Source organism: Sardina pilchardus, chromosome 14, assembly GCF_963854185.1.
Source record: "Sardina pilchardus chromosome 14, fSarPil1.1, whole genome shotgun sequence".
NCBI lineage: Eukaryota > Metazoa > Chordata > Actinopteri > Clupeiformes > Clupeidae > Sardina > Sardina pilchardus.
The window spans coordinates 31,105,371-31,215,245 of record NC_085007.1 but is presented as its reverse complement, the minus strand read 5'-3'; the positions used below and the strand labels follow the sequence as shown (position 1 = coordinate 31,215,245).

Below are 109,875 nucleotides of genomic sequence, written 5' to 3'. Positions count from 1 at the left end.
AGGGAGAAAGTAAGCTGTGTATGGCAGATACTTGTGTGGTAGGCTAGGCAGTACTGTTCCATGTAAACTGCAGTGGTGGACTGCGTGATCGCTGGTCAGGCCACCCCAAAGAGTAGCCTAGGCATCACCAAATGGAGGACCACGGTCCGGGTCCGGACACAGTGACGGTTCTGTCCGGACCCAGCCTAATTGTCAGCCTAATATCATCAAAGAGCATCGTCCGTAGCCAAGCCAATCAACTCGATTGTTTACCTTTCAGCAACAGAGAATAGGCCTAGCGGGAGAGAGAGGAGATGAGAGAAAATGGCTTGCTCAACAATTAGAAAAAAACGAATGAATGGACGGACCAATACGTTCATTCTGCTGTGAATATGTGCTGTGAAACTGTAGCGACGTTAGCGTCACTAACACGGGTCGTTTGAGGAAAGGTACAAAGTCCGTGAGGGCAAGTAACACTTGAAAAACCGCCGTCACGTCATCCTGCACTAAGCTTCCTTGTACGCCGCTATTAAAAGTATTACGGTTCCCCATTGACTCCCATTGATTCCGATCGATGTGCTGAAACAAACGCTGCTGACATATGACAGTAACCATTTCACTTTGATAATAACCTACATTTTTGTCCGACATAATAGAGCAAGAATTTCGAAATTTTATCGACGCAACGTGGAGAAACTTAGTGGAGAACAAAAACATTACATCCGTGACCCATTTTCAATGCAATTCCCCATTGACCCTGGGTCACGAAAAATGGCAGCCGTTATTTCTTGAATGTCAGAGTAATGACATTCAAAATGATACCTTAATAATACACCACCATTCATAAAGTAACGAAGTATGGAAAGCAAAACACAATTTATCACATGGATCACCCAAACGACTTTGTGCCAATTTTCAACCGTGCAGCTTTTATTATCATAATAATGGGTGTGAAATATTCCTTAACCACTAGATGGCGGCATGGCACAGCGCACTTTGCATGACACCGCAACCATGATACAGGAAGTAAATGGTTGCTGTGTCATGCAAAGTACAGAACAAACAAACTTAATGTTAACGAAGTTGTTAACATTACGCCATGAAGTAATGTAAACTGTAGCCTATTGTTGTTTGTGCTACAAAGAAAACTTTAATTGATATTATTGCAATATAATTATTATGGCCAAAATAGTTTTTATGAAATGATATATCAAAGCAGGTAGAAGTAACTGTAGTCACTTGACATTTCTGAGGATTTACATATTTCCATCAGTGCAGTGGTATAGAAATTCTTCAGTGGAGGCACCACACTAGTTAATCACGCTATCAACATCTTCTTACCTTTTCTTCTGTTATTACTATTCTTTAACTTTATGGTAGACAGTGAGTCCAGCAAATTGAGAACCTAGGATCCTGTTTATGTTTAAGAATGTGACTCCAGTATATGTTGAGACGTGGAAAAGGGGGTTATATTTATATAATGCAAATGATTATGTTAACAATGTCATCGAATATGTTGTACAAACAAGAAGAGCGAAATGGTAAGCTTTTAAGAAATCATCATCCACATCATAGTATGATGCTGTGTGGGGTTATGGACTTGACAGTTTTGCATGGAATTGCCCATACAGTATATACATACAGTATACATATTTAAGCAATATAGCACGAGTGGGAGTGGGTTGTTGCTAGATATTCCCACGGGTGTTGTTCGGCCGTAGCCTCGAGGCCGGAGGCCGAGTGGCGCAGGCAACAACACCCGTGTAAATATCCAGCAACAACCCACGATCACAAGTGCTATATTGCTTTTATACAACAATTCTACCACTTGTTTTTTGCGCTAATTTCCCATTATAATGTAAATCGCTAAAACTGTCTTGTTTGTAGAACTAACTTCTCTCCGCCACAAAGTTCTATTACTTGCAGGACAAACTGCCGTTACTAGTTCTAAATGGATGGTTGCTATGGCCAAAGGCCAGTCGTTAGTTCTAAAAGCACGTTGCTATGGCCAAAAGCCAGTCGTTAGTTCTATCTCTCCCGTTGTCAAGCAATGCAGAATATAGCCTAATAAACGTTAGCTCGCATTGCGTCTGGTTAGGACATGCTTTTAGCTTTGAAACATAACTATTTTACTTAGCCTACATGCCATCCAACTAGCTAATATCCACCTCCGTCATATTCTATGTTCTGAGTATCTGTATTTCAGCTTGGATGCAACGTGACGTCGTTTTACACTTGACAATTTGACATTGTATCGCGGAGTGATTTATTATTAGCTGTGAAAAGTCAGAGTGGATTATCGTGGGATATTTCAACTCATGGAACGTCTCTCGGCCAATCAGAAACAAAGAAACAGCTTCATAGAACCCAATTGTTGTATAATAAGATTTGACACATTGCAGTTTTTTAATGCTGGGGTTATTTATAAATCAAAGAATTGTGGGTAGATGTGGGTGAACTGTGCAACATGCAGTTTGTGGACAAGAGGCAGACGTAACAGACAGATATTTGTGTTTGAAGGGGTGGTGTGTCTGTGTGTGTGTAAGTGTGTGTGTGTGTGTGTGTGTGTGTGTGTGTGTGTGTGTGTTTATGTGAAAGTCTTCGTTGCTAGTCAACTCAGCGACATGCAGTTTGTGGACAAGAGGCAGATGTAACGGACTGACGTTTCTGTTTGAAAGAGTTGTTTGTGTGTGTGTGTGTGTGTGTGTGTGTGTGTGTGTGTGTGTCTTTGTTGCCGGTGTACAGTATTTCTGAATATGAATGCTGTCTGGACAGGAAATGGCATAGCTTTTATCACATGCAACCAATCCAAAATCGATTTCATATTCAGAAACGTTAACCAGTAACAGCCTGGTTGCTTTGACATATCAAAACCAAATTTTATCCTATTACATCATTTGAACAGGTGAGTCGTCCTGTTTATTTTACCATCCATTTGAGGCTATAACACATTGCAACTTATTCAACAGTGAGTAAACTGCGGATGTTCCCGCATAACAGGATAGCTATACTCCTAACATTACTCGTATTTGTTCTAGAAACATGCCTAGTTCCTTAGGCTCCCTCCTTCCTTCAGTGGTTACGTGTTTCATGCTAGCTACACGTGAACAACTCATACTTAATTCAACACAAGGTCTACAGACCTTAGAGGTGTACATTTCATTTTCATACATCAAAGCGTTCGCCCGTGACAGCCAATCAAATTCGATGGTGAAGCGTCCAAACAGGAAGTGAGGTCAAATCTCGGAAACGCTGTGAGGTATCGAGACCATATTTGGCGGGATGATTTTGGACACCATCCAAAGTAGCCTCAGTAAATGTGTTGTAATTTGGCCACTAGGGGGCGCCGCAATTAGCAAAAATGCATTTTGGCTCATATCTCTTTACGTCTTTGGGATGACATCTACATTTTTACATTGGAGGTGCTCTGGGACATACCACTGATAAACCTAGGCAACTCGTCAGGTCAGTGTAAGAATTCGGCAATCGAGGGCAACGTCGCCAAACTCGAAGCAGCTTCGCGTCTTGGCCAAACTTTGGCGCTTTGACCTGAGGGCGAGCTGTCGCGTATCCTGCCGGGGCGCTCTCGCGGCGCGTCGGAGCAAGCACACTTCGCACTTTCCCACCGGGAAATGCATTCTAGTTATTATTATCAAATTTATTTATCTTGCGGAACATTTTTGTCTCCCTATCTTGTCCTAGGGATTTGGAGCTAGAGACGCCGTTCCACTTCTCACGCGTGCGTCCTGATGCGAGGATGGTGGCGTGTATAAAGCTTTTCGATACGCCTTGTCGTTCTCCCGTTATTCCAGTTTTTCCGGTCGATTTTTCCCCATAGGAATGAATGGAAAAGCGACTTTTGAGCGCTGATGCCCACACATTTTTCCACCTGTAGCCCAAACCGTAAGACATAAAGTCATGAAATTTGGTATGCTGATAGAGGAGACTACCCTGATTGACACCACCAGGTTTCATGCTCGCCACTTTCACGCTCTAGCGCCACCAACTGGTCAAAGATTGAAAACACGTTCATGCCCATAACTTTTGATCCGTATGGCCGATTTTTATAAAACTTATACCATTGGAATCCTCTGACTCAGCTGATTCCAACGCACCATGTGACGTCATTTTCCGCCATGATGGATTTTCCACCATTTTGAATTTTGTCCAAAGTCAAAGTAAAGCAACTCTGGCCGCATAGTTCCTCCGATCGTCATGAAACTTGGCACGCGTGATCTACAGACCAAGGCGGATCAACCGCCTTGATTTCGCCTTCATACGTCCAAGCGTTCGCCTGTGACAACCAATTAAATTCAGCGATCGAAGCCGCCAAACAGGAAGTGTGCCTATCTTGGAAATACTGTGACGTATGAAAGCCATATTTGGTGGGATGACTTGAGACCCCATCCAAAGCACCCTCAATAAATTTGGTGTTATTCGGTCTGTCGATGGCTCTATAATTAGCAAAAACGTGTGTGTTGGCGAATGTATACTATTAAGCAGAATAGCTCATCTTAAATGGCTTAGGTCATGCAGAAATGACATTTCAGAGTGATTTAAGATACAATGTTGATATTTAAAAAAAAAAAATCAAATCAAGGCCATTCTTGTAAAAGTTATTGGTGTAATTATCACAGCACTATATGGTTCTGCCATGTAATTGCATACTTTCCTCACGGTCTAATGGTAGACCTGCACTTGTCATTCATTCATTGGATGACTGAGATGGTCCGCAACGGTGCAAAGTGGGTATAGTTGTAGGGTGATTCGCAACGGGGTGTCTCATCCTGAGACTGTTTATATCTTAGCAATGCCATGACCCCGAGGGGCAAGTATGGACTTATGCGCTGTTAGGAGTGGAATGTGTTCATTTGGTATATATACTCGACAATCCACACGATGTTTCATACTGACGGTGTGTTTTGGATGATTTGTATTGACCTGAGCATTCTGGGTAAATCACTCGAAGCCGGCGAAATACCGGAAGTAGAGCGGTCGCCCTGTCTGTGGTGTGCGTGAGGCAACGAGGATTTTAATTAGAATGTATATTTAGACTTCAAATTTCGGAATTTGAGAGGTCTAGTTATGAGGGTAGACTAAACTAACTGCAGTTCAAATAGTTGGTTTTAACTTTACCAAGGCTGTTTTAATACTGAATTGCAACTACTGTTATGAAGACTGTATGAAAGACTCTTTATTTTGTTGAGGTGTGGTTGCCTAGCGACGCTCCCTCGTGCAGTCTCATGTTTAGTTTTATCAGACGTAGTGTTCTATGATCTTTGGTTAGTAGCAGGCTATTGAGAGTTGCAGTCATGACGTTAGCTTTATAGAGATTAATACAGAGTGAGTCTACTACCTGTAAGTTGAAGTTGTGTGCGTCCATGACAACAAAGTAAGTAAAAGTAATGTTTGGTTATGTGTATTGTAGGTGGGATGTGTCGTTTACGTTAATATAATGCAAGTGATTAGCATGCTAAACGGAGATTTAGCATTCAGGGGATGAATGAATGCTGTTTATGTTACGTGTGTAATTAAGACAAGTTGTGCTCATAGAGAGATAGAGATACACTTTATTTGGTAATCATATTACTAATAGCATTTTATTTGGTTCTTTACAGACCACACATTCCTATATGTGGCTGGTCATGTCTAAAGTGTGATTATTTTCAATAACTACTCTTCCTGATTGATTGTCATTGACACCGTCAGCGTGATTATTTTCAATAACTACTCCTCCTGATTGATTGTCATTGACACCGTCAGGGTATGGCTCACCAAAAGAGGGAGAAAGTAAGCTGTGTATGGCAGGTACTTGTGTGGTAGGCTAGGCAGTACTGTTCCATGTAAACTGCAGTGGTGGACTGCGTGATCGCTGGTCAGGCCACCCCAAAGAGTAGCCTAGGCATCACCAAATGGAGGACCACGGTCCGGGTCCGGACACAGTGACGGTTCTGTCCGGACCCAGCCTAATTGTCAGCCTAATATCATCAAAGAGCATCGTCCGTAGCCAAGCCAATCAACTCGATTGTTTACCTTTCAGCAACAGAGAATAGGCCTAGCGGGAGAGAGAGGAGATGAGAGAAAATGGCTTGCTCAACAATTAGAAAAAAACGAATGAATGGACGGACCAATACGTTCATTCTGCTGTGAATATGTGCTGTGAAACTGTAGCGACGTTAGCGTCACTAACACGGGTCGTTTGAGGAAAGGTACAAAGTCCGTGAGGGCAAGTAACACTTGAAAAACCGCCGTCACGTCATCCTGCACTAAGCTTCCTTGTACGCCGCTATTAAAAGTATTACGGTTCCCCATTGACTCCCATTGATTCCGATCGATGTGCTGAAACAAACGCTGCTGACATATGACAGTAACCATTTCACTTTGATAATAACCTACATTTTTGTCCGACATAATAGAGCAAGAATTTCGAAATTTTATCGACGCAACGTGGAGAAACTTAGTGGAGAACAAAAACATTACATCCGTGACCCATTTTCAATGCAATTCCCCATTGACCCTGGGTCACGAAAAATGGCAGCCGTTATCTCTTGAATGTCAGAGTAATGACATTCAAAATGATACCTTAATAATACACCACCATTCATAAAGTAACGAAGTATGGAAAGCAAAACACAATTTATCACATGGATCACCCAAACGACTTTGTGCCAATTTTCAACCGCGCAGCTTTTATTATCATAATAATGGGTGTGAAATATTCCTTAACCACTAGATGGCGGCATGGCACAGCGCACTTTGCATGACACCGCAACCATGATACAGGAAGTAAATGGTTGCTGTGTCATGCAAAGTACAGAACAAACAAACTTAATGTTAACGAAGTTGTTAACATTACGCCATGAAGTAATGTAAACTGTAGCCTATTGTTGTTTGTGCTACAAAGAAAACTTTAATTGATATTATTGCAATATAATTATTATGGCCAAAATTGTTTTTATGAAATGATATATCAAAGCAGGTAGAAGTAACTGTAGTCACTTGACATTTCTGAGGATTTACATATTTCCATCAGTGCAGTGGTATAGAAATTCTTCAGTGGAGGCACCACACTAGTTAATCACGCTATCAACATCTTCTTACCTTTTCTTCTGTTATTACTATTCTTTAACTTTATGGTAGACAGTGAGTCCAGCAAATTGAGAACCTAGGATCCTGTTTATGTTTAAGAATGTGACTCCAGTATATGTTGAGACGTGGAAAAGGGGGTTATATTTATATAATGCAAATGATTATGTTAACAATGTCATCGAATATGTTGTACAAACAAGAAGAGCGAAATGGTAAGCTTTTAAGAAATCATCATCCACATCATAGTATGATGCTGTGTGGGGTTATGGACTTGACAGTTTTGCATGGAATTGCCCATACAGTATATACATACAGTATACATATTTAAGCAATATAGCACGAGTGGGAGTGGGTTGTTGCTAGATATTCCCACGGGTGTTGTTCGGCCGTAGCCTCGAGGCCGGAGGCCGAGTGGCGCAGGCAACAACACCCGTGTAAATATCCAGCAACAACCCACGATCACAAGTGCTATATTGCTTTTATACAACAATTCTACCACTTGTTTTTTGCGCTAATTTCCCATTATAATGTAAATCGCTAAAACTGTCTTGTTTGTAGAACTAACTTCTCTCCGCCACAAAGTTCTATTACTTGCAGGACAAACTGCCGTTACTAGTTCTAAATGGATGGTTGCTATGGCCAAAGGCCAGTCGTTAGTTCTAAAAGCACGTTGCTATGGCCAAAAGCCAGTCGTTAGTTCTATCTCTCCCGTTGTCAAGCAATGCAGAATATAGCCTAATAAACGTTAGCTCGCATTGCGTCTGGTTAGGACATGCTTTTAGCTTTGAAACATAACTATTTTACTTAGCCTACATGCCATCCAACTAGCTAATATCCACCTCCGTCATATTCTATGTTCTGAGTATCTGTATTTCAGCTTGGATGCAACGTGACGTCGTTTTACACTTGACAATTTGACATTGTATCGCGGAGTGATTTATTATTAGCTGTGAAAAGTCAGAGTGGATTATCGTGGGATATTTCAACTCATGGAACGTCTCTCGGCCAATCAGAAACAAAGAAACAGCTTCATAGAACCCAATTGTTGTATAATAAGATTTGACACATTGCAGTTTTTTAATGCTGGGGTTATTTATAAATCAAAGAATTGTGGGTAGATGTGGGTGAACTGTGCAACATGCAGTTTGTGGACAAGAGGCAGACGTAACAGACAGATATTTGTGTTTGAAGGGGTGGTGTGTCTGTGTGTGTGTAAGTGTGTGTGTGTGTGTGTGTGTGTGTGTGTGTGTGTGTGTGTGTTTATGTGAAAGTCTTCGTTGCTAGTCAACTCAGCGACATGCAGTTTGTGGACAAGAGGCAGATGTAACGGACTGACGTTTCTGTTTGAAAGAGTTGTTTGTGTGTGTGTGTGTGTGTGTGTGTGTGTGTGTGTGTGTGTGTCTTTGTTGCCGGTGTACAGTATTTCTGAATATGAATGCTGTCTGGACAGGAAATGGCATAGCTTTTATCACATGCAACCAATCCAAAATCGATTTCATATTCAGAAACGTTAACCAGTAACAGCCTGGTTGCTTTGACATATCAAAACCAAATTTTATCCTATTACATCATTTGAACAGGTGAGTCGTCCTGTTTATTTTACCATCCATTTGAGGCTATAACACATTGCAACTTATTCAACAGTGAGTAAAGTGCGGATGTTCCCGCATAACAGGATAGCTATACTCCTAACATTACTCGTATTTGTTCTAGAAACATGCCTAGTTCCTTAGGCTCCCTCCTTCCTTCAGTGGTTACGTGTTTCATGCTAGCTACACGTGAACAACTCATACTTAATTCAACACAAGGTCTACAGACCTTAGAGGTGTACATTTCATTTTCATACATCAAAGCGTTCGCCCGTGACAGCCAATCAAATTCGATGGTGAAGCGTCCAAACAGGAAGTGAGGTCAAATCTCGGAAACGCTGTGAGGTATCGAGACCATATTTGGCGGGATGATTTTGGACACCATCCAAAGTAGCCTCAGTAAATGTGTTGTAATTTGGCCACTAGGGGGCGCCGCAATTAGCAAAAATGCATTTTGGCTCATATCTCTTTACGTCTTTGGGATGACATCTACATTTTTACATTGGAGGTGCTCTGGGACATACCACTGATAAACCTAGGCAACTCGTCAGGTCAGTGTAAGAATTCGGCAATCGAGGGCAACGTCGCCAAACTCGAAGCAGCTTCGCGTCTTGGCCAAACTTTGGCGCTTTGACCTGAGGGCGAGCTGTCGCGTATCCTGCCGGGGCGCTCTCGCGGCGCGTCGGAGCAAGCACACTTCGCACTTTCCCACCGGGAAATGCATTCTAGTTTAGATCAGTCACTAGTCGAAAGCACACTATTGGTCTATTTAAGTTGACTTTATTAGTGCGCAGGGACATGCAGGGCATGGGCAGGGCAAATGATCTGCCCGGGAAACTGCCTGCCTCCCCTCTTCAACTCCCCTTCCAAAAAATAAATGTGCCTATATATTATTTGGGGGGGATTAAAGTCACTACGCAGATATCCGTCAACTTATTTTCGTATGAAGGCCATGGTATAATTAGACCCCCCCCCCCCCCCCCCCCTCAAATCTTTTTGGTTCTCTTGACTGTCATTCACGTCATTCTTTATCGCGAAAGTAGTCTCTGCTATGTCTGAGCGCTGTGATGTAGCCTACGCAAGGATGATATCATGTGACGGGCTGAATGAAACTTTGATAATTAAAAATTCAAATTATGTTAGAAAAAACCGTTGACTAGCTTCTACTAGTGCAGCTATGAAGCTTAGTAGAAGCATATTGTCTTCAAATGTTCTTAACGTGAGCGAGATAGACATCTACAGTAGGCTATGTTACATTTTTTTGTAAAAAAATAGACACATGGCCTGTAATCTACAGCAGGCTATGGAGAATAGCCTACGTGAAGTTAGAACAATTAAGATGGGCAAAAGGTGAAGCAAATAGGCAGACACTGATAACCTGAAGGCTAATAAAAGGCTTCTTCTCTCACTTATCACAACCTGAGAGATAACATGTATTGTCAGCTTTTAAGAGTAAGCTATCAACACACACAAAATTAGTATTAATGTAATAGGGCTCAGGCATGGGCCGGACTGTCTGAAAATGGGCGATATAGGTCAGACATCTTCAACTGTCTGATAACCTTAAGGTAAAGATTTTTTCTTTGCTAAGCTTTGTTAAGCTTGTTGGATGCCGTCCTGATAGAGAACACAAACCATTTTGTAGAAAGATGCATCATCATAAGATTCAAATGCAGAGACTTGATGTGAGTCTTTGGCAAGTGCCATGTGTCCCTCTGTCTGCCACTCATTGTCTAGCTGTGTTGCATTCTGAAATGTTGTTAAATTTGGGACCATTAGCCTATCGCTCATTTCAGTTTGGGACTTAGGTAGAATGGTTGTTTGTTTATTCAACGTTTTACATTCAAAGTAGCCTGGGCTATTCCAAGTGTCAGTTTATTGCACATCATTTTTTAATTTTAAATAACCACTACATACCCATATTTGTCAGCGTGTTGTCACAAAATCCATTAAATCATTTTATGCAAGTAAACTGAATACAGGGAATCTATTGTTGACGACATGATCATCCAAATGTCTTGGACCGTCTTGCACCTTGACCCATAGGCCTACAGTAGAGCGGATAACCCCATGTGTGCTTCATTACTTATCAAAACAACGTCAAAATTGGCACTGCACTTACTCGTGCCCGTAGCAAGCCATCCAAGATTGAAATCAATCGGAGGAACTGTTCGAGAGATATGTGAATAACAGACACACACACAGACAGACAGACACACAAACAGATAGACCTGGGCACCCCTTTTTAATTTAAAGGGCACTTTAAAGGTGCCCTTTTTTCAAGATCGAGCCTCTAAAAATGTCTGTGCAGGCCCCTGTTAGTTTGCTTGCTCAAGCACACAGCTGTCAACTCTGAGCTGTCCGCTCCAACTCTGAAACGTCCATCCCTGATGCTCTCTGCTTGTGGAAATGGGATGACTATTGTGATTCTTTAGTTACTCTCATTTTTCATCACTTCCCCCCCCCCATTGAAATGAACGGCAGAATTCTGGCCCTACCTTCTAGCCTGCAGTGGAGAATGCTCTCTGAAACTGGACTGGGTTGTCTTTGCTTCAAGGATACATCGATGCTGCGTTCAAAAACAATCATTATGGGGGTTCTATATCTAAGGCAGGAAAAAAAAGTTTGATTGGTATTGAACAGCACTTATTGCCTTGCTCCCGTGTTAGATAGCATTTTTTACTGTGAATACATCATGCTTCAAATATAATTACACTTCTGTGGTGGGAGGGTTTCTACAGACAAACCAAAGTACTGTAAACTTGTTTACAGAGGGGTTATAACAAGACCTGAATCTGTAAGAAGAAAAAAAATCCATGGCTTCCTGGTCGGGTATTGTCAAATCAGTGGAGCGCGTTTGACCTTGCAGTGCTGCGCAGATCTGTCTGAATCTTTCAATACAAACAGCCTTACGTTTAGCCAGATCTGCGCAGTGCTGATTCAACTGAATGCGCCTGCTTATTTGACAATACCAGACCAGGAAGCCATTGAAATGGTTTGTTTCCTGGGTTTTTGGAAAATTGGAAATGGATATCAATGACTGACATCAGACTGACCTGCAGAGCAAATTCAAAGTTGCTATCAGGTTTGTTTGAGTTCTTCAGGGCTAATGGAACAGTGTTCCATTCACACACTCATAAATGCTGCATTCTGCAAAGTAGCCTATAACAAACCGAAAAAAAACTTTTTCTAAAAAATCAACCAGGGCATCATGTAGTCCTTTTCCCCAAGAATCTCTCTCCCTCTCTTAGTGGAGCTTACCGCCACATGCACTTGAAAACAAACAAAATGTCTTCTACAAAGACAGAAAGCTTCAATAGCATGGTAGTCCAGTAACAGATGGGCAATGTATCATTATGTTTGATCAAACATAATAAAACCTCTTAATCAGATGACTGTTTATTGTTCTGCAGTTCCCATTGGGCTATGGTGGAAATGCTCTAGTCACGAAGAAGCTGTATCACTCAGTTCATGGCAATAAACATAGAGCATAGGGTAGTCTGGCTTCTGTGCATCTCATTAGTAAAGGATTGAGATTTAGATCAGGTTCATTTTGTCAGCAAATATCTTATCCTCTTGAATCCCAGAACATGCTCCCCACATTGACAAACATTCTAACTGCATTCTAACAGTTTATAGCCATTTGGATCGGATGGTTTGGCATATCTAGGTTTTAAATGCATTAGATTTAGACTTGAGTATAGCCTACTGTAGGCATAGATTTCTCAAAAACATGCGCGCGCAAACAAGGGGCAGCCCTTCATTCTATTCTTACTGTTCTGTTTTTTAATTCTTGGTTTTATTTGTTTGTTTTATCTGTTTGAGTGTTGTACTTTGAGAGCAAAGATTAACCTGAGTCAAATTCCTTGTTAACACAAACCTGGCCAATAAAACGGATTCTGATTCTGATTCTGATTTAATACTAATGGTATTCAGTATAAGTGGCGCCTCATCACAAATGTGATATAGGCTGCAATGATGTGCCTGCATGTAACCAATATGCCACATACATTTGTTTTAACATGCAGTAATGGTCGAGAAGTTATCCTAAAAAACTGCTTTTAGCCTATACCTGCTCTGTGAGTAGAGAATGTACATACGCACTCAAGATGCATTCCCAATTAAATGGAGTAGTTAGTATAACTCAAACGCCTTTCCCCTTCACTTTTTTACTTGCAAAGCACATCATAGCCAATCTAACATCATCTACCTGCATCAACGTATTGGCCAACAAGTTTCTTGGAAAACATTGTTTGTACGGGCACAGCACTAGTTTATCAAATGTTATTAAAAAGCATCGTTGTTTTAGAATTTCCAAACGAAAGGGCCGGTAGCCTAATTGGGGCTTTTACGATAATGTATAAAATCATCTGCCTTCGGGGATTTGTGGAACTATTACCTACAACCCTTTGGGGGTGAATAAAGAATGTAAAACTAGTTAGCTAAAGCTTATCTTACACTGACAAGATTTGGGAAAGATTCTTGAAAGATTGTAGTCTTTTGAGTAAAGCTTGAATGAGGGGCATTTTACAATCTTTCAAGAATCTTTCCCAAATCTTATCAGTGTAAGGTAGGCTTAAAGTGTAACTTCACCCCATAACTCCCCCCCACTTCACATTTCTGAAAAAAAAAGGCTTTCAAAATGGGCAGGACGTTCTGAAATTTGGAAGATGCTGAAATACTGCTGCAGCCAATCAACAATGGTGATTTTGTGTCAATCTGGGAATGAGTGCTGCAGACATGGCTTATCACAGGTAGGCTAATCAGGGCAGCAGGTGTTGGGGCATTTCATTCCTAATTTGTAATGACCCGGTGACGTAGTCTCGGGAGAAAAGTGCAGGACTACGTCAGCATTCCAATAGCATTTTGGGCCAAAATGTCATGGCATGTTTCAACCTGTAGAGGGCGCGGAGAGCTATATCTCCAATACAAAATCATACGAAATGTTACTTTTCTCGGGAAACACGATTTTTGTCAATATTAACCCTGCCAATAGTGTAGGTCACCACTTATGAGTACTTTCAATCAATCAACAGCTCAAAAAAACATATTTTAGGGTGCAGTTACTCTTTAAGTAACCTTGGGGAAGTTGATGTGAGCGATTGTAGGCTATTATCAAAGTCAGCCTCCTACGTCACAGACCGCCGCCATATTGAAAAGGGGGGAAACAAAGCGTCTCTGCCATAAGACCGGTGGGTCTTCACTAAAAAATGAATGGGTTCTTGTAGTAAAGTGAATGCGTAAGCATGCATCACAATATCCTCTAGAGGGAGCTAACGTTCTATGGTGTGAGACATGCTAGTTAGGAAGCAAGTAGCAGAGTGAGAAGCCAGAGTTGGAAGCTGCAGCAGCTTTTGTGTAGGCCTATGCGTGTTCCTGAGTATTAAATAAATACATTCGTTGGAGAACATCAATGTGTGGTGATTCCTCAGCACCCTAAGGATATCACACAATTGGCGACGAGGAGTAAACCCAGAACTTTCAGAGGGACCGTGGAGAAACGGTGAGATCTGAACTTGGAATTGTTGCGGACAACCACGAAGAATGGCAGCAGTGATAGGAACGGTGACCCCTTTTGATTGTATGTCACAGTCTTGGGAAGAGTATAGTGAAATGTTAGATTTTTTCTTCGAAGCTAATGACATTACAGAGGAAGACAAACGGAAAGCTGTTTTATTAAGTGGAGTTGGCGCAGTCACTTATAGTTTATTACGGAGTTTGGTTAGCCCCCATGTGCCTAAAGACAAAACGTATGCACAGCTCAAGCAGATCCTTAAGGCTCATTTCAACCCTAAACCGAGTGAAATTGTGCAAAGGTTTAAATTTAATTCACGCATACGGAAGAGCACTGAGTCTACTGCGGTCTATGTGGCTGAGTTGAAGAAGTTGTCTCAACACTGTGATTACGGGGCTACACTGCCGCAAATGCTGAGAGATAGATTAGTGTGCGGAGTGAACGACGATAGAATGCAACGGAGGCTGCTGTCTGAAGTAGACCTGACATTCGATAAGGCCCTGAAGTTATGCCAAGCGATGGAATCAGCTTCAAAGGATGTGAAAGATCTGCAAGGGAAGTTAGCAGAGGATTTAACTCAAAATGCACACGGGGCTCAAGCAACGGTCCACAAGTTGTCTGCTGACACTACACGTAAACTCCCCTGTTGTTACCGATGCGACGGGCAGCACACGGCGGCGGAATGTAAGTTTGCTACAGAACTCTGCCACAACTGTGGTAAGCGGGGACATATTAAGAAGGTCTGCAGATCCAAGGCGGGAAGGCAAAATATACAGAAAGCAACATACAAGGCTCAGAAAGGTGACAGCAGAGGTTTTGACAGAGCACGGCGGACGCATCTGCTACGAGGGGAGGAAGAGAGTGACACGGAGGACATTAGCACTTACACTATATATAGCGTGTCACAAGAATTATCCAAAGTGGCTCCCATCACTCGCGCAGTAAACATCAATGGAGTGAAGGTAACATTGGAAATTGACACAGGCTGTGGGGTGACCATAGTAAGCAAAAAGCAATACATGCAGTTGTGGAAGAAAACAGAAATGTCAGAACTGAAACCCTGCTCGATAAAATTAAAAACATATACGGGAGAGAGGCTTGGAGTGCTGGGCATGGCCAATGTGAGAGTGCAGACTGACAGAACAGAAAAGACATTGCCGATGGTAGTAGTTGAGGGTGAAGGACCAAACCTGCTAGGGCGAAGCTGGCTACAGGAGCTGGCCATGGCAGAGCAGCTGATAAACAGAGTGGAATCAGCACCGCCATTACAGCTAGAAAAGATGCTTGAAAGACACTCAGAAGTGTTTAAAGAAGGGTTAGGACAACTGAAAGGTGTCACAGCGAAGATCAATGTGGATAGGGAAGCACAGCCAAGATTCTGTAAACCACGACCGGTGCCATACGCTGTCAAGCCATTAGTAGAGAGAGAGATACAGAGGCTGCAGGACAACAAGATCATTGAACCAGTGCAGTTTGCAGAGTGGGCGGCGCCGATTGTCCCAGTCAGAAAACCAGATGGGTCAATTAGAATTTGTGGGGATTATAAACTCACTGTTAACCGCGCATCGCGGGTAGACCAGTATCCAATCCCTAGGGTTGAGGACCTGTTTGCACAGTTAAATGGGGGGCAACACTTCACAAAATTAGACATGAGTCATGCCTATCAACAGGTCGTTCTCGAGGAAGAATCCAGGAAGTATGTAACCATTAACACACATAAGGGCCTGTTCGAATATACCCGTCTACCTTTCGGAGTAGCCTCCAGTCCAGCAATTTTTCAGAGAACCATGGAGGGCATCTTAGGTGGCATTCCAAAGGTGGCCATTTATTTGGACGACATCTTAATTACAGGTGAAAATGAACAAAAGCATCTGGAAAACCTGGAAGAAGTTCTCTGCAGATTGGAGAAGAGCGGACTAAGATTGAGAAGAAGCAAGTGTGAGTTCATGGGTAGAGAAGTGGCATTCCTAGGCCACAAAATAAACGCCAGTGGGTTGCATCCTCTGACAGAAAAAGTAGATGCTATAGCCCAAGCCCCTGAACCAAAAAATGTCAGTGAATTGAAAGCTTACCTAGGGTTGTTGAATTACTACCACAGATTCCTCCCGAAACTATCCACACTACTGGCTCCGCTACATGCCCTTTTAAAAAAGGAGGAAAAATGGTCATGGGGTTCAAAACAGCAGGAGGCATTCACAGAATCAAAAGTGCTTCTTCAATCCTGTAGTGTGTTAGTTCACTATGATTCAAACAAACCCCTCATCTTGGCGTGTGATGCCTCGCCCTATGGGGTGGGGGCAGTACTTTCCCATCAAATGCCAGATGGCTTGGACAGACCAATAGGGTTTGTTTCAAGGACTCTCAATGCCGCTGAGAAAAATTACTCACAGCTAGACAAGGAGGGACTGGCCGTAGTCTTTGGAGTGAAGAAATTCCACAAGTATTTGTATGGGAGAAACTTCACCATCGTAACCGATCATAAGCCACTAATTTCGCTATTCAGCGAAATGAGAGCCATACCCCAGATGACATCTCCTCGGATCCAGAGGTGGGCAGTCACATTAGGAGCTTATGAGTACACCATTATCTACAAGGTAGGCAGAGACCACACAAATGCAGACGCTCTGAGTAGACTGCCACTGGAGATGAAAGAAAATGAAACACCTGGAGAGGAGGAGAGAGTATTGTTGTTGGAAGACAGTGAAACACCTCTGATTAAGGCGCAGCAGATAAAGAAATGGACTGACAAAGATCCGCTGCTGGCAAGAGTAAGGGAATTCATTCTAAGAGGTTGGCCAAAGAAGGTGGAAGATCCGGCATTCACACCATACACCCGGCGTCAAGAGGAGCTCAGCACCCAGGAAGGTTGTGGGGAGGGCGAGTAGTGGTTCCTCCACCGGGGCGCAATGCTCTGCTGAGGCAGCTCCACCAGACCCACCCAGGCATTACACGGATGAAAGGTTTGGCACGTAGCTACATGTGGTGGCCAAATATGGATGCAGAGGTGGAGGCGCTGGTGAAGGAGTGTGTGACATGTCAGGAAAATAGAAACAGTCCTCCAGTGGCCCCATTACATCCGTGGGAAGTTCCAGACAAGCCATGGAGAAGAATCCACATTGATTATGCTGGTCCATGGAAAGGAAAAATGTTCCTGATTCTGGTGGACGCGTACTCAAAGTGGATTGAAGCACATGCGGTGAGTAGATCGACGTCGGCTGTCACTATTGAGTGCCTGAGACAGAGTTTTAGTCAACATGGCCTACCGGAGATTATAGTGTCAGACAACGGCAGTTGCTTTACCAGTGAAGAGTTTCAGGAATTTGTAGAAAAGAATGGCATACGTCACATCACAACAGCCCCATATCATCCTGCTTCAAATGGCTTAGCCGAAAGGGCAGTTCAGACCTTCAAGTCTATCATTGAAAAGAGCACAGGAGATTCCATTGAAACTAAAATGGCCAGAGCACTGTTCAGCTACCGAATAACTCCTCAATCTACAACAGGCAAATCACCAGCAGAGTTATTGTGCGGTAGAAAGCTGAGATCAGCTCTAGATTTAATACATCCGGACTTCCGGAATAGAGTGCAGGGGAAGCAGGAGAAGCAAAAACAAAATCATGATGTGCATGCTAGAGCAAGATCGCTGGAAGAAGGAGACTTAGTCTTCACACGTAACTACAGTGCAGGGCCGACCTGGATACCGGGGGCAGTAACGGAGAAGACTGGTCCAGTATCATGCAGGGTCGCACTAGGAAATGGACAGGTGGTGAGACGACACATCGACCAGGTCCGTAGTAGAAGTGCTGTAACACCAGTGACACCTGAAGTGTCACACACTTCAAGAATGGATGACCAGGAACCACCCACCATTCCTGAGACACCTGTCTACGCTGAGGCAGGTGACGGCACGACGGCAGAAGCATCAGAGGAACTGACTGAGTCACTCCCTGCTGAGGAACAGCCAGTGAGAAGGTCTCAGCGAGATAGGAAGACTCCAGAGTACTTAAAAGACTTTACCTAGCTTAGTAGTGAGTTCCCCTGCCACAGGACAAGAATGCGTCCTGGAATCTCACTGGGATGAGGTAGTCCACCCAAATCCCTAGCTTATATGTTCATGAGTTTAATATATTTTATTACAAAAAAAAAAAAAAAAAAAAAAACATGTGACATGTGTTATTGAGTGTTAATCAATTGCATAAGTTAGGGCAGTTGAGGTTTTATTGTGAATACAAAGAACTTGTGCATAGTCTATACTAGTTTTTTTCTGAGGGGAGGGAATGTAGTAAAGTGAATGCGTAAGCATGCATCACAATATCCTCTAGAGGGAGCTAACGTTCTATGGTGTGAGACATGCTAGTTAGGAAGCAAGTAGCAGAGTGAGAAGCCAGAGTTGGAAGCTGCAGCAGCTTTTGTGTATGCGTGTTCCTGAGTATTAAATAAATACATTCGTTGGAGAACATCAATGTGTGGTGATTCCTCAGCACCCTAAGGATATCACAGTTCTTATGGCGGAGACGCTTCGTTTTCCCCCATTTCAATATGGCGGCAGTCTGTGGCTGACTTCGAGAATGGAGTCTAGAGCTCATACTGCTGTACAGACGTCAGGCTGGCATTTCATTTTATACAGCTCAAGAGTGCCTAGCCTAGCCTTCCATACCCAACCTTTAACAGAGAATGGGTGTAAATTCGGACTCATTTTGCACCTGTTGGCCACATAGCCAGGGGTGGTGCTCTTCTTTTATTATATGAAACTCACTTTTTCTGTGCTTTTGTACTTCCATTTCGGTCTCTGGTGCTTCTACAAACACACCAGGTGTGCAAAACAAAATCATGTGATGAGTTTTGTGGGTTAGTTGACAGAAGTTGTCAGAAACCATTCGCTTCTTGAGAAGTTACAATAAGGGAAATTTGAAAGTAACTACCCCCAGAGCCATAAGGTGCTGACTACCCCCATCTGAAAATTCCCACATACTAGGTTAGGATTGGGGATTTCCTGTGAAAGACCCCCTATTTTGGTCGTAGCCTATCGTTTCCAACCAACACCATCCTAAGGCTATACCTACTGTTTGTTCCCCGGTTGCAATACATACTGGGGAACATAGGACCCTTTTTGGGAAAACCGGGGAACATAGGATCCTTTTTAAAATTAAGGAAAAAAAGGGTCCTATGTTCCCCTGTCCCATACAAAAGTGGGGAACAGGACCTGGGAACATAGGTACGCTCCCATACAAAATATCCAAACGCACCTGAGATCATCCATATTTCAAGTAGCCTATGCAAACAGCTTGCCCCCCGGACATGTCTTGTTCTTGTTGATATACTGTAAGCAATATGTCATGAGTGGGTGCAGGGTTGTAATTTGGCCATAGGTACAAGGCCGAAGGCCATATGACACATCTTTGTCTAGCCTACGCCGGAAGCAACACAGGCCACCCGCTAGTAGGCAGCTAATTTCACAAATGCTTTTAAACTCTGGAATAGGATACATCATCTATGGGCTCATAAAGTTTTACCTATTATATACGGGATAATGTACGGGATAATGGACGACACGCCGTGCGGTTAGTCAAAGTTAATTCACGTTCTAGACGGTGATACGGCGTGACGCGGCCCGTCTAGAAAAGTGCCTATAACACAACAGAATTTGAATTTCACTGTGAAACTTGCTATAGAAGATCGTTGTAAAAAATGTGCAGCTCACCGAGTGGTTACTGGTCTTCAATGATCTTCTATAGCAAGTTTCGCAGTGAAATTCAAATTCTGTTGTGTTATATTAGGCACACGGCTGTGAGGTCTGAAAAAGTAGGCCTATTTCCGGGATTTTGAAATCTCTGATAAAAGATGACAGAAGCTGCATTTCGCTGCTAAACTTGCTATAGAAGATTGTTGAAGACCAGTAACCACTCTGTGAGCTGCACATTTTAAAAAACGAACGTTTAGGGGTGTTTTAAGGACAGAATAGCCCATGCACAAAGCGAGCAATGTTAAAGCCATACAGAGCTCCATTCTAAAGCTGCCAAATTCCACAAACAGGCTCAATCGTCGAGATTTCATGCTAGGCAATACAGAAAACGGGCTTAAAGTGTAAAATACCAAAATATTCCTTTAAATACAATGAATACCAAAGATGTCTACTTTTAAGTCTGTGTTTAAAGTCCAGGCATAATATTTTTGAACAAGCCATAAACAAAAACATTTTGTCCCAAAAATCAATATCATATGGTGTGACCCTATTATGTTTTTTAAATTTGCAATTGTGTGGAGACCGTTAGGGATAGGGGTTCCTTCTTCATTCAGGAAGTATAATATCTTCTCAGAAGGACATTGAAAGTTAACCTGGTGAGTTATATCTCATATTTCTTTCAATAAATCAAGTATTTCCAGCACTCCTATCTCAGTTCCACTTTTCGCTGTCTTTTGGTGTGACCCATTTTTCAGGAAAATTTCAAAAGTAAATAGTTTTTCGGTCAAAATTACCTTTAAATCTATGTTACCATGTTAAAGTGAGCATATGATTTTGGTCCTATATGTAGCCACAAGACTCATTGTTCTGCTAAGTGCATGAAACCTCATATGGAATGACCCCATATCATATGGTGTGATGGGGTTTTGCTGTCACACCGATTTATTTGTCACACTATTATGATATTATTATGATATTATTATGATATAATCTGTATTTTCCTACAGAAATAATGTTTTTTTCAAACATGTTTAACTAATAGTTTAGTGTTATACATATTTTAACATATTTAACATTTTGTAAACATTTATTATTTAATATGTGGCACCTGTTACCCAAGTGCTATACAATATCTGGTGGAATTCTGTTTTACAAAGTTCTGAGTTTTTAACAGTGATCATTTATGTGATATATTTGTCTTAAATTATGATTTATTGTTTGTGAAATGCATATATTCTCATTTTTGGGAGTCTAAATCATACAAATCTGAATGGATCAGATAGGAAATAGGGTCAGCAAACTTTGTATGCGTTTGATTTCTTTTGTATCAAGAAATGACCAAATTATTATGAAGTTTATTGAAAGATTGGGGACAAATGCCTTACTTTGTGTATTGATTAATAAATATACTGTAAAATATAATACATTTCCACAAGGAAATGCTATATCTCGATGAAGTAAAGATAGAAGATTATGATACACTGACTCACATAAAAAATATATACCCCATCATAGTTTTACACACAATAACTTTCATGTCACACCATATGACAATTTTAGTCACTAACACAAGACATTGGTGAATAAATATGAATTCCAATACAAATTCTAAAAGATCATACATATTTGGAATGGTAGAGTCAGTACAACAGAACTAAGTGATTTCCATGCATAATAACTGATTCTTTTTTCAAAAACTTTTTTTCGGCCTAAAACGTCAACCACCCAAATTCATATTGAGTTACAAAGTGTAATGCACAGACCATTATGCAAACATTATTCTCATAACAATGAGAATGGCAATGGCGAAGAATGTTTGGTCCACTCCATGGGTTAGAAACATATGCCTTTTCCCTTCAATTCATTTACAAAGAATAGAATTAGAAATGTGTATCCTTATGTAATATCAGTTTGCACTTTTCTTTCCATATAAATAGTCACTTCTGGTTGGTTTGTTTAATTAAACAGCAGCTGCTCCCTTCTTAGGCGGTTTCATTCAAAGAGAAATTGCATTCTGCCTGAGTGTTCTCTCACACAAACTCACCATACCTCATGAACACACCGATTGCAGATAGAGTGCAGTCTGTGTGGTGGAAATCACGGTGAGTCCTAATGTCTGCTCTGCTGCCTCCAATGGGTAGCACGCTCTCAAGAGATATATCCATCTCCCCATGTAATCCCTGTGAGATTTGGAGGGATTGGACAGTCAGAGCACCCTGGTCACAGCTGCCTGCTACTTTTTCCTCCATTCCTGTATGCTAATTCTCATGTTGTGCAGTGGTGTGGTGTGGTTCTATGTGCCTTTTCACCTTTCTGCCAAATGGTTGTGGGAGATAACTAGACGGAAGAAATATTTCTGTCAAGGTCATTGGATGGCAGCATGAGGATGAGACCTCTCACCACAGTGTGCAGCCAAGATTACATTGTGATTTTTCTGTCTGTCCCATCCGATGAATTCCTCTTCCTTAAGAACTTGTCACCATTTTCACCTCATCTTATGGCATGTGTAGAAACACAGTCCATTGCCAAGTGCAAGAACTGTGAATGTGTGCATATGACAAAGCTCATAATTTCAGTAACTGTAAGGATAGGTGCATTGCTGTCTTTTTTGTACAACACCATGAGCACCACACACAGCTAAACCTATGACGGTCACATACAAATGCACACACACAAACACACATTTACTTTGCTCAGATGGCGCAACATCAGGGGAGGAGTGGGAGTGCACTGCCCCTCCCAGCAGTAGTCCTGTTAAAGCTTTACATAATATAGCCATCTGGAGTGCGGCTTCATTTCAAATACTCTTCTTGTGCTGTTATCTCTTTCAAACAACACAAAAACAGCACAAGAGTCTGGGAGCCAGTGGTGGCAGGGGAAAATTACACCAAGCAAATGGAAGCGTGACCTCAAGAGACCTGATGGGCTTATTTCCCGTGACTGAGGAACAGCAATTAGTTACATGATTTATATCAAGCTTGGTCACATTCAGACTCCCTTCATGACACCAAGTTTACTATAGGCTCACAGCATAGACTCAAAGTGTCAAAAGTAACTAAAAACAGTTCAAAACCATATTTACAATATTATCTACTGTTGATTACATCTCAAAATAAGGGGATTGTCTTTGCCTTAGAAATATAGGCCTATGGTAAGGCAAGCTGTAGGTGGCATCGCTTTTCTGAAAGACACAACACAGCTTGCTATGTAGAGCAATGACATGGACCTCTACTAATTAGATTAAACACAGATATTACTCAATCTAATGAAGTTTTATGTTAGTCTATTTTGTTAACATAACTCAACAGTCCTTCGGCAGAGATGGAAACCTGGCTTCAGAAAGTAAAAGTTTTACCATGCATTGGCTCTACATGCACAGCACATCTAAAACAGATAAGTTAATCTACTGACTGAAGCAAGTTTCGCGGAATTCCGTTCATGGCGGGGTAGCATAAAATAGATGAATACATTTAGTGGCTGTACACCAATCGGCATGTAGATGGCTGGACAATGTTTTTGGGAATATCTCGAGAACCGTAGGGCCTATGATGGGCCTCATTTGAGGTACAGCATCTCCTTAAAATGAAAAGGCAAAAACAAGCCATTATAATCTCAGGTCTTTGGCTGACAGGTTCAAAACTGCATGAAATTTGAAGTACAGGATCATTATGATACCCTCTGAATGCATGCCAAGGTTCATAAAAGGTTCTGTTCATGGGGGGCCATATAAGCTACACACACACGCACATGCACGCACACACACACACACACACAGACACACACACACAAACACACAGTACACACACACCTACATGCACACACGCAGAGTATAGCCTGGGTGGTGGTCATACTGTATTTTGTACCGTTCTGCTGTACATCTAGTTTTTAACTGCACAGTGCTGGTGGCACAGGGTGAAGGTCAACTGAATTGTCAAACAACATGTTCCTATGAGCTGAAAAAAACCCCCATCTACAGTAGCTCTTGTAAATTACATTTAATGGTGGTTTCTTAATTTTTTAAATATTACAAACATGTCATATATATATATATATATTTCAACCTTTTCAATTTCAACCTTGATGGTAATTTTGATACCACAGATGAATGAAGACCCTGTCAGACCAATAGCAGGAAAAATCAGGAACAGTTTTTTTTTATTTACAATGATGCACATAAAAGGAGAGACAGCATAACTTCGCCTAAAGATCCATCCGCTGCTCTATCTAGACAAGGACATACAGTAGTTATATCTTCCAGGATGTCGGGTGATGGCATTGGTCATCTCATTTTAAGTAGACCACACTGAATCAGACTCTGATTAGTGCCAACCTGGCAATCTGGAGCAGATACTGTAGCTACTGATGCAGCCATGCAGAAGAGTGAAACACTGCGAAACCATAATATTCCCTCTTATCTCTAACACATACTCACATGCAGATATAGGCAGGGACAGTGCAGGAATGGAATAAAATAACAACAGCCATCTCATATGTGGAAGAACACATAACAGAAACATGATTCAGGACATAAACTACTTATGAATATAAAATTCATAAATAGTTCCCAGTTGAAGGGAATACTTGCTACATACTCATACGCTACATAGCTTACTCATAACTGGTTAATTTATCACTTCACTGTATGAATCAACTGTGGAGATAAAGTCCAAATTTGAGTATCTGATCCTTATTACATTATTAGGCCTTTTTAGGAGTGATCCGTATCACCGTCTGGATCCAGGAGGTGCTTGGCGGAGGTCTGTGCTCGCTCAGAGTGGTTTTCTAGTTTTAGAATGGATCCAAATTGATAAAGAAAAATAAGTTAAACAACATTTCATAAACCAGAAATATGAAATATATATATATATATATATATATATATATATATGGGACATTCCAGAATTAGAGGACATTTGCTGTCCCCTACTGACATTTAAAATACTGAAGTCCAAAACAGTGAAATATATCACATATTTTGTCAATCAAACAGTCCTAAAGCAACATATACTAATTTTGCAGGGGAAAATTGTGTCCTTACGGGTTTAAACATACTTAATAGGTGTAAAATACCCCCAAAAACGAGGTTTTTCTCTTGTCCACGCCTCCAGGTGACAAACTTTTACATCATGTTTAATATCTAAAAGAAGTCTTGAATTAATTGTCTTCAGTTTTATTTTCATTACATGAATTTATTGTACCTGAAAAAAAGAAAAAATAGGATAAAACATATTTTGAATAGTATTTATTGTGCTATGAAGTTGTGTCCTTAAAAGTGCACGCAACCCTGTTACCCATACCATTTTTGCCTGGCTGATGAAGGGTTAAAATAATATGTCATATTACAAACAGGAAATTACATCATCCAAGCATTCTGAAAATCCATGGGTAGACCAAAGGTGTGTGCCCTCTTGCATTTTTGATATTTTTTCAAATTTGTCTTTGTTAACCGAGTCCGTCAAGCTAAACCACTCAACCCTGTTACCCATATTTTAAGAATAACGTTGAATAATTTCAATTTTTTTTTTCTAAATTTGTACAACTGCATTGGTCCTTGACCTTGGCAAAATAGCTTAATCAACCAGCTAGCCTTTGTTCATTAGCTAGAGGCTGTATTAGCACTGGTTTCGCAACCCTGTTACTTGCAACCCTGTTACTGAAATTAAATAACATGGTTATTATCATAGTTAGCAGGGTGTTTGTGGATAAATATGTTTAGTTAAATAATAAAAATGAATTTATTTGTGTAATTTCATATATTTGGACAATAATTTACTTTATATTATTAAAATATTTACATATTTTACACATGTAAAATAAATAGCCGGAATCTCTACGTTTCTTCTGTTAGAACAGCATCATTACTGCATAGTGTGCCACAATACATGTTCAGATCCAATAACATCTGAAAATAAACTAATTTTGGTAAGATTGTTGTGATTATTTCCAAGATATAGGCCTAATATGTTAGTAACAGGGTTGCGCGGACATACAGTATACACATAGCAAATAAAACATATGTGGTGGAAAAGGTACCGTCGATGGCCGAGCTTAACAAATCATATCATTTAGTAGTTTATGACCCATATTTCTTAAATATTCAACATACCATGTTAAAATTGAAGATTTATTTTTAAGAAGTGTAAATGCCAAAATGTCCTCTAATTATGGAATGTCCCATATATATATAGTATAAAAAGTTCTATTAACAGTACTCACTACAAAAGTTAAAAAGCCAAAGCTTTCGTGCTGCCACTGCAGCTCTTGTTCACTGAAGGAGAAATTGTCACATGACCACAGGTGTTTCTAATTTATTAAATACATAAACATGTTCGTGTTTTGTTCTAGGAGGTAGGCAAAAACGAAGGCCTTTTTTTGGGCTTTATTGTTTCCTGTACCAACGAGGGTCACAGAGGTCATCAGAGGACTGAGCAGCAGTGCAAATGGGCACGCAGAGCTGGGTGGAATGAATAGATGCCAAGACAGTGCCCAATAGGCCAGATATAGGCTGAGGGATTTGAATTTGATTCTGGCTGTCATGGGAAACAATGAAAAGTAAATAACAAAGAAATGTGGTCTTCTTTGCCCAATGAAAGACCACGTGCCGCTGCATTTCTCATAATTTGTAAGGTCTTGCTACACAAGACCAGTTGACAATGCATTGCAGTCTACCTCACTTCATCCCTTATTTAAATGGCTTAGCCTACTTTAATTAAGACGTTAAATAGAAATGTGCATATTATATTCATGCGGTTTGTAGCTGGAAAGGACGGCATACGGCCAACCTTCGGATTATATTAGTGAAACAATGAAAGAGTGGGACAACAAATCACCGTAACATCAAAATGTTCCGAAACAAGAATCTGCGCTACACATTCCTATTTCATACAACAAATGGATCGTGCAATGGAGGGCGCTAAAACTCCATTCAAGTGGAGAACGGTAGAGTAGTAGCCGTCAGTCCTACACGAAAACACAGGAAACCGCCTTGTGTTGAAAAATGTTGAACTGTTCAACGCCTCACCGTTGGTTTTATTGGCCAGTTTCAGCTCTATAAATTTGGAAGAATGTCGTGGTTGGCTTAAGACACCTTCAGTCAGCGTGTGTGGGCAGTGTCTCACTGGAAGGAAGTGACTGGATGACAGCATTCTGTACGATAAGAGCGTTTCACTAAGAACAGTGTTATGAAGTGGCAAGAATTAATGCGAAATACAGTGACATTAGCAAGAGATTTCGCCAGTTCACACAGTATAAACACTGACTGGAATTAAATAGGCCAAGTCGTGTCACTCGAAGAAAAGATTTCCCCGCGGACGAAAACAGTCTGTAAAGGAGGTGGAGGGGCACTTTGCTATTGTTCTGGCTAGCTTTCTAAGCGGCTAGTGTATTCGTGAGTGATTTTTTTTGGCTATATGGCTACGAATTTTGAACCAATTTACGGACTTTCTGAAGACGAAGTAAGTGGATTTTTACGCCTGTAAATGTAACGTCACACTTCAAACCAGCCTTTACCTTGTTGAAGATCCAATGCTATGTTTCAGTCATACAGTATTTTTTTTTAGCAGCGTTAGCTGTCTGTAAGTTAGCATCAATATGTTTAAACTTCGTTCACAGCGTCTTGACTGTGAAGTGCAAGCTTGTTAGCTCGGGAAGCTAAATTACTACTTACTTACTGTTCATCACAGATCATAGTGTTATTGTATGTTAGTTATGTAGCACAATTTAGGTACGCTATGTAATTACTAGCTAGCTAACATGCTAATATGTAAAGTCAATTGAAAAATAATGCCACTGTCTTATTGTTGCTGTATTAGCCTACATTCTCAGAAACGTGAGAGTTAGCTTTAAAAGACGACCAACGTTAGCTAGGTCTGGGTGTTGCTGGTCACTTATTGACTCAACGTATTTAAGTCAAACGTTAACATTCCTTGGGTCTGTAACTTTAACATGGTCAAGTTATGACAATGTTAGTATTTAACTCATGGGCTGGGAGTTAAAGATAGCTATGGGGTTTAACTTACATCTGTCAACCAGTGCATTATGACTATTATGCTCGGCCAACGTTTGTGAGTTTTGCCATGTTTGCATGGATAAGTTAACATTGGCAGATGCTTATGTTTTGGAAAACAGTAAATGAGTACTTGGCAATAGTTAACGTAACGTCGCTTTAGCTGTGCTAACAATTTTAGCTTAACGTTACATGCCCACATTGAGTGTTGAGTGATAATAATCCTGGTGGGTTTGCTAACAAGGTTGACAGGCAAGTGAAAATGTACCTAATATTATATTAGCCATATCGTTGAAGATGACAGCGTGCTGAGTGGTCTGTCAGTCAGCACGATGCTCGGGATATCGCTGTTCAATTTCATATAATCTTCTGTGCAGCAATAACGTGGAAATGCCATGTCTAGACTACATCTTTAGCAGAGTGTATGATGTGTTAAGCAACTACGGAGCAGAGCACTCCAACAGTTCAGTGCAGATAGCTCTCGCTATCAATATATTTCACCATAAAAATTACCGAATAACAATACGAATATTAGCGTATTAATTATGGAGGTGGAGAAGGCATGAGTCACGTCGACAACAACTAGCTTCTATCATCAGTCAGAACGTATGCCTAGACCTGAGCCTGTCGGCTGTCGTGTATGAAAAGGTCTTTCCCAAACCTCCAGCCACAGCTTTCCGAAATCCAGGTCAACTGAAGTGTACGAACTGTGTGGACTCGCAGCCCGAGTAGCCCACGGCCCAGTGCAGAGAGCGCCAGGCTTTATTTGCCGCCATTGCTTTGCCTACTGCCTTGTTGTGCATTGTTGAATGCCAAAGGAATGATGAATTCATTGTGTACGATGCTGCTGCGTTATGTTGCTTGCCGTTATTTAACAGGGCTGGTTTTGCACCGATTTCAAACGAATGCCAAATGAGACCTAAACGGGGTTTTTCCTCACAGCATGGTTCATGTAATGCGCTTCAGTATTGTTCCATCAGCAAAGGAAACAGGCTTGACTTCACCTACCTCAGGCGTTTTGAATGTTCATGGGTATTTGAAAACACAATGAAAGTTGTGCTGAATCTGAATGATGGAAAGGGGAATTGGTGGTACCAAGCTGGTGGAAGTTACCTACTTCAGGATTTGTGTTGTGTTGTGTATGCAGCTCATTCAGAGGGCCTAATTTGTTAATGTGTGAGCCTATTGGATGTAGGTGGTCTTCATTGGCTAACCTAATTGGATGTGGTTGGACTTTGATGGCCAGGTGTTAGTGGTGTACCATGTCTAGTGTATGTGCTCATCATTGCTTGGGAGACTATGCACCTTGTTCAGCAAGAAGTGGGCAGTGGGATTTAGTTAGGTCAGTGTGGTTTAAGCCTACTTTACATTGACAGACTTTGCAAAGATTTGGAAAAGATTTTTGAAAGACTACATTCTCAGACCCTCTCACATCTAAAGACAGTTCATTGAGTTTCTAGTCACAGGCCAGTCTCAGATCTCATATCAAAGTAATTTTGATATCTCATATCAAAGTAATTTTTTCGCGTTTCTGCAGCATTGTTTAATGTGTGACATCCCTAACAGATATAGAGCTGTTCTGTCACGTAGAATAATTAGACTAAAAATGTATAAGAAGAATGAAATAACAAATAATCATATAGGCGTTACAGCTGTCGCCTATTTTGGCCCTTCCTGTTTGGTGTTGGAGCGAGGTCACTATTGGTTTTTAATGTTCACGTCACTATTTGCATGAGCCACGACTGGAAAGACTTCCGATAATATCAAACATGTTTGTCGTAACGGCAAAACCAGAAAAAGACTGACAAGGACTTAAAACCGCTAAGCACGCCGCTATTCCAGTACAACTCCCATGATTTACGCCCGATTTCGGAAATTTAGTCGCCGACTGTTAAAATAGACCAAAATCGTACAATGTAAGCCAGCCTTTAGTTAGAGAACAAGACAAGTGTGTCCCTTCTATGCAAGTATCTCACTCACAACATGATTTTGAATGAAAAAATGAAAACAAAACATGGGGGGTATTCCATCAACCCCGCTAACCGTTAATCCTGGCTAACTTTGTTAAGCCTCGCTAATTTTAGAGAGAGTTCGGGTCCATTACTCCCGCTAACAGGAATCTCAGCTGAGTTGCTGGGGTAACATATGCTTCTGAAATAACCTGCTCTGTGGCAGGCAAACTGCCGAGCTAAATTAATTTGTGTTGCAAAAAAAAGTCGGAAAACCAGTCCCAAAAGATGGTTCCGTCAACCTGTGCTTTCGTCACCTGTAGCCTACAACTTCAAAAATAGAAGAAATAGAACTTTTCAAAGAATTTATGAAAATTACGCAAATTAAAATGTTTGAACTTGACATGTGTGTGGTCCAAGGATTATTGTAGATGGCGCTTGTAAATCAAACTGAAATCTTCTAGTTTGCCTTACTTTTGCGACATATATCCTCTTTTTGTCAATCTACGGGTTAGGTCTAGTTTTCTACCTCGTGCACGAGCAGACATGAAGCTGATTTAAGCCTTGTTTGAATAAACGAGGGCAAGATGCAGCTAACTTGAGTTAATGGAACTAGAGATGCACGATATATCGGCGGCCGATATATTATTGGCCGATAAGTGACATTTTTAAAATATTATTATCGGTCCGATAACAGAATTTCGGCCGATAATTTGCGCCGATATTTTTTAAAGCCCTAATTTCCCAACTACATAAGGCCCGTCTGGCTGCATGCTACTTGAGCTTGGTTGGCTACTTCTTCCTGAAAATAATGCCAGCTGTGTGGATGTATTTCACCATTCTAACAAGATCTGCGTTTAGATGCAGCCCAAAATCCTCTCCTGAACGATCTTCATTTTAACCTAAGCAGAGAGCGAAGCTCAGCCTACTCAGAAGTGAATTGTTTTGCTGGTGTGTTATGTCTGCACGTAGCCTACTGCCGCGCTAGTCGGGGAGAAGACAAACAAAGTTTTTGGTGGAACAAATCCGTAGATATAGTTCTAAGTGTTATATTTGCAGTTCGTTCGGTTGGTTTTTGTAATATTACCGCTGCAGCACTGCAGGTTGTGCGCAACAGAAGGTACTTTCACTGGACAGCACTCCGCTAATTTGGCCGTCTTTTTTTGCGGTTCGGCTGGAGGTGGCACATTGGGAATCAAGCCTACAACAAGATACAGTCCGAGGAGTTGCAGCTTTATTTAATTAACCGCTGCTAAAACTATACATAAGTTTCCCACGAAACTCTGATTTGGTCGCTAGATTTTTCACAGCTTCTAGCCATATATCTGCGTTGAGTGTTTACTAGAGCCCGACCGATATGGGATTTTGAGGACCGATACCGATATCGATATTTGAGCGTTTCCATAGCCGATAACCGATATATCGGCCGATAATCATTTTTAACCAACATAATTTAAAAACGTTCTCCTATAAAATGTTGATCAAGATGGGGCGTTATCTGTTTAAACAGGCCTTACCATCTGGTTTCCTAATAACACATTCTTATACAGTATTTTTTTAAATTAAATAGGCTAAGTAGTGTGGTCTTTTCACCTTTGATAACCACCACTGCACAAAATATTATTTTTACTTTACCTTTAACCTTTGTAAACCATGCTTGGTGTAAACACCTTCGTTGAAATGCAAAAAAAGTGAAGACTAGAACAAAGGAGTATGTGAGTGTTTGGGAATTAAGGTTAGCTCTGAAGACTTGTTTCATATTTATTTTGTGTGCCGTCTTCGTGAGCTTAATGTAACAATTTACACTCACTGACAGCACTGATAGGACCCCCATGGACAATCTGAGCGATCTTTGTGAACAAGTCAACAGCAGATTAATACAGTAGTTAGCAAACAGAGTTTTTTGTTTTTAAGGATGCATCATACGACTTCCACCGGCTAAATTCCACTAGCTAAATCAAAGATCCTTCATTACTCCGCTTTAACTCTCCCTCGCTAAATGTTGACGCAGCCTGTAACTAAATTAGCTCCCCTTATGATCAGAAAATCAACGGGATGACGGTTGGGGAGAGACAATACAGTGCTGCTATCAATATCCTCAGTATAACCACGTTTATGTTTTACAAATACAACAACATTCAAATTGGCCTCCAGCACTCAACAATGCTAACGTTCAATTTATTTTAGCTTTGGACTTAACATTGTGACCAGTGGCTCTAAGATTAACGTTAGTCTACAGCAGTAAAAATCAAGCATGTCCGATAAACATTCTTGCATTTATTTAGGCTTTTAGAAGAAATGAGAATTACATTTCACGAGAAAATCATCCTACCATGAACACACAAACCACTTCAGAAAACTATGACACGCAAACTGCAATTTGTTGTCGTTGTTTAGGAAGTAGAACTAACTAGTCAAGCAGAGTGCGTGTCTTGCAGTAAGAAGATGCGCCCTCTGGTGGAATACCACGTAATTACAACACTAGAAATGTGAATGGAGGATCAATATTCGGGTTTCCTTTATCTAATTAAAAAAATATTTATCGGCCGTTATAAAATATTTATCGGCCGATACCGATAGTTTTGAAAATGCCTAATATCGGCCGATAATATCGGCCGGCCGATATATCGGTCGGGCTCTAGTGTTTACTCCATATGAGAGCGATTCATGCACTGTCCCTTGCCACTCACTCACTCGCACCTCAATGACGTCATGTTCACTTAAAGGAGACACGCATAGGCCCAGGCTATTGCTGCTGTTGACTGCTGTAGCCTACCACTGAGGATTATTATCAGTTATGTCAGTCATTGGTGGTATACAATTACTGCAATTGAATTATGCATTAAATGTTCATTTTCGTTTTTGAATTTTGAATTTATTTTATTTTCGAATTTTGAATTTATTTTTGCATATTTTTTCTCCAACAGTAATATCGGTTATCGTATCGGTATCGGCCACAACAAGCCGATAAATATCGGTTATCGTTATCGGCCCTAAAATTCCATATCGGTGCATCTCTAAATGGAACGGCTTCAGCCTGAAGTGAAAGTCTACGCTAGTTCAAGCCAGGCTATTTCTGTTGAGCGCCGCCTTGTTTAGCGAGGTTGATGGAATACCCCCATGGTCTCCAAAATTAGCCACATCTACTTATATCAACAGTTTGTTCAGATTAACACTTACTGAGCAGGACAATCTCAAACTTGGGGCCACATTGATTCTGGGCTAGTGTTGGGCTAAGCCACACGGTAAACACAACACGTGACGTTGGTGCCGTGAACGGTGTTACGGATCTCGACGGGATCCTGTTAACTGGGGATAATCAATTAGCACGTCATCACGAGCAGGCAAATTTACTGCAGATGTGACTCCGATTCTAGAAATGATAACGTTAACCACACTAACTTTGCGTTGAGCCGATTGAACCTACTTCTGTGCAATGAAGACGTGGGTTTCCACAAAAAGGTCCCCTTTGTGTCCATGACAAATAAATCGATATGCCTGACTAAACCTTTTTTTTGACTGTCCATAAACAAAAGGCAACATGGGCCTTTGGCAAAAAAACAAGCTGTAGATTCGAACTTGCGCCTCATCGATAGCGTGCAAATAAGGAGACTGACGCGCTACCAACACACTACCTAGCAATTTCAAACTTGTTATGATTACTTAGACACTTTAGTCATAGGCAACGTTGCCATGTTAATTTGGGATCGAAAGCTTTCACAGAGCTAGATACATTTCCCGCAAACGCAACAATTGCAACGTTGCATTGCATTATCTTGATGGCTGTAGGCCTGAAGGGAGAGTCCAACTCTTCCAAAGACGAAATCAAGTGCCGAAAAATTTGCTTCGCTATGGGCTATCTTCTAAAATCGCCAAAGTTAGGCTACTGCATTGCCCACATTTTAACGATGTAGGCCTTATGAAAGAGGGAGTTGGTACTGCATTTTAAAATGCTTGTGGTGGCGCTCCTGGTAACCGCCTCGCATGCATGCTCGGTAATCTGCGTGGCGTTGGTTCAAACCCTGGTGATATCATTGATGTTTTTCCCAGTAGGTTACACTTGTTTATTGTAATTTAAACCCTTCATTATTAACACAATTTAACGCAACCATTCAAAATTATAGTAGCCTCTCTAGGCCTACCGAAGTGAGCTATCTCTCCCCAAATCAGTATGAGCTGCAGGCGGCACTCTCCCAAATTAACACAAATTTAGGGCTGTGGAGCAATAACTGTTCTTCAACTGATCGCAGAAATAAGGTCCGTTTTTGTAAATTGTATTATGGACACGTCAATACCATATGTTCGTGCAGAAGTAGGCTTGTGGTTTTATGATTGACGGCCGTAGACCACTGTTTCAAAACACAGACAAAAAAATTCCACGATTTTAGCACAAGTAACATAAATGGTCATTTTTCTCAGAAACGCCTGTTGCGTCAAGCGATTTTGCCGTGGAGAGTCACATTTGTCGAATCAGAGCCACATCTGCAATGAATTAGGTAAAACTGCCTGCTCATGATGACGTGATATTGTTTATCTATGGTTTATCCCCAGTTAACAGGATCCCATCGAGGGGGGTGAGTGTAACGGTAGCCAGCTAGTAGCTCTGTGCAGAATATGTTTGGTAAACCTCCTTTCTGACATGAGAGTGACAAGAGACATGCTAGTGTAACCTGTGATATGTTAAACCTGCACGGTTCAGCACTGCACACACCCGGACTTGCCCAGACCCAGTGACACCTCGGATCGAGAGTTGAGTGTGCTGACAATTGAGCTAAAAGCTCAGGCTACTAGCTTTCAGGCCAGCAGCACTCTTGAGGCATCAGAGAATGACGTTTACCAACATTCCACACGCATATCTAAAGCAGGAGATACACCAACCCGACGGTTGGACGTCTGGAGGAGTTGTATGGGGTTGGGAAGAAATTGGTCCGGTGTGTCCCAGTACGTCGGAGGTGGTCGGGAGACTTTTTTCCCGTCGGGATCTCGTCGGGAGACATTAGCCGGCTTCACACCGTCGGGCCAGCTTGGGCCGGGCTAACTTCGGGCCAAACTGGTGCTAATAGCCCGGGTCCACAAGCCTCACCTTTGCGTTCAGACTGTCAGGCCATTAGCCTCTCCGCATTACATCTCGGCACGCCCTCGCTTGTGAAAACGTCACCATTACCACACCTTTTCAAGCAGGATAAGCAGAAAGTCCCGTATCTCTCTTTCCTATGCTGTGCAGTCAGTCACCATTTATTGTCCGTTTGTGTGCCTTATTTCTATGGGGCTAACCATGACGGTGAATTCCTAAAGAAACGCATGGCACAGACACATACGTGTATCTAAATGAGTTATGTAACATAAATAACATTTTACCTGACTGGAAGAGCAGTAAACTTTTGTAAGGCTGTGTGTAGGTTACAGTGATCCATAGACAGAAAAATCCGCATGGAGCTCCAGTGGAATTAGTTTGACGACGATGCTGCGAGTCCACAGCCTAGCACCAAACTCCAAGCGCAGAGTAGGCTATCGAAAATATTTTGAAGGCAGTAGGGTCATTCCACGCCAAATCAACCAGAGCCCACGCACTTGCGTCTCAAAAAAATCTGAAAAAAATACCATGTGTGCCTATGTTACCCAGGAGACACTCTGTAAAATGTTTTTGTGCTAAGATCAATATTTTTCAAGTAACAGCCAGTTTTACAGGGGGAGGGGGGTGTCAAATTTGTTCTACCTCTTTTTTTTGTCAAAGTTCACAAGCTCATTGCTCAAGAACTAGAATCTGTAGGAGGCTCAAATTTTGCAGGCTGGTGCATAAATAGGAATAGTATGCAGTAAAATCACCACGAGTAGTCTGGATGATCCTGCATGGTCATAGCAGTCCCTCAAAGTTGATCAAAATTGTATTGGAGTTCTTGGCTGGGCTCTGTTTAGGCTTACAGAAGACATATTTTTACTCAACATAGGCTCTTGATTTTTTTTCTCTTATTGAGATCAGTAGAAACACTCTCTGAAAAAGCAATGAAGAGAAAAGAAAATTCATCAGGGACTGAACAGCAGACCTCACAAGTTTGAAAAATAATTTTGGATCTCATATTCAGAGCACCCTAACACCTTGTGGGAATATACAAAGATTTTTTTAATATTTTTTTTGTTAATCTGCATTACCTCTTCTTTTTAAACACACCAATTTGACTTGTCTTATGCGAATCTTTCTTTTTCATTTTCCACTCTAAACATGGACAAAATGCACCATTGAGATCAATATGTTTTGTCCCCACCCGGCAATTTCAGTGATTCAGTGATTTTAGTGGCACCTAGTGGTTACTCTATACAAAACAAATCTCTCAATAGATCTCTATGGTGCATTTTGCCCTTGTTCAGGGTGGGAAATGAAAAAGAAAGATTTGCATAAGACAAGTCAAATTGGTGTTTTTAAAAAGAAGAGGTAATGCAGATTATAGAAAAAAAATATAAAAAAAATCTTTGTATATTCCCACAAGGCGTTAGGGTGCTCTGAATATGAGATCCAAATTTATTTTTCAAACTTGTGAGGTCTGCTGTTCAGTCCCTGATGGATTTTCTTTTCTCTTCATTGCTTTTTCGGAGAGTGTTTCTACTTATCTCAATAAGAAAAAAAACCCAAGAGTCTATGTTGAGTAAAAATGTGTCTTCTGAAGGCCTAAACAGAACCCAGCCAAAAACTCCAATAAAATTTTGATCAACTTTGAGGGATTGCTATGACCATGCAGGATCATCCAGACTACTCGTGGTGATTTTACTGCATACTATTCCTATTTATGCACCAGCCTGCAAAATTTGAGCCTCCTACAGATTCTAGTTCTTGAGCAATGAGCTTGTGAACTTTGACAAAAAAAAGAGGCAGAACAAATTTGACACCCCCCTCCCCCTGTAAAACTGGCTGTTACTTGAAAAGTATTGATCTTAGCACAAAAACATTTCACAGTGTGTCTCCTGGGTAACATAGGCACACATGGTATTTTTTTCAGATTTTTTTGAGACGCAAGTGCGTGGGCTCTGGTTGATTTGGCGTGGAATGACCCAGTAGCAGACGCTCCTGCTAAGAACCAAACGGGACTTTGTTCAAATCCACAAATCTATGGCTACTGGAAATTGTAAGGTTAATTTATTAAATGTTATTTTGAAGCATTAACAAACATAGTTATTTTAGAATTTCCGAACGAAAGGGGTCAGAGCAGAGACATAATACATCAATGGGTCGGAGTGCGTGAGTGAAAATGTCCTGTTGTCCCCGGCAACGCGATTCCCTGTTCCAACCAAACAAACGACCTGCAATGTCATTTTCATAAGCGGTGAAAATCTTTTAGGTCTATGGTGAAAATCACTACATGTCCAGGCGTTTATGTATTCTTCTGGTGTACTAAAAGGAGAAGTTTGCGCTAGCATGATAAAGTTTATAATGTAACGTCAAGCTGGGCTAATAATATTTAAGGATCTTTGGTCGAAGAAAGCACACTGGCAGGAATAGCCTAGCCTAAATGAGTGGGACGCTTGTCTATGTTAGTTAGTTATGTTAGTTCACTACTGTGCTACATGGTGATCTCTGGACGGAGTTAGCCTACTTACAGACAAATATCTTTAACATGGACATAACCGCTATCTCTAAATTAGATGTGCATGTTTGTCGACTCCACACACAGCAGCGGGTTGACTCCGCCTTCACCTTGACACCGCCCCTGGCCCGACCGTAGCCCCGGCAGAAATCAGGGGCTAGTAGGCCCGATTTGGCCCGCAGTTAGCACCGCACCAAGAGGTGTGAAAGCAATTAGCCCCGGCACGGCACGGCTGGCTCGGCTTTGGCCCGACGGTGTGAAGCCGGCTATTGAGCTTGCTCAGTCGGGGCTAGCTTTTGGCGTCGGGGTTTTGGGCGTACTCTGATTGATTGTGCTAATTGCGTGTGGGAGGTGTTGGTTGCACCTCGAAATGGCTACCCCTTGGCTTGCTTTGTTTGCTAGTGTAGCACAGGCTGGTTTGGTTTTTGTTTACTACTAGTTGTCCGTGTTGGTTGCAAAACGAAATGGCTTGCTTCAAATCATTCAAATGAGACCTCCACATGATTTTTTTTAAAGAGCTGTAGATTCCATTTATATATTATTTGCTACATGCATTTACTCGCAAAACACAGCAGAATGTCTGCCTAATACCATATGGATGTCATTTAAATTATGGTGGCCTTATAATTAATAACATAGCCTACTCGTTGTTTGCGTCTTTTTTGACAGATTTTTGATGAATAGGCTGCTGTAGTAGTTGATTGGAAGTGGAGGGGACATTTTTCGAAGGTGTTTACAACTAATTCGGCTTTTAAGACTAATTAAGATACTTTGTGCATCTTTGCGGCGGCAAAGCGCTTCCTTAATGACGTTGCGTGCCGAGACAAGGAAGCTATCACACGTGGGTGCATACGTAATTTGCATTCAGTTGATCTGCCACACCTACTCCCGCTATGTAACAGAAATAATCATGATCCCCCATCCAAAAAAGTAAAACTTTACCTCGTTGTTGGTCTATATCAAAAGCGGTTGTTCAATTTGTGTGCAAGACGCTATTTTTTGCGTCTTTGTTATTCCAACCGTGAGTTATTTGGGGGAGAAACGAGAACGCGCACACATACCGGATAACTTACACCTGGCTTGATGAATCCGTGTCTGCTCATCCTGGATTGGTCTTTGTGCAACCAATTTAGCCGGTATGCTCTTGTTTTGGATTCATTGAGCGCAGCTCAGTAACTTATCCCGGATATCTTAATTCTGCTTTTGTGCAACGGGCCCCAGGAAGAAGTGTACTAGCCAAGAATGGTATTTACAACTGTTGTGAAATACTGTACCATCTGCAAGAGAAGCCCAGTAGCAGAAAAAACTGAAATGTAACCTTATAGGAAACCTTCAATGCATTGGAAACATTTAAAATTGTACACAAAAATATGTTGGGATTAGGAATTGAACCACAATACTCTTCATTGTCTTTAAAGGATGGATTTTTACGATTTTTTTTAAATTAAGGCATTAATATCAATGTGCAAAAGATGATTTTATATTCCTCTTTTTAGTCAACTTTAGCATGGGTTCAAATATTCTCCCCACTGTAGCACCTTTGATGAATATTTACTTACCCACCCCACAAGTACTCAGGATTGGTTCCTTCTTCAGCCATGACGTTAACTGCTTATTTTTTGCTTGTGTTTGTGCTATTTCTTGTGACCAAAAAACACCTCATGCTAACATCACAAATACCACAATTCTCTTGAATTTCACCTGGCACAAGGGCATTTATGCACTGTTTATGCCCTCACACTTTTCCACTTATAGCCACTCATCTGCATCAGGTATTGACCTCAAAGCACCTTAAAGAGGCAGCGGTGTCCTCTGTTTGACACCTCTTACAGACCACGATATGCTTGATTGAATTGCTTAGACCTGCTAAGAGCATGCACTCCTGTGCTGTTAATATACAGTACATCTTCAATTGTGGAGACCACTTACATTAATGTAATAAATTGATGTGGTGTTGAAAGCTGTCTTGCCTATATTCCAGTCATGGCATAGAGAGCTCTGTTAATGTAAAATGGCAAGGGTATTTTTGCCAGGGTGTCGTGGTAGCTACATGTAGCTGTATGTTGATTGCTTGTACTTCAGCCCTGTAACTACCATGAGATTTGTATTGTATTATCATTTTGGAGTGGGAAAATACTTAAGCTAGGCCTAATTAAAACTAGGGCTGAACGATATATTGCATTTGCGATAATATCGCGATATGATGAAGTGCAATTTTCCAACCGCAAAGGCTGCGATTACCCTATGCGATTACCTTCTGGTCACGTGACATGCGAGCGTAAAGTAGCAAATATTTTAAACAGTCTATCAGAGAGTGAACTCGGCAAGCTGCTCGATAGAACCATTGAACCAACATTTTTAAGAGTGCGACTGAAACAAATTCTAGGTTGCACTGGTGCACCTGCGCTGCTCGGGTGAAAGCATGAATGTCTTTCGCAAGTTTTCATTGTAGACTATGCGTGCAAATTCACCAAACGGTATACTGTAGATTCAAACTCCTGTCCTTTCTCCTCTTTCTCTCCCTCTCCCTCCCTCCCTCTCTCTCTGTCGCACCCGCCCCTCGACATGCACATTCAATCCAAATAAAACATTCACAATCGTGAAAGCAATGACGCATAGAAGACGATTAGCTAAATTATATATAAAATCCGGTTAGCATCATTATTAGCATGCTGCAGACATCTAAAACTCTTGCGTTCAAATTGACTGATCATCTCAATACAGATGTTTTCCAACTTCAAGACTCAAAAGGGCTTATCCCAAGGAGAAAAAAGTATTTATCTACCTTGAAACAGACGTGGGGAAACTGACCCGTCCAAACAGTAGACTATGATAAGATAGCCAACTATGCTACTTTGTTTACAATATTTTGAGGCTTCAACCAGACAGCTGAATTAAAGAGACAGAGTTGGAATAGTCAGTGCAGTGTGCTGTGCAGCCATGAATATCAGGAATTTCTGTATGCAGAACATATCACGTTCATTAAAGTGAATTATCTGAAAAACTGCGTAATAAGATTTAGGCTATTAATATTTTCATATTTTTGCAATCTGCACTTTTGTTTGTGTGACTTGTTACTGACTTTCCTTTTTATCTTTACACCAGGCTTCCTAGTACTAGTAGCCTACTTTATGTTCTGATATGTAGGCCTACAAGGTTGAAAGTTCAAAATATAGGCCTACTATTGTGATTGAAGTAGCTAGTAAAAAAAAAAATGTCATCCATCAATTCATGCACCACCTGTCATCATAACAGAGGTATGACTTCCAGGAAATGAGAGTTTATTTTTAATCTAATATAGCCTATTGCCCATGCTATATGATTTACTGCTTGTTTTTGTTGAAACATTCGCAAGACAAACACCTTAAAAAATAATGCCATATCGCATCGCAATCGCAATATTGGCAAGAAAAATCGCAATTAGATTATTTTCCATAATCGTTCAGCCCTAATTAAAACTTAGAGTGGAGAAGCTGTTTTTCAGGTCTTCTGATTTCTGAACATTCTTCTCTCACTACAGAATGAATCCCGTGTTCTCCGTGTCAAGGTCATCGCTGGTATTGATCTGGCCAAAAAGGACATCATCGGAGCCAGGTGAGTTTGTTTGAAAGGTGTGGATCCATGCCATGACTTCATGAATGGTGTAGAGCAGGTTGTGTCTAAGCTCAGTAAATTGTCAGCAATGTTTTGGAACATCGTCAAGAGCATTTATGTAACACCACACATTGTCATGCTCCCCTGTTAGACTTTACCCCTAAACACAGATACTCAGTTATTTTTCTATGCCAAGGACCGTGTCCCAATCAGGTCCTCTATCATTTGTGATTCTGACAACAATTGCAAGTTTGACCCTTTAGGATCTGGAAATCAGTGATTTCTGGAAAATGAAGAGTAGCCTACTTTAGATTTATGATTGACTTGCTGCGTAAGCAGCAGTTGAGTGTAGAGAGGAGGAAGGTTATACTAGCAGGGTTCCTACAGTCATAGAGAACCTGTAAAAGTCACAGAATTGTAAAATCCTTTTTTCCAGGCCTTGATAAATTGTGAAATTCAGTAAATTCAATGAACGTTTTGGAAAGGTCATGACATTTCGCTCGTTGAGTTGTTAATATCAATGAATACATATGTTCATGTCATCTTTTGTTAATATAATGAGACGACAGGTTTCTTAAGTATTACAAATACTTAAATACATAGAACTGTGCAATGAAATATTCAGAGCTTTGTTGATATTTGTCCATTTCCGATTTTAGGATTGTGCATTGCTTAGCTAAAAAGTAGCCTAGTATTAGTACTAACAACAGCTTATTTTTACAACATGCACACTTAACAACAATCTATATTAATTTGGACAACTTTATACAGCCTTATAAAGGCTAAGGTTACCATTAGTTTTGTTCTAGTTTACTGTTTTGGATGGCTTTAAACAGTGTGTGAGCTTTAAAGCCACACTGTGTAATTTTTAGTGTTCTTAGCAAAAACATATTTTTTCTTCCGAAATATGTGTTCATTCATGTGTAATTACCTCCGCCAACAAATCAAAGTATTCTCGGAAGCGTATAATCTGCCATTTAGAATACATACAAGGGACATACCTGAAAATCTAGCTCTTTCTTTCACGTTGTCAGTCAGTTACCGAATGACAGAGTTGTGCTTACAGCTGCCGAGAAACGTTGAATCACCTGATGATCTCTAATTCTTAGTACGGAGATACCACGTTAGCGTTATCGTGTACAGTAATGTCGAATAACGTTAGCACTGATTGCTTGCTGAATATAAGCCAAAATATCAAAGACACGCTGACATTTTTCATCTTGCATATATGAGCTAAATTACTAAATGCAATTTACATTTACTTTTCTGAAATAGCCTCATTACAAGAAGAAATACTTGATAAAGTCGTGTAGTGTCAGCTAGGACATTTATGGTGCAATTAGCTAATAAATCATGCTTGGAGGGTGCTTGCAATATACCATCTCACCGCTAAGTGGGAGAATTAACCCAAGAAATACACAATGCAACTTTAACATCAGTAAGCATTCACTCAGTATTATAATCCAGCTGTTTTTGGGAAAGGTTTTACAATTTTTTGCCCATCTGAAATAATTCCTCTACCTTTGTTGCCTGCATCCTTTCTGTTTTCATTGTTGTACAATTTTTTACAACAATATCCATGATGGCCTTGAAGCAGGGCTGTACACTTAGCTTTTTTACTAGGAGCACAGGTGCTCCTAAATGGAAAAAAATTAGGAGCACAGAAAAAATTTAGGAGCACAATGATTTACCCTCAATTAAACACAGAGTTCATCCCTGTCCCACATCTTTTTGTAGTCAGGTCGCCTGGCACACTTGGCTGAGTGTATCCAGCGGTTCACAGCAGGACTTGGATCATAGTCCTCAAGCCTCTCCATTCTTATACGGTTCTGTGCAGAGAAGCCCCTCTCGCACTGGGCAGCTGAAATGAGCAGCACCAGCAGTGTTGACTTTTCAGTTTTCTGTTCCTGCCACTTGTCCTGAACAGCCATCACACCCTGATCTGTAGAGATTTAACAGAGTTAGCAAATATTCAAACATCATGGTTCACATCACATGACACAGCAGTGCAAAATACATTCTTACCTCTCAAGTGGCTCTCTGAAATGCCTCATTAAGTCTGCCACACCATCATCACCAAAGATCAGAAGGCTGCTCTGGTCATCTCGCACTGGGCAGCTGAAATGAGCAGCACCAGCAGTGTTGACTTTTCAGTTTTCTGTTCCTGCCACTTGTCCTGAACAGCCATCACACCCTGATCTGTAGAGATTTAACAGAGTTAGCAAATACCTAAACATCATGGTTCACATCACATGACACAGCAGTGCAAAATACATTCTTACCTCTCAAGTGGCTCTCTGAAATGCCTCATTAAGTCTGCCACACCATCATCACCAAAGATCAGAAGGCTGCTCTGGTCATCTGGCCATGTGTCATGGTTGAAGAGTCTGAAGGCCTGCACCGGGGTCTTGACCTTAGCCTCATCATTCAGAAGCCCACCAAACCTGCCCACCAAACACCAGGTGTTCTTCAGCTGGGGATAGATGAGGTCTGTGAGACCTGTCAGATTCCCCTTCCGTGGTATTCTCTTTGAGAGAGAGAGAGAGACACACACACACACACACACACACACACACACACACACACACACACACACACACATAATCACATACAACATTGTTTTAAAGACTGCATTTCTCCACATCTTTAAATTGAATAGACTACACTAATTCTCATATAGTGACTGATTCTGATTCTGCTACAAACATTTGTTTCCCTTTGATCCTAACAAACTCATCCTAACACACATGGAATCTGCACTCATCATCTTCTCCATGCTGAGCAAGCATGTCTTGATCTTCTCCATCATGCCTCCTGACTTTGCCCTAGGATTATGTCCTTCTAGTCAGGTCACAGTCTTCCTCAGCTCTGACGTAGCTTGTGGGAGGATCAGGTAATTTCTCTGCAGAGTCAGGCTAAGTGAAGACGGTTTCTTGAACATGTCAGACAGAAAATGGCAGAATACACAAAAAGGTGCACTCTCCATTCCTCCCTTAACCTATGTAGTAGTGAGTAGATTAATACAAGATAAGTGTATTCGTAGCCACCTCATCACCTGCCAGTCATTTTTTTTAGCTTCATGTATACTGTAGAGCTCGACAGTCCCGCCCCTCCTCCGAGAGAGCTTACGTTAGGGTTGGGCGATGCCCCCTTAATTAATTGGCATATGACGATGTGTACAGTAAAACATCGTGATGGACGATGATATATCGGGGGGAATGTACAATCACACATTCAATGATTTAATCTATATCACTATGTACTAAATTAAGTTATTGTGCTCACGTGAACGGCCATAAACTAAGCTTTCCAACGATATGTATATCGAGGGTATTACACAAACTATCGCTAAGATAACCGCATCCAATGTTGACATGGTTCTCCTGTCACGATATGCCAGAAGAGGAGAAATCACCTTTTTAAGCGGCGCGTGGACAACGGGAATGACAGCAAATTAGTTGAATCTTCGCCGGGTTTAACAGTCAAAACTTATGTTTTTCTGTGAAATGCGTTCACGATATGAAACTGTAGACTGTATACTGTCGAATTATGCGAAAACCTGAAATTCAAAAAATGTTTCAACAATTCAACAACTTTTGCTTAAGCGTGAAATACAAACATTACAGTGAAAGACGTAGGTTGTAGCTTCTGATAATGATAATGAGATAAATTGTTTATTTTAACCCAGTGGAGAATTACACATTTGGCACTTCAGTGCTGTAGCCTCGCAAGAAATTAGAGCTAGAATGTCCTAGTCGTAACAATAATAATTGATTTGGACTATTTCATTCTGAAACATTATTAGGCTACATGTTTTACATTCAATGTAGGCTACACTGCGAGACATGTAGTCTAAAAAAGACAACACATTCACGTTGCAAGGAGGACTTATTTGAACAAGACGGTAGTCTCAGACTACTACATGTACGTTTTTTTAATTTTGCACCATTTGGCTGACAGCCTCTTAAACTCTTAAGCTGTCTTTGGAAATGTTTTGTTTGGGATTACCATGGCAACGGTGATCTCTACCAATCAGGCTCTGCTTTCACCAGTTTTAAAGGTTAGGATGTTGGGTAGTGTAGTACCCTCTTGTTAAATCGCGAATAAAACATTTTTTTCTCGAAACAAGATTGGTGCCCCATTAACTTTTGGCATCTATATGAGCAGTACAATCGATTAGTCACGCCGTAGCTAGTTTTAAGTCTACCATGGACGGTTACAATGTTATGGCTTATTCTCCAGTGGTCAATGGAGAAATTGTATTGGAATCTTACTTCCGGAACGGGAGCTGGGTGGAACTGTCGAGCTCTATTGTGTAAAACTGACCCTCTTTGTCCGTCCTTGAACCTCCACTGAACCTGCAACAGCCAGGTGCCTCATGTGCTGCAGAACAATGGAGTACTGGCCATGTCTGTGGCGGGGTCGTTGTCTGCTCCATGTCACAGAAACACTTTGAAGGCCCTGTGGACATGGGGGATCCAGGGTGTCCCTTTGACGCTAGACAGTGTGCAGACATCCACACCAAGCTCTTGTCCTAGTTGATGGAGCTCTCTCTCAGACTTACCACTGAAGTGGTAGGTCTTCCACACGAGATGCAGAAGATCATACATCTGGCACACCATTGGTTCTTTCTTCTGGAGGGTCAGGATTGTCTGTGAAAGCCAATATATAATTAAAAAAAACGATCTTCCTTCTTCTTCTGCTCTCTGTTACATAAGTTGTTGGTGTGTCTGTGTGCCTGTTTGTTTGTCTTACTGTCTTACAAATAATTTAGTGTGTGTGTGCACTAGGGTTGGGTATCGTTTGGGTTTTATCCGATACTGGTGCCAAATCGATACTTTTAAAACGGTGCCGGTACCAAAACGGTGCCTGAACCGGTACTTTTTTTTTTTTTTCAATGAAATGGTCTAGCATGAATAATAGGCTATATGCACGGAAGGCTGTTCAAGTACCTCATATTCGTATTCATTGTGATACTAGGCCTATTGGCCTCATGCATAACATAATATAATGTAATTATGTTGTAAGGAACACACGTGAAACAATTAACGATTTCACATTAGACTACAGTTTGCTGATAACATTTCAAATAGATCCCAGTTAGCTCATTAGCAAGGTTATTGAGTAAAGTAGGCTATACTGTTGATGTTTCATAGCCTTTTGTGTACTGCGAGATTTTGACAAGAGCTACTTGACATGGGCTCACGTGAGCTCTCAAACACTGTCCACTATACTGTATGTGCTGCATCCCTCTGCTTTAAGCATCTAGTGTTTATGTTGGCTAACTGTATCTGGATGTGGTGCTATCAGAGCAAGAAGTTAGATATGGCGCATGCATGACGTGCAGTGATGCATCGTATTTAAAAAAAAAAAAAAAAATGAGGCACCGAAATTCACGTTGTTATTCGGTATGGTTACTACCGTTTGCGTCGGCACCGGTTCCATGCTAGAACCGTGTTTCGGTGCCCAACCCTAGTGTGCACACACACGCATGTGGCAAATGTGCATACAGTATGTTTGCCACCACATAACCAAATGTTTCAGTTACAAACCTGTGTGGCATGCAGTGGATAGTGATAATATACTCCATTGAATGCAGCCTTGGTTGCATCCAGAACACCTTGAAGGATAACACAAAAACAATAAGACCTTAAAATATAGCCAAACAAGATAGTGACTCAGTTATGCATTTATGAAACTGCAAAAATAAAGGTTACTATCTAGCTGCTAGAGTGACCACCTACCATGGCAATCTCGCACATGGTGTTTAATATGTCAGTGTCTTCATCGATGAGAACTGCATGATTCTTTGCTGTTCTCAGCTTAGCAGCTAAGCTCTCTTTCAAGCCCTTTGCAATATTTACAGAATATTAAGTTATTCTCAAACTCTAGCCAAGGGAAGATCAGTTTTTAACTTGTAAACTTTGCTAGCACTGTCGGTAGCACTAGTGCTAACGCTAGCTGTTGCCATCTCCTCTGGCTCGTTGACAGTTATCCCAGATTCCACATTTTCTCTCACATTTCTCTCACAAATGTCCTCTCCCTCCTTGGTTCTAATTTGTTTTGGAGAATACAACTCGATTTTCTTCATTTTTCACCATCAGTCAACTTTCTTGCTACGCTCGAGTATCTGACTGATGACACTGCCTGAGCTACCTCAGTGTGTGCAGCTTGTGCTGATATCAACACTGTTCTTCTTGTGCAGTGTGATAAGTGGCCCAGACTTGACAAATGGCTCTTCCGCCTTGGCAATGAAGTATGCAATGTTCATTTTGATCTTGAGCTGCCTCCTCATCTCCACTTCAGAAATCATCACCTGCCCATCTAGGGCTCCGGTTGAGGCTGGTTTGTTTTGTTACATCATGTAACAGTCTCTGCTGGCGTTGTGCCACTAAGGGTGGTTGCGTTTTGTGAGGCCTTTTTTGAAATGGAGATTTCCAGTCACAAATGCTGAATTACCTGACTGCATCTGCCCTTTGCAATATTTACAGAATATTAGGTTGTTCTCAACTTGTAAACTTTAACAAACCATGAACTTGACAAACAAACCATCATGTGTCATCACGAGAGTTCTGTGTTTTGTGAAAAAGAAAGAAGTTAGAAACAGATTAATGGCTCTATCCGAATGAATATTCTCATATAAACTCCTGAGGATTATTTCACAAAACCTAGATAAGGGATTAAACCGTGATTTTTTAGTTATCCTGGATGAACTTACCCTTGACTCGGTTTCACAAAAGAGATGCTACATAAGTTGCCATGGGAATTTATTCTCTGAAGCTAGCCTGCTCTCGACCAGGCTAACAGCCCAGATAAGTTAATTCTAATGGTAATTACATTATCTGATTGGTTCAGCTAGCTGTCATTCAAATCAGACCTGCATGCGATTTTTGAAAGAGCTGTATTCCATTTATATACTATTTGCTACTTGCATTTACTCGCAAAACACAACAGAATGTCTGCCTAATACCATATGGATATCATTTAAATTATGGTGGCCTTATAATTAATAACAAAATCGTTGTTTGTGTCTTCTTTTGACCGACGTTTGATAAATAGCCTACTGTAGTAGTTGATTGGAAGTGGAGGGGACATATTTCGAAGGTGTTTTCGGCTAATTAGCCCTTTTCACGGTGATGTCAGACGAAGCGTTGCTGGGTATCCTCCGGCATGTCCAGCCGCCAAATACTACAGAAGAAGAAGAAGAAGTATTCATGGGTTTCATCAGGTCCCTTTCCACAGGTGTATACAATCAAGCACCTTGATTATCAATGCAGACTGCATGGTGCTTGATTGTATACACCTGTGGAAAGGGACCTGATGAAACCCATGAATACTTCTTCTTCTTCTTCTGTAGTATTTGGCGGCTGGACATGCCGGAGGATACCCAGCAACGCTTCGTCTGACATCACCGTGAAAAGGGCTAATTCGGTTTTAAGACAAAATAAAGATATATATAGTCATTCTTTGTGCATCTTTGCAGTGGCAAGCGCTTTCTTAATGACGTTGCGTGCCGAGACAAGGAAGCTCTCACACGTGGGTGCATACGTAAATTTGCATTCAGTTGGTCTGCCACACCTACTCCCGCTGTGTAACAGAAATAAGCATGATTCCCTTTCCAAAAAAGTAAAACTTTACCTCGTTGTTAGTCTATATCAAAAGCGGATGTTCACTTTGTGTGCAAGACGCTATTTTTCGCATCTTTTTTATTCCAACCGTGAGTTATTTGGGGGAGAAACGAGAACGCGCACACATCCCGAATAACTTACACCTGGCTTGACATACTATTCATCCTGGATTGGGGTTAGTGAAACGAGTTTTGCAAGGATGACTAGACAACGCTATGTCAAACCTGGCTTTATCCCTTATCATGGATGTCTTAATTCTGCTTTTGTGAAATACCCCTCTGGTCTGGTTACAAGTCCTTGCCGTCATCATATACGTGTATTTGGCGAGTTTGCCGGGTTTGAGTTGTGAAGGTGTTGCTAAAACTGAAGCTGGATATTTTATTGGTTAAACAAGTTTGTGATATCTAAGCTAGTAGGCTAACCATTCGATGTCTTTTACACACTTGTTTGAATGTTGTGTATTTTACGTTTCGCTCCAGCTCCACCCCCTTGATCTTTTGTTCAGGCAGTTCCAACTCCGCCCACTAGAAATAAATCCAGCTCCACCCTTTGGATCTTGTATTCTCCAGTGAGACCTACTTGAATTTTTCAATCGGAATAATTTAATCGGAATGACAAAAAACTGTCCATGTAAACCCATCAGGTGATCACAGCAAATTTAGCAGAGAATGCGCTACTTTCTAACGTGTTTTTTTTAGTGTACAACAGATTGGTGATTCAATCTTCATTCAAGCATCTGTAAGAGCACACAAAAACTGGATCATAACAAGTTAGATATAAAACATGCTAATTGTAATAAGACTAATAAAATTAGATTATGGCAAGCCAAATTCTAGTCAAGAAATGTCTGTTCATCCTCCGCCCCCCCAAATAGTTCCAATATTAGCCTTGACATCTCCTGTTGCCAAGCAACGCAACATATTATTTGGCAACCAAGTTAAGTGAAAGAGGCTACATGTGCACAATCCAGAGGAGGCTCGTCCATTGAGGAAAGGGAGGAAAGTCCTCCCTAAACTTTTCAGGGAAATTAAAATGATGAAATACACATACACATACAACGTAAGTCAAGTCCACATACCAAGTTTAATTTCGATAAGTGAAAGTGTTGCTATTTATAGCGCCCCTGGTGGTTAAATGTCACCAAATGTTTTTTTGTGTGTCCTCAGGATGGGGGTCCATATACCAAGTTAGGTTTTTATGAAAGCATTATTGAAAAATGAGCCGACTTCCTGTGATTATAGCACCCCCTAGTGGTCAAAAGACATGACATTTAGTGAGCGTGGTCAGGGTGATGTCTTGAGTCCATGTACCAAGTTTGGCTTTGATATTTGAAACCGTTGCTGAGATATGAACCTACTTCCTGTGACTATAGCGCCCCCACAGTTGTCAAAGGTCACCAAATGTATTGAGTAATTGGTTGTTTAGTCCATGTTCCAAGTTTGGTTTTGATACATGAAAGCTTTGTTGAAATACGAGCCTACTTCCTTTGAATACAGCGCCACATAGTGGTAAAAATTTGCCAAATTTATTGAGGCTCCTCTTAACTTAGTACCTAAGTTAAAGAGGAACTATGCAGGATTGGCGATTTCATCTCTGGTTTCGGTTTCGTTTTTCGTTTTCGCTCGTTTTATGCTGGCATATTTCTCTGCAGAGCTTCCCCGACAGCTTTAGCGTGTATGTTTATACATATATAGGCTATATATAAATATATGAATTGGAAGCGTGGTTCTTCTTGTTCCTTACCCGTCTTAGACTTCCAGATGTAAACAAGGAACGATCGTCTCCTGCAGAAACTGCAAGGTTGCAATAGCGGATAGGGACACTGGGGGCGGGAGGAAATATTACTGTTTTCGATGAAACTGGTCAGTCAAGCAAAACAACGATTTCTAAGCGATTTTATGACTATGAAAAAGTTGCATAGGGTCTCTTTAAGTTATTGGGTTCACATGAACGGCCATAAGCTAGGCTTTCCAACTATATGTATATCGAGGGTATTACACAAACTATCGCTAAGATAACCGCATCCAAAGTTGACATGGTTCTCCTGTCACGATATGTCAGAAGAGGAGAAATCACCTTTTTTAAGCGGCGTGGACAATGGGAAAGACTGCTAATGAGTTGAATCTTTACCGGGTTTAACAGTCAAAACGTATGTTTCTCCGTGAAATGAGTTCACGATATGAAACTGTAGACGGTATACTGTCGAATTAAGCAAAAACATGAAATTTAACATTTTAACCCGGAAGTTTGTATATTGTGGATTTTCTCAAAACGGCATCGTGCGCAAAGCGACTGATTTCGCTTTACAGGGTCACATATCTTAAATAATATCCCTTGCTCTCCATACCTCTGTGCCTCTGTCTCTTCAAGTAGCACTGAGGTGCATGACATCTGTCTGTTTTTCTTTGCAGTGATCCCTACGTTAAGCTGTCCTTGTATGTGGCAAATGAAAACCGAGAGCTTGCATTGGTTCAGACCAAAACCATCAAAAAGGTGAGTCTTTCTTCTAAATGCCACAAACACCAGAGGGAGCACTTTGACTGCACAGGTCTGAGAATATTTTAGGCATATAGTATTTTATATATTTAACAATTTCTTTCAGATAATTGGAGAGGTGTTCAATTTCTTGCTGTAAGTAGGGGAGTCCCACAGAGGCAACAGCCAAGCCTATTTAACATTACTAAACATGATGCAGAACACAACCACAATGCACAGTTGGTTGGTGGCAGTTGCAACATAACAACCCTTCTTAATGGCACCAAATGCACTGCCAGTAGCCTGAATGAAACCAAAGAATCAAAGCGTCAAAAACGAAATCACTAATAAAGCGACCTTCGTATGCATGATTGTTGTCGTTGATTGTGAATCTTATTGCATAATGTGTATTTTAGTTTATTTTTGTTTCTAATGTTTTTTTGATTTGATTTAGTCTCTCAATACATAAATGTAGTCTCTGGTATAGTATCTATTTATAACTGTATTTATAATCTTTAATATATTCTTGTTTTTGACAGCAAGCCCTGAATATAGAAGTGCTTAGATCTTTCTAATGACTGTGCTTAGATCTCTCTAATGTCTTTCTTAAGCTTGGCAAAAAAAGCATCTTGTAGAAGGCTTAAATAAAGAACAAAGATTTCACATTTCTTGTTTATTCTAGGTATGCATAATGCAACTTTGCCAATTTCCATGAACATCCGCCATCAAACCATCACACAGTAATAAAACCATAGCCTCCTTGGCAGTAGTAATGATTACTTAGGATCTAAAATGATTAGGAAGGTCAGGATTTATGAAATTGTTGTCTCTGGACCAAGTAATTAACAGGTGAACAGAAGCCTGTTTGGGGGGTGGTGTTCTTGTGTGGATGAGAGACGGTGTACTCTCTGACTGCCGCACCAAGGAGCCAAATAGCTCTGCTCAGCCCATGATAAATATAGCTCTTCTGTGTCCTGCTATGTGGAGCAGAAGTCCCCCCTACCCTGAGTGACTGTGTGCGAGTTGTATGTCTGTGTGAGTCTTGAGTGCTTATTGCTCTGGTCTGATAACCACTGAAGTGACACTCAGATACTCATACACAAACACTGACACGAGGCATTGTACCTGAAAATACCTCTTTGATCTCTTTGGGTAATGTTTAGTTCACAAAATGCACAATTCATGGACCCATGAAAGTATGTGTTTCAATCTACCTTATACAACATGTATCTATTTCTGCTGTGGTTTTATTGGGAAAATCAAGCTCGGTTATTCTTGGGGATATTTCCTTTGCGGTGTGGTCTCAACTGTGACATGGGTCATTTGTGATTATTCTGCAGAAGTCTTTTCTCAGGCTTTTTATATAACTCATTTATGGGTGCAGTTTTAACTGCCATGTGAAATGTTGTAGTCAGGCTTCTTTTAAAGATGTTTAATTTATTTTGCTTGGTATGCGTGTTGTTTTTTTTTTTTTTTTTTTTAATTAACAGGACTATTTTATAGGCTTTGTCACAAAGGGGTGTGTGTGTGCTCGTGCCAATGTCTCACTGGGTATTTTAAAGGCGCTATGAGTGGAATATCAGCAGACATAATACAGAAAATAAACCTGTATTTATTCATTTAGGTATACACTAGCTGGTCTAACCCACTTCCAGTGAATTATGCTAAGCTAGACTAAAGATGTCAGACTGGGTTATAAAAGAAGAGAAGAGAAGGGTGTGTATCCTCTTATCCAACTGTGGGGAGGGGGGGGGGGGGGGGTTATTTGATTATTTCCAAAACAAGTTGGTGTGTTCCTTTTAATATTAGACCCCAAACATCAATCACTGTATATCTGTCTAGGAAATCTCTGCATAAATAAGATTGCATGTAACCACAGGAAGAAAAGGAGACCTGGATTAACATGGGAAGGGTGTGACTCTGGGGTAGACTGCAATTAATCTAATTTCTTACAAAGTTTGCATGTTGACCTTGCTCTTTTTGTGCTCTTTTCTTAGACCCTGAACCCCAAATGGAATGAGGAGTTCTATTTCAGAGTGAGTACACACTATCTACTACCCAGTTGTGTGTGTGTGTGTGTGTGTGTGTGTGTGTGTCACGTGCAGACATTGAATACATGTATTCAATATATCAGGTAAATGGCCGAGATGCCAGACAGAATGTTTTTCAGTGACTACAGCCTAAGTTTCGGGGTGATGTCACATCCACACTACAGTGCTGGTGAAGAATAATTAGGCGTCATATCTACCCCTGCAGCCATGTAATAAAGAACACTGGCTGATTTTTTTTATGAGTCGGTTTACATGAATGTGATTTTCAGGAGCTGTCTGTGGAAGACCTCATGGTCTATGGAATGTGTTACAAAGGTGTGCCATTCTTTACCAAGGATGCCATCATTATTTTCAAGTCACCTGTACATCTTCAGAAATACTTGCCTGACATTGGAAGTTGTGTGTACAAAATTCTCTGCTCATTAATTTTGCTGTAGGCTTAGCTCTCTGTTTATTTGTATTTCTGGTTGTAAATGGCTGTGAATGTATGGTCATGCTTTGCTTATGTGATTCCTAGTAAGTTGCTGGTGTCTGTGTAGGTAACTAATGTTGACTTGAATTGAAACTATCTGATGTAGTGTTCTCCATTTCCCCTTAAGGTCTGCCCACAGCAGCACCGCCTCATGCTCGAAGTGTTTGATGAGAATAGACTGGTAAGTGGCAGACATTTTGCCTGATTTCCATGCTATTTGTATGCTTCGATCTCACTCACATTCTGGAAGGCCAACTCCAATTATGTGCTTTGCCTTACCACCAGAGTCTGTTGATCATGTGTGTCAAATGACAACTCAACCCACTTTACATGCTCTGCTCAATCTGGGGATAATTCCCTAGGGCCTTACATCCTCAATAATCCATGCCGATTTCCTATCTATGTATGTTTTGCTTCCAGTTAGCCAAATCCTGCAGTTGCCTTGCCCAGAGGCTAGATGCAGGACTTGGTGCTAGTAGATTTGATGCAAAGGTATACTCGTTTGGCCTAAGTTTGTGAGTTTTTAAGATTGTTTTTGCAAGGAGCCTAATTGTCCTGATGCTTTGCTTAGTTGAGTATTGAAGGTGAATGGAAGCTCTGTCTTGTCTGTCGTGTCTGGAGTGGTTTTCCTTGCAACAAAAAGGTTGTTTGTAATTCTGCCATGGCCTCTCAAAAGGCTGTTTGTTCTCAAACTCATACTCTACTGAGTAGCTCTTATAATGTTGATGTCTTTTTTGTCGTTTTTGTGTCGTTTACATATCTTTTAAAAACATTTGTTTAAATCAGGTTTTCGGATATAATTGATATAATTTAAAATCATTTTTTTGAGGGGGGTTTTGGTAAAAGCTCTGTTGTGTCAGCTTAATTTTCTTTACTGTGGACAGGCGTTTGTTAGCACAGTGCACATTTTGTACATGTGTTATGCATACTGTATGCATATTTTGTGTGTTGTTAAGCCTGACAGTTTATAGTTCTACATTGAATATGTGTGCAATGCATATGTGTGCACAGGTTTCTATGACACCCTCACCTGAATGTGTGGTCCTCTTGGCAATGTGATAGTTATAGTTAGTAATATTCCACAAGATCTTCACGGTTCCGGAATACTGTGTAGTCTAAAGTTTCTTGTCGGTTTGCATGTATTGTTTATGTGTGTTTTTAGACCATGGCTATGAAACATAAGTAGTTTACTCAGCTAGTGGACGGTTAGCAATTAATAGCCGGCAGGCTTGTTCTCTCTGTGTGGCTTAAAGTACTACCTTTCATGCTTGTGTGTAGAGATGCCTCAGTCTAGTGTCTGGTCTCTTACAAATCAACAACTGGAGCTTTCTCTCTATCGCTGAGTCTTTCTCTCTGTAATTGTTCACTGCAACCTAAAAGCAACCCATTCAGTTGAAGGCCACATCAGCATTACAGATGGTTATGGTATTTAGCAGATGGTTTTGTGCAGAGGGACATACAAATAACAACAACAATTCAATCATTTTAAATGTAACAGTAAACTATTTAAAAGTTGGTAATACTACATTAAGGAGAATAGCAATAATAAACAACAATGTCGGCTCAATCAATAGCTTAATGAATATAACTACTGTGATATACAAAAGAATAAGATAAAATGCAAAGAATTTGTATGCAGCATAGACAATTAATGTAAGTAGAGTTGCTTATTTACTATATTTTCTAGGGTTAGGGATACATATTTATGGTGAGACAGACTGCAAAACCTCATACCACAATCAGAAGAAGTGGAAGTCAATGGCAGCTTAACATCAAGACTAACATTCTGCAAGTATCTGCTGTTTTGTGATTTAATGTGAAAATATGCAGCGTCCCCCCAAAAAAAAATCTGTTTGACAAATGATCTGCTAGTCTCTTGAAAACCTGAAGGACTGACATGCCTTGAAGATGTAGTATTTCAGCTGGGATGAATGCTGCTCTGTATTTGGTATGAGGCCATCCTGTATACCATCTGCTTACATCACACAGTGGACAACTGTCCCACTCCTCTGTCCTGTACGTCAGTATCCTTCACAAAGCTTTCTTATTGACAGTTCTGTGTATTCTTTAGTTTGGAAGCATTGCAGTCTCTCAGAGAGAGAGAAGAGAGAGAGAGAGAGAGAGAGAGAGAGAGAGAGAGAGAGAGAGAGACTCCTAGCACAATGTAAGACATGGAACTGTCATCACTGAAGTTTGCTGCAATGCCACTCTGAGGGCGCTGGCATTTTCCTCACGACAAGAACAAAGCACCCACTATGGCCACTGCCCATGTCTCTCTCTCTCACACACACACACACACACAGAGACAGAGAGAGACTCGACCTAACCTGTGTCATTGCCAAGGAATCAAAGGACTAGCCTTACAAGCACACACAAGGATTCTCCCCAGTTCCCTGTCTATTAGATTAGATAAGATTCAACTTTATTGTCATTGTGCAGAGTACAGTGTACCGTTCAGTGGCAACCTCAGACCTCAGACCTGTCTGCTTTTCTGGATCCTACCTGTATTTTAGAATGACTGTGCAGTGATTGTACTGTTTGAGATTCCAACGGTTGCCCTTTCAATTCTGATTATTTTTGTAAATGGTCTTGCAATGTTTACTTTATTTTAGTCCAAGTTGTTTGTTCTGCTTAACTTAAACTTAAGCTCACCTTACACTTCTCTAGATGGAGTATAACATTTCTAACAGAGTATGAGTTTTATCAGTAGGTTTGTTGACTTCTGTAGTTAATGCTCTTGTGTAATCATACATTTTGTGTGTCCTGGAATCAAAGTTCCTCTTAACAGTACAGTGAGCTGGGTGGCTTTCTGGAGACCACCTGGCCTGTCAGGAGTGAGTAGAGCAGGAATATGTTTATAAAAACAGACTCTTTGGGGAGGGGAGAGGGTCAGATGGGTTGGTAGGAGAGCAGGGAATTAGGGCTAGCATGAGCACTGTGACTAGAAGCTATGTTGCCTGCACAGATGATTGCTTTCAGGTCCCTCCTCACCACCCTTGAGAGAAGATGGCTGTTTTAAAACAGTGCATTTTATTTATAGCAAAATGTGGTGTAAGATACATTGGATTAGTCTTGATCTGAGATATTAGTAGGATGTATGTTTCCACACAAATTCATGATGCATGATTTGTTGATTTGTGTTCATTCTTTCTATATATTCGGCATACTGCTCTCGGCCTCTGCCCCTCCCCCTTGGGCACTGTTCCCTCTGATGGGTTTGGAGCAGCTGAGAGAGGGCTGTGGTGTGGGGGGGGGGTGATGGGAGTGAAGTGTCCAGGACCTAAGTGGGTGTCATCTGTGTCACATGACTCTGGGTGCCCTACCCTCACCTCCCCATGCAGAGCGAAGGCTGGCCTTATCCAATCATTTCTGGAATGCTGCTTGTCACTCTGGCTATTTCTGCTGTCTGTCGCTATCGGTCGGCAGTCCTAACAGTTTGGCAGATGGAAGTCTTTTTATTTTTCCCTTCTCTTTCTGGCTCTCTCTAGCACTCTCCTCCTCTCTCCCTTCCTCTAATGCTGCCCCTCCTCTCGCTCACTCTCTCTCTCTTTCTTTTCTGGAATTAGAACTCTGAAGTTTTGGCTCACTGTGGCAGTGCCTCTCCTGTTACTGTGGTGTGAGCTGCTGCTGCTCTCTTTCTCGGTCTTTTCATTGAGTGAAGGTGGGTGGAACATTTTCAAGAGTGAAGCATAGACACAGAAAGGGGTTTAGGAAGGAGGGGACACGAATTTGCCACAGGAATAGTTTGGCCAGAGGCAGCCCAACGCTGGCCCAGAAGGCAGAAGGACGAGAGAATGTCCCATCGGCTGCGGCTGTACTTTGGCGCCGGCCGCAGTAACACAGCCCCCGAACTGGAGGAGCCCGACGACGAACACATTGAGGATGGGACTGGGGGAGCCATGTCATTCCAGATGCGACCAGGTCAGGGTAGGGTGCTCTATGAGGCACAGCCAGCCACAGACGCCTCACTGAAGCGGAGCTCCTCCATGTTTATCCCACAGCTGCAGAATTCTCCTGAGTCGCGGCCCACCAAGAGCTCCTCCATGCAGATATCCCTCCAGCGTTCTAACCTATTTGCAGACGATGCACTTTACCAGGACTCCCCTCCAGGATACCCAGAGGAACCTGCGCCAGCCTACACAGAGCCTAGTCCTGGCTGGAATGCCCCACCTGAATACTCACGTAGGGTGAGTGCAGAGCACACCCACGCCAATACTGAGCCTGCACTTCCAAAGAGGAGAGTGTTTTGTGTGAGGCCTGGTGATCTTCAGGATGGATACACTGTATCTTCCGGAGCCACTCCTGGGATTAGTATCGGAGGTTTCTGCATTAAAAGGAACTCGCCAGATGGATCAGAGGTCCAACAGCTAAGGATCCTGCCCTATGGATCAGACAGTCAGGCTGGCCCATGCTCCTGGTCTGTCCAGCAGAACTTGGATGGTACCCCAGGGCCTCAGAGGCTTGTTTTTCAGCTTCAGCAGGACCAACCAAGACAGCCTGATGTCCAGAAGGAGGCTTTTAACCTTGGTTTCGTTGGATCTAAAGGTGGTCGTGTTGTACGGTACCCCAGGATCCGCCTGGAAAGGAGCGCCTCTCAGCCACTTAAATCCCATGCCATCCCTCGACGAAGTGGGTCTACTCCAGACCTTTTGGGGACCACCTCACAGATGGACACCCAAAGTGAAGATGCATGTGAGGATGGCGCTCAAGGCTGCACATTTAAAATTCGGAAAGAGCAGAAACTCAGGCAACCCCAGTTTAAAATATACTTCAGCCAGGGTACAGATCAAGGTACCATGTCAGCACAGGATGCAAGTTTGAGAAATGGACCTGTCTGGACAAAACCTCAGGTATGCTAAATTACATAGAAAAATCTTTGACTTTAGTCTGTTATTCTGTCATTAACTTGCTTCAACGACATATTGATATGTTTTGCAGTGAGTGATGACATTCTCTCATGCTTTTAAATGAACTGTCACCTATGAAAATATCAAGCTTGCAAATAAGTAATGAGCAGCTCTAAAATCTCAAGGTGTGGAGAAAGTAAAAAGCCACAAATAGGGGTAAAGGGATGTAGCGATGAAGGCAGGAAGGGGTTAGTCACATTCTGAGGACTAGAAATGCAAGGAAGGTCTGGCCAGGAGTTAGGCTTAACCACATAGGCTTTCGAATCCTGACCACAGGCATTTGAACTTTTACACACTTCAATGGCTTTTCCTGCTTTAGCAGACATACAGATTTTTCACAATTTAGGCTGTTATTGTAGAGAAATCAGCCCTATTAATCCCATTTAAAGAGATAGTGCTATCTTTAGCCCACTGTTGAATTGTTGTTGTTGGTTTTCAGAGTAGTCTGTCTACTTTTGGCCTGGATCGGCATGGGTTTCTCATGACAGCTGCAACCATGGTGATTAAGATCTAAGATGTCAGTACTGGCAAACTGACCATATGAAATTTAACAAGCCATCAGTAATTCAGTAACAGCAGTGTGTATATAAAAAAAAACCTAGATCAACGTGCAGACTTCTTGAGCTTCTTAATGTACAAACCTGTTTTCCATCTGAGGCATTTTCTCAAGGCTACACTCTCTCTTGTTGCTTTCTATAGCATGTGCTCAGAGCAGGCACGTTTGAAATTGGGTGTTAGACTTTTTATTTACTTTTTATTTAGTCTTTTTCTCTATTTGGTATCCTCTTATGACTCCCAACCACATTCAAAATAGCTATAACCCTAACCAGAAATGGTACTGAATAAACACTGTAATTGCCTGAATGTGAAGAGTATATTCTTTATAGGTTGAATGCTGTGCCATGCATGGTATTTTAAACCCTTATCAGTGAGGTACTTCTCTGGAACACTTCATATTGCCTAGTCTCTTTCCCGTAAAATCTCTTCTCAAAAGTAGAAGACATTTTGTTTTCCAATGGTCAGCTTTCAAGTCTACTGTGCCAGAAGTTCTACTGCTTCTGGAGTCCCGAAACAGGTGATGTCACTCAAAGCCCCTTCTCAGGTTTTCCACAGAAGCTTAAAGGAAGTATGGCTGACTATTTCCAGTACCTGTCTGAATGAGATTACTGGAAGTGAAGCAAGAAGGCATCCGGATGTCTCAAATGTGCAAAAGCCATCAGACCTCTATCTCAGTGGCTTACTTCTGTCTCCTGGAAGTTTGCAACAGTGTATTTGATGGGAATAGCCTACATTTTTTTTAAACAAGCTAGACATGATTTGTCATAGCAATCCCATAACAGCAAAGCAAACGTTTTGAAATGATGACACGCTCCTGAAGAGAGATCAAATTCAGACTTGATTGGAGGTTGTTTTAATCTTTTTTTTGCTTTGTTTTTATTTCTTAGAACATTTGCTATAGCTTGTGATGCCGTACATAAAGATGTTGGAGAAATTAAAGCCTGCTGATTACTGGAGTCTTGCTGGCGTTTTCCTGTTTAAAGAATTCCACACAGGTGCAGCCAGCCGCTACTGTATCCATCTACTTATTGGCCATCTGCAGTGTGACTGATATACTTGCCATTTACAAGACATCAGTGGTGATTGCTTTAAGACTGTGTGGGAAGTACAGCTTCCCCTTCATTTAGTTTCTGTGAAGTGTATCAGTGAAATTTCTATACCTATGTATATGTTTTTCCCCTTGTGTTCCTCAAGGATTGTGTCTTCTCCTTTTGGGGGTGAAACCCACGGCTTCTAGCCCATGTCTTTGAGCAATTCTTACCAGTTTTTTCTTGTTGCTTACTCCTAACTGTTTTTCTCTTCATCCCCATAAACTTCATGATATAGACAGCTGCACATTAACCATGACCCCAATAAATGCGGCTATAGATTACAGAGAAGGATAAGCATATGTTAAGGAAGTATCAGTAAAAAAGGTCTACATTGCTTGTGAAACTGGCTCCATAAGCACTCAGCATATCTCTGCCTCCTCTGTTCTGTACACAGTGTTATTGCTCAGTGTAGCGTTGGTACTTCTGAAGAATTTGTGACCCACAGGACACTCACTATTATGGACTGACTGACTCATGTAACCTTTTATTTATGAATATCTTGGGTGTAAACTGGAAGGGAAAACAGGGCTACTGTGCGGAGTCTTAGTCATGCATATATGGGCCATGTGAGAGAGTGTCTGGAACTTTCTTTTGTGAAATGAATCTATGGAGTCACCTTAGTTGTTGTAGCTTCTGAGTGGAGTGTTTCCAACTTTCTTTCTTTCTTTTTTTGCCAAATAAATCTGGTCTGGTTAGCTCTGTTTTGTTACTGAACTAATCTAGGGCTAGAGCTTGTTCCATTCATTATTCCTGTTTTACCTCTCCTTTTGCATAGGCCTTAAGTTATACAATCACAAATAAGAAACTCTTACAGTAAGCCCTGTTTTAAGCTTTCCATTTTCTTTTTTTTCTCTCTGGATGCAAGGTATTTTTGGTATATTTATGTTTATGCATATATGTTGAGAAACACATATGTGATAATGTCATGATTTCATCATGAACCTGGCACTCGAACCATTTCACTCTCCTGTTTGCTTGTGCATATGTTCTGTTTTTCAAAGTTTTACTTGGTGGCATAAAGCTTTTGCTGGAGATATATTTTTTTTAGTTTCATGGCTTGGTAAATATTTGGAAAAATAATTGGAAACCAAATGTGCTATTGCTAAGAATCCATGGCACTCCTGCTTCTGCTTGTGGTCAGATCATAGCCATGATGTATTGTGTGCATTATTGGTTTTCCATAGGATATAGTTTGAGACACCAGCCCATTTCCACCTACCCTGTAAGTCCCTAAACCCGTGTGATGTGGCTGTGTGTGCTCCCCGTTGCTCTCTTAAACCAGTTTGTTCCACATGCAGGCACACTTTGGTCTCGATCGCTCCAAGAATGGGCATGTCAACCCTGGACAGGTAATCCACCCTCTAGAGTGGTTCAGTCATTTGTCAGTCACACCTGTCAATCTCACCGTTTGGTTCAGATGTGGGTGGCGTAATGAATGGGGGATCACCTATTCTAAAGCTCCACCCCTGATTCTGTCCCTTTCTGAGCCCCTGGTCCTCTCTGGGTTGTTTGGGTTTCCTCCCCTGCTGAAACATTACCTTCTGGTGCACAAGCTGCTCCTGGCTGTCCATTACCCTTCAGGTCTCTCTCTCTCTCTTCTCACTCTTTTCCACTTCTGTCTCTCGCTGTATCTCTCTGCATCCTGCTGATTACACACATTCCTCTGCTGGGTCACACAGGTGTATAATTCCCCTCATCACTGTGGTTTGCCCCTATTAGCCCTTCTGGCACTCAGCCACTCCCTAACTGACAGCCAAACATTTGGGTAGCACTGTATTAATCCCTCTCTCTCTCTCTCTGTCTCTCTCTGTCTCTCTCTCTCTCTCATTTTCTCTCTCCCTCTCTCTACTCTCCCCTTCTTATCCTCTTTCTGTTAAAATCTCTATCAAAATCTTTCTCTGTTATGCAGACCAGAGATGACTTTCTTGGACAAGTTGATGTGCCTCTTAATCATTTACCGGTGAGTATTGAATGTATATTACTTTCAGCTGTAAGAACTCACAGCGAGGGAGTACCAGTGATACAATACGACAGAAAGCTGTAGGGATCATTCTCATGGTGCCGGTTAGGCAGTTGTTGTAATTAGATGTGTCTATGCGGGGAGTACCTCCCTGTACGGAGTGGAAAGAAGGCCAGTCGGAATGTAAACAGAGGGGTAGGTCTTAGACAGGGTTCCTGGGAGCCCAGCCGATGATCAGACTCACAGGCACATTCAAACTCTCTCTAAAGCAACCACCATACAATGCAAACCCTGTTCTCTGCTAAGTTGATTAGTAGCTGAGTTGACCGGAGTACGTATAGAAATCATATACAGTAGGTGTTGTGGAAGGATATTTTAGTTATAGTTAACCTAATCAATTAAAAATCAATGAGCCACAATTCGTTGCATTATAACCTAAAAATCATTCCATGGTAAGGTGAAATTTACTGAAACTTTGATACAGAATAGTCAAATGTACATCCATTTATGTCACTGCTTGCCAATGGTTCATACTTGGGCTGGGCAATGCATCAAATTAATTTCAGGTTTATTTTTTTAATCAATGTAAAAATGTGATTTTCCTCAGCTGCCCCTGAAACACCAGCACTTTTCTGGAGTTTCCAAGACACTGTTTTTCCAACTGGCTACCGTTTTGGTGGTGACTTGTAGAGCTACCCACATTATGCAAAAACGGCAGACACACATAAAACTTTCTGCTTACTACAGCATAGTCGATTCCATTTGCATATGCGTTGTGGGCTCTGAATAGACCTTACCTACTGTATGAAGCATAAATAGACAGTGTTGATGAGCAATGTTTTTCAGACACTTCCCCTATTTTATTATTTTCCTGGAAAATAAATTAATGCAATCGATCGATGCGATCAAAACACTTGGAGTCATTTTAATTTCCTGGTAATATTGCATTGCAATACTTCAGGCTTGACTTCAACAGGGTTCGCACGAACAAACTAAGGACCATTATCTTTTGTCTTGAGTAAAAAAATCTCACCAGCAGGGCAGTAGCAGCTGTGCACCACATAGGGAACATTTTCTGAACTACTACAAATGCATCAGTTTGTTTATTAGAATATCTGTTAAATGAAAAATAAAGCTTTGGATTGTGCACATTGAATCTTGAGATATAAAAACTGTATCGGATTATATTTTCAAAAGAGTGATTTAAAAAAAATAACAGATTACTTATCAAAACATTTGTTGCACTAATGACTTAGCCTACCTAGCCTGAATTATTTTTGTGTCCAAATATTCTTACATTTGCTTGGGTTTTTCTCATCTGGAGTGCATGGGGGCCTAATGGGAATGAATCTCTCCTTCTCAACCATGGCATTACAGAATCAGAGTCTGAAATAATGGCTATCATTAAGATACTTTTACTGTCTCACACATTTAACACTAGACAATCGGAGCACAGACAGACCCTCTCTTTTTGTGGCTTCTCAGACCAGTGCATGTTTTTGTCCCCACTCTGGCAGAGCACAAAGTCCTCTGATTCCTCAGAAGCCACTAATGACAGGTCCTCCTTTGCCATGAATATACAACCTGCGGGCTGTTAAATATGTAACAGGAGAGGGCTGTTGTGTAAGAACTCACTGGACATAATCCAATGGCCCACCTCCCCTTCACCAGTTGGTTGTCATTTAGCTTTCGTTCTGTGTGTATTTGAGTGTTTGTTTGACTTTTATGTTGATAAAACAGAAGTGAATAATTAGTCAATGTTTTGTTCTTTTTTTCACTGACAGACGGAGGACCCGACAATGGAGCGACCATACACGTTTAAAGACTTCCTTTTGCGTCCTCGAAGGTCAGTGCTTATGTAAGCCGAGTCTAAAGGTGAATTGTTTGCAGATTTAGCATAATAGAATAGCTGGGCTACTATTGTTAAATTATCATTTTTGCCTGTTCCTATGCCTGCTTAGTGAGCTATGATGAGGACCTTTTTTTAAGGCAGCATGTTGCCAGCTTTGAACCATGTATGAATCAGCTCATAAAATGAGTCATAAAAGTGGCCTAGATATTAACTTTTGACCTTATCACCTTACATTTGTTTGTAGTTTTATCACAGAGTGTTAATGTATGTGTGCCATCATCTAGTCTTTTGATTGTAAATGCAAATTATGGTATATTTTATGTGATATATATACTGTATATATATATTTTTTTTTAATTTATTAAAGCATCTTGAAAACTGTCAAGTGTTCCAACAAATATATTTGCCAATTTTATGCGCTTCCATATTTTAATTTATGTATTGGGGGAAATGTCAGTCAATGCCGATAGTACCATCTGTTACTCTTTTGTCTTTTGTGTGGATGTGGCAGTCACAAATCCCGGGTGAAAGGGTACCTACGTCTGAAGATGGCCTATCTGCCAAAAAATGGAGGGCAGGAAGAAGAGAATAATGAAATGAGAGAAGAGGCAGAGGTACAACATGATCTTTACCCATCCTAGTTGTCTGGAAGTTATCTTCTGCCTATCTTTTTGATCACCCTGTCTTTACATTTCCCATTATATATTACTGCTCTCTTTTGTCTCCTTCCCCTTTAAAATCTCTCTCACTCTCACACACACATAAACACATACGGAGTAAGAGAGAAGCACTGTCTGGAAAGACCATTTACCTACTTCCTCTAATTTTCTGAAGAAATGTGATCTTTTGGAAAGTCCTTATGTCTGTGTCTGCCTGCCTGCCTGTGTGCAGCTGGAGAAAATGTAGTGTGCTGTTTAAGATGTCAGATATCTGTCTTTTTGTTGTCGTTTTTCCAGCTCTGCTCTCATTTTTGCTGACTGTGAGATTTCAAATACCCGCTCTCCCCAGTTTGAACCCTTTCTTGTCAAAACATCCACACTGTCCTTTTTTCCTACTTTCCTCCAGACTCCTTCTCTGTCTGCCTGGCATTCAGATATGCTCCCTCTCTCTCTCATATTGACTCCCACGCACCTTCATGACCACACGCTCATTCACAACCCCATTGTTTAACCTGACATCTCTCTTCTGCTTGCCCTTCTGATTCGGTCATCTCCTCCCTCCCTCTCCCTCTCTCCAGGGTTGGGAAGAATCGACTGACCCAGGCTCCCAGCGTCCGCAACAGGTTCTGCCCCCACTACCCCCTGGATGGGAAGAGAAGGTCGACAACTTGGGCCGCACCTACTATGTCAACCACAACAACCGCAGTACGCAATGGAAGAGGCCAACTCTCGTGTATGTGCACAATTCACTCACACATGCTATTGTTGTCAGGACCTCATGCTCTCCATTATGAGTCAGCGTTTCACCATCAAATCCATAATGCATGCATTGCTGACTTTATCATGGAAACAGTGTACGTTTCAGATATGCCACCGTAGTGTTGAAAAGTGTGTAAGTGTCTCCTTTCTTCATTTTAGCGATGTGGTGTCCGAGACAGAGAATGACAACCAATTGCGGCAGATCAACCAAGAAGCCCATCGAGTGTTCCGCTCACGCAGACACATCAGTGAGGATCTGGAGAACGAGCACCTAGAGCCCAGAGAGGCGGATGATGTGAGTCTCAGTCACGCTTTTGCTCTGTAGGGGCCTTCTGCATTTTGCTGTTGCTTGCAGAACACTGTAGAGCCTGGCATATAAACATGGAATCAGAGTAAAAACAGCACTGCTTGCTGTCCCCCTCCTCCCCCAGCAGACATGGGAAACGATCACAGAGGAGCCTGTTGACTCCCTCAGCCAGTCTCTGCCAGGCCCGTCCTTGGCCACGCCTGGTGGGCCGGAGTTCTCTGAGGAGATCAGCCTCCGTCTGTCACTCACCCCGGACTCTAATGGGGAAATGCCAGGGCCCAGCTCTGCTGTGGTAAGCACATGTCGACAACCCAATCCAGACAGGGAGCACTTAAACATGGTGACAAAACACCGCACAGATTAATATCTCTTTAGAAATAGAGGAAGGATTTCCTTAATCTGTGAAAACATTTCCAACAAGTAGCTAATATAACTCAAACTGATCATGCAGTTAAGGTATAACTTATCCTAAGGGAGTCATGTTGTAGCATGCCAAAGAACCTTAGTTTATAACAACTGACACACCGAATAAACACCTCTAATAATGGCACTTTTCTTCATTTGTATCCTTGTATGTCTTTCTTTTTCCGCTCCTCTCTCCCTCCTGCTGTCCACAGCAGAGCCATCTCTCCTCCAGACTGCGTTCCTCCAGTATGACTGATGGGGTTAGTGAGCAGGCCCAGCCCCCCCCTCCAACGGTATGTCGTTTTGCTGGCTCGCTTTGCTCTCCCCGCTCTCCTCTCCTGTCTGCCTCTCCTGTCCCCACTGTGCCCTCCGCTCCTGATGATTCACTGGTGAACTCAATAGAACAAACAGTCGGACAGACAGACCTTAAGAGTTACAAGCTTCCAGTTGACCTGAAGTCTCAAATCATGACCCATTTACACTTATGCCATACAATCCTCCTACAAAACCTAATTTGCCATAGCATCTGAATATGACGTTATGGAAGTGTTCTTGTAACTCTCTCAGGTCTTTCCGTTCTTGTGCAGCAGATGGTGATGCAGGTGTGGGACTCATTTGAAATGGTGTCGGTAACAGTCTCATTTACGCTCATTGTTTAGTAATGAATGGGTCAGACGAGAGCGTGGCATTGGTTCCTAGTGCCGCTACGTGCATTAGCAGTTGGAGCGCGCTGATGGACCCTGAGCTGAGTGGGAGCGCTCTGTGAATGGTAGCAGACGCTGCAGAGTTGTCACTGTGGACGGCAGCCAGCCATGACCTCATTAGGCCACACTTCACTGGTCACCTGACTTGAGCGAGAAAACAGGCTCCATAGCCTCAGACAATGTGAGGATGTGTCACAGGAGGTAGGCCTTCTTGACACATGATCGTTTCTGGGGCATCACAGCTATATGATCTATAGTTCATCTGGCAGCCCATGTAGCCTACAGAACAGGTTTAATCCAGCTGGACATAGCAGTTGTTGTTACTATATTTGCTTCCCTCACTGTGAACCTTTTCAGTCTGAGTGCACGTTGGTAGAGAGACTTTGACAAATGTCTGTAGGGGGTTCTAAGAGTTCAGCATTACTCTGTGATATGCTAATAGACTTAGTTGTGGCTGGGCTGTAGGATCACCTATTTTGAAAATAGTTTCTTGCTCATCTTGCAAATCCCAAATCATCAGTTTCTTAGATGTGGACTTATTTCAGACCTTACTGCGTATGAGTAAGAGACAAAAAGCCTCAGTTCTCAAACTATTTTTTTCTGGCTCTTGGCACTGGCCGTTCTGAAGAGCTTTGAAAGCTGGAGTGGTAAGACTGTGGGATGCAAATTGGCGTGAGGGGCTTCCTGGAAGCACAAATGATCGATTTGTCATAGTCTTGCCGTAGCTCATTGATATTAACCGAGTGGGTGGCATTTACAGAGCAGAACAGTTTGTCACTATGTACGTGCGTGCATGTGTGCGTCTGTGATGACACAGTTTGCTATTGGTGTGTTCTAGGCACGCAGAGGCGAAAGGTCTCAGCATAAACAATTTGGCTGTAATTCTGATGTGATATTAGATTACGAGTGATTCAATTACAGTGCAGTTACAGTGGCGTACTAATATGAGAAGAATCAAATCTGAGACAGGAATACAATGGCTACGGTAATTGCACTAGTCGTTCCCAACCTCTCCAGTTAGCCTCTTTGGCAGACGTAATCACCCGTAATCACCTTTCCATGCTGCCATGCTTCGCTCGCTGCACAATCAGAGCAGCTTCACAATCATATGGAATTATGATTCATGGGGGATCATTTCTGTCTGAAGTCTCACCAGCTTTTTCTCTCTGAGCAACGCTTCCTGTTCTTCTCCGTGTGTCCGTGTGCACCTGGCGGCACAGTCCTGTCTGGCCTCCCTCACATTCCCACCATCCTCCCCGGTCCTCACCACATACTCAATTGAAATCCTAATCTAAAACTGTGGGGCTAGTTTCCTAGACAGTGTTTTAAGCCTTGTCCTTAAATGATTTGAATATGATTTCCAAGGGGAAAAAGACACTAGACTTGGCTTAACCACTGTATGGGAAGTCCGCCTTGCTCTGTGGTTTTCTCAAACCTTCAATCCTCACCTCACAACTCTAAAATCACTACCCCAGGTTATAACCTTCGTTCCATCTCCCGCCCCCTACCAGATTTCCTTGCGTTTTACCTCCCCCACCCCCTTTGGTCACATTCTTAAACCAGCTGTTATCTGCCAGCAGAGTTCCCAGGCCAGGCGAGGCAGAGCTCAAACTGTCACAGGCGTTGAAGAGCCCATGGTAATGTCTCTCTTCTTGCACATATCCCTGACCAGTGTCCACCACTGTACACTTCCAGTGCTCACCCCCCCCCCCCCCCCCCCCCCCCCCCTCCTCTCTTTTTTTGTTGACATGACTGTGACATGCCTTCCTTTCTCCACAGTCAGTTTTATTTTCAAACAATAAATCCCGCGTGAAAGGGGGTTCCAGGTTGTGGCGATCAGTAAAGATGAAGGTAACATCAGTGGTGGTCTCCAGACAGCACTGCTCCCTCCCCCTGTTCCTGACATAGCCCTGCTCAACCCCTGCATTTTTGAAGTAGTTTGTGGTTTTAGTGACCACCTGTGGACGTCACTTTGTTCCCTAGGAGTGAGGGTGTGTGGTTTGCTTCAGAGCAGTTGTGCATGATTGTCTTTGAACATCGTGTTGGATCACTGGGCATCCTGTTCACAAAGTTTGAATTACACAGTTTATTTCTGAATGTTAAAGTTGCTGCTCACTGTGTCTGTACATGCACTCTTAAATCTCTCTGATTTTGTTTATGTTGTTTATATTTTCATGTCATTTCAAGAGTTGTTTGGTTTTGCATCCCCCTGGTCATGAACCACACTGGCACTGAACCTAATGCAGAGGAAACATCATTTTCTTTTACAGGTCCATCACAAATGTTTAGCTTCTTATAAAGCAAAGGTTTTCAAAAACTATTCAACCAGGTTTGTAAGATGGCCACACAGATGTGGAACACAGATGTTTTTAGTCTGAACTCAACTCTTTGTCTTTGTTACTGTGCCAGGAAACCCTTGCAGGAGACTTCCTAGATTGGGAATTCCATAAAAGGGATTAAAATCTAACTGCAAAGTGATGCTGTATTTACTAAGAGTTGACACAGTTAGACGTGGTGGAGAACACATTGTCCCTTTTCTCTCCTCTGTTATTCCCAGTGAACTGGCCTTCTTGTTCATACCTGTATAGATGTGTGAGTAAGTAAGTGGGAAGCTGTGTGCTTGCTTCTGCGCTATCCTAACCTGCGATTTGCTTCTTGCTGGCCCAGTCTCCGTCAGCGGCTTATGCGCTGACCACCCCAGGCCTGCCCCCTGGCTGGGAGGAGCGGAAGGACGGCAAGGGACGCACCTACTACGTCAACCACAACACCCGCACCACCACCTGGACCCGGCCAATTGCGCAGGTATACAAAGCAACCAGGTCACAGGCCTCTCCGATCAGGACGAGGCTAACAAACCATTGATGTTTTGGGCCTGCGTTTCATGTTGGATCATTTCCTCTTATTGTTGTCTTTTCCTGCCTCTAATGCCATTTTTCCATACGAATGGCCTCGCTTGGTGTGGCTGCGCTCAGCTTAGCCTATTGACCAAGCAGAGTCGATATTTGCATTTCCATACCACAGAGTCTACTAGCTGAAGGGTGTGTATTTATGCAATGGATAAAGGTCTCCAAGGTGTCCCAACATTCAAACATATTCAAGAAAATGGACGCAAAGAATTCTAGCCTTACGTTTGCTCCATAATTCCCCAGTTGCCATACATGCATGTAGGTACAATGTACTGTATGTATAACATTAGCCCATATAGGAAATATTTGGTTTAGTGTAAAATCAAAGCAACCTGTTTAGTTTCCAAGCTAGTCATTTGTTTTTATTCAAAGATAATGGAGGTTGCTTGGGTTGATATTGATCCCATTATATTGCATACTCGCTGTCTTTATAACGGGATCTGCCTATCACAAAAGAGATCGTACAGTCTAGCATAGGAGTGAGATTTTGCCGTACTGAGGAGAGAACCAAAATGAGCCTTCTGCAGTTTGCCACTGTTCAGCTTGTAATGGAAATGCAAATTAGCTTGGCATAGCTCGGCGAAAGTGCCAATGGAAAAAGCACATAAGTCTCTCTGTCAGTGTCTTATTTCCTGTTACTCATCTCTTTCTAGGCACTGAAAGCAGCCCTTTACCAAAGATACTTAAATACCCTCAACCGTCTCTGCCTTTACTGTTTACTGTTGCTGCCCCACTGTTTAAAAACGGCGTCTGTTTTCCTTTGAAAGGTTTCAAATGAATCAACCATAAAACTTCAATAAAAGATGAAATGAGAATAGGCTCCTCATGGTGGTAATGGGCTTAGTGTCTTTCCGTCCCTCCTGATTTGTCTGATACAATTTCTCTCCAAGCTCTCTTCTAGCATACCATTCCAGTTGGTCCTCCTTTCTGCAGTATTAGCGCTTTCAAAGAAGTGCCTGTTTTGTGTCCTGTTTAATCTTCGCTCACTGTGTGCCTTATGTACAATCTGGTTATGTAGGGAAGGCCAGAGAGATAACTTGGCCTGAACATCCGCTTACTTCGCCATCTCAATGAAAGGAACTCCTGAAAGGCCTCCTAGTCAGACGTAGCTCTGAAAGAGACCCATAGTTTCAGTTGGTGCAAACACATGGATGTAAAGTCACGCAGTGGATATTAAAATTGATCAAGATTAAGGGTGTTTTCACACTTACCTTTAGTCCTTTGCAGGCTAGAAAGGTGGAAAGGTACCACAGTCCAGATCCCATTTGAAAAAAAAAACGTTCCAAGTGTGAAAACACCCTAAGTAAGCTAAGACCAAATTGCAGGCTGTAGTTGTTCAGCCTACTGTCTCATCCTTCAGAGAGGCGTTTCCTTCCTTTTGTCAGCTCTGGCTTTTCCTCTCATTAGCACCTCCTGCGGAAGAGCTGCTGCCGCATGCCGTGAACTGCCTGTCTTTAATGGCCCTTTCTCCCCCTGACAGCACACACAAGACAGCACCAGCGGTTCGGCTGGAGCAGGGGCCAGCGGGGGGGCCACCCCGGGCACACCGGGCACACCAGCCACCCCGGGCACCCCAGCCACGCCAGCAGGCGGGGCCAGTGGCGGCCACCTAAGCGAGCCCCAGTTGCGCCGGCCCCGGAGCCTCAGCTCCCCCACAGTCACCCTCTCCACCCCACTGGAGGTGAGAGCAGCGTCCCTCCCTCCGCCTGTCTGCTGTCCTGTCCCGTCCCGTCGTCACTGTCTTCCCTCCATGTCTCATCTAACTGATCTTCTCATCCCCTCTCTCTTGTCATTGTACTCACATCAGGTTCTGCCATTCTGCTGTCATCATATCCTGTTCTCTTCCCCTGTTACAGTCTCAGTGTCTTCATCTCTATCTTTCCCTCTGTAAAGTCTCTGTCTCTGTCTTTGTGCCATATCTGTGTCATTAGAGGATCATCTGTTGGATGTAAGCATGGAACAGCATTGCAACTAGTTTCACTATCACCTTAAGCATCTTTCTGCCATTGTTGATGCCATTTTTAATATACATTGCTATTAGGGCTGTCATGATTTCGGTTTGCCACCCCGATCTCGAACCTCCAAATTCAAAAGTAGAAACAACGATGCGGCCACACACCCATGTCACGTCCAGCATACATGCCAGGAGGGCAAAAAAAACACACGCATGGCTGTTGACGTGCAGTTTGTCAACATTAGCCACAGCCACTAAAAAGACTTCAACCGAACTAGAACTCCCCTTGGTTCTCTGAATGGTGAATTCATTCATTCACGTCCGTTAACATTTAGGCTAGCCTCAACTTCGCAAGTGAAGTTCTAGAGTCCAAAATTCAGGGCTGCCAACTCTCTCAATTTCTCACGATGAGGTGTCAACCCAGTCAGTCAAATACTCCTTTTTACTGGGGCACTTGCCTCAGTACTTAACTGCTACTGTATGCTCCTCAAGTTCAGGTTCAACTAAATTGCTCACAGAGTACTAGTCTCACAGAATACCACGTGAACGAGAGGAATTTCTTTCTATTCATATTAGTGTCAAATTGCCATGATACTGGTAAACAGTTTGCGAGAAAATTAACATTGAACTATTATTATCGGCACACCCATTACTCTCTGTGAAATATCTCACAAACCCATCACTCAACACATAGCAAACTGTATATCACAGTAAACAGCAGACCTCACCGAATGGAAAGACGAAACATTCATCTGTACATCAAGCGGTTCCTGAGTAATCCGATTTTGAAATTGGTACACATTTCTACATGGTCTCCAACATAGGGCCAAAATTGTAATGTATTCTCATATAAACTATTTATGTCAGTGAAAACATTTGTGCTAAATTGCTTAGCCAGAGTACCCTACCATCATTGTTCTTATATTACCAGATTGTAGACATTCCCACTTACACATATCTCTGCTCCTAATGACATGCTTCCTAGTGACATTAATGCAAAAATATGAAGAAAGAAAATAATGAGGATTATTTTAAGCCAAACCCAAACAGCACTAGAAATAAAGAAATAAGGCAAAAAAAGTCAACATCATGACAACTGCGTTTAATTTTAAAAAGATCAAAAATTGAGTCGTGTTAAAATGAAATTGAATTGAGGATTTGGAGAATCGTGACACCCCTAATAACAATGATCATCAGGACACATAGCAAATAAATGAGGCTGTGTTAATTGCAATACACGGTTATGTACTAACTCAACATATTTTGTGCCGTGACCAGAGTTGTTTTGTATTTTACATTGTCCATTGGCTTACAGTCTTAGCACACTACCATTTATACAGAAACTGTGAAAAATATAATGATTGAAGTTTTGTTAGAGATTATGTTTTTTCAATTAGAGGATTACTTATTTCGCCTGTATTGGTGAAAGGTTTGATGGTGGTTTGTCCATCTACTATAATTGTTTGTATTGATAGCAGGAGTAGTTTGAGGTTAATGTGTAATGGCCCCCTGCTTTAGCTGAGCAGGTCTGGAGGGGACCTGAAGATTCACATAACCATGTTCATAATGCAGTGCACCCGTCAATAGCTGTCTGGGGACAATTGGGCAGATAAACCTAGTATGACTTTAGACATGGAGATGTTTTGGTTGTCCCTCTCCCCTCACTATGGACTGCTATTCTCGTTAAGTGTTCTCTGTAACTGTTGGCTCGTAGGGCATGACCCCTAGGGTGATGCTGAAATCTTGCGTCATGGTGATGAAGTAAGTTTAGCAGCTGTTGTAGATATCAAGTTAGATGCACTCATCGTGTTTATGTGTGTGTTTGTGTGTCTGCGTGTGTGTGTGTGTGTGTGTGTGTGTGTGTGTGTGTGTGTGTGTGTGTGTGTGTGTGTGTGTGTGTGTGTGTGTGTGTGTGTGTGTGTGTGTGTGTGTGTGTGTGTGTGTGTGTGTGTGTGTGTGTGTGCACGCTTGCTCAAGCAAATTTTTCTGGTGGCACTCATTAACTCACCGTATCCAAAGCTTACACAGTAGCTTTCTGAGAAAGTGATCCTCTTTTCTTCCTAAGCCAAGGTCACACAACCCTCAAAGAGGAACCTCGTGACTTTAATATTTTAATCACCACTTCTGTGCCTTTCTCTCATTCATTCATCATACTCCCATTTCATGCACATTTCCAGTTCCACTTCCAGTTATAGTAAGTGTCCTGTGTGAGCTTCCGTGTCAGGACTCAGGAGAACCCTGTTTGTACTGACCGCAGTAGACACGGCTGCTCACAGGCCCTGCTGCAAGGCTTGAACAGGCAGGTAGAGATGTTGGTCTGAGCATTGGATGTCTAATTGGCTATGAGCGTGGGCAGTGCTATTAAATATCCTTGCCACGGAACATTGATTGTCATCTGAACCATTAAGCCTAATTGACACAATCGTGTGTGTGTGTCAAAACAAGAGTGGCAGTAATGAGGGTCTTCTAGGCAGTTAGGAATCTGGTGTTACCATGTCAACATTGCTTTTTCATGGCTTGCCATTCAAGCTGGGTTGAGACCTAGATGAAATTATGTGAGGTTATTTATTTATTTTGAACAGATGTGTGTAGTAGAGTGCTGCAATCTGAAGCATTTGACTGTTCAGTATTGAAGCACCTCTGAAATAATGTAAGGATCACGCAAATGCACCCATATCTGCACACAATTAGTTTAATTATTGCTGTAATAAGTGTCGGAGATGTAGGCTGGCTAGTCAGAATGTATGATGGGGGAAGTGGAGAAATGCCTGCTTGTCAAGTTGTCCCCAAGGCTGTCTTAAAGAGCAAAGAAAGGCCCTTCCAGTGCAGCAATCCTCAAGTGATTGCACAGCTCTGAGGTGGCAGGGAAACAGATGATAACCCTGCTGTTATATTTTTAACTTTTCGAAGAGGCTGTGTGTGTCTGTCTGTAGAGAGCAGACCTCTTGCCTTAGTAATTACAAAGGGATATGAAGAGAGTGTGTGTCAGAGAGAGGTTAGGAGAAAAGGTGTGAGCGATTGTCAAAGCACATAAAGGTGAAATCCTCTTTGGTAATTAAAAATTTCTCAGGATTAAAAAAAGTTTTCTGAAGTCCTCTGCTGAACTAAAGCTTTCCACAGCGCTCTCAGTAATTGTCATGAGATTTCAGTCTCAGCAAGGGCCTTCAGGAAAGTTCATCCTTCAGGAACTAACTTTCCTACTCCTATAAATCCTCTTTTTTTTCTAGGGGGCCAATAACATTCAGGCGCGGCGAGCTGTGAAAGACACTGTATCAAATCCCCAGTCACCACAGGCGTCCCCCTTCAGCTCACCCAAGTCTCAGCACAAGACTCCCCAGAGTTTCCTACCACCAGGCTGGGAGATGCGGATAGCTCCCAATGGACGGCCATTCTTCATCGATCACAACAGCAGAGTCACCACCTGGGTAAGACCCTTTCTGTCCTCACATGACTTCCTCTCGCAGGAACACGTAGCCCTAGCAATGCCTTACACCTCCTTTAGTACTCCACAGCCACACATTCTCAGCACTGGCCATACTCAAGTTCCATGCTGTGCTTTGTTATATTCAGAACCACTGGATGGAAAATGAATCATGTCCAAGCAGATTAGCATAAAGTTTACTGTTGCTTTTGTGAATCAGATATGACTTGTTTGCTAAATGACAGGAAGTGTGTTTACTAAATGACAGGAAGGCATGGAATTCATCTTAGAACAGGGCCAGTGGCAGCAGTATCTCAAACGATCAAACTCCCCATAACGCTCACTGATAAACAAATCAGCACTATAAAATCAACAATACATTGGCTTCCCCTTTTCCCCTTCCTCCTGAAGACGTGCGAATGTTCACATGTTGTGGATGTCTTTACATCTGAGTGTTTTGACGTTTGTTTTGGGCCGTTGCTGTGGATGTTGTTGTTTTGCTGTTGCTGGAGATGTCCACCGGTGGAACGGAGGTTCCCACGCTGGTCAGCCTGCATGAGCCCGCAGGCAGCTGGCGACGGATGGAGGAGCTGATCTGCTGAGCTGGCAAGATCTCCCAAAAAAGCTCTTCAGTGTCAGCATGCCGTCAGACAGGTGTGCAGGCTCTCCGCACAACGCAGGGGAATCCCTGCTCCCTGGAGCCTCACAGAAAGACAGGTCAAAGATAGCCTACAGCAGAGTGCATGGGTGAAGATATTGTTCACATATTTTATCGGTTGCTATTTGAATAATTGTGTGCCATGTCTGATTAGATGACATGCTGTTGTCCCTATTGTGGGCCTGAAAACAGCTGACAGACTACTGCATGCTCAGTGATCTAAAATAAGTAATAAGGTTAAGAATTATTAGTAATGAATAAGGTTTAATGTTTAACAACTACATTTCATTCTAATTCTGAAACCTTTATGGACATCATGAGTTTGGTTGATAAAATGGTTCACAATCCTGTAGCTTATATGCAGAGCAGCAGTTTGAAGAAATCTTGCGTATAATGTAAATAAATATGTATGCGTAATAGTTAAATGCTAAAATTGTAGTTGCATTAGCATTAGCTAAAGTGACTTTCCTTTTGTCCAGCAAACTGGTAAGGGATCCATATCCAAAGCAATTACATATTTCTTCAGTGATTGGGCGACATTAGTATTTCCACTTAGGCTATACTGTAGGTCTGTCATAGGATAATGTTCTGTCTTAGCTGACTATAGTATCATATTTCTGTGTGTTGACTAATGCAGTACTGATCTCATTATCCAGCATCTGTAGGAAAAGTATGAAGGAGCAATGAGCATATTGATTCTCTAATTGTATTTAGATGAAATATTTCTTTCATTCTTTTTGGCAAATGTAATCCGTAACAACTTATCACTGATCCTTGTCACAATGTTCTTTTCTTTGTGAATACTGGGAGTTGGCCTGTTGTTTCTAAGTGTACAATGCACTACGCATACAAACTTGATAGCGAGTATGAACGTGGCCATCAAATTAAACCTGTGACAGATGGAATAAGAAAAATGTGCTGTTTTCGGGGTGTATGAGATGGCTCTCTATGTACAGGGGATGTTATGTTTGTGTGTTTGTGTTAGAGTTGACCGTTGATTAGTTCTGACACTCCATTACTGTTTTTGTGCTGGAGTATTGACACACCCAAGTAAGACAAAGAGAAACAGACTGGAACAGAGAGACTGTGGTGCTGTGTAAGTAACAGTCAACGCCTACATGCACACACACACCTTTGGAGTGGAGTGTAGGAGGAGTGTGGCTCATGAAGCTGTGATGCAGATGGTAATATTTCATATAGTTCCATCCTGACACCTGGTGATGGGAAAGGGTAATGCAGGTTCCAGCATCCCAATGCGCTCTAATTTCATCAACACAACAGTCTCTTTGTTTGCCTCTGTGGGACATGGCTGTGTTCTTGTCTTTGTGGGAGCAGTATTGAACACAGTGGCTTTTCATTTCTAATGAAAACGGATTACATGTGAATTTGTAGTGTTGTTGCTGCCACCCCTTTTTGTCATCCCCTAATCTGTTATTCAATACCTAATAGTATCATGCTAGTTCTTCAGAATGAAACAGTGCTGCTTGCCAGCCTTTCACTCAATGACCAGTTGGTCACCCAAACCAGTCGATCACCCAAACTACATCTGTGACTAGAATAGGGGGGCTATTGAAGGAGTCTTATCTTATTATCCCTAGGACTGTCCATGACATAAAACTGCACTTTATTGGAGGTTGACAGAAACAGCGGTGTAGAAGATTAACTGTAAAACGTGCGTTTTGGGGGAAGGGGGGGGGTAATTTATGGTAATTTGAGACCAAAGTTCAACTTTTGGCCAATTCCTAAAACACTATTGTAGTAATCTGAAACTGCCAATGCCTCAAGAAACACAGTGGTGAAGTAGGGCAATGGTGGTGATACTGTAGGGATACTTCCACCTAGCTGGAAAGTTTGTAGGCTTGAAATGTTCTGTGTAAATATTTATAATAAAAAAGGATTTACTAACTAAACTTTGCAACTAATTAAGTTTAAAGACACAAAACATCTTTGTCTTGAGATCTCCTGTTGCCAAGCAACACAGCATATCACTCAAGCCAAATTCAGTGAGTCACGTTTTATGTGCTTGTATTTGTATAGTCTACTTGCTTGTCTATATGTCACATGCTAAATTGAACATTCATCCAACATTCAACTGCCAAATGTGGCGTTGTTAAATTGCTGCTCTCGTTGGAACTTTCATGTCGTAGTGATTACTAGCGGTGAAGAGTCTGCGTGGGGATTTCCTGGGATATCCCCTCTCAGGAATGTTTTTTGTCCAAACAGAAAGTAATACATAGTTTGACTAGACCAAACTGTTGTAGAATATTGCTACACTATGTACTACAGTATGTAGTTGCAGTTGATTTTGTTGTGGAATATGTATGGTATGTAAGGTATTTGTATGCATGCTAATAGCTTATATTCAACCACTCACGGCCAGTTTGCCTCTGTCTCCTTTCAGGAGGATCCACGGCTGAAATACCCTATCCACATGAGGACAAAAGCATCTCTGGACCCTGGTGACCTGGGCCCACTTCCAGTGAGTATGAAAAGAGAACCGCATTTCCCACAATCATGCACTCATTCAAGACCTGGGGCCTCATTTATAAAACTTTGCGCAGGATGTACGCCAGAAGATGGCGTGCGCTCAAAACTCAGAAAGTGCGTGCGCACAGAAATATTCTGATTTATAAAATCGTGCGCACGCACGTTCCACGCCAATTTCCCTTTATAAATCAAGCTCTACTCTACATTTGCGGCACCTGTGCGTACCTCAAGACACACCCATAATTGCTTATAAATATTCAGCGAAACGCCCTTAATGAATATTGATGTCTGTGGACAACATGCCAAAAACAGCGGGAAAGACAAAAAACGCAACTTCATTGACTGTTTGTGGGTTCATAAATGGCGTGAGCAGCCACCGTTTCAGCGGATATCCACTGTCACCTACAACATAACTTGAATGAGTAAAGGGTGAATGTTTAGAAATGGTCGAAAAATTGCTACAAATTCTTTTAGGATTTACACACAGGATTTAAACACGATTCGCCCGCACCTACAGTAGAAGCCACCATCGCGCACAGCTCCAGCATTCAGTCTGCGCCCAACGCTGCTACAGTATGTCTCAATATGAATCAGGCCAACATTTGTGAGCAACATGTCCGTGTCACATATATAACTTGGACATTGAGGGAATGAAAATGCTTCCTGTTAACAAAGGCAAATTTATTTTCACTCGGTGGTCTTATAGCAATATGATGGCAGTCAATAGCACGGAGCACATTTGGTAAATTAGACTGCGTTTTTATTTGCCTGTTCACCATGTAAGAAAAGTTGATGTAGTTTGGTGATGAAGCAGTTACACCTCCTAACACGTCTGGCAAAATTCGGCTGAAGGTTGGCTATTCCAGTCCGGTCAGCCAGTTCTCGATTCAGCCAGTGGCAAGAAAGCCGATGCAAGTCAGCACTTACTGTATATAGCCTACCATTTGCAAGCTAACAAGCAACATGTTTGAGCCTTGATTATTGACAAATAACAAAACATGCATGAAAGCCATAAGTGGATAATTAAAAAAACATACATAGGCATAGCCTATCAGCATGTCTTTCTCGCATCAAATAAGATGGATTTTTTGACGGGCGCACGAAACAACAATCAACCACGTTTTAGATTTTAAACAGGATTAGGTTAAGGCAGTTATGTCATTGATGCGCGTCATTGCGCGATGTTATGCTTGTGTTAAACTTCAATTATTGAACCAATTTCGGGTCGTTGTACCTGTTTCCTCCTGAGGTCGCAGTTTCTGCTTTTCCCTTTTTTGTGCGTACGCATGGGTCAGAGCTTGCGTGGAGGTGCGCACATTTTCCCGTCAAGTTCACGTTTTATAAATACCAAAGCTTGCGTAGAACGAGGCGTACGCATTCTTTTGTGCGTACGCATCGTTTATAAATGAGGCCCCTGGTCTGTTGCCACTGTCTTTTATGTATATACCCTCTGACAAAGGGTAGCATTAACTTTTAGGGTAGAAAAATATCAACCTTTCGCAATAATTGGCTGGCTGATTGGTCTGAGACTGTACATAGTGTGTGTGTGAATGTGTCTATGAGAAGAAATATTGAGAGTTGTGATTTTCACCCATAGACCAGAAGGCAGACACTACATTATTAGCTTGGAAGCCGGAGCCATTTTGAAGTAGTCTTCACTTCAAGCCCTCGTGTCTTGAATGATGCTGCAAATTATTGCTTTTTGTTTGTGAGCATTTTTCAACTCCCAAGTTTGGTTCCGTTCACACCACAGTAATGGTGTTTTAAGTGCCAGTTTTCAATCATTCCCGACAGAGGCATTATTTGCACATGTGTGTCTCCAGTCACTGGAGGTTGTATTTACTTCCAGTTTGTCATGTGTAGTGTAGCTTTAGGACCAGTCAATCCCAAACGTTGCTGTGACTCCATGCTGAATGCCTGTGAGCCTGCATTGGTTTGGAGCACCAATGCTGCAGTTATGAGAGATAATGTCTGCTGCTGTCTGCACTTAAACTCTGATGTTTTCTCACCAGTTCTTCACAATGTGTTTTTTTTACATGTTCAATTTTGGTCAAAGGACTTCTTTCTGAGAGATGTGACTGTAATATAGGAGTATGTCCGTAACATAGGGGCATGTAAGCAGGAAATGTTGAGTCACAGAGGAGAGAAGAAATGAACAAGCAGCTCTACAAATCCAGATTAAATAACATTAAACTTGAGTAGTATAATACGTATAACCATATTTTTTGCATTACACTTTGAAATGATCTTCAGTTTCAGGCAGCAGTCTCTCACAGTCAGGTGTTTTTTGTTATTGTGTGTATGTGTGCGTGTGTGTGTGTTTGCTTTTTCTCTGTTCTCTCCGTGGCGTGTGGGACGGCGTTTTGCCCCGCTGTGTGGCGCGGGTGGCGTTTGGCCAGTAGAATCTTCCAGAGGAGGTTGGTGCTGGTTTGCAAGCTCAGCCTCCCTCTGCCTGCTCTCTCTCTCTCTGACTGCTTGCAGACCGGACTCTCATAACTGGCATGGTTCTGACTGTGTCCTCATCAGCTCCCCCACCCCTTCCCCTTCATCACGCTCCGTTCCTGCTTGACATTGGCCAGCCTCTCTGGCCCTCCATCACTCCACCGCCACCCCCCACCCCCCAACCACACATCTTCATTCTGCTCCCTCCATTCCTCCACTCCGGCTGAGCCTGGAGTCTTCCCTTGATTGCGACTGCACTGTGTGCTGTGCCCCCAAAACCGCTCCCCCCACACACCCCAGCCCCTGTTCAGTGGTGGGGGGGCGGACGTGCGTGTGTGCGTGCGTGTGTGTGTGTGTGTGTGAGTCTGCGGCCCGCGTGCGTGTGATGTGACACATTGGGGGTGGCTCTGGTGTCTTTGTGTCTCGTCGGGCCAGGGCCCCAGTCGGCCCGCTGAGCAGAGGGCTCAGCCTGAGGGCGTGGATCTGCGCCACGCAGCATGCCAGGGGAGCAGCTGGGCCAGACTCCATCCCAGCTGAAGGGGCTGTGTCAGCGGGCTGCCTCCTGCCCTGCCCTGCCCTGGCCTGGCAGCGGCGCAGATTGGGGAATGGTGGGAAGGAGGTAGCCAGAGTGAGGGACAAGGGCTTATGAAAGGAGAGAAGGGGAAACGGGGGAAACTTGCGTGCTTGTGGTTTTGCATGTGAGTGAAAGTTTGGTGTCTTCCCCTGTTATATATCAGATTAAGCAAGCTGCATTGTGTATATTGTATACTCTCTCTCTCTCTCTCTCCCTCTCTCTCTCTCTCTCTCCCCCTCTCTCTCCCTCTCTCCCGTTCTCTCTTGTTTGTGTCTGTTTGTATAATAGTGGCCTTATTGGTAACCCTCCTCTCTCTGATCTTTAGCCTGGATGGGAGGAGCGAATCCATGCTGATGGAAGAACCTTCTACATTGACCACAGTAAGACCACTTTTCCTCTTCAACACACACACACACACACGGTTCCCCTGGAGAACAGATGGTTTTTAATCCTTCTTCCATCTCCCTTTCCTCTGCGCTCTCCAGTTCTGTCACATGGTTCTCTTTAGCTCTCATTCTCTCAGTCTCAGCCGTCATTACTCTGATGAACTCTTTAAAAGCTCTGTGGCATTAGAGAGAGAGGGATGGAACATTGGGGGAAGGATGGAGAGTTAAAACAACTCCAAAAGCTCAAACAGAGAGGCAAATGAGGACATCACTTTGAGAGCTAGCATAGGGTGAGAGGGAGACACCATGCATGAGAGTGAGTCATGTTCATCTCACTGGCAGGCAGAATCAATAGCTAAGGGCTCCTGAGAACGTGAATGGGTTTGAGTGCTCCGGTTTCATAGCATCTATTATTGAAGGCTGACATGGGAAGAGATGCTGTCACTTAAGCAGACACGTGTCAAACTATATGAGCTCCATCTCCATACTAGTCAGTCCCTCCAGGATTTCGTTGGCCTTTATTGAGACTGTTGCCGTCTAAAATTGTGTGAGAAAATGAAATTGCTAAATTATTATTATTGTTTGTATTTTACTTTTTTAATTTTTGGAGGTAGCTGAGAATTGGTTGGAAGGGTTCATATAATGTACGCTGATTGATTGTGTGTTTATTGTTGCAATTGAAATATTGCTAAATCCTTGAGAGACGGACTAGTCAACCTGTCGGACCGACGGCATCGTGTGTGTGTGTGTGTGTGTGTGTGTGTGTGTGTGTGTGTGTGTGCGTGCGTGCGTGTGTGTGTTAGATGAGACTGTGTGGGGATGCTCTGTTAAGGGCTGTCAGCTTGAATCCTCTTTGGTGGTTTTCTTCCAGACACCAGAAATACGCAGTGGGAGGACCCTCGGCTCCAGAGTCCCGCCATCACAGGCCCTGTGAGTTCTGCTCCCCCCAGTGATTCAGACACCTCTAAACTTTATGCTGGATGTCACCGTAATGCACAGACATATCTACAGCACAGTACAGTTCCAACTCCGATGAGTCTTGGTATGTGACATTTCCCATGATTCCCTTCTCCCAGGCCGTGCCATACTCAAGGGAGTTCAAACAGAAATACGACTACTTCAGGAAGAAGTTAAAGAAGCCGGTAAGATCCCTGCTTTTTACACGAATGAGCATTCACATGAATCTGTTTCTGTCTGTGTCTACACTTTGAGATTTCATCTCTGTTCGGGAAGTGTGAAAATTCACGCTGCATTTGCCATGCATTGCTAAGCAGCTGGCCTCACACAGTGAGAATAACCAAAATGAAGTGGGCATAAGAGCTATGACATTTCAATTTGTACCACTATTAATATAAGGCATTTTAGATTTACGTACAACCACAAAATGTGAATTTAAAGCAGGCAGGCTTCACACATTAAGATCTACAACACTCTTGTCAGCATTAAATCAATACATATTTCAATTCAAAACACTGCTGGCTCATTATCATACAGCTTTTCAGAATGCTGCAGAAAGTTGAACATGAACAGACCTTTTTGTGCTTCTTATCAAAGATTCTTTCAACAGCCGTCTCTGTTCTGATATAAGTGTTATTAAGACTTATAAAGACTTAAGTTAAGTTTCCCCATTTCTATACAGGCGGATATCCCTAACCGCTTTGAGATGAAGTTGCACAGAAACAACATCTTTGAGGAGTCGTATCGACGCATCATGTCACTGAAGCGGCCGGACATCCTGAAGGCGCGTCTTTGGATCGAGTTTGAGTCTGAAAAGGGTTTGGACTATGGTGGTGTGGCCCGTGAGTGGTTCTTCCTGCTCTCTAAGGAGATGTTCAACCCCTACTACGGCCTCTTTGAGTATTCAGCCACGTGAGTTCACTGGAGTGTCTACTGCAAAAACACTGCTTCACTAAACATTTACTCGTAATATCACACTGTTCTTACTAGGCTCACACTAGGGAGTTCATTGACCAGAATTGTTCCCATTTATGCTTACATTAAAGAGGTGAAATATTAAAATACCACTTGGGCTGTTCCAGGTCAATGCTCATTTTCATTGTAATTCCGAGTGAAGTACTCTGGAGAGCTCAAAGAAAACAAAATACACAGAAAATCTCACAACCTTTGACTGAGGGAAGTCTCAGCACGGGGCAGTAGCGCACACACACAGCACCGGTCCTTCCCCTCACTCTCTCTCTCCTGTCCAGCTATACTGTAGGGACTGATCCCCATGGTGCTCTACAGTGCACACCATTTCCACTCCGAGATAGTGCTTATATATTTATCTCAGCCATCGCTACCCTCTCTGCGGTTTCCCCTACGTGTGACAGATGGATGGATTAGGAGATGGGTGGATGGAGAAACTCATCCCTGACAAACAGTGCGGTGGCGCCGTTTCCCACACGCCCTAAATGTTGAGCCATATCACTCGCTGTGGTGGCTGCACCCAGCCGAGCTTAAGCAGTATTCTGGCCCATCGAGGCTTTCATTCTATGCACTCTGTGGTAATGAGGAGCTTTTTTCCTCAGAATACGTTTCCTAATACAGCCAGTAAGCCATTCCTCATTACTTAAGAGGGAAATGGATTTCTCTGCTGCCTCTGCTGGTGGTTGTTTGGTATGTTTGACGAGTTGTGTTTCCTCTGGTGTTTTCTAGGGATAACTACACGCTACAGATCAACCCCAACTCGGGTCTGTGTAACGAAGACCACCTGTCATACTTTAAGTTCATTGGACGTGTGGCAGGCATGGCTGTGTACCATGGGAAGCTTTTAGACGGTATGCATTTTGCAGTTTTTCAAAAGTGCTTCAGGGCACGCATATGCTCAGATTTAATTTCATGTAATGGATATTATGGTTGTGAAAAACAAGTTTGACCTTATTCCGCCAGGCTTCTTCATCCGACCATTTTATAAGATGATGCTGGGGAAACAGATTACACTGAAGGATATGGAGTCTGTGGTAAGCCAGCAAAGCAGCTTCAAAGCTGTTTTCTGACTTGTGAAATAATGAGGGTATTCACTGTTAAATATGAAAAGTGAAATAATGTGAGTCAGTTTTGTATTTGTGTCTAGTGTTAGCCTGTGTGAAATGGTTGCTCAGTTGCCTGTTCTGTGCTCCTGTGCGCACCTGCAGGATAGTGAATACTACAACTCCCTCAAATGGATCCTTGAGAATGATCCAACTGAACTGGACCTGCGGTTTTGTATTGATGAAGACAACTTTGGCCAGGTGTGCACACACACCCCTGGATGTACTTCATGGTGCAGTCATGCACACCTGCTCTTTTAATTAGCCTTTTAAATAATGAACTTTTAGATGCTCTTGAAGAGAACTGCATTATGCGTATGATCAGTAGTGAGATGACTTTGTATCTTTTTTTGTAGACATATCAGGTTGACCTGAAACCCAGTGGCTCAGATTTGGTGGTCACAAATGACAACAAAAAGGAGTACATTGAGTGAGTATATGAGAGGGCCTCGTGACTGGGTGTTGTTGATTGTTAATACATGCATTGTTGCCACCATTTCTATGTAAATATGACTCATTGAATAACATGTTGTGTCTGCTCTGTGTGCAGTCTTGTCATCCAATGGAGATTTGTGAACCGGGTGCAGAAGCAGATGAACGCCTTTCTGGAGGTATTTACATCATCACTGCTCTCCTGTGGCGTGTCTGATGATATGACACATTTCACCACAAGGGGGCACAATCAAATAGGTTTTTGAAAAATAAAACACCATTAGCGTTTGCTTGAGTTATTCCCAGTTTAATTTTCATTGAAACCTTCAACTTATACTGGGTTTATTTTAAGTTGTTTAATTAAAAATAGGTATACATTGTTGTCAACTCTGAGGGAGGCTGTAATGAATGAATGTGAAGTAGAAAAGTATGAAATGATACATGCTTCTGTCTAGCTGGAGGTAAATGGGGAACATGTACTTTGGATCGGTGTTTGATGACAAATTCTGTCTCTCTCACAGGGTTTCACTGAACTCATTCTTATCGACCTTATCAAGATTTTTGATGAGAATGAGCTGGAGGTAAGTATCAGTACCATAGAAACACTATGGTGCAGTGCTGAAGGTGGCAGTTGCAGAAGTCTGCTGGCTGCCCACACAGTAGGGGTTGCACTTGAGTACTCTGTGTAACCCCCAGTGCACAGTACTGCTATTTAAATACTTTATACACCTGACCATGTGTAGTGAGTTGTCATTTGTGGTACATATCTCATGTTTATTTTTACAACAGTTAGGTCAGGTCAAATTATTTCTACATTTTTGATTGAACGAGAGGCATTCTACAAGTTATTATTATTATCCCAGCACAACTCTATGCTGTTTACTGCTAGTAATCACTCCGCATATTGCACTGAATTACCAACACGAACGTTCCATTCATTCATAGCAAGAGAGCAACGATTTCATAACGTCACCTTGGAGTGAGAAAAACACAAAGTAGGTGGCTGGCAGATAGCTTGTTGATGAGCTCAGACGTAATTTTGGTCACAAAGCCTGGCTTTTTAGATTTAATAGTGATTGTTTCTCGCTAAGTATTGCAAAATATAAGGGCACAAATGCTGAACTCATTTGATCTACCGTAATTTCCCAACTATTAGTCGGGGCTTATACAGTACATGGATTTTGCCAAAATTTCTTCAGCTATGTGGTTAATATACAGTGACTGTTAACATGATATTAATATGGGTTTGATTCTTTTAACTTCTATAAAACACTGTCCTGTGGCTTATACACAATGCGGCTAATACACAGGAAATTGCTGTAATGCCGTGTTAGTTAGCTCCGCTATGTTGGCAAATCCTTTTTGGGTTCACTTTCAGCCAAAGTACATCAAAGTACTGGCTTGGCAATGGTAAACGAAAAAGCTAAAAACTAGAACTATTTATGTAGGCGGAGGATGAACAAGCACAAATCTAAATAAACGATAGAAAGCACAATTTTGTATCTTAAAACTAAATTAGTTGGTAATGGAACTGTATAATTAAGCAATATGACACAAGTGGGTGTGGGGTTGGGAAAGCTACCGCCACGGTACTACGGACGAATTACAGCCGTGGCGCTATCCTTTCCCAACCCCACTCCCACTGGTGTCATATTGCTTAAGCAATAGTCTAGGCCTTAATGTTTGTGTTTTATTGTGCAGCTTCTGATGTGCGGTCTGGGTGATGTGGATGTCAATGACTGGAGGCAACACACCGTCTACAAGAATGGCTACTGCCCCAACCATCCTGTCATCCAGTGGTTCTGGAAGGTGACTCCTCCCATTTGTCATTCTTTTCACATGCATTGCATACGGAAGTACAATATCAGGTGCCATAGATATCCTCCCTCAACTGTTTGGTTTGGCTTTTACACTTTAACCCCAAGAACCTGATCAGTGCAGTTTTCAGCCGTTTTTATACTCATAGGGTATAAGTCTGTATTGGTCAAGTGACTAGCTGTAATGACTTCACTGATGGGCTTTTGGAAATTTGGGAACATTTAGAAATGTTTGTTTTTGACTAGCATAACTGAGACACTTTGGTGTGAAGAAAAGGCTAAATACGATGGACTATGTAATGTTTTAATATTTAGCTGCAAAATTAATCTGTCTAAAGCCATTTGCTCAGTTCAACATGTAAACACTGACTGCAATGAGGCTCAACTATTCACATTTTCTGGTTTTACTAGATTTAGTACAAGCTTTCCGTGTCACTCTAGTTGGATTTTTTCATATCTGTTCATACAGTTATGTTCTATAATCAAGTCTTTTATTCTTGATAAAGTAAACAACGCTTTTTATGTTGTATAATAAGTCTTTTATTCTTGATTAAATAACTGTGCTTTTTCCGCTCAGAAATGTAGCATCAGTTGTAGTATCTTTATCATGTCACATATCATTTTGGAGAAACATATCAATGCAGCTGTCCATTCCCACTAGTGCTTATTGTCAGAAGCTTGATAGTAAAACTAATGTGTGTGTGTGTGTGTGGTGGCTGTGGTTTATGTCAGTGGCGCTGTGACCTGTGGCCCCAGCCTGGGGGCCTGATTCAGATCAAAGTCTATTGAAGATACGCTGCTGCTGTTTGCTCAGATGAAAGCTGTTGGAACAGAAACTGCTTATCAGGACCCTGATGCCCTCACACACACACACACACACACACACACACACATACACATGCATGCACGCATGAATTTAATTCAATTGGAGCTTAATCACATCTGGAACACAGCTCTTTTATTGTTACCATCATTATGTGGTGTGTGTTTCAGGGTCTTGGGTTTAAAGTGTGAAAGCCAAACCAAACAGTTGAGGGAGGATACCTGATTTGTATTTGTATGAGTGTTTGAGTGTTTGAGTGTGGGAAGCATGTCATGTGCCACGTGTCTTATGTAGGACTGGCTGAACTTAGTGGTAAATATGACCAGGGATACCAGGGGTCATGGAATTTCTGGAATATCAGGGAATTTGAATAAAATCTATTCCAGACATGGAAACTGGAAAGTCAGAGAATATTAACAGTTTGGGGGCAAAGTTAAAATGTACATGCCTAAATACATTAATACAAATGTGTTTGTGGCTACCCTTATTTTTTCAATATCCATTTATGTATCTCACTCTCCATAAAGTTATAGACTCGCTACGCGCCGCTCTGAAATCTTTGGTACCATTCATTATATAGGATGTTGTGGAAATTATTTTTTGTGTGTGCGTGTCAGGGGAAAGTCCTGGTATTTTTTCATTTGACTTAGAGTGGGAACACATGACATTTGTCGGGAGCTTTGCATATCCTTAGCTGAAAACAGCCATACTTGCCATACTGTATTAGAAGAGTGCAGTGAACATGGTATTTGCACTCTTATTCCTGAGCTCGGGACCGTAGTCTTGTTAGTATGAGGCGCTACTGTACATTGGGCTGAACTTGAAGGCATATTAAAGCAGAAGTTGTTCAGTGTCTTGAGAAATGAGTGATTGTGGTCTGGCTGTGTGTGTGTCGTTTTAGGCTGTGCTCCTGATGGATGCAGAGAAGAGGATCCGTCTGCTACAGTTTGTCACTGGAACGTCCAGAGTGCCGATGAACGGCTTTGCTGAGCTCTATGGTAAATGAAAGTGCATGGACATCATACACCAATCATGCACACACAAACCCCCTACAAACACAAACATCACATCTGCTTCTGCACACAAGGAGATTTGAAGGCACATCACTGTGCATGTGGGAGCATGTATTGATAAATGACTCATTGAATGAATATTTAGTTCTCTTGCTGTGTGCAGTTGTTGCTAATTGTATTTAAGTGTAATATGAATGTGTGTATTTGTGTGTGTGTGTGTGTGTTTTTCTCCTGTCAGGTTCAAATGGGCCACAGCTCTTCACCATTGAGCAGTGGGGGACACCTGATAAGCTGCCACGAGCTCACACCTGGTATGCACTCTGTGTGTGGCTATGCTAGAGCACATTTAGAATACAATAACATTCGTATTGAGCCAGATTGGCGACACTGCAGATAACTGTACTTTGCTTTTGTCTTTTAGCTTCAATCGACTGGATCTGCCTGCCTACGACACATTTGAAGACTTGAGAGAGAAGCTGCTCATGGCAGTAGAGAACGCCCAAGGGTTTGAGGGAGTGGACTAAAAGGAGAGATCACAACTGCCTGCCACTACAACTACAACTACAGACAAAACACACAGACACACACACACACAAACACACACACACACACACACACACACACCAAGCTGCCATTTTGCCGCTGAGCCATAATGGCCCGCAGGTGTAGCTGCGCAGACGTGCACGTTTCTGCATGCAGGCGAGCTGCCACCCAGCCCTGAGACTGCTCATAGTCTAGCAGTCAAGCAAAAGAGCAGTGCCCTTTATGCTGGAGTTGGTGTCTGTCTCTCTGTCTGCCTGCCTGCCTGCCTGTCTGTCTGTCTGTCTGGGTTGTTTACGGCAGGCCAGAGTAGAGCAGTCAGGAGCAGAAGTCCTCTCCATCTCGTTAAGACACGAGCCTCCGGTGCATTTCTACTCTTCTCTTCTGCTGGAAATGGGCATGGCCCCGAGTTTTTTGCATTATTTTAATAAAAAAGCAAAAAAAATGAAAACACAAAGACAAACTTGCAACTACGACTTAAGCAGGTCTCACTCTACCATATTACCTTAGCAACACTAGCCAAGCACTGATGATGACATGACCCATGATCAGAGTCCACTCTCTTCTCCCCAACACGCCATGCTGTCCTGCCTCCTGTCTTTTTAAATCTCCCTTTTGCAACGGAAGCTATGAAGCAACAGGATGGTCATAATCATTTTTATTGGATTTTTATCATCCTTGTGGTTACTCGTAGGGAATACTCAGATTTGATATTTGTACCAATATGATGTTTGCTCTTTTAGACAATGTTATCTGTAGGCATGAATCAAGCCAACAGTGAAAATCATCCGTATGGATTGCAAGAAAGCCTCAATGACAGGTTTATCATAGTGCTATGAAACTGGCATGAACATGTTGCTTGTGTTTGCTATGATTCCATAGTAATTGTTCTGTTTTCTCCTGCTGGGATGTACAAGAAGGGGCGTGGTGAAGCTATAGGAAATGTACATTAGTGTGTGTTGGAGAAGGAGGGGATGTCACAGCAGATATATACATATTATTATTATTACTATTATTATGAAGATTATGCTTATCCATGTCCATAATGCTGTAAATTAATTTCTTAACAATTCTTTCTCATCTGTATGTATTACATTAGATGGAAGTATTAATGAACACATGAACGATTGAAGCTGTGCAAGATGTGATGTTGAAAGCCGCAGGCTTTTTGTTTTATTCTTTTTCACTCTCTCGATCTTTTTTTTTCTTTCTCTCACACACCACTAAACCAAAAGGGCACTTTATAGATCCCATTCTTGATCATATCGGTTGTCCTGCGTCTCTTATTAACTTGAATGTGATTTTGTTTGTTTGTTGATTTCTGCTCTTGAAAGCACTCAATTACCTGGTGCAATACCTAATGTCTCTACATCTGACTGCTGCTAACGTTTTAACACACAGTCATGGCACCCAGACTTGGGCCCCTTCCACTTATTTTCTAGATTCTTCCTTCAGCCATTCACTAAACATCAATGTGATCTAATAAATTAATGGTATTATTTACAACTGTCCTCCTTTTTCTTTCTTTCTGTCTCATTTTTAAATGGGGTTCTTTTTTACGAATGGGGGAATTATCACTTTTGTTTAATTCCACATCACCACAAGATCCTGCATTTCATATTACTTGGAACAAATTAAAGTGAGACATTGAACTCTGTAAGGAATGGTGTGATGTGCTTCTTTCATGCGTGCCTCTGCTCTGACCACTGTGCTCACTGCCTAGCCACCCTGCTAAGACGTGGGCTTTTACTGCCACCTCTGTTAGTGGCCGATCCTCCTGGAACCTGATGGGGCAAATGTTAGCACACTTTGACACAGTTGGAACATCATAAACAAACATTAATGTCTCCTGAGTTACAGGAGTGACAGCGTTGTTGATCTGATGAATAGCAAATGCAGTCCAAATGAAATGTCTTCCGTATGGAAAGATATGGCTATATATATCTTATTATGATTGCCTGCCAGGTGGCCCACTTCACATACTGTAGTTCTTTGCCTTATCCAGTATTTTCATATTTTGGGACACCATATGGTATGCATCATGTAATATTTACATTTACAATGATATTTTTCACTCTGGTTAACAAAATCTGCTAAAAAATCCTGCCAATGTCATTTGCCTTTATTTAATATTCCTTTTTCATGCCATTCTCTGGTACCAGATTTGGGCTGGGTACATTTAAGCAATAGAGCGATGCTGTGTTCTACAAATTATATCAAATCTCAAAACTAACTTGGCAGCAAAGAATATGGACAATTTTACACAGACTGTCCCAGTAGTGATTATGTGAGATCTATTACAGTATGTGTAGTCTGCTATTAGAACATTTTGTCTAGTGATGCAGTGTCACTTATATACTACTTTTAATATGCTCCCTGTAACCATGACGAGAACAGTTGCTTTGCACATGTGCGGTGAAGGAAACCCAGTTCATTCACACAGCCAATCTGACAGTTATCAGCTCCAAGGACGAGCAAATAAGCACAGCCTATCCTGGTACACATTATCAAGCTCCCACAACTTGATCACAAACAAGCCCACAGCCAAACCCCCCTGTCCACCAATGCAGCACGGCCACACTTGCACTAACATCAGGCTTTATTATCAACAGACGTAGCAGACTTGCTGTCTTTTCTGTTGGCTTTGATGGTGCTTCTGTGAATGAAACTTCCTGATAAAAGAGATGATGTACTAATGGCTGTGTGCCTCCTCTTTGACCTGTGGTCTGGTTTGAGGTCTTCTGCCTGTGCTTTGACCCGAAAGAACCCCTGCCTGGACTCAAACATTAAACTGACGTTCAAACAGAGATAGACCGCACAGTCTTATCCTCATACTAAATATATGGCTCCTCTGAAGTTTGTTAAAGAATAAAAAGACAAATGTCTCCTTGCTGAATTTTGTGCAGTGCATTTGTATTTTGGCAAATGTCCCTTCTCTCCATTATTTGATAGTAACAGAAGAGTGGGGAAATAGCCAATGTATAGAGATGTCTCAGAATACAGTTTCAAAGGAGGAAATGTTCTACTACAAGATTTGGTGATTTCAGCTTTGCTCTTTTTCTGGCCCTGCCAAACTGTGATGAGTATATATTTGGAATATAAACATCATCAAATTACATATAAATTGTTCTTCTAAAATGGTGCCCATATATTTGAATGCTTCAATTAAAATGCCCTTTCTTTACCTGTGCTGTGGAGTGACTCCCAGCAGTGCTTTGGTTTAGCAGTATGTGCTTCCTCCCCCCTTTAGGGTACGTCCCACCAGATCAATACTTCCCTAAAGCTTATCACAGGAGGGAATTAGCTGTTTGTCCAAAGACTACATAAAGCAAGGCCAGGCACAGCAGAATGACTGAAACTCTTATAAGGAAGCTCTTTGGAATTAGGAGTGGGCTTGAGTTGGTTGTGTAGCCGATATAAACGGATCCCTCCTGTCTGCATATGTTTATGTGTGTGTGACTGTGTGAATGCGTACGAAGGAGACACCTGCTGCAACTCAGGAGGTCTGGAAGAGGAAGAACGAGGACGCAGTCAGGATCGCTTCAGTAGATATTTGGTGAGCATCCCATTGACACCTGTGACGACGCATCGAGATCTTCATCACAGCCTTCTAATCTATCTTTTTCTTTTTCTCTCTCTCATTCTCTCTCCCCATCTGTCCTCTCTTTCTCTTTCTCTCTCCCCATCTGTTCTCTCCCCTTTCTCCACCCAAATGATTGGCATAACCTTAGTCCATATTTGGGATCTGTTTAACGATAGAGAGCTAGGAGCTTCGCTCCTTCATAATGTCGAGCTAGTTTCCTTGTGTCCTACAGCTGGCTGGTGGTCAGTTCAGGCTGGATATGGCGTATGGAGTCAGCAGGGCCACATGTCCACAGCAGCTGTGCATTTCCCCAGCAGCCACGCAAGGTGCGCGCGGCCAGCGCTGGCATCTGGGAGGAGCTCAGGGAGTGTGTGTGCTGGAGCCCACTGACCACTGACCAGCTCAGACCGGGCAGCTCCGGCTCTTTCTGCCCACACACACGCTGAGCGCCAGCAAGGTACAGAGGGACTGTCCTGCGCTCATCTGGACTGTCAGAATCTCCAGCCCTTCTGTGTTCCCTCTCTCTCTGTTCTCTCTCTCTCTCTCTCTCTCTCTCTCTCTCTCTCTCTCTCTCTCTCTCTCTCTCTCTCACTTCTCTCCCTCTCCAGGGCCTGCCAAGCGTCTCTGTCCTCTGGAGCTTTGGAGTGTGACAATGGTGTTTGTGTCGCTTGCAGTCAAACGCCATTATCACACTAAATAGCTAAAGAGAGAACCATCTCCAATAGCAAGAGTCATGGATACTTTGGATGTGTGAGTGTGTGTGTGTGTGTGTGTGTGTGTGTGTGTGTGGGTGGGTGGGTGGGTGGGTGGGTGTGTACGTACGTGTGTGTATTGTGCGTATGTGTGCATACACGCGTAGCAACAGGTGGACCATTTTGGTTTTTTCGTACGCCTGACCTGAATGATCTTCACTGCTATTCACCGAAAATAGCCACAGTGAAAACAAAAACAATTCCACCTGACCCATTTGAATGGACTCACATACCTTGTGCACCCTCACAACATAGTGAACAGAGTCCTCATGTAATACAATACCGCGTCTGGGACAGGAATCTGCTGGTCATATTGCAAGCAGCTCGTCTACTGACCCACTTTCCTGTGAAAGTGATCTAAAGGTGATTATTTGAGATATGTGCGAACACAATGAACCTCTGCCACAGATGCTATAGCCTCATGTCAGATATCAGGAGTGGCATTGAGTACACAGATCTAGAGTCATTCATTCTGTTTAGAAGCCTCAGTGTCACATCAAGTTACTGCAGTTTTTTGTTTATTATTTGTTTGTTGACCTTGATATTCAATAAAGTATGAACTCTGAATTGGTAAAATGTTTCTTTTTAATACATAAATCAGTAGCCAAACAACAGGTACAGCTTTTTACTTTTTGCTAAAAGAAAGGGGCTGTGTGGCTTCTGGCTGTGCTCAGACGAGATCTCCTGCTTTCCAGACTCAGTGTGGCTCCTCACATATTTACACCTCTAACAGCCACCCTACCCCCACCGGAGCCCCACATGCACACACACAACCCCACCGGAGCCATTCTAGCACCACATGCACACACACAAGCCCACCTGAGTCATTCAAACACCACGTGCACACACACAGCTCTAGCCTGTGACGATAGCATAGCCCAGGTTTATGAACAGACTCTTGCTCTCTGTCAAAAAGGAGCCTGACGACAGCAAAACAAAATTGTGCTGAATTACTGGTAGCCAGGTCCTCTGAGCAACACACAGCGAATAGGAAACTGTTTAGTTAGCAGAACGTTTTAAAAGCTAGGTGACAGCGTTCATGTATTTTGGCAGGGCTGCATTCTAAAGCAGCCAAATATACGTACAGGAAGTCAACTAGAAAGACCTTTCACATTAAAGCCTCTACTTTTAGACTTTCCTTTTTGAAACGCATGCATGCCTCTACAGAACACAACAACATGCCTGCACACTGAAAATGAAATACCTGAAAATGTCAGATTGATGTAAAAAAGGATGCTGCCACACTGAGTAAAAATAGTCTACAAACTCTATAATAGTCTACAAAAGTCCAAATACTGCCTAGAGTCAAGTCTAATGTCTCATAACTAGCATAACAGAAACAAGGGGTTCAACTGAGAAAGAATATATACAACTTCATAATTCAGACACAAACACAACAAATATTGGGTACCTAACCAGAAATAGCAAATGCAAAACATTTTGTCAATTATGTCATCGCAAATCTAACATAAGATAATCATGTTATTTCATCTGACAATCTTATAAATAGATTTCTTCTTGGTAGAAAAATAATTCTAAAGAGAACCGAGAATAATACTATAACATCAAAAGTGGCTTTTATAACACATAAATGTTCCATATAAATATATTACAGGTGATCTGCCATAATCTGAATCTACATAGGACACAATAACGGAGATTTCTGTATGTTATGCAGAACACAATACGAAATTATCATGGCGTTCAAATGAACACAATTTCTGTTAATGTATCAGATCTTTCTATCTTTTGTGACAAAAACAGGAGAAGGTATCCGAGAAGATTCTGTTACACAACCCTACGGGACACAATCCTAATGTGTCTAATTAAACACAATCTCTATATCCAAGACTGGACCAACACATGCATGGGCTCATCTCTATGCGTTCTGCAATGCCACACACTGTTTCCTGGTGAAGATCTTTAAAGGGCATGTGCACAGTTCACTTGGCAGCTGAGAACAGCATTTCAGTCTGGTAATTCAGCAGATGAACAGTGTGTTAGCATGGCTTGATTCTTGCTCCATGGACAAATACAGAACTCCAGTCTGTAATGAGCTCATGTGACACATCTTTATCACACTCTTTTTTTTGACGATATATACAGTGAGAAATAAACCACTCGTTCATAAACTGGCCAAATCTTTCAATTCATCAGGACTTTCCTTTCAGCGTTGGGCCAAAAGTCTTTTTCTTGGGGGCGGGCTGGGGCTTGGGCTTGGCTGGCGGAGCTGTCCGTTTGGGCTTGGGCTGCAGAGAGGTCAGTCCGAGCAGCTCGCAGTAGCGGTTGCACTGATGCAAGGCTTTGAACTGGTCAATGAAAGAGGTTGCACAATTCCCTCTGAAACCCTTGTACCTAAAAAAGAGAGTCCTATTGAGTTAATGTGAACTTGATGGCCATCATACAGACACTACGTATTCAGTCAGTTGTTAAGTCACGGCAGTTATAAACACTCACCCTTTCTTGCAGGTGGCGATGCCAACATCGGTGAGCCTCAAGCCAACTCCTGAGGAGACAGAGAAAGATTTGAGATTTTGAGATTTTTTTAAATCAGGTCTGGAACCTGCTGAACTTGAGTACATTACGGCATGGCCCACCTTGCATGTCAGTCACCAACAGGTTGCCATCAGTGATGGTGTAGACCCAGTGCTGAAAGGCACAGCACTTCTGACCTGCCTCGGAATCCCTCCTCATCAGGTTGATCTCTTTCCCATCCTTCACGGAGTACTTGACAAAGTCTCCCCGCAGCTCCTCCTCCAGCGTGGCATAGGGAATGTCACTGGAGGGCCGATGCACCAGGTAGATGGGAATGATTCTGGGAATGTCACAGAGAAAAGTGAAAGTTCAATGGGATCCTGATATAGAGAGAAGGCCTATAGCATTTACTATCAGGCAATATTTATAATGATGCATTAATTCATCCTTCAAAGGCCCCCTTAGCAAACACATGACAAACAGCCGCCCCCACCCCCCCTTTTTCTGCTGCCTGCTGATGGTGCGAACAGCACAAGAGAGCAAATCTTGTTTAGTGCTGCTTTAACATGTTCATTTGTTCTCCTTTGTCTGTTGTAAACTATTTAAATGATTGATTGATTGATTGATTGATTGATTGATTGATTGATTGATTGATTGATTGATTGATTGATTGATTGATTGATTGATTGATTGATTGATTGATTGATCGATCGATTGATTGAATGAATGAATAATTGATTGACTTTATACAAATAAACAAACAACAATATGAAACAATATGAATATATAATATCAAAAAAGACAACAACAAAAAGAAGGGTTCTACTCACTCTGGAACATCTCCAAAGGATCCAGCTGCTTTGGCCACATGGTTGTATGCCTTGACATACTCTCTGGCAGTATTCTGTACATAACACTCCTGAGGGCAGAAACATCTAGTTGAGGACTCCACTGCACAGATTATTTATATACCCCACCAATTCATTCACCAATTCATTTCGATTTTAGTGGAGATCTAGAAAACCATATATCCCCTGAATACAGTACACTTTAGCCCCAGAACACCAACTAACTTTCAACCTAAACTCCAACTCAAATGATCAGAGATCATCTCACCTCTGTAGCCAGGCTGTAGTTCCTGTCAAGAAGTTCCTCGTTGTCCTTGGCGCCGTTGCTGATGGCGTTATGCACCTTCAGGACACAGGGGTGCCCGGGGGTGAAGACTGACACCATGCCCGCCCTCAGCGTGGCCCGGAAGGCCTTGCGGTGCATGCCCTCGCCAAAGTGCTCCTTCTCCGTCACAATGCTGGCAGACTGGTGCTCCCCAAAATACTGCTCCGACAGGAAGTCATCCTTGAAGAGCAGTGGTGCACACTGCACATCCTCCTCATCTCCGATCACCTCAGTGAGCTCCACTGAGAGGAAAGCACAAGAAATGAACTCACATGTACAAAGCTTGGAACAACCCCAACTCCAAAAAAACTGGGATGCTGTATAAAATGTACATAGAAACAGAATGTGATCACCTGCAAATATTTAGCTGCAAAAAGGACGTAGACATAATTTCATAATTAAAACAAGACATGCTCATTTTGAGCTTGATGCCAGCAACATGTCTCAAAACAGTTGGGACAAAGCCAATGACAGGCGGACAACTTGCGTAAAGAAAACATTTCAGGAGGAACATTTCACAACCTATTAGGTTAAAGATGCAGAGATATTCATTACTCTCTGAAGGCCTGTGGGGAAATAATGCAACAATATAAGAATGATGTTCCTCAATGTAAAATTCCGAAGAATTTCATTTTCATCATCTCTCGTACATGATATTAAATTAGTCAGAGGATATGCACAAATGTTTGTTAATAAGGGACAGAAAAGTGGAGCCTCAGAAGGCTACATAACCATTACATATCATTATGGGCTCATGGCATGTCATGATGCAATGACATGACATTGGCTGTGTCCAGAAGTCAAGCGTGCACGCTGGATAGTACCTTCTTTCCAGTAGCGTCTTAGTTAGCTTGCTCCTCAGTATGCGTCCCTACCTACATTTGGACAGCACTAACTAGTTGGCGTCACCTGACTCGGGGAGGTGGGTGTGTTGACGATTTGCAAAAAAGATGCATCGATGCACGCTTGGAAATCACGCCAAACGAAGTACCCAACTAGTGAGAGCGCTTGACTTTCGGACAGTCTATTCTGACGTAACTTCCGGAAAATGCACACTGCCCAGCGTGCATACTGATGTTTCAGACACAGCCATTGTCTATGAAAACAGTTTGATGCTCCAACCACAGATGCTGATCCAGAAATGCTACCATCTGAACTGGCCCTGAGCTCATTGAAGATGCAGATGGGCTAGGGCAAAGTGGCCTGAGGTACTGGAAAGGCACAATTGAAGCAGAATGATATACAGATTTTGAGAAACATTAGCTGTCATCCAGATTTTTTTCTGGGAATACCTTGAATATTTCAGGAAACTGCATTCTGCACATACTGCCTGCAGGCCAGACTTGTCACATTGGGTGCATTATATAAATAGGTTTCCTGCAGATAGAATGAATGAATGATTATGAAGATCCCAGACTGTCCAGTAGCTGAAATCCTGTATCAGGCATAATGGGACAACATTCCATTGACAAAACTCAACTGTCTCCTCAGTTCCCAAACATTTAGAGACTGTTGTTAGTAGGTTAAACAAAACAGTAGTAAATGACCTGTCCCAACATTTTTTAGTCATATGGCTGACATCAAATTCAATATGAACATCTGTTGAACCAAAAAAGGATAACAATGTCAGAATACAACAACACATTGCATTTATATAACACCTTTCGAGACACTCAAGGCACTTCACAGTGAAAGGGGAACCTAAAAAACCACAACCAAAGGGTTTACATAATTAGCATATAGCATATATAATTCTGTTTTGATTCATATTTTACAAAGCATCCCAACTTTTTTGGAAACGGTGTTGCAGTCGTGATAAATATTTCACCAACCTACAGTAAGTCACATGTAGAAATCCAGCAATATGTCAAATAAGCACTTACCTTCATTACTATGACATGAGATGACAAGTTCACAGAGAACTGGGAGGGAGAGGAGGGAGAGATGAGAAGAGAGATGAATGATATGCAAGAGAGTAGTGGCATCATGAGATGGGCTTTCTTCACTCATGCATGCTGAGATTTGTTGGATGAGGACCTGCTGCCTACCTTCCGAGGTGAGGTGGAAGTCTGAGGAGGCCAAGCCCTGGGGGTTGCTGAGAGAGCAGCGGTACATCCCCAGGTCCTTGCTGCAGGCGTTCAGCAGGGTGAGACACGCCTGGCTCTCATCGCCAGCACTGTCAGTGGAGAGAACAGTGTGTTATAACACACATCACAATTTTCACAGACGTTATATTTGCTGAATATTATTATATTTTTATATTATGAATAATAGTTTTTTTTCCCAATCATATTTGTTAAAATAGGGCAGCTTCATTATGGCAAAAAAAAAAAAGCATTATCATGCTCGATATTGAGATTATGCTCAATATTGAAATCTAGGTTATTAAACACAATTACTCAGTGATTTTGGAACTATTATCCATTTTGTTACAAAAAAAAAGAAAAAATCTAACATGCAAAACAGATAATGCACAAGACAACTCAAGGCAAAAGGAGAGCATTGTTCAGAAACGGAATGTGGCAAAATAATTAGTTTGATTATTTTGCTTTCATAATCGTTGGAAGTCACAATCACGATTAATCGATTCATTCGATTAATTGCGCAGCCTTAAGCTACAAGTAATTCCGCGTGCACAATTTTCTCATCGCCATATCACCTCCCCCTGCTTACATCCTTAGTGTTTTCAGGGAAATGCTTCCAGAGGTAGTTCACTCTTCCAAATGCTATTTTAAGTGAAGATGGTCCAAACTGAAAACAATTTCTCACTGACAAGGAACTGGATATTTAGGTATTATATAATTTAGCTGTAGTTATCATTACACAACAATCTCAGTTGGCTCTAAATGTAGAGAAGGGGTCCGAAGAGATGAGTGCAACACTATCCAACTAACTGAAAGTGTGAATCACAGCATTACATAAAGAGCAAATATCACTCCCACTCAAGCAGGGATGAATCATCAAGTTGATACTCAGTATGGCTTCAGACAACTGGACAGCTCGTGTCAAATAAGGACACAGTGCCCCCAAGAGGTGAAATATGTTTGTTGTCTAAATACTACTATAAAGAATGCTTTCCACGGTGGAGGGTAACACCATCAAACTGTTGACAAACATGTCCTCACATATTTAGTGATGCCTCACTGAAGGTAATTATTCCTGACGACAGTTCTCAAGAGTTAAGTACTTTCAACTTTGACAGTAATGAAAGAGTTGAATGGCTCATTTACATTTAATTAGATTAGAGAATACGCATTTGCATCCATCCAAGATGTGCTACCACCAACTACCACCATCATTTGTACAATTTGTACAACAAACATTGTACAATTTGTACAACAAACATTGTACAATTTGTACAACAAACAAACAAATTTTTGCATGCATCTCACCTCCTTTGTGTCTCTGACAAGATGGCCCCCCCCTTTGTCCAGGTGATAGTAGAGTTAGCTGTGATGCTGCCAAACTTACAGCGCAGAGAGATACTTTGAGGATCACCAAACACAGGCAATGCTTGGATGCCCTCTAGCACCTGAGGGCCTAAAGGAACACACGTAGATAGGTACCACATAGACATTGCTTCATTAGAACTTCAGCAACACATGTTTCACATGGATAATATCTAGCAAAAGTCAAATGATTAGTATAGTTAGAAATAAAGAGATGAACTTCTGCACCTTGCTTTGGTACGTGTATCTTCTCTCTGACCACATCACTGTAGGCCTTCTTACGCACCACATTTCCCTCCTTCTTACATTCGAAGGAGTTTTTCAGTCTTTGCAGTTTGGATTCAACAGGGGGCACCTCACGCTTGTCCTTGGAGGGACGTCTAATAATGTCATTCTTCTTGCTGTCTGGTTTGCCTGCATTTTCTTCCAACAATCTAGGAGCCACTGAAATGTCTGAGAGCAAAGTCTCTTTCTTGGCGTGAGCCACTGGTTTGTCCAAGCTTTTGTTATTCCTCTGAGCCAGCTTGGTCTCTAAAGTCTCTGTCTTGCTCTTTGCCCCTTCTGTTTTCTGTTTGACTGCACTGTCCACACGCACTGAGGGTTCAATAGTGCTGATTTTGTCACTTGCAGTTTTTTGCTTGGCTCCATTCTCAACCTCAGCTAGTGGCACTGCTTCCGTTTTTCCTATTGGCGTAGCCTGATGGTGTTTCTTCTTTTTCTTCCCCTGGGCTTTGGGGGTGATTTTCTCTGTAATGACTATGGTCTCAATTACAGTCACTGTTCCATCCTCACAGCTGGCATCGGCCAAGGAGGAGGTGCTTTGAAACTTAGGGTGAACGTTCTCCTGTTTCTTAGAGACGTGTGCTGTCGAGTGATGGCCTCCTGACTTATCCTTATGCCTGAAGCGAGCTTTTCCCTCGGCAGCTTTGGAGGTCTTGTGAGACATTGTGGCGCTCTTTGTTTGCTCTATCTCACTCTTTGGTTTGGCAGTAATTAAAGGATCATGTCTCACAACACACTGAGGGAGATACGCACTGTAGTTTGTGTCCAGAGTGAGGCAAGCCACTCGGTCCTGCTCCGAAACAGCAAAGCGTTCACCTGTCGCTAGGAGCAGCTTAGTACATTCTTTGCTAAGGTCACTTGCCTTACGCAAGGACTCTTGGTCAACACACTTGTCAGAACACGGATCAGTCAGAATAACTTGCTCGTCAGAAGAAGAGGAACCATATGCGGGAGAGGAGGACTCACGACTGGTGGATGTGTCGGTGGTGTCCGAGGAACTTCTGAGCTCACACGTCACATGGTCACCAGTCTTCTTGGCAACAGGAAGCTTTAGATGGGACGTCAAACGATTCCGAGCATATGGAGGAAGAAGCGAGGCAAGGATGCTGCCATGTAAGTGTTTCCAAGTGCGAGGGTCCTCTGGCAGGTCCCTGGCACCAAAGTGGTCCCCTGGCAAAGAGCAGTTAATGGGTGGCTGGGCAGTGTTGCCAAGGCTGGTGTGGCAGATAGGGGCTAAGGGCATAATAAACTGTGGAAGTCCGCAGTTCTCTTCCTGTAGTTGAGATTCACACCCCGGTGAACCTGTCTGGTCCGAACTGCAGGTCAAGGGTCCTGTGTCTGTGGCTGAGCGCTGTGCATACACACTGTGCTCTCCTTCAGACCAGGCTGTAGGAACTGATCGGCTGGAGTAATCGGAGATGTTCAGTGAGCCATAACTCCTTTCACCTTCCTCCTCAATGCTCAAGACGGTGGGCTCTGCCTGAGGGGGTAGAAGAGGCTTAAAGCTTAGGCTTGTGACTTCCAGGCAATCCAAAGGGTTAGACTGGTAACGGGTACGTTCAAAAAGGCTGAAGACCATGCTCGAGAGGCTACAATATTACACAAACAATTTAGATCAATGGACTACCAGACATTCCATTTGTATCAATTTCCCATATCGGTTTCCATGACAGTCATTCGTTCCGTTCTTTGCATACTTACCTTGCTGGAGTATTAACTCTGCTTAGTCCCAAACCTATGATGCTTTACTGAAGGAGTCCAGTGGGCATATAGGCTCAGTAGAATTCCATTGCTGATATAAGCAGCACCCTTTCTACGTAACTCATATACAGTGACACTGAGCCAATGAGAATGGTGTCCCTCCCTGGCGGGCCAGTTAGATGTGTGAGAGTGGAGCGCAGTGAGTTACTGAGGGATCTGACGGAGTCGTGTTTCAGTGCTCACTGCTCCCCACCAAAACACAGCCCCACAGCCCCACTCCTACTGGGTGTGTGCTATTATCCTGCTCGCATCTATAATTAGCCTCTTGCTTTCCTTACCTATTTTTTTCCCCTTCTACTTCCTGTCCAGTTGCAGCTGTCAGTCTCAGTAAATGTTTTTGTGTCAGTGTGTGTGTGTATGTGTGTGTACGTGTGTATACTGTATGTGTGTACGTGTACATGTCACGTGAGTTTATATGTGTGAGCTCCCATGTGTCCCTAGTGTGTTTTTAACTGTCTGTGATGTTATGCAAGTGTACAAGCCTGCTGGGTCAGTGAATACATGATTGTATGCATCTGTGTACGCGGCTTATGATTTATAGCTATAGAGTTTCTAGGCAAACTGAGATCCGCACACTCCTGGTCACTCTGCAAGCATTCGAGTACCTCAACCTGACACCACACCTCTGCCAGCACTCAGCTACCGTATCATAATAAATACTGTTAACAATGACAGAAATGTCAGGCACTGCCGGGTTCTATATTAGGGGTATCAAGGACAAACAGTAAAGGGTTGACCCAGCTTAAAACAAAAGCACACAGAGAAAATATAATACATATAGTCATGACATGCACCAAGTATGTATGTACATTTATGACACTTGATACACTCTGAGAAAAGCTCTGAGAAACAAGCCAGTGTAGGAGGAAAGGTTGCTTCCTCTTCATGAGCACAACAATGAACAGCCTAGTCAAAACAGAACAGCCTACAGTAGTCAAAACAGAACAGCCTAGTCAAAACAGAACAGCCTAATCAAAACAGATACATCGCTGCAATGGAGATGCTTGCTCACCTGAACACATTGTTGTCCACTGCCTTCATATGCAAGCTGTAAGGAAAGTGGTACCTTGTGGTATAAATCCGCAAAATGATCTGTCTGAATCCTATAGCCTTCCCTATAAAGCATGTCAATGGGAAAGTCAGATGGGTGTATATCACCCACCGAGAGTGTGTCACAGGCAGCCCCCATGTCACCGGGCGAAGCGGTTCCCTTCTGTGAGGGAGGTGGAGGACAGCAGCATGCTACAGGGTCTGGTGTCAGTCCTCTGGGGTCAGCCTGTATTTCCACTCTGTCCTCAGCTGAGTGATGTCCACCCAGAACCAACCGATTTTGTGGGAGGGTAGTGAGCACCTGTCCACTGTGAGCTGATCCATCTGGGCTTTGTTCCACAGCCTGGTCCTGGATCGCCATGTTGGCCTCTGGCTGCCTTTCACTGATGAATGGATCCTCTGGGTGTGCAGACAGAGCGGGAGCCCAGTCGGAGAGCGCACTGACCCAGCTGTCTGTGGATGACCATCTCTCGACAGGTGGCCTCCAGAGGGCAGAGTCACTGACTGCCCTGCTCGCGGCTGCTCCCCTCGGGGAACCGGACTCCTTTGTGTTATGCGTCGATGCACCAGAGCTGCTCCTCGTGGGAGAATGCCCCCACTCGTCCAAAATAGACTCCTCATTCTCCTCACCTGCCAAGAACTGGCAAGCATCCAGCCACAACTCATGAGGCGAGTCCGAGTCCTCCGACTTGAAACCGACTCCTTCTTTTCCTGCGGATACATCGGCTAAGTCTCCCAGGGCAACAGCTGCCTGCCTCTGACCTGTCTCTGACTGATCCCACTTACCACTGCCACTTAGCGAGTGACTGTCTGGCGCTGATTTCTGGAAGTTATGGGTCAAGGGATGGGTGACTAAGGCTCCATCAGTGATACAAGCCTCCGCCATTTCACCTTCAGAGCTAATCTCGGCAGCTTTCGTTGTGAAATTCTCAGCAGTCTGCATCAGAAGATGTTTGTCACAGTAACCTAAAGCCTCATGCTCCACTGTAGCCTCACAGTCATGGCTAAGTCTCTGGTCTGCTGTTAATGACTCCTTAAGATACTGTACTATAGTGTATGTGTTAAAGTCCTCACTAAGCACACAGTCTCCCTCAGCGTTACCTTCTTGGAAACCCTGAGGTTCCTCTGTCGTCAGAGTCTCTGAAGGCTGACCTAAGGTTTGTGTTCCAATATGTCCGACTTGGTTATCTTCTTCTGTACTGCCACTGTCTATCTTTGTCCATGTCTCTGCCTCACAGACACCTCTGACCTCAGGAGAACATTGAGATGGACCAACCACCACATTAGAATTCTGCATCAGTTCAAGAGCGTCACAGTTCATGCACCTCTCTATGGTACCCTCCACAGTCTCCTCCTGTTTGTTAGTGAGATAAGGCTCTGTTTCTAGGTATTGTGCATCACATACAAAGTCAGTTATGGTGTCTGGCATTAGGTTGGTTGGACTGCTAGATATGGGAGGCATATTGCAGGCCTCAGGATTACTGAAAAGGTTCATGGCACTGTTTGTGTTGGGGGTGATGTTATCTGTAGAGCTGTGTACAGGTGGATTACTGGGAAGGGAACAAATAGGCAAGTTAGCGTCAGCGGGAGAGGTGATTGGGTCTGGGTTACTGGGCACAGAGAGGTTGAATGGGTCCACTGTGCCCTCTAAAGGTGGGTCGAGGTGATCCATGTTACCCTCTGTGGCAAGGGTAGTGAAGACTATGCCAGTGCCAATGGGTGGGTTGGCAGGATCTTTGCCCATCTCTACCTGTCGGCTGATGAAAGTGCAGCCTTCTACGGGGGAATTTAACTCCCCGCCACTTGGTAATGAAGACACATTAGTGTCCAAACTAGAGTAGTTGGAGTCTGTTGGAGAGATGCTGGGATCATTGCAAATCTCTAAAGTGCAATCTCCTAAAGGGGAATTCAGGTCTCTGGCCGCAACACTAACACCCGAAGGAGAGTTGCTCGTGTCGGTGGTTGGACTGATGGAAATAATGCTGCCGTCTACGGGAAGCCAGAAAGGGTCCATGTCGGTGTCTGTGAGAGGGGCAGTACACATTTCACTGTACTCAATCTGATCTATGTCACCGCTGGCTTTCCTCTCACTCAGAGGAGTTAAAGTGGACTGGGCCACTGTTGGGACAGCCCTGCTGGTGTCCAGATGACCTCCAGTCATTGTTGTGATTAAGCCTACGGTCACATTGCCGGGCTCACTTTCAGAAAGTGGGGCACTGTAGGGTGAGAGAGAGAGAGAGAGAGAAAGAGAGAGAGAGATTGTCAAATGACTCCAGTCCACATTCCAGCGGCCGATAAATGAAGGTTGATTACAATTAATGCGTGAAAAATACTTCTATCATGTGAGCTGTCACAGTTCTCCTTAGCCTAATCCACATGCATCAACATGCTTTCATCCACAAACATCTTACCATGAGACAGCTGGGGCTTTGAGCCTTCTGATCCATCCAAACTCTGAGTATTCATACTCATATTCATCCTCCGGTCTGTCAGTTAAGTCAGTCATGTCATTCATGAAGTCTTAATCTTGACCTGTGTAGAGAGAGGAGGAGACGCAAAGGTTGCAGAGGCAAATGAGATCTTCCTCAGTTCAGTGTTGGAGGTAGAGAGGGTTCTTAGACCTAAATCCTCTCTGTAATCGTCACAATTGAATATTCCTGGACGTGTGTAAACACCATCCAGGCTGTAATTAGAATAGCTTTTGAGGAGGTGATACGTGGCGGCGTTCCCAGATCGTCACAAGCATCCCAGGCGCCTCCAGACTCCCCTCTGACACCCTTCAGGACATGGGCCCATATCTTCCTCTCGCTGTCAAGCATCTGATATAGCTATCCTGTGGAACCTATCTTGGACCCTCAGCCACTCTCACTAATCCAAGTGCCAGTTACTTTCTTTAGTCACATTTTACATTATGTAACCAGACGACCTTTGGATGTAGTAGGGTCAGATCAGGTGTATTGTCACTGTTAAGACAAAATACAGAAATGTTCTACATTTTTGCTCTGAACTCTTCAGTTGGATTTAAAATTCATTCCACCTGTCAAAGTTCAATACAGAATACCTTCCTTTCTTTTTGAGTGAAAACATCTTCTTCTCAGAGCTGAGAATAGGGTTCTGTTTTCTGTTTGTTGGCTTCATACAATAAAATGATACTTCCATGACTTCTTTTGAGTGCTCGTTTAATCAGGAATGTAATGTGATTAATCATACGTGCATAAAGCCCTACAATAATGAACCACTCACATATTGGTGCAATGAGGTTTGTGAGTGCACATACAGTATGACGTACTTATAGTCCGTTTTGGAGCTTTAATGAGGCATTATAGTCTTAGTCATTCAGATCAGTGTGTGCCCCCATGTGGAGACTAATCCAGTGGTGTGAGCAGTGTTGGAGGTTGGAGGAATTGCTCTCATTCTAGCCCTCTGAGAAACCAGAGATAGAAGGGAGGACTACAGGATACAGCATGCATGGGTGCTCTGGGGTTACTCATGAGTCTGAGTGGAGGCGGCACAGTTTACACGATTAAAGGACTCACAGTCACACTATCAGACTATTTGCTGTTTCTGTATTTAATAATAAAAAAAGCTCTATACGGGTTCTTGCAACATTTTATATTTTGAAAACCTGTGTAAAACTGCTCCCAATTGCGAATTAAGCTTCTCTGTGGAGAGAAGCACATCGAGAACAAATTAAGAACTGCTTTCAATGTAGAAGAATCTGATTGTTTGAATAATTTGTTTTGTACCCAAACAAAGTAGCAGCCAGAATGCAAAAAACAAAAAGATCACTTCAGATTAACTGTACACTCTTGGAAAATTGCACTAGATGACTCAGCCCTGATGACAACAGCATGATCTTCCATCCTGAGACATTGACACTGCTCACAACTATTTACAAGGACGCCATTTGTTATTGTTTGAACCTCAGAATGTGGTATTGCTTTGTAGTAGTACATGAAAAAAATTAAGTCTAACAAGTATTTATACAAGTTTTTAACCCTGGTCTCTTGTCCCAGGGAAAATGATGACTGGATTAAATGGATTTGATCTATTGACCCCCAGATGATATTATTCAAGGTACAATAAAACTGTCATCGCCTGTTTGCAGGGTAGTATCCTAACAAGTTGTAGTCCTGTTCCCTTCAACTAAGAATACAGTGACCATGCACAGAATGATGTAGTAGGCTACTGTACTATTTGTCTTGGCTAGAGCAGCAACAAAAAAAAGACATTTGTGCAGAATGTTTCCAAATAATTAAACAAAATTGAATTATCTACAATCATTTGGATATTCTTTACTGCATATATATATAACACGTTTCCGGTAACTTTACCAGTCTTAAGACATACAAAGAAACAAGTAATTTGTAAGGATTTGAATACAAAACACTATCTGAGAAAGTCTACAAAAATCACTACTCAATTTATAGATTCCATCAGTAAACACCTAATGAAATTAGTTGAATGCTTGCTTTTAGTCTCAACATGTTTCTTAACTAATCATAATGATCGATTGAAAGCATACAACTCATAAACATGCCAAGCTAAGTCTCTGTCCCCAGACTGTCTTGTGTCTCCAGGCTCAGCTGCCACCGAATTAAAGTACATGCTGCGTTAATTACCCCTGAATGCGAGGCCTCGGCCGGCACAATGGACCTGTCTTCCCTTCAGGATATTTCCAGAATGTTTTTACATACCTTTTTAACAGCCGTAAGACTATAACAGAGCAGTGATATAGGGCACAGGACCATATTCACGCAAGGGACTGTAGGGACTTGGGGAGGTGGGCTCTATTTTTAGCTGTTGTCCCCCCTAAGTACAAAGTCGGTTACCTGATAGCTTAGACATGTGCCGGCTCTGGGCACTTAACACCACATGGCTATATTTGCCCTCTTTTTCACTGATCGTCCATCATGGAGCCCTCTGCTTTCTCTCTGACTGTTTTCTTTTAATCAGCGGCGGGCTGTGAAATCAGAGGATGAGGACGGCGCGAGTGCTTTCAGATGGCCCCTCGGAGCCTTGGCGCCAGCGCCGCGCCGCTTCCATGCCAAGTATCGGGTCTTGGCATTCAGCGGCATTTTAATGTACCACATGGGAACAGGAACGCAGTTTTGTCGAGAGATTTATGGACAGACTGCGTTTTCTGGGTCCTGTGAGAAGTTTGGAGAAATAAGAGGCCATTAATACACGTATGTTCATGTTTTCATGCTCTCGGCTGTTCTCCCCCTCTCCGCCTGACCGTGTGTCTCTCCTCGACTCTCCCTCAGGGAGCGCCAGGCCCCACGTGTGAGTGTAATGTGAGGGGCCCTTACTGACAGGTGCCTGTTTTCATAAACCTCCATGACACGCTTCTATTGCTCAATTCGAGGAACACATAGCATGGGGGTGGATGGTATTGTGACATGGAAAGTTTTTCTCCATCCATCGCACCGCTGATGAGTTGAATTCACTGCCAAGAGAGATGCATAGAGATGTGTTACTGTCACTTGTGATCCTGCGGTGTGGCACAGCCGGTAGACTTCCATCTTAGAGTACATCTTCTCAAGCTGGACATGTGGTCCTTATTTTTTTTTCTTTTGGTTTTCATCGACCCTTTAATGCAACAAATACCAAAGTTGACGTGACGTGAGTCTGGTAATAGTTTGTTTTGTTTTTAGGTCCTTCTTTAAGTGCAGTCCAACAGCTGATACACTGAAAGATAAGATAAGAGCTGGAGTCTCAAGGATCAAGGAGTTTCTGGCATCACTTTGATCTCAAGGCATGAATAGCTTCCACACATACACACACACACACACACACACACACACACACACACACACACACACACACACACACACACACACACACACACACACACACACACACACACACACACTTGCATCTGCTTAGTCACTCAATCACACATATTCTCTCACATACTTTCTCTTAGGTCGTCTCCTGACCCTCCTACAGGAGCATCTTTGAGATTTGGTGACTTTTAAAATAGCCCAGGTTGGGTTTCACTGTCAAGGATTGCTAAGCCTCCTGGGAACAAAACGTTTGTGTCTTGGCCACTCCTCA

At 42.3% G+C, this 109,875-nt stretch overlaps 3 protein-coding genes across 17 annotated transcripts; 2 read left to right on the top strand and 1 right to left on the bottom strand.

Moving 5' to 3' along the window:
* Positions 1-14,624: 14,624 nt before the first annotated feature.
* Positions 14,625-18,193, top strand: LOC134100397 (uncharacterized protein K02A2.6-like). Its single transcript, XM_062553573.1, is given in 2 exon segments — positions 14,625-17,034; positions 17,037-18,193. Coding segments are annotated over 2 exon segments (3,567 nt in total).
* An 8,691-nt stretch (positions 18,194-26,884) lies between these two features.
* Positions 26,885-90,950, top strand: nedd4l (NEDD4 like E3 ubiquitin protein ligase). 15 transcript variants are annotated; one of them, XM_062553943.1, is made up of 32 exons: positions 26,885-27,309; positions 40,907-40,980; positions 51,020-51,101; positions 53,081-53,119; positions 53,734-53,787; positions 61,461-61,511; positions 62,072-62,122; positions 63,907-63,968; positions 64,477-64,588; positions 65,212-65,366; positions 65,552-65,687; positions 65,824-65,991; positions 66,317-66,397; positions 68,386-68,445; positions 69,476-69,610; positions 71,195-71,395; positions 74,896-75,093; positions 78,149-78,226; positions 81,576-81,630; positions 82,508-82,566; positions 82,713-82,778; positions 83,276-83,505; positions 84,292-84,413; positions 84,526-84,596; positions 84,771-84,866; positions 85,022-85,095; positions 85,216-85,276; positions 85,619-85,678; positions 86,799-86,906; positions 88,639-88,735; positions 88,989-89,061; positions 89,172-90,950. In XM_062553943.1, exons 1-32 carry the CDS (start codon positions 27,265-27,267, stop codon positions 89,272-89,274), a joined length of 3,057 nt encoding a protein of 1,018 aa, XP_062409927.1. In that variant the 5' UTR covers positions 26,885-27,264; the 3' UTR covers positions 89,275-90,950. The 15 variants fall into 15 exon arrangements, with proteins under 15 accessions (XP_062409927.1, XP_062409928.1, XP_062409929.1 ...); XM_062553944.1 differs by having other exon boundaries at positions 26,886-27,309; positions 64,486-64,588; XM_062553945.1 differs by lacking the exon at positions 61,461-61,511 and having other exon boundaries at positions 26,886-27,309.
* Positions 90,951-94,192: 3,242 nt separating this feature from the next.
* Positions 94,193-105,976, bottom strand: alpk2 (alpha-kinase 2). The gene is made up of 10 exons (XM_062553572.1): positions 103,778-105,976; positions 100,951-102,484; positions 100,666-100,813; positions 99,322-99,449; positions 99,157-99,195; positions 97,217-97,515; positions 96,931-97,019; positions 96,223-96,440; positions 96,083-96,131; positions 94,193-95,980 (listed from the first exon to the last, which is right to left on the bottom strand). The coding sequence occupies exons 1-10, from the start codon at positions 105,974-105,976 to the stop codon at positions 95,779-95,781; spliced, it is 4,905 nt and encodes a 1,634-aa protein (XP_062409556.1). The 3' UTR covers positions 94,193-95,778.
* Between the last annotated feature and the right edge of the window lie 3,899 nt (positions 105,977-109,875).

Bases quoted from the DNA above. Each gene is read 5' to 3' on its own strand.
- nedd4l (XM_062553934.1), top strand. From the start codon at position 57,401: ATGTCCCATCGGCTGCGGCTGTACTTTGGCGCCGGCCGCAGTAACACA. The intron at 62,123-63,906 runs GTGAGTATTGAA...TTTCACTGACAG, and splicing joins TGCCTCTTAATCATTTACCG to ACGGAGGACCCGACAATGGA. The intron at 75,094-78,148 runs GTAAGACCCTTT...GTCTCCTTTCAG, and splicing joins ACAGCAGAGTCACCACCTGG to GAGGATCCACGGCTGAAATA.
- alpk2 (XM_062553572.1), bottom strand. From the start codon at position 105,976: ATGACTGGAGGTCATCTGGACACCAGCAGGGCTGTCCCAACAGTGGCC. The intron at 97,020-97,216 runs GTGAGATGATCT...TTCTGCCCTCAG, and splicing joins ACTACAGCCTGGCTACAGAG to GAGTGTTATGTACAGAATAC. The intron at 96,132-96,222 runs GTGGGCCATGCC...CTGTCTCCTCAG, and splicing joins GTTGGTGACTGACATGCAAG to GAGTTGGCTTGAGGCTCACC.